Raw genomic sequence first — 135929 nt, forward strand, 5'->3', positions numbered from 1 at the left:
TGTTCCACGTGCAGAGGTCCGGGCATTGCTGTGTGGTTGGGTGTGTTTTCCTACGATGGCAAGGACTTTTTAAAAATCTGTTTTCTTTTCTAAAACCTATCATGTGTCTCCCTTGAAAGTAGAAAGGAAGGTAAGTATTGCACCTCGCGGCATTTCTGTCCCCGCTTCCCCAAGTAAAGTCCGGGTTAGCGGCCGAGGCGGTGTCTGCAGCGAAGCCCAGGGCTGCCGCCCTCAGCTCCAAACCCGGGAATCGCCGCTGTGTGTACTAGGTTGAGGATCCGGTTCTTGGTATGGGCTTTGACCTCCGCAGTTTTCTGGACTCTGAGCTGAAGACTCGGCACTGTACCCGCCATCCCCTCTTCCTTTCCAGGATTTGTCCAGTCCACAGGTACAGCTCAACCCAGAAGCATAAAAGAGGGTCCTTGCTGGAGCAAGCTACTGGGCTAGGCGTGTGACTAGATGGTAGTCCTCCGTCTTGGAAAAGGAGGTGTTTGTTGTTGCTGCTGTTGTTTTGAAAAACATCTGTTTCAAAAAGTTTTGGTTATCTATATACTCTCCTGTGTTTGGAAAATGCCATTTAATAACCTTAACCTCTATTCAATATCTACAGCAAATCAATAAACTATCACTTGGTATTTTGCTATCGTGTGACACAGTACCAAGGATTTGTGTGTTTTTTGTGGGGATTTTTTGTTTGTTTTTTGTGGCAGTTATTTATTTTTTTTTGTAATCATACATCACTTTGGAATACAAGACTTGAGAGGATATACAAGCACATATCATCCAATAAGCCCTCATCCAACCCCCATCCGATTCCCTCCCCGTCCCTCGATCCCATGCTTAATTGGTGATTATCTTTGATATAATTGTTTACGTACCTCATGAGTTTTAAAGAGATTCCATCCTCCCCCATCCCCTCCCCTCTGATTGGTCACCTTAATTGCTTCTCAATAGGGCCTTTTCTACTACTCGACCTCCTCCTGTTACCCCTTTCCTCCTAGTTCTTGCTAATTAGGGGAAGCATCTGGATTTTATTTTCTGTGCTATTTCTCTGTGCATGCCGCATTGGAAGTTCTGATCCCACTCTTGATGGCCCCAGTAGTCACCTGGCCACCCGGAGGACTCTAGTCCCGACCTCACTGGCTCCAGCACCGGCCTTGCCTCATGGGAGGCCCCGATCCTGGCCTTGCTGGCCCACACACAGAACTAACCCCTCGGCTGGCTCCTCTCCCGGCCTCAGAGGCCCCAGCACCGGCCTAGCCTCACGACAGGCTCCATCCCGGCCTCGCTGACCCTGGCACCGGCCTAACCCCTCGGCAGGCTCCTATCCTGAGTACCAAGGATTTGTCTTTACCTACCATCATTTGTAGTAAAACATTGATTCTTTATTAGAATGACTGTGTAAAAATTTGAGCATATTAGCACTGTTTTCTAAAAATGCATTCACTGCCTGATATATCTCTTTGGACAGATCTGGAGCAGAAATATATTTTTTTGGGGGGGTGGTAACTGGGGATGTAACTCAGAGGCATTCTACCTCCAAGCTACACTCCCAGCCCTATTTTTTATTCTTTATTTTGAAACAGGGTCTAAGTTGCAAAAGGCCTCACTTAGTAGCTGAGGCTGTCCATGAACCTGCGATCCTCCTGTCTCAGCCTCCCAAATGCTGGGATTACAAGCGTGCGCCACCACGCCTGGCTCAGAAATAATCTTATTCAGTTACAACAGAAATGCTCTATTCTGTTGGGACTAACTTCCATGTGTTCTTTGGGGAGTTGTAGAATGTTCCTGGGGCAAATTAATCTCCTGGTTTAATTTTTCTCACTTGTAAAATGAATGACTGAGCTAAATAACATTCTGTGAGTCTAAGCACCATTTTACTTGTTGTTGTTGTTGTTGTTTTTTTTTTCAGTGAACTGAGATATTAAGCTTCTTCATTTAAAGGAAAACTCGGATATACAGTCCTCTGAAGGGAAGGATAGATTTTTACATGAGCCTAGAAAATGCTGCCCACAGTCTCAATTCAGAAGCACTCTCTTCATGTCATGCAATCACGTACACAGCTCCATTGGGTTTTTATATTTCTAGAATGAACAAATGCTTAAGGACTAGTGTTATTTTCTAATTCTAATGCATTCCTAATGGTTTTTCAAACTGATTCAAAACTGAGAAAATTGTGACGCTAGACTTTTATCGTGGCTGGGGACTAGGTTAATTGGGAAAACAGCTTTTGGCTTGCTAAAGTCTGGAAGACTATAAAATGGTACATAAGTCAATAGTCATAGTAGAAGTGTAGAAATTAGGAAGATAAAATTTAAATTTCGTACCATAGTTTTCCTTCCAGGACTCCCCAAGAAATCCTAAGGAGACTTGTTTTTCTTCCTTTTCCCTTCTTTCCCTCCTCCTCCTCCTCCTCCTCCTCCTCCTCCTCCTCCTCCTCCTCCTTCTTTTTGGTACTGGGGGTTGAACCCAGAGACATTCTACCTGTGAGTGACACCCCCAGCCCTATTTTATTCTTTACTTTGAAACAGGATCTTACTAAGTTGCTGAAGCTGGCCTCAAACCTGTGGTCCTCCTGCCCCAGCCTGCTAAGTACTGGCATTGGAGGTCGTCCCCCACCACGGATTCTTATTCTGTTCCCTCCCTTTCTTCAGCACCCATTGCTGTCACATGCTTCACCAGAGGCTTGGACATCAGGAAAGAGAAGGCAGATGTCCTCTGCCCAGGGGACTGCCCTGTTGAGGAATTCTCTGTGTTTGGGAACGTAGTTTATGCTTCTGTGTCCAGCATCTGTGGAGCCGCCATCCACAGGTAAGCCGGGGAAACACACGGGAGGCGAGGGAAACGCAGGTGTAAGGATCTCCTCCAGCCACCGGTACCGCCTTCCTCCCGCTTCCTTTCTTTTGATGTTAATTTGGGCCATAGAAAGATGATAGCTATATTTTAAAGTTTCCTAGAAACACCAAATACACAAGAGAAACTTTCTCCCAAAGTGCGGATAGCATTACTTCTTGATGGCTAGATTCTGTGATAAACACTCCTAATCTTGTCATATGTTACGGAGTTTTTTACTACTTGTTACACACTGCTTTAACTCCCACTGCAGCTCTACAAGGTAGGTACAATCTTACACATGAGGAAATGGAACAGACTGAACTCAGAGCACTATCAAATACCTCGTCCAAGGCCGCTGCTATTAGCAAGTGCCATGCTATCCTTCAATAGAATGGCCAGTATGGTACTTTAAAAAATAATAATAAATAACAGGACATGGTGGTGCGTGCCTGTAATCCCAGTACTCGAGAGAGGCTAAGACAGGAAGATCACAGGTTCAAGACCAGCCTTGACAACAAGTTCCTTCACAATTTAGTGAGATCCTGTTAAAAAAAAAAATAGGGCTGAGGTTGTAGCTCAGAGGGTGTAGCTCAGAGGGAAATTCACCAAGAGTTATATGTATATGTTTTCTGCACTCTATACCCCATGTATGTATGTATGTATGTATGTATGTATGTATATATATATATATATATATATATATGTATGTATGTATGTGTGTGTGTATATATATATATATATATATATATATATATATATTGCAGTATTGGGGATGGAACCCAGGGACATTCTACCTCCAAGCTATACCCCAGCCCTATTTTTTATTCTTTATTTTGAAACAGGATCTCACTGAGTTGCAGAGGGCCTCACTAAGTAGCTGAGGCTGTCTGCAAACTGTGATCCTCCTGTCACAGCCTCCCCAATGCTGGGATTACAAGCATGCACCACCACCCCAGTATAATATATAATTACAATGCACCAAATAAAAGCATATAAAAAATAAAATATAAAAAAAGGGCTGAGGGTAAGTAGCTCCGAGGTAGAATGTTTCTGGATTTACTCTCCAGCACCACTCAATAAATAAGTGTAAAAATTTTTATAATGCAGGCTAAGGGCATGCAGTTAAAAGTATCTTGGGAAAATTGTTGGGATCTTTTATTAACTCTGAATCTCTGAGCTGTAGGAAGAGGATACTACAAGTATGTTTACATCAACACTGAAGAGGCTTGACCACACAAAGCTATTCCCCCAGGCAGATTTTGTTCCTGCATAAGCAAGTTTCTAGAAGCCGGGCAGCACTACTTGATGACTTCCCCGCCAGATTGTTTTCTTGATTAATCAGAGCGATAGATGCAGCCCAGAACTCTAAGTCAGCCAAAGGCCCTGGAAAAGTGTGGGCAGCGTCTCCCTGGTGTTGTGTTGCAGGGGAGTGATCGGCATCTCGGGGGGACCCGTCCGCGTCTACAGCCTCCCTGGCCGGGAAAACTATTCCTCCGTTGATGCCAATGGCGTCCAGTCCCAAAGGCTTCCCAGGTGGTCCGCTTCCTTCACAGTGACCAGTAGGTACAATTCTGTTGTCCTTGCTCTTGTCTAACTGTTGCTCTCACCCTGTCCAAGGAAGTTTCCTGTTTCTCTTAGTGGTAACTTTTTAATTCTGATGGGACAAGCTGTGCTCAAAAAGAGGGCCACTCAAAAAGATGGAACCAGGAGACCAGGAGGGACATATATCACTCAAGCCAAACTTGGGTGAAGGAGGAAGGAACAGTCCAGGTGGCAAGAGAAACTTGAATTGTCTGCTGTCAGGATGCCTGGGCACCTGCAAAGTAACAGGAAGCCTGGCTCAGTGGTGCACGCCTGTAATTAGAGTACTTGGGATGCTGAGACAGGAGGATAACAGATGTGAGGCCAGAAATTTAGTGAGACTCTATTTCAAAACTTAAATAAAGGGCTAAGGGTGTGGCTTGGAAATCGAATGTTCCTGGGTTTAGTCCCTGGTACACACACACACACACACACACACACACACACACACACACGTACACGTACACGCACACACATGCAGTAACATGAAACAGCAGGTCCGGTCATTTCACTTCTGGTGACTCTCTTAAATATAATCTCTGAGTACCCATTTTGGTTCTCTGAAGCCAGCAGCGAGCATGGTGTTTATAGCTGCAGTCGTCATTACCCTTCTGTATGTATCATCCAAAACTCTAAGTTAAATTCATAATGCTTTGATGATGAAGGATGAGGAGGGGAAGGAAACTGACTTCTCTTTATTTTAACAGAAGGCAAGAGTGCTGCCCAGGAAGCCACAGGACGGTCCGTGTCCACAGCACGTCCACCGACAGGTACGGAGCATGGAGCCATCTTTTTGCTGCCTGGAACAGCACCTGGAAATTATAGATAGGGTGGTTTCCTTTAAAAAAAATGGATATTCGGGCTGGGCATGGTGGTGCATGCTTGTAATCCTAGCATTTGGGAGGCTGAGACAGGAGGATTGTAGATTCATGGCTAGCCTCAGCAACTTAGTTAGGCCCTCTGCAACTCAGTGAGACCCTGTTTCAAAATAAAGAATAAAAAATTGGGCAGGGGGTGTAGCTCGGAGGTCAAATGCCTCTGGGTTCCATCCCCAGACCTGCAGAAAAAAAAGGGGGGGGGTGTAGCTCGAAGGTAGAATGCCCTGGGTTCCATCCCCAGTACCACACACTAAATAAATAAATAAATAAATAAATAAATAAATAAATAAATAAAAATGGATATTAAAGAGAAGCAAAGAAAATATCTTTACTGACATATTACGGACAGAGGCATTCAATTCTGTATTTCAGATCCCTTCTTACACTTCCAGTTACAAACTCTACTCCCTATAAATTCCCTTGAAGTCCTAGCCTTTCTCTCGGGTTTGACAGGCCACACCCAGTAGAAGTGCCCTGAGCAACTTTTCTAGTCCCATTGGCTTCATTCCCTTAATGAGCTCCCTTATTCATTGTCAGATGAATAAAAGGAATTAACGAATGTCTACTGTAAAAAATAGCCAAGGATCTTGTTTTCTAAGCCCATGGCCATTCTAAAGTCAAAGAAATCAAGACCAGGAAGTCCTGAGTTCCCAGTCCTGCCTCATCTTTGGGTTTGGAAAATCAAAGTCCTGGATTAGAGGTATATCAGATATGTAGGCCTACAACCACAGTTTGGACTTTTTTCTTGGGGGGGGGGCATTGTTTCCCCAGACCAGCAAATCACAATGAGATTAACTTAAAAAATGCTTACAAAAATTACACTCCAGCTTGGCATGGTGATGCAATCCTAGTACTTGAGAAGCTGAGACAGGAAGATTTCAGGTTTGAGGCCAGCCACGGCAACTTAGGGAAACCCTCAGCAACCTAGCAAGACCCTGTTTTAAAATAAAGAAAACAAGCTGGGCGTGGTGGCGCACGCTTGTAATCCCCGCGCTTGGGAGGCTGAGACAGGAGGATCGCGCAGGTTCGAAGCCAGCGACCCTGTTTCCAAATAAAAATGTAAAAATAGGTCTGGGAGTGTAGCCCGGAGGTAGAAGGGCTTCCAGGAACCCCAGTACCACCAAAAAAGAAAGAAAGAAAGAAAGAAAGAAAGAAAGAAAGAAAGAAAGAAAGAAAGAAAGAAAGGAGAAAGAAAGAAAGAAAGAAAGGAGAAAGAAAGAAAGAAAGAAAGAAAGGAGAAAGAGAGAAAGAAAGAAAGAAAGAAAGGAGAGAGAAAGAAAGAAAGAAAGAAAGAAGAAAGAAAGAAAGAAAACAGGGCTGCCTGAGAGGAAAGCTCAGAGGCAAAACTCCTGGGTTCAATCACTAGTACAAAAAAAACAAAAAAAAAGAAAGAAAGAAAGAAAGAAAGAAAGAAAGAAAGAAAGAAAACAAAAAACACTTTTTCATGAGCTTCTTGCTATGAAACTTTTCTTTTGCGGATGCCACATGCTTCTTCTGTTTTAGGTAAACGACTAAAGAAAACGCCAGAGAAGAAAACGGGCAATAAAGGTAGGAATGAGATTCTTGGGCGGGTCCATTTTTCGGGTCTCCCCTTGGGTGCTAACCAAAGGTCTTGTCTGGGTCTTCACAGACTGTAAAGCAGACATTGCATTTCTGATTGATGGAAGCTTTAACATCGGGCAGCGCCGGTTCAACTTACAGAAGAATTTTGTTGGGAAAGTGGCTCTAATGTTGGGAATTGGAACAGAAGGACCACATGTGGGCCTTGTTCAAGCCAGGTACCAACTTTGTTAAAGTGGGAGGTGACTGACGTCTTGAATGATGAGAAATGATCAACCTCATACATTTGTTTCATTTCCATGTTACATGTTGAGTGTGAGTGAGCTGGATTCTCAAGCTATAAATTAATGATTTAAGACTGCCTGAGAGGCTGAAGCAGGGGGATGATAGGACAACTTTGTTTGGGCAAACTAATAGGTCTTCGTGCTTCCATTTTTTAATAAAAAGAACTTGGAGAATTGTATGCTATCTAAACTGGAAGTTTCTATTGTGCATATAAGTCACCTGTCACGCCAGGCATGGTGACGCACGCTTGTAATCCCCGCGCTTGGGAGGCTGAGACAGGAGGATCGCACAGGTTTGAAGCCAGCCTCGGCTACTTAGTGAGGCTCTCAGCAACTTAGTGAGACCCTGTTTCCAAATAAAGTATAAAAAAAAAAGGTCTGGGAGTATAGCCCGGAGATAGAAAGCCTCTGGGTTCCACCCCCAGTACCACCAAAAACCATCCATCAGATAAGTCACCTGTCACATCTTTTTACTTTTTTCTGAAGGAAGAAATATATGTATTCTTCTTTCCTATTCTGCCATTATTCTGTTCAGCTCTTTCCTTATTCCATTGGCTTAGAGATCTAAAGCATGACCTTTTAATTCTTATTTTCTTTTTCTTTTTTGTTACTGATGATTGAACCGAGAGGCATTCTACTTCCAAGCTACACCCCCCAGTCCTATTTTATTTTTAATTTTTAAATAGGGTCTCACTAGAGCCGGGCATGGTAGCGCACGATTGTAACCCCAGCATTTGGGAGGCTGAGACCGGAGGATGGCAGTTCGAGGACAGCCTCAGCTACTTAGTGAGGCATTCCGCAACTCATTGAAACCCTGTTTCAAGATAAAGAATAAAAAGTAGGGAAGGGAGTATAGCTCAGAGGTCGAATGCCCCTTGGTTCCATTCCCCAGACCCGCAAAAAAAAAAAAAAAAAAAAAATAGGGTCTCACTACGCTCACTATGTTAATGAGAGTCACTACTTGCTGAGGTTGTCCTTGAACCTGTAATCTTCCTGTCTCAGAGTCCCAATTACTGGGATTATAGGTATGTGCCACCATGTTCAGCTTCTTTCAAATTTTTATTTAAAATGATATTTTAGAATTATAATATGCTCACTGTAGAAAGTCTGAAGCTGGGCCTGGTGGCAAATGCCTATAATCCTGGTACTTGGGAGGCTGAGACCGGTGGATCACAGGATCTCACTCAATTGTGGAGGGCTTAAGTTGCTGAGGCTGGCCACAAACCTGTAATCCTTCTGTATTCTGTGATAAGTTTACCAAGTCCTGGATCACAGGCTTGTACTAACATACACAGCAACTGAATGTTTTTCAAGATGAAAGCTCTACTATCATGTAGACTCATAAAAAGACTTGTGTCTTATAAACTTATCAATTTGTAGTTTTTCTACTTTAGGAAGAATATTGGGCAGATAAACTGTCAAAAGCTTACATTTAAGTTGAAGAGCAGAATATATCATTAAGGATGCAAAAATATGAACAACCTCTTGCATCATAAATTAGATAGTCAAAAAGTGACTACAAAAGTGAACGGTTATCTGGCCGTTAAATCAGATTTAGTGACCCAGTGTTCCATCAGGTATGCAAAAATCAAACCAATAGATGTTCAGAAATATATTCAGTGCTATACTTGTCCCTCAAAAGATCTTGACCTAATGATATAGCTACTAATAATGCTAAGATCTATAAATATTGCACTAATGAAATATTGACATAAATAAAGCCAGGCGTGGTGACGCATGCTTGTAATCCTAGTACTTAGGAGGCCGAGACAGGATCGAAGGTTCCCAGCCAGCCCGAGCAACTTGTGATGCCCTCCGCAACTTAGTGAGACTCTGCTTCCAAAAAAAAATTAAATGGGGCTGGAGGAGTTGGGCGTGGTGGCGCACGCTTGTAATCCCAGTACTTGGAGGCTGAGACAGGAGGATTGCAGGTTCAAAGCCAGCCTTAGCAACTTTTAGCCTGTCAGTAACTTTGTGGGTGTAGCTTGGAGGTAGAATGTCCCTAAGTACCACAAAAAAAAATAGGCTGGGGTATAGCCCCTGGGTTCAATCCCCATTACGAGAGAGAGGGAGAGGGAGAGGGAGAGGGGAAGGGAGAGGGAGAGAGGGGGGGGGAGGGAGGGAGGGAGGGAGAGAGAGGGAGAGAGGGAGAGAGAGATTGACATATAAAAAACTAAAAACAATTAGTTGTACTTTGTTTTTACCCAACACAGTCTCTTGTTTTTACTCAACATGGTCTCTAAGAAAGCTGAAGCCAGGCGTGTTGACACACACTTGTAATCCCAGCATTTGGGAGGCTGAGACAGGAGGAGCGCAGGTTCGCAGCCAGGCTCAGCTACTTAATGAGACCCTCTGCAACTTAGTGAGACCCTGCTTCAAAATAAAAAATGGGACTGGGGGTATATCTCCGAGGTAGAATGCCTGTGGTTTAATTCCTAGTACCACACAAAAAGAAAAGAAAAAAAATGAGCTGAGAAAAAAATCAATTATTATAAGAAAATTTTAATATATTTTATAATTCATTTCCTTATATATTTTCCCATTTTTAGTGTCATTGACATTGATTGTCCTTCTAACCAGAGCCTTCAGTTCATAGACACAGACTGTTCAGTGCCTGCTGGGCCCTCACTGGAGCAAACCCGCTCCCACACAGCCTGGATGCCTGGTGCCCAACAGCACAGACAGACTCCCATAAACCCGGCCCTAGGCCAAGCCCAGTTTCACACACTTTGAACATATTTTTTTTAAGTGTCGACTTTGGAGCCAGATAGCCCTGAATTTAAAATGCAGCTGTGCTTTGTTGGTTCTCTGAGCCCCCAAGTTCTTTACTTATGTAATGAGGATGATAATTCCTATCCTCAGATTATGAGATGATACATGTCATATATGTTTACATATACGTGTATACCCAGAATGTAATAAGCCCTCAATGTAGCAATTGTATTTGTTATATTTCTGTAATATCCCCAGTAATTCAAGTAAGGATGCAATGCCTTCATTGAGTACATACCATGAAATTAAAAAAGAAACGTGTGGGTGCTGTGGCCTGTGTCTGAAATCCTAGCTGCTTTGGGCAGCTAAGGTAGGAGGATCATAAGTTTTGAGGCCAGCCTGGGCAATTTAGTGAGATCTTGTCTCAAATTAAAAAAATAAAAAATAAACTAGAAAGGTCTGGGAATATATCTCAGTGATAAGACACTCCTGGATTTGTCCCCCAGGACAAGAAAGGAAGAAAGGAAGGGAAAGATGGAGGGAGGAAGAGAAACTTGGGTGTTGTCTGATGTTAAGACAGTTTTAAAGATATCTAATGTTGCTTATCTTGCCTTTTCAATACTGCCTGGATAACATTTTCATTTTAAATTATAGTGAACATCCCAAAATAGAGTTTTACTTGAAGAACTTCACATCAGCCAAAGATGTTTTGTTTGCCATAAAGGAAGTAGGATTCAGAGGGGGCAATTCCAATACAGGTGAGTCGGCTTTGACACCTGGGATGTAATATAGCAGGGGATAATGATCACACATGCATCATGCCGTTTCATAGGAGCTGATACGGTGCTCAAGTCGTGGCCGAATTTGCTCACCTGAAATAAACATTCAGTTTATGATGGGGAATAAGCTAAGGAGTTAACAGACAGGTCTTACCTTAAAAACTCTAAAGCATTGTGACTTATAAGCTTTGTAGTGGACAAGCCAGATGCCTTTAGAGGAGTATCTGTTTATAATGGTAAAAACAAGTGAAGATCAACAGACTTATCTAATGAAAGCAGAGGTGGCAGAAGAGACTTCTTGTCTCGGTCCTTAGCCCGGCGGTGAGGGAACGCATCTGGAAGGGGGTCGGTTCTGGATTTCTGGCTAGTGATTGACGCTAGGTAAGGAAACATTAGACTTCTGGGAAGAGATATGGAAAATGAAGACAAAACAAGCCTGAGCCGGGCGAGGTGGCGCACGCTTGTAATCCCAGCATTCGGGAGGCTGAGACCGGAGGATCGCGGCCAGCCTCAGCTACTTAGTGAGGCCCTCTGCAACATAGTGAGACCCTGTTTCAAATAAAGAATACAAAAATAGGGCAGGGGGTGTAGCTTGGAGGTCGAATGCCCCTGGGTTCCATCCCTAGACCCCCCCACACACACAAAAAAAAAAAACAAGCCTGAAGGACGATTAAACCTCCCCATCTTGCCGGGCGTGGTGGCGCACACTTTTAATCCCCGCGCTTGGGAGGCAAAGACAGGAGGATTGCGCAGGTTCGAAGCCAGCTGCGCGCGCTGGCTTAGGAGACCCTGTTTCCAAATAAAAATGTAAAAATAGGTCTGGGAGTGTAGCCCGGAGGTAGAAGGGCTTCCAGGAACCCCAGTACCAAAAAAACAAAAACAAAAACAAAAACAAACAAAACTCCCCATCTGGTGCGCATACTATAGAGCCCAGTTCAGTACAAGTTAAATTCTCAGACTCACTGGTGACAACTTGCTGCAGGGAAATAAAAATGTCATTTGAGCAAATGCTGCTCATTCGCTTCTTTTCACACCCAGGAAAAGCCTTGAAGCATACTGCTCAGAAGTTCTTCACGGCAGACACTGGAGTGAGGAAAGGGATTCCCAAGGTGGTGGTGGTATTTATTGACGGCTGGCCTTCGGACGACATCGAGGAAGCAGGCATCGTGGCCAGAGAGTTTGGTGTCAATGTTTTCATAGTTTCTGTGGCCAAGCCTATCCCCGAAGAGCTGGGGATGGTTCAGGATGTCGCGTTTGTTGACAAGGTAAGGGGTTCAGAGGTCCCCTCTGTTTTTGTGCTCGTGACTCTCTTTGGGACCTCTAAGCACAGCGCTAACTGGCCATTTATCTAGATTAACTTCGAACATTCAAGATTTAATGTTTCCATGATTTTTTTTAAAGAAGAAACAGTATCTTCTGAACATCTTTTATGTGTTTCCCCCATTAGGCTGTCTGTCGGAATAATGGCTTCTTCTCTTACCACATGCCCAACTGGTTTGGCACCACAAAATATGTCAAGCCTCTGGTACAGAAGCTCTGCACTCATGAGCAAATGATGTGCAGCAAGACCTGCTATAACTCAGTGAACATCGCCTTCCTCATCGACGGCTCCAGCAGCGTTGGAGACAGTAACTTCCGCCTCATGCTTGAATTTGTGTCCAACATAGCCAAGACTTTTGAAATCTCCGACATTGGTGCCAAGATAGCTGCTGTACAGTTCACCTATGATCAGCGCACCGAATTCAGTTTCACTGACTATAATACCAAAGAGAACATCCTAGCCGTCATCAGAAACATCCGCTACATGAGCGGGGGGACCGCCACTGGGGATGCCATCTCCTTCACCGTTAGGAACGTGTTTGGTCCTGTGCGGGACAGTCCCAACAAGAACTTCCTGGTGATTGTCACTGATGGGCAGTCCTATGATGATGTCAGAGGCCCTGCTGCTGCTGCACACGATGCAGGTAAGGTACTGGGACTCTGTACGGGAAGGGAACTGAAGAGGGGATCCATGACATTTAGGAGTAAATGAAAACTTAAGCATTTTTTTACCGAGCAAACACATGCAGTGTAGCAATCATGGTTTTTTTTTTATTTTTTATTTTTGGTACTGTGGGTGGAACCCAGGGGCATTTCTACCTCTGGGCTATACTCCCAGACCTGTTTTATACTTTATTTGGAAACAGGGTCTCACTAAGTTGCTGAGAGCCTCACTAAGTAGCTGAGGCTGGCTTCGAACCTGCACAATCTTCCTGTCTCAGCCTCCCAAGTGCTGGGATTACAAGCGTGTGCCACCACGCCCGGCTAGCAGTCATGTTTCTTTCTTTTTTTTTTTTTGGTGGTACTGGGGTTCCTGGAAGCCCTTCTACCTCCGGGCTACACTCCCAGACCTATTTTTACATTTTTATTTGGAAACAGGGTCTCCTAAGCCAGCGCGCGCGGCTGGCTTCAAACCTGCGCGATCCTCCTGTCTCTGCCTCCCAAGCGCAGGGATTACAAGCGTGCTCCACCACGCCCGGCCCAAGCAGTCATGTTTCTAAAAGCTCTACCCAGTGTTAACTGATTTGTCAAAGCAGCCCTACTAATTTCACTCCACAGGTAAAAAGTGACATAGCTATTACATGAGGCAAGGATTCCAACCTAAGCATTCAGAATTACAATTCTGACCACTTTCTTCTGGAGAGAATTGCCTTGAGAGCATTGTCATGTTTAGTTAAGGGTATGTTACGGGTAGCTCAGGTTTTGCTGAAATTTGGAATATATCCCCCATATAACCAGTTTATCCTGCTACCATTTGACTAGTTATCCTAACTTCTATTTTAGTAAAGTTTTCAGTCTGGCATAAGTTTTATAACATCTCCAATAAACAGTTTAACCCTATCCCATCAAAACTTCTTTCCTAAATCTTTTTTTTTTTTTTTTCCTCCAGCCAGGTGTGGTGGCGCACGCTTGTAATCCCAGTGCTTGGGAGGCTGAGACAGGAGGATTGCATGGGTTCAAAGCCAGACTCAGCTACTTAGTGAGGCTCTCAGCAACTTAGTGAGACCCTGTTCCCAAATAAAGTATAAAACAGGTCAGGGAGTATAGCCCGGAGGTAGAAAAGCCCCTGGATTCCACCCCCAGTACCACCAAAAAAAAAAAAATTTTCCCTACCCTAACCTTAGTATTACTTTTGGAAAAGGCCTAGTTCCTGAAGAATTAGCATTATGTGTTGCTAAGATCAAACAGGCTAATAAAAAAAAGAAAAACATGCTGAGGTTCCCTTTCTGAGAATGTGAGTTATATTCTTGCAACCTCCCAAACTCCCATCACTCGCGGGCCTTCCGTGCCTTCTCCACGCTTTAGTGCAGCAGCAGAACACAGTGCTGCTTATTCTGCTTATTCTGTGACCACAGGCAGTCCTGTCTCACACCGCCTCAGGGGAAGTTCCCATCATGTATGTTTTCCCTGATTTCATATGTGGTACTGGGGACTGGACCCAGGCGTGTGTGTGCTAGGCAAATACACCACTGAGCTCCACCTCCAGCCTTTGGAGTGTGTGTGTATGTATATACACACACATATATACAAATACATATACATATATACACACACATATATACATATACATATATATGTATACACACACACACACACACACACACACACACACTTTTTTTTTTGCGGGTCTGGGGGTGGAACCCAGGGCCATTCGACTTCTGAGCTACACCTCCTGCCCTATATTTTATTCTTTATTTTGAAACCGGGTCTCACTGAGTTGCAGAGGGCCTAAGTAGCTGAGGCTGTCCGCGAACCGCGATCCTCAGGTCTCAGTCTCCCGAATGCTGGGATTACAAGCGTGCCTTTGGGGTGTATTTTAAGGATACTGTGAATCAGGTTAAAAAGGGTTCCTTCTATCACTAGTTTACTAAGTGCATTGTGAGGATGCTGAACTTTGTCCTCCTGCATCAATGACTGTACGATCAGTCTGGCAGTGTTCTGAATTACATGCATGGTAGAGGCTTTTAGTTTTGACCCATCTCTGTTGCCACTCTCATCGCCATGACTATGGAAACCAAATGATTTGGTCCATGGGATTTTAGTTCTTCAGAAATTATTAGGCAGTTTTCCTTGCAACTCTGTACTAATGTGTGGACAATATAGATATGTAACTTTACATATATCTCAGACCTTTTAAAAATTCGCTTACAAGTGTTTCCATTGCAGGTATCACCATCTTCTCTGTCGGTGTAGCTTGGGCACCTCTGGATGACCTGAAAGATATGGCCTCTAAACCAAAGGAGTCACACGCTTTCTTCACAAGAGAGTTCACAGGATTAGAGCCAATTGTTTCCGATGTCATTCGGGGCATTTGTAGAGATTTCTTAGAATCCCAGCAATGATATTTTGACAACCAAAAGCAGAGTGCAAGAGGATCTAATGTGTAACTTGTATTCTCATAATAGTGAAATACTATAGCATACTAGGATCAGATATGTATGTCAACAGCTGTTCTAAGCAAATAAGCATTCATTTAAAGCTACTACCTTCTGATTACAGCTTAAACGTTAATTGTTCAAACACTTGGCTGAGGCTTCATTAATTATGGCCCTTAGGAACTCAGGAAAGTGGAGATATGGATTCAAAATTTTAAATACCTAATGTCTATTAACTGTAGATATGCAAATGCCATGGTTCAATAAAAAAAATCTGATACTTAGACTAAATGTAACATTCCTTCTCCAGTCATTCTGTATTTATAAGGAAAATAAGAAACTTAAGTAGAAAACAGCTTTTTAACATAGCTCAAGTATATTTTGACCCAAGTGGATGTTTTCTTAAAACCAGTCAATGACAGCTGTTATTTCACATACTAAGAAGATTTAATCTAAGAAGATTTAATTGTGGATTATATGGCCAGGAATTGTATATCAAGCACCTTTTATAGTGTATTTTCATAACTTATGACTAAAAATATCACACTGCACAAGATCATGGGATTACCTGGTATTTTTCTATTTATACCCTTAATTTTATATGTATGTAGATATACTGGCTTGTCCTCTGAAAGTATCTAAGGACTGAGATGCTATGTTGGTAAGGTTTCCAAAAAGAAACAAAAAACCAAAAGCCTAAAGTAACAAAACAGGAAAAATACTGTAGTTTGGATATTTGAACAATAAAACTGCTAGTGACATTATTCTAAGCTGTCTTTTATTATTTCAAGTGTCTCTCCCTAGGATATGGTAAAAATTCATTTACTAATTTGTGTGGAAAGACCAATCTGAATATTTAAAAATTATGCAATAAAGCCAGCATGATGGCACATACCTGTACTTAGAAGGCTGAGACAGGATTGCAGATTCAAGGCCAGTCTCAGTAATGTAAGGCTCTCAACAACCTAGTGAGACTGAAAACAAGAAATGAAAAGGGCTGGGCTGTAGCTCAAAGATAAAATGCCCCTGGTTCAATCTCTACCACCCCCATAGTTACGCAGTGATACCAAGTATATTTACTTTTGCTTTCATTCAATTATTCACTGAATGTCTGCTGTTATATTAAGGCATTACAATATAGGCACTACCAGGTTAAGCACTATGACAGGCTTTTGACTATGTGCCTCCACAGAAAGGTGACTAGTGTTAGTTGTGCTTACCTGTGTCTGTGAAGTTGATGCCTAAGGAGAACATCAGAACTCTGTGTGGATTTGCTCACCAGGGTTTCTACCCATGACAAGTAATTCTATTACCCCATCTTGACTAAAACCAGGTGTGTCCCTCCCCTCATCCACTTGTCCACCCTAAACCCCTACAAATAGACCCCCCCAGTCTAAATTAAACTGCTCACAACCAGCTGACCTGAACACAATATAAGCTAGTTGGAATAATATACTCCAATAAGTCTTTAAGTCTAATGATTTTATAGCCTGTGCACGGGGAATAAAGTGACTATGTGTAGGAAGAGACAGAACTTAAATTACCTTTGACATTACCAAAAATATGACAAAATGGTTGAAGACAGTCATTTCCCTCCTCACCCTTCATAAGAAGCTGAAAATATGACTGATTTATATAACAAGGAGAATTTTAACATCAAAATGAGTTTAATGTGATTCCCCACCACCACCACCACCACCCCCTCCAGTGTACAGAGACCACAAATTCTCAGTAGGAGTACCACTCCTTAATTAAACATTGAGCTTCAATAAAACCCCGGCTTGCAGCCATTACTTCTTTAAAAATTTAATTCTATAAAAGACAAAATTTTAAAGGATCTGAGGTAACCAGAGAAACTAATACTTCCACTGGGCTAAAGAGCATCAAGGGTATAAATCAGAACCTTAAGTTAATCATTTCTGTGAGTGAACATAATCAGGATAAAGGGTCAATAACTTTAAAAGGAGAATTAAAAAATTTAATGAGATATATTACAATTCGTCTTTGACAGGTATGTGTTATAACTTTCAATGCACTAAATGTTAGTTTTCAGTGGTTAACAGTTTGAAATAATAAGAAAAGTAATATGAATAAGAGGTAGAATATAATTAAATATTGAAAGCCGGGCATGGCGGCTAACACGTGTAATCCCAGCATTTTGGAGGCTGAGAAAGGAGGATCATGGTTTGCAGACAGCCTCAAGTACTTCATGAGGCTCTTTGCAACTCAGTGAGACCCTGTTTCATAATAAATAAATAAATAAATAAATAAATAAATAAATAAATAAATAAATAAAATATATATATATATATATATATATATATAGAGAGAGAGAGAGAGAGAAAGTCACTTATTAAGGTTTCTCTATAAAATGCCCTTACATCTAATGTCTTACTTGAAAATCAAATTAATCTGCTATAATTTTCCCCAAGTGACAAATAGAAGCACACAAATAAAATGAAAATAAGACATTCATTTTGCATCCCGTCTCTTCCAAATGTTTAATATTGTAAAGAAAAATACAACCAAAGTAAGAGAAAAATAAACATATATACTAATTTTTATCCATTAAAGTTTTAATACATTCCAAAAGAAGTGAATATTTATGCACTGCAATGAAAATAATAACATTACAGTTACACAGTAATGCAATGGGCTGGAATGCTACCAGAAATAGTATTAGCTCTGGAAAAACTTCTTATAAAGAGATTAAAAGCAAGGGGAGGGGAGATGCCCCCTTTTACTTGTTCATTAGTTGACTTTGTTCATTAGCTGAATGTTAAATTCAGAAAACAAAAATTATTTTCAAAAGTTCTGAAAATCTTAGTGTTTCACCAATAATAACAAGTTGCCATGTGGAATTTCTCAATGTACACATAATATAATTTAATTTTTGCAGCAGGCATTCAAATAGAACTTTGGGTGTAAGCTTTCTTGCCCTCTTGTAATTGTTTGCAATTCTCTTTCAAGTAAAAGGATGCTTACCCTTACTCAATAAGGACAACTTTTGACTAATGAATAATGCAGTTTATTCTTTGCTGAACATTTATGTGGAAATAGGCATAGCTAGATAGGATACCACCACCATCATTAACTGAAATTCAGATTTAATAAAGTAACAGGATATTTAAGCAAACTGCATCTCTGCATTTAAATTTTTTATTTTGAATGGCCTTATTCTAATAGTTTAAATCTCCAAATGGGGTGAAATACTTCAAAAGGCATTCATTATAGTGTTAATGTCTAGTCTTGAGTATCAATAAGTAGTATAAAGTATTAAAAAAAAAAGGACTAAGAAACCATCTCCATTTCCTAGTTTAATTATGGAGAGTATTGCACTTTATTATTCAACACAAAATAATGTAGCCAACAGTAACATACAGGTACACAATTTAATATTTATTATATGCATTTTATATACATTATTTTTCAACAGCTGTACGTTTGCTTTGTGGTACAATCTTAAAAATTTGCTGATTCATAGTTTGTAAAACAAAAACCTTACAAAACTCATCAAAACTCGCAAACTGATCAGAAAAGTTTTTTGGAAGACTAGAAAAAATACTTTATTGTCTTAATCATGCATTACACAAACAAAATCTTTAGTTACACCATAAAATTAAGCACATCTTAAAAAAACAAAACAAAACAAAAACAAAAAACAGGGAAAACTAGTCCAAACACAGCAGATTTTTGTATCCTGATTCAACTATATTTGTGTCCTATTTGTAATGCCAATAAAATTTTACTTCAAATATTTTTAAACAAGATAATTTTGTTTGGAATCATGGTAAACCAAGATATGCATCCTGTGGGGAAACAACTTGGTTTGTAACTTAAACTATAAAATACTCCATTTTTAGTCTATTTTAGACTATTCAAAAGAGTTCCAAAATAGATATACAGGTTTCTTTAGCACATTAATAAAAGGATATAAAGACCAACAAAAAGTGAAATAAATAATAGGCCATTAGCAAGATGGATAATCCTTGATAAATAAACTTGTAAATACAGTAAGATGTACAAAATATCACATAGTGATAGGATGCCAAGATTAGTATTTTTTAAGAATTCCTTTGGAGTATTAAACCCCACTGTTTCATTTTAATACACTTAATAGTCCTTGGTTCACGAAGACATTTATGTGAGGATGAAGGTGATTTAGCATCTTTACGGAAGGACTTAGCTGAGCTGTATTAGGCAAAGGAAGGAAAGAAAGTGGTTATGGGGGCAGCTGGTCAGTGAGATCTCTGTGTTTTAGGGTTGTATAATGCAGAAAAACTTCAATACAATCTTGAGCACTGTTGTGACAGGCTAAATATATAAAAAGACTTATAAAAACTAGAATTTTATCCAAACATTTTGTGCAACTAATGCTAAAATATTTTAAGTTAAATTTCTTTTTCTTTGTTTTTTAAAGCAAAATAAGTTTAAAAGGGAATCTGTGGCATTCAATTGATAAACGTAAGATCACTAAGAGATGAAAAAAAAAAGCTACTCTTGGAGCTCACTTCCCCCCACAAGAGCACCACATTCCTAACCCTAAGGCAGCACACACAGTCCAAAAAAGTCTTTGTCAAAGATCAGACTCCACATTGGCTTAGAGACACCTAAAAAAACAGACATACGCTCAGTTCATATCCAGTATGGGCCACAAATACTGGAGTCCTTTTTCTTTTTGTCCCACAAAGTACAGTAATTACAATTAAATTAATGAGCCTGACATTAAGATGTGATTCCGACCAATTTATGCCTGCCCCAACTAGCCTCCACCAGGCAGACTGCTTGTAGTGTCACGTCAAGAGCCTTTCCAATGGCAGTGATGCAGACCCTTCTGCTGTCCCAGCAAATCCTGTCATGATGTCAGTTCTGCTGATTCACACAAACACTTTGGCAAGGGCATCAGCTCCTGCACTTGCAATGTATGCTTTTGACGGATGGAAAGCAACATCATAAATGGATTCATCCAGTTTCTTCCTATGAGCTGTTATTTCTTGTACACATGTCTTACTGTCTAAATTCCATAATCTAATGGAACAGTCATGGCCTGTACAAGAACAAGTAAGACTTGTTACTGAGTAATAATTATTTTTAAAAGTTTGCGGGCAGTATAAAAATTCAGACTTACTTCCAGACATCAAATAGATTCCATTAGGATCTACTGCTAGACTTGTAACAGCATCCAAATGAGCTACCATAGAATGGATCATTTTACCTGAATTAAACACAACAGAGAAGATCATGGTGTGAGAGGCTGAAACTGTAACACAGCATCAGCATAAAGTAGTAACCACTAGCAGTATTTATTTATTGTTGTAAAATATACATAGGAGGCTGAGATAGGAGGACTGCGGGTTTGCAGCCAGCCTCAGCTACCTAGTGAGGCCTTTTGCAACTCAGTGAGACTCTGTTTCAAACTAAGTAAAAAATAGGGCTGGAGGTGTAGCTCAGAGAAAGAATGCGCCTAGGTTCCATCCCTAGTACCCACCCCCCCAAAAATAAGAGGTACCATAGTAACCATTTGAGAGTGGCATGACTTTGGTGGCTTTCAGAACATTGTGCAACCATTGTAAATGTTGATCTCCTTTCTCCCTCCCCTTACACAAACAAATGCCCCCCCACACCATTCTAGGGATTGAATTCAGGATCCTTCTACCTCTAAGTTAGTTGGCCTTGTTTTTCATTTTAATCAGGGTCTGGCTAAATTGCGGAGGCTGGCTGCAAAATCTGCAATCCTCCTATCTCAGCCTCCCAACTACTGGGATAACAGGTGTGCAACACTATGCCCAGCTCAGAATATTTTCACTGCTGAAAAGAAAAGCCTGTACCCAGTAAGCAATCATTCCTATTTGAGTCCTCCCTCCAAACCCTGGAAACACCAATCTTTTCTTGAGACTTCTCTGTTCTAAATGTTTCCTACAAACAAACATACATAATAGGGGTTTTGTGTCTTTTTTTAACTTAGTATGTTTTCAAGGTGCATCTACTGCAGTAATGTTTTGAAGAGGATTTTGATTCTAATGTAGAACTTTCCATATAATTACCTTTAAAAAGCCGGGCATGGTGGTGCACACCTGTAATCCCAGTACTTGGGAGGCTGAGAGAGAAGGATCACAGATTTGAGGACAGCTCAGCAAAAGTGAGACTCTCATCAACCTAGCAAGATCCTGTTTCAAAATAAAAATAAGACTGGGCTGGAGGTATAATGACCCTGAGTTTACACACACACACACACACACACACACACACACACACACACACACACACACACTTTAAAAAAGATATCTGTGATGTCTTTTTTAAAAAAGGGTGATGACGCTCGCTTGTAATCCCAGTATTTGGGAGGCTGAGACAGGAGAATTACTGTTCATGGACACCCTCAGCTACTTAGTGAGGCCCTTTGCTACTCAGTGAGACCCTGTTTCAAAATAAAGAATATAAAATAGGGATAAAGGGGTGTAGCTCAGAGGTAGAATGCCCCTGGGTTCCACCCCCAGTACCCCCCCCAAAAAAAAGAAAGAAAAAAGGAAAAAAGAAAAAACAAGACATCTGTATGACATGAATTTGAGAGTATCTGAGAATAATGGAAAATATGCCAAAAGAGGAACAAAGGCTTTTATAATCACATAAACTAGGATGGGTGTGATGGCACACACCTGCAATCCCAATCCTTGGGAAGCTGAGAAAGGATTGTAGTTTCGGCCAATGTCAACAACCTAGCAAGACCCTTAGAAGTTTAGTGATCCCATTTCAAAATAAAAAGTAAAAAAAGGCTGGGATATAGCTTGGAGGTAGAATGCCTGAGTTCAATCCTCAGTACCTAATAATAATAATAATAATGATAATGATAATAAGTTAAAATAATAAAGAGGGCCAGGGGTATAGTTCAGTAGTACAATACCCCTAGGTTCAATCCACCAAACAACACATGCACACCTATGTGCACTCGTGCAAAAAGGGGTAGAGAGGGGGACCAAGTACTGGATCATGTAAACTAAACTTAAAGTTAAGGTCTCAGTAAGATTACTTTCTATATGTGGACTAATTATAAGTCATCAGAAAATATGTTCCTACCTAAAGATTCTAGTGTCAAGTTCATTTATCCTTTGAAATGTCTATTATTTTATGCATTCAAAATGAAAATGGGAGAAAGAGCTGGAGTACATTACAAAAATTACTCTGAATTTCCCCAGACATTAATAAAGTCACTGCTCTGAAAAATGTAATATAATAAATATTGTCACTGCAGATTTGCCAGCGAATGAGATTTCAACAGCAAACTGAAATTAAAAACAAGTTGTGGATGCAGAATTGCGCTATACAAAGACTTTGGGGAAGGGCACCCTGCACTGGCATATATGCTTTTGATGGATGGAAAGCAACAACATAGACTGGTTCATCCAAGAAGGGAATAAACTAGTAAATATGGATACCTCAAAACGGACTCCCCTTTCATTCAGTAATGAGTCCATTACTCAAATGCCAGGATGCTCCCAATGAAGGGCAAGAGGGCCTTTGCCTAAATTCTAATGACAACATCTGCCATGTTGTTGGACCTGTATCAAATTTTACACTGGAAAAGAAGGCTACGTCTGTTACTTGAGATGGGACTTTAACTGTTGACCTGAATACAAAACCACAACATTATCAATTGTGAAAAAACTTACTCTAGAAAACCTATAAAAAGTCCTATCACGGCCAGGCAGTGGTGGCGCACGCTTGTAATCCCAGCATTTGGGAGGCTGAGACAGGAGGATCAAGGTTTGCAGACAGTCTCAACTACTTAGTGAGGCCTTTTGCAACTCAGTGAGACCCTGTTTCAAAATCTTACACACATCTTACAAGTATCTCTTACTCCCTACCAAGATAACCATAAGCCCCCAGAAAGCAGTAATCACATCTTACACAAGATAGCATATCCAGCAGTGTATAAAATGATAATTGTTATTAAGTTATTTATTCATCCAAATATTTAATGAGCTCATTCATTAAAATGAATTCATTCAGTAAAAATTCTGTCATGTTTCAGGTAAAAAAACTTCAATAAATTTACTTTTAATTATTATAAAGTAATACTCTATGAACAACTTAGCTAACCAGCAACACCAGTTATAAGGCTAGGCTAGTTTATCATATCTAAATGAAATAACTATTTCCAAAGAAGGGTATCTTTGGAAACATTTATAAGAAAATTTATAGTTAATATAAATTGGGGGAGGGGGGCTGTCAATTTAGAAATACATTTCCCCCGGACTTTTGCTAGTAAAAAAAACTTAAAGGATTTACCTTTTGCTTTTTGTACAACTACTAAAATTCCTCAAACTTCTCTGACAAATATAAATTTCATTAATAAAAACAAATGTTTTTAGAAATACAAAGGAAATGTGTGACCCTAACCCTCTCTGTTCTTGCAGAAAAGGAAGACATTTAAGCTTCATAAAAAGCAAGTAAAAAACTTGATATAATAAAAAGAATATCTGCCAGGCGTGGTGGCGCACTCTTGTAATCCCAGCATTCAGGAGGCTGAGACAGGAGGATCATGGTTCGCGGACAGCCTCAGCTACTTAGTGAGGCCCTCTGCAACTTAGTGAGACCCTGTTTCAAAATAAAGAATAAAAAATAGGGTAGGGGATGTAGCTTGGAGGTCAAATGCGCCTGGGTTCCATCCCCAGACCCGCAAAAAAAAAAAAAAAAAAAGAAAAGGAATCTGCCAATAAAAGTATTACTTGAATAAAAGTATGTTATGTTAATGTTAAGATTCTAAAAGACTAGAACTTATTGCCAAATCCCATACAACCTTCAAAAAAAAAAAATAATAATACTAGTTGTTTGCTGCCTGGCTTGACATTTTGTTGCCCTATAATAATGTTGCGATTCATATTTAGTTTCTTATTTGAAGTCCTTTCATACCATGTTTTATTATCTTCTCAAAGTAGCCTTTCTAACTGTCAGACCTTTCCTAAAAGACAGCAAATAAGTTTATGTAGTATTCTAGTAATAATAGATGAAAAAGAGATTCACATCAATACAATTGATGTTTACTTAAAACAAAAAAGAGGAGCCGGGCGTGGTGACGCACACTTGTAATCCCATGCTTGTAATCCCCGGCTGAGACAGGAGGATCACACAGGTTCAAAGCCAGCCTCAGCTACTTAGTGAGACCCTGTTTCCGAATAAAATAGAAAATAGGTCTGGGAGAATAGCCTGGAGGTAGAAAGTCCTGGGTTCCACCCCAGTACCATAAATAAATAAATGAATAAATGAATGAATGAATGAATCAATCAATCAATCAATCAAAAAAAGAGAAAAACCAGGTATGGTGGCATACACTTGTAATCCAAGTACTCAGGAAGCTGAGACAGGAGGTGCCTCAGCTACTTAGTGAGCCCCTCTGCAACTTAGTGAGAATCTGTTTCAAAATAAAGAATAAAAAATAGGGAGCTGGGCTTGGTGGTACATGCTTAAAATCCCAATACCTGGAAGGCTAAGATAAGAGGATCACAGGTTTATGACCAGCCTCATCTACTTAGTGAGACGCTGTTTCAAAATAAAGACTAAAAAATAGGGCTGAGGGTGCAGCTTGGAGGTAGAATGCTCCTGAGTCAATCTCCAGTACTGGGGGGGAGGTGGGGGAGATAATAATAAAATTTCTACTATGTCACCATCTAATCCACTGAGAAAGCTTTTAAGAGCATATTTGAAGTGATAAACACAAAAAAGAAATGTCTTCTGGTATGTTAATTCATAATAGTATAGAGAAGACACCTCAAAAAGAAGGATCTATACTTAGCTAAAAGGACATGAAAAAACTGTAATAGTAGACAATATGTATACTTAAGGATAAAACTTAACATTTAAGTGTGCTACACTAAATAAAGCAAAGATTTGAGTTAAAATAGTTCAAGTAAGTTTAACTTAGTAATTTCACAGGCCCAAATTCAACATATCTTACAGAAAAGAACATTTTCTATCACCTTCAATTTACAGTACAATTATAAAAAGAAAACTTGCTTACCTGTCTTATTGTCAAAAAATTTGATGTGTCTATCTTCATGAGCAGTTATTGTAACAGGAAGTGTGGGATGACTTACTACTCTGTTAATGTGATTACTGGATTGTAAACCTGAAAAATAAAGGAAGACAATATTTTAAAATTCCATCCTTCAAGTAGAAGTTGGATGATAGACTTTTTAGATAGATATACTACTGAAAGGAACATTATCAGACTTTAAATTCATCATTCTGTGTGTACACGCATGCACGTGTATGTATATGATATGAACTATCAGATATTAAACTTAACCATACATATATATTACCTACATAAGTGGGGAAAGAGAATATGATTGATGAGACAATGGGAAAACATTCTGAATACAGTTTCGTTTTAAGATTTGATCATGGAACCATGTAAATATTTTAAATAATTATAAGGCAATTGTTTTTTAAAAGCACTTATTCAAAATCAAAACCAAAATAAAACAAATGAATTTAACTATGATTAGAAAGAAATAAACTATTCTAAACAATATTAAAGTATAATAATTAAGACTATATATGATGGTGTTATAACTGAGACAACTGTGTGTGTGCTGTAGGATAAATCAAAGGCGAGATAGCGGTGCTCATTTTGTTGAGAACCAAGATAAAATTGAATTTAAATTGGAAGTATTTTACTTTTTTTTTTTTGAAGATTTAAAGAAGTTTATTAGAAAGACAGAAATACAGAAAATAGAAATACAGCCCCATGCCAAAATGGCATGGGGGGGGGGGTGTGTGTGACTCGAAATGAATACACCCGGAAGTTTTTACTTTTTAAAAAATGCATATTTCCTAGCTCTGTCCACTTAAAGATAGTAACACAACATACAACCGAAAAATCATGAGGACCATAAGGATATGTCCAATAATCTAGCATCCAGAATGCTAATCATTTAAATGTCATTTCTCATTAAAAGAGAATAACTCCTTAGAGAAATGGTTAATCTCAGACCTGAGGCACAAAACCAAGAAGATGGACCTGGCATATTTTGTTATATCAGAAAGTACAAAAGTTGTCAATAACTCCAAGGTCATGTCAAGAGGACTTGAGAGCCAACCCACTGGCAAAAACATGACCATTTGAACAGCATTAAAGAGAATCACTGAAATGAATTAAAATATTACCTGCAAGTTTTTCTTCCCTTTTTTTTTTTTGGGGGGGGGTGTGATACTGGGGATGGAACCCAGGGTATTTTATCTCCAACTATACCCTCAGCCCTTTTTATTTCTTGTTTTCAAACAGGAGTCTTGCTAGGTTGCTGATATCCTCACTAAGTTACTGAGGCTGGTCTCAAAACCTGCAATCCTCCTGTCTCGACCTCTCACATACTGAGATTACAGGCATGTGCCACCACATCCCACTATCTATGAGATATTATGATACCAACATAATACCACTTCATTATTTTGAAGACAGGTAAACACGAGAGGGAAAAATCAATTATCCAGCCTTTCCATAACAACTGCTAACTTCAAGGGAATCAAATTACTGATAAGGAAATGTTCCTTCGTGTGTGTGTGTGTGTGTGTGTGTGTGTGTGTGTGTGTGTGTGTGTGTTTGGGGGGTTTATTTGCGGATCTGGGGATGGAACCCAGGGGCATTCAACCTCTGAGCTACAACCCCTGCCCTATTTTTTTTTTATTCTTTATTTTGAAACAGGGTCTCACTGAGTTACAGAGGGCCTCACTAAGTAGCTGAGGCTGTCCACGAACCGCGATCCTCCCAAATGCTGGGATTACAAGCCTGTGCCACCATGCCTGGCTTCCTTTGTCGTTTGTTTTAATTTTTTGGTACTAGGGATTAAACTCAGAGGAATTCTACCTCCAGGCTACACCCCCAGCCCAATTTTATTTCTTATTTGGAAACAGGGTCTCACTAGTGTTTCTGCCTCCCAAGTACTGAGATTCCAAGTATATGCCACCATGTCTGGCAAAATGTTTCTTTTTATATAAGTATTCTAGCTAATAAATGGAGAATGAATGATAGAATTATAAAACATCTTTCAAGAGTTAATGAATGAACATTAAGACCAAAAAATCACAAAAATATAAAACCAGATATTTATATATGACCAAATTTCACAAATAATTTATTAAACAGTCTTGCCAAGTTGTGTCGAACCCACATTTAGATAATCCTCTGAATCTACAACCAATTTACAAGAAATAAAATGGACAGAGAAATGTGCTATAGGATACCACAGAGATGGAACCAACAAAGTCTAGCCTGAGAGAAACCCAATAGACTAGCCAATTTCTTCTACTTAAAAAAAAATGATAAAGTGAAAAAAGACATGTAGGCGTAACCAGTAGGCGAAAATATATGGGAGAGATATTATGCCTGGATCTTGAATTTAAAGAAACTGTAAAACAAATACTACATACCACACTTATAATGCCGGCCCCATTTACAGATAAAGCTACAGCTAGATGATGAATACATCAAGTTCATAGTAGTTTCTCTACTTTCATATATAGTTCCAGAAAACGTTCAAAATTATTTCCTGTGCTTTCACCTTTATATTACTCTATTCATTCCTTTGTCCCTATATGTTTATATCTGATATACTCTGTCCCTATACAATTATACTTTTAAACATAATTTGAGAAAATAGCAGAAATATAACAGTAACTTAAGCTATTTTTTACCTTAAACTTAAAATATAAAACTAGTTAAAATATAAAAACTAATTGAAAAGATCACCCTCTTTTGTGTAATAATTCAAGGTTTCAAAGAGACTCATGACTTACCAGAATCTACCTGTGATGAGAGCATCACCAATGACTGTGATGTTTCTAAATCATAAATTACTGCACTTCCAGTATTGAAAGAAGTTATCATATGAGCTGGATCACAGCCTACAAAGTCAACTGATGTAGGTATTCCATGCTCTAAAAACAACCCAAAGAGGTACAATATAAAAACAATAATTTTTAAATTTCTACTTTTCTAATAAGAAAAAGAAAATCAAGTTTTTGAATCCACAGACATTGTACCTCTGAACTAGACTTCCAGCTCTTGGTTTGCCCCACCCCTCCCCCTTGGTACTGAAGATTGATTTTTTTTTTTTTTTTTTTGCGGTACTGGGGATGGAACCCACGGGCATACCCCTCCAAGCTACACTCCCAGCCCTATTTTTATTCTTTATTTTGAAACAGGGTCTCGCTGAGTTGCAAAGGGCCTCACTAAAGATGAGGCTGCCTGCAAATCGTGATCCTCCTGTCTCAGCCTCCCAAATGCTGGGATTACAAGTGTGCGCCACCATGCCCAGCTGATACCTCTTTTTATATTGTTTTTGAAATAGGGTCTCATTAGGTTGCTGGGAGTCCTGCTAAATTGGTGAAGCTGTCCTTGAACCAGTTATCCTCCTGTCTCAGCCTCCCAAATTCTGGGATTACAGGCATGCACCACCATGCTCTGCTAAGAAATTCTTGAAATAAAGTTAACAGTGAAAAACAAAGTAAAGCCGTTGGGGTGACACATGCTTGTATCTCAGGATCTGGGAGGCTGACAGAAAGATCTAGGTTTGAGGACAGCTTCAGCTGCTACTTAATGAGGCCCTTTGCAACTCAGTGAGACTTTGTTTCAAAAAATAAAAAATAGGCTGGGAGTGTAGCTTGAAAGTAGAATGCCCCTGGGTTCCATCCCCAATACTAAAAAAAAAAAATTAAATTAAATTTTAAAAAAGGAAGCAAATGTTCTAAAATGTTAAGATAAACATCTTTCCTTCAATTACTTAGAACATTTTTATTTTATAACATTATATTCACCATTAGAAGAAAAATATTTGATTTCTTTTTTAAATACTTATTTTTTATTAATTATTTATTTATTTATTTATTTATTTATTTATTTATTTATTTTGGTGGTACTGGGGTTTCTGGAAGCTCTCCTACCTCCAGGCTACACTCCCAGACCTATTTTTACATTTTTATTTGGAAATAGGGCCTCTTAAGCCAGCGCGGCTGGCTTCAAACCTGCACAATTCTCCTGTCTCTGCCTCCCAAGCACGGGGATTACAAGTGTGTGCCACCACACCTGGCTTGATTTCTTATGTATATCCTTCTAAGATAAAAAAAAAAAAATCTGGATAAGTCTTTTGGACCACTTGCAAATTTTCTTAGTACCATAAAATGAAAATTAATATTCCCACACCATTTTGAGACTGTCACTGTTAAATCTGAAAGTCTTACCAAGTAGCTAATTTTTCAATCTATCAAAATGAACCTTTACCAGACACAGTGGCACATGCCTGTAATCCCAGGACATAAGAATTGATCCTAGATTTGAGGCTAACACACAGTAACTTAGCAAGACCCTGTTTCAAAATAAAAACTAGGACTTATGGTATAGCTCAGCAGTAGGATGTCCCTGGGTTTGATCCCTAGTGTCTGTCTGTGTCTGTGTCTGTGTGTGTCTGTCTGTCTCTGTCTCTCTGTCTCTGCCTCTCTCTCTCTCTCTCTCTCTCTCTCTCTCTCTCTCTCTCTCTCTCTCACACACACACACACACACACACACACACACACACACACACACACTTGGACTCTGGAATCCACTGATGCACTAATATCCTAAAGTAGCCCAAATAGCAATTTCCCTTTTTAACATATTAAATTCAACTAGCTACATCAACATATATTTAAGTGAAAGCTGTAGTCCACCTAGTAATTCTGGTTAAAGCAAGAAACAAAAATCTAAGTGAACTTTTGCCTCTAAAGCCAGGGTAATTGAGAAATTAGGATAACTAACATATCAAAAAGACACAAAATTAAGCAATCTACTTATCTAAATGTTTCAAAACTTTGTATTTAAAAAATAACAAAATAATGTCGGGCGTGGTGGCGAACGCTTGTAATCCCCGGGCTTGGGAGGCGGAGACAGGAGGATCGCGCAGGTTTGAAGCCGGCCGAATGCGCTGGCTTAGGAGACCCTGTTTCCAAATAAAAATGTAAAAATAGGTCTGGGAGTGTAGCCCAGAGGTAGAAGGGCTTCCAGGAACCCCAGTACCACCATAAATAAATAAATAAATAAATAAATAAATAAATAAATAAATAAATAAATAAATAAATATTGCTTAAGAAAATAAGACCAATAAAATCTTATAGACTCATAAATCATGTTTTTAAAGATAAACTGGTTGAAGCTTCTTTTAAAAAGAGCTGAAATCATGAAAATAACATAATTTGTTCTTCTGGTTAGAAATGCTTTTTTTTTTTTTTTGCGGGTCTGGGGATGGAACCCAGAGGCATTTGACCTCCGAGCTACACCCCCTGCCCAATTTTTTATTCTTTATTTTGAAACAGAGTCTGAGTTGCAGAGAGCCTCGCTAAGTAGCCGGGGCTGTCTGCGAACTGGGATCCTCTGGTCTTAGCCTCCCAAATGCTGGGATTACAAGTGTGCGCCACCACGCCCAGCTTACTATTTGATGATTATGGCTGGACCCCCACCCTGAGTGCACACAAGTCATGGTACACATGCCTTACTGGTATGCTTGGGAAGGGTATGCTTGGGAAGGTTATCCCTTCCCAATCTTTGTGGATAGTGGCCCGGCACAGGTGGAGTGCCTCCTGTAGTTCCTGTAGCATCATTGTCTATCCCACTGCTATATACAGGTATATATATATATATATATATGTGTGTGTGTGTGTGTGTGTGTGTGTGTGTGTGTGTGTGTGTGTGTGTGTTTTCTGGGAATCAAACCCAGGACAGGCCTTGCACATGCTAAGCAAGCACTCTACTGCTGAGCTACATCCCGTCTTTTTACTTTTTACTTCTAAAACAGAAACAGTCTGAAAAAAGGTCAAAAAGCACTATGCTAGCAGTATATATCTGCAAAGCACTTTACATAAAACATGACAAAGTAAAAAGGATATCATAAGTTTAATAAAATTCTTTCATTATATTTTTTGGAGCAATAGAGAACCAATCAATTGCTTTGTCCTTTTTTACCTTACTATTTTCTCATTCATTCAATTTTTTTTTTTTTTTTTTTTTTTTTGGCGGTACCAGTGATAGAACCCAGGGGTATTGTACCTCCAAAGCTACACCCCCAGGCCTAGATATTAGTGTTTTTATTTTTTGAAAAAGGGTCTCACCTTTTTTTTCTTTTAAATTACCTTTTCACAAAGGAGTACAAGAGGCACATATTACTCCTTTAGCCCTTCCCTAATTCCCACACACACGTACATCCTTTATGTATGTATATCCTCTAAGATGTATGTTTACAATGCACCAATAAAAAGTAAGTAAATAGCTGGGCATGGTGGCATTTGCTTGTAATCCCAGTACTTAGGAGGCTGAGAAAGGGGTATCACAGTTCACAGACAGCCTCAGCTACTTAGTAAAGCCCTTTGAACCCAGTGAGACTTTGTTTCAAAATAAAAAATAAAAAATAGGGCTGGGGGTATAGTTTAGAGATAGAATGCTCCTGGGTTCAACCCCCAGTATCACAATAAATAAAAAAATAATTAGCTTTTCTCATAGAGGCAAAATTTACTTACCTTTATCTCCATTGTAAGTGCAAATACATGGTAATTTTTCCTGTGGATTCCATAACCTAACAGTGCCATCTGCTGAACAAGACAGTAACTGATTTTTTATGCCACTATAAGCAAGACCCCAGACTGCATCTGTATGAGCAACTAAAGTGCCAGCTAGAACATTTGGCTCTGAGAAGAAACACAAAAAGAAAACCAAAAAATTAGCTAAAATATGGGTGGTCATTAAAGATCACTTACCATATAATTATAAGGAATACAATAAAGGAAACAAGATAGCAAGATAAACCAAGGTACACACAGTGACTATCTCTAAACAGTGGGGCTACAGTCTGTTTTTATCACTTTCCCCCCTCCTTCAACAATACTAGTTTGTACTTTCACATATACTTTCAATATTTATATATATATATACTTAAAAACATATATACACATACTTTAAATAACAGATTTACTGAGGTATATTTATATCCCAAACTCATCACTCATTTTATTCATTCATTTTAAGTGTACACCAGCCAGGTGTGGTGACACATCCTTGTAATCCCAGTACTTGGGAAGCTGAAACAGAAGGATCACAAGTTCAAGGTCAGTCTCAGCAAGTAGTGAGAAGCTCATCAGCCTAGTAAGCCCTTATTTTAAAATAAAAATAAAATAGGGTTGGGGGTATAGCTCGGAGGTAGAATGCCTTGGGTTCAATCCTCAGTATCACACACACAAAATAAGATAAATAAATAACTTATATCAATTAGTTTACCAATTAATTTAATTTATTAATTTTCAGTGTCATTCTACCTCTGAGTTACATCTCCAGCCCTATTTTCTTTCTTTTTTTTGGTGGTACTGGGGTTCCTGGAAGCCCTTCTACCTCTGGGCTACACTCTCAGACCTATTTTATTTTTGGAAACAGGGTCTCTTAAGCCAGGCCGGCTGGCTTCAAACCTATGCAATCCTCTCTGCCTCCCAAGTGCGGGGATTACAAGTGTGCGCCACCATGCCCGGCATCCCCAGCCCTATTTTTTAACTATTAAAATAAAATAAAATAGGGCTAGGGGTGTAGCTCAGAGGTAGAAAGCCCCTGGGTTCCATCCACAATAAACAAACAAATGGACAAACTGTACACCAATCCAAAGATGCTTAGTATGTTCACAGAGCTATACAATTATAACCACAATCAATTTTAGGTCATTCATATTCTTTCTCTTTCTTTCTCTCTCTCTCTCTCTCTCTCTCTCTCTCTCTCTCTCTCTCTCTCTCTCTCTCTCATTCTCATTCATTCTCTCCCTCTCTTCCTCTCTTTTTTTGGTGGTGCTAGGGATGGAACCCAAAGGCATTCTACCTCTGAACCATACCCCCCAGCCTGATTTTTATTCTTTATTTTGAAACAGGGTCTCACTGAGTTGCAAAGGGCCTCACTAAGTAGTAGCTGAGGCTGTCCTCAAACCATGATCCTCCTGTCTCAGCCTCGTGAATGCTGGGATTACCACCACGCCCAACTAGAACACTTTCACTACTCATTAGCCACTTCCCCCAGTTCCTGCTCTCTACCTCTCCATGGCTCCAAGGCAATCACTAATCTATTTAGTCTCTATAGTGCCTTCATTCACTGAGCATGTTTTCAAGATTCATTCACAGTACAGCTTGTATCAGTACTTTTTTCTTTTTATTGACAGATAACACTCCCCCGTATGGATATTAACAATTTTATTTCTCCATTTACCAAACTGCTAATATCTGGGGAATATTACTGTCAAGCACTATATCTGACAATCCTGTTTTGCTAGTAAACCCTCCCACTTTCCATTAATATTTATCACAATTCCCCCAATCCTCAGTTTTCAACTTTTCTTCATGATTATGCTTTATATTACACCAAGAAAATGTAGCTTTCAAATAGAAACACCCCCATCTTCCTGGCACCCATTCTATAATCTACTCATATAGCCAACTACTTGCTTCCTGATACAAGTAAGGAATTGTCCTATCAAGTGCTAAATCTGCCAGGTGTATTCTGGATCACAATGAACTCACAAACTTGCTTTCATATTTTCTGTCTCTATACTTTATAAATTTTCCTCCTAGAACCTCCTAGAATTTTCCTCCTACCATAATAGCAGCAACAAATTATAAATATATGTATGTATATGCAAATGTATATGTTTATGTGCATACGTACATATATGTTCCACAATGTGTTAGTTGTCATTAACTTTACACAACCACCTTTCTGCCAAACAGTACAAAGCATATAATATGCTATTCACTCCCAGTTTACTCTTCTATTCACTCCACTATGGTGTCTCATCCATTATCACATACAAATAACCCTTCTTAAAATCATCAGTGATGAGCCAGGCACAGTGGTGCATGCTTGTGATCCCAGAGATTTGGGAGGCCAAGGCAGGAGGATGGAAAGATGGAAGCCAACCTGTACAACTTAGCAAGATCCCATTATCTCAAAATAAAATAAAACAAAAAGGTGAGAATGTGGCTTGGTGGCAGCCAATGCCCAGTACTGCGATCAGTCACGGGCAGCGGCGACGACCTCTCCTCTATGACAGCTAACACTTTTCCTTCTTTGATGATGCAAAGCATTTCTTCTTTGCCTTTCCCATCTTATTACTTTCATGTGTATAGGCAGACTTAAAATGTTATCAGAGGTCTCTTAATCCTCTGCTCTTGGCCACAGCGATTGGATCCACATCTAAGTACCTGGCCAAGATCTAAGTGATCTACATGTTATTTATAAAAGGAATCTCTTAATCCTATTATTAGATCTCTCAGCAACATCTGAATGTGTAGATCACTTCCTTCTTCTGAAAATGGTTTCTCCTTTGGTTATGCTTCCATGATTTCACATTTCTCCTCTCAGATCACATCTTCTGTTAGTTTGCTCTGTTGACTTCCTTGCCCTTGCCACCCCCCCCCATGCCAGGACTATTGAATATTTTAATCTCATGTTGTCTTTTTATTCTATACAACACAGTCTCCATGTTTTAGCGTTCATTCTCACAGTTTTAGGTATCATTTGTATAGAGGATTCCCCATATCCTTATAACTGACACAGACCTCTTTAAGCTCCATATATGCTTCTCACCAACTTAATATTGCAATCCTGTAGCATGCCTAAAATCTAACTCACCTCCTCCTCACATGTGTTCTATCCCCATTTCAACAAATGCTACTACCACATAGACACTACTGTCAAAACCCAGTATCAGTGATAAAAATGTTCTGAAATTAGATAGTGACGTTTACACAACTTTATATATAGTAAAAAAAAAAAAAAAAAAAACCTGAACAACATATTGTAAAAGGATGAATTTTATGGTATGTGAATTTTAGCTCCATAAAGCTGTTAAGAAAACACAAGATTCGGATGTGGTGGTACATGCCTATAATCCCAGTACTTTGAAGGAGGAGACAGGATTGCAGATTTGAGGACAGCCTCAGCAAGTAAAGATTCTAATCAACCTAGTAAGACTTTGCTTCAAAATAAAAAATAGAGCCGGGCGTGGTGGCGCACGCTTGTAATCCCAGCATTCGGGAGGCTGAAACTGGAGGATCGCAGTTCGCGGACAGCCTCAGCTACTAAGTGAGGCCCTCTGCAACTCAGTGAGACCCTGTTTCCAAATAAAGAATAAAAATGGGGCAGGGGGTGTGGCTCGGAGGTCAAATGTCCCTGGGTTCCATCCCCAGACCCGCAAAAAAAAAAAAAAATAATAATAATAAAAAAATAAAAATAAAAATAAAAAATAGAGCTGGGGGGTATAGCTCAGAGATAGAATGACCCTGGGTTCAATTCCCAGTACGAAAAAAAAAAAAAAGCCTCAGCAAGAAAACATACTCAAATCAATAAAGTCATTCACATAGTACTTTTATCTACTCAATTCAAATTATCACTAAATCCTGTCTATTCTTCTACAGCTGGATGTGGAGGTGCATGCTTTTAATTCCAGTATTTGAGAGGCCAAGACAGGTGTATCACAGGTTCATGGCTAGCCTCAGCAACTTAGTGAGACTCTTTCAAAATAAATAGGGTTGGGGGTATAGCTCAGAGGAGGCCTCTGCAGTGACACCCTGTTTCAAAAATAAAAGGCCCGACAGTTTTCAACTCTGTCTTGAGGAATATTTACAGTCTTTAAAACAAACAAACAGGCCAGGCGTGGTGATGCACACTTGTAATCCTAGCACTTGGGAAGCTGAGACAGGATAACTGCACAGGTTCAAAGCCAGCCTCAGCTACTTAGTGAGGCTCTCAGCAACTTAGTGAGACCCTGTTTCCAAATAAAATATAAAAATAGGTCTGGAAGTGTAATCCGAGGGTAGAAAGTCCCTGGATTCAATCCCAGTACCGAAAAAAACAAACAGACAAACAAATAAATAGGACTGGGGGTGCAGCTCAGAAGGAGATGTTCCTGAATTCAATCCCTAGTACCACAATAGACAAAAAAATTCATTAAAAAAAATCAGAGCTGAGTGTGATGGCACACGCTTGTAATTCCAGCATTTGGGAGGCTGAGACTAGAAGACTGTGGTTCACGGACGGCCTCAGCTACTTAGTGAGGCCTTCCACAACTGAGTGAGTCCCTGTCTCAAAATAAAAAATAAAAAATAAAAAATAGGGCAGGTGGTATAGTTTGGAGATCAAATGTCCCTGGGTTCCATCCCCAGACCCACCAAAAAAAAAAAAAAAAAAAATCATATTTCTTATCAAAGTGCTTACCACTACGGCTGGCAAAGGTAGGCACTGAGCATTATTAAATAAAAAAAGCTCATAAACATTTTCTTAAATTTTTTATAATTATGAACAATATCCTTATCAATACATTTGAAAATTTATAAAGGTTTTTCAGTAGAACAGATTCTTGAAAGTGTCACTTGTATAAAAGTTATTTTCTCCTTTTTATTTCCAAATTAAAGGATTTTTGGCTTTTCCCAAATGTGTATATCCGGGTGTGGTGGCAGATGCTGGCAATTCCAGTCCTTGGGAGGCCGAGACAGGAGGACAGCTTCAGAAATGCAGTGAGACTCTAAGCAATGCAATGAGACCCTGTTTCAAAATGAAACATAAAAGAACAGGGGGTGTAGCTTGAAGGTAGAATACCCCTGGGTTCTACTTCTAATACCACTTAAAAAAGAAAATATTCTGTGTAGATTTATACTCTGAGTGTGTATTTGTTGCCACTGTCTTTCACTTAGTAGTTGTCTTTTTGGTGGTACTGGGGATTAAACTTGAGGGCACTCTACATCCGAACTATAACCCCAGCCAGATGTTTTATTTTGAAACAGGATCTCCCTCGGTTGCTGAGAGTCTCACTAAGATGGGGAAGCTGTCCTCAAAGCTGCTATCCTCCAGTCTCAGTCTCCCAAGTACTGGGATTACTGGTGTACACTACCATGCCTGTTTTCACTTGGTAATTAAAATTATATACAGTATTTCTTAAGTTTAATTTTTTTTTTCTTTTCTTTTTTTCCCCTTGATAGTCCTGAAGATTGAACCCAGGAGCATTCTAAACAAGCAGGAAACCCTTCTTTTTTTTTTATTTTGGGGTTTTTTTTTTGTTTTTGTTTTTTAGTGGTACTGGGGTTCCTGGAAACCCTTCTACCTCCGGGCTACACTCCCAGACCTATTTTTATATCTTTATTTGGAAACAGGGTCTCTTAAGCCAGCGCGGCTGGCTTCGAACCAGCGCGATCCTCCTGTCTTTGCCTCCCAAGCGCGGGGATTACAAGCGTGCGCCACCACGCTCAGCTTCTTAATTTTGAAATAGGGTCTGCTAAGCTGCTGAGCTTCTCAGTGTGTTGCTTAGGCTGGCCTTGAACCTGTGATACTTCTGTCTCAGCCACCTAAGTACTGGGATTACATGTGCATGCTACCATGCCCATTTAAATTGAAGGAGTTGTTAGATTATATTTTTGTTTCCCTATCCTTTCTGTTAACTAATACTGAAATTAACATTTCAGTCAAAAGAGTCTTTTAAGATACCACAGAGACAGCACCAACTCATACTCATGGCATTTCTTGATTTTTCTCTCTAATTAATGAAACACTTACTAGCAAATGAAAGAAGTAAATAAGGACTCTGTGTTTAAACAACTTTCCTGACAGTAATAAAGGCACTCACTTTTGAAAGCTTCGTTCATTTAAAGAAGTACACTCTAGTCCCCTTACTTACCGTAAGTGTCGTATGGATCCACATTAGGGCTAGGCATATTCCACCACTGGATTGTTGCATCGAGGCCACCACTAAAACACTGTTCTCCATTAGAACTAATAGCTAAGGACAGAACAGGGCCACTATTACAGAAAGAGAAAAGAAAAATTACCTACTAATTACTTACTAAGAAGAAACTCAAACCCCCATTCCCTAAATCTCTGTATTTCTGTGTTATGTAAAAACTATTTTAAGTAAATATATATTTGAATAGTACTATTATAATTCATATTCTCATTAATATGTTAATGAGATATTATTCAACAAATCTGTCTTTTCTAACATCAAACATTAAGAAAACAACATTTGAGGATTGACAATAGTTATTAACAGTAACTATGGTTGTTAAGTACTAATTCAATAGTACTTACATGTGGGCCCTAAATGTGTAGATAGGCTCTACATCTAAAGAGGCACTCCTGGAAGAGGGAGAAAAAGGATAGGGGAAGAGAAGGTAATTAGATAACCACAAATCTCTGGTTGATATTTGAGAGTCATTAAGTAGACCAAATGTGCACATACAAAAACACAGGACAATAAAGAGGAATAATCATTCATATAAGCAAGATTGGAGGGAAAAAATAGCTAACATTAGAATACTTGCTTTTTGGCAGGAACTGTTTTTTGCAAGTTCCAAAGTTTCAGGGTATGGTCCTCAGAAGCAGTAACCAGCACAGGTTCTATAGGATGAAAAGCTAAAGCCCGTACTCCATCAAAATGGCTACGTAGTGTATATTTGGGGTTCCATGTCTTTCGAAAAGCATCTTTATTGGCAGGCAACTAAAAAGAAAAAGCACACTATTTACTAGTAAAAGTAGTAAATTGGTAGGCATGTGGAATTTTCTTTTTTATGTAATTTAAAAACATATATTTTTAAGTGCTTGGCTAAAATGTCCACAGGAAACTTAATGTACCTTAAAAACTTTATAACAAGTCTTTATCATTTAATAAAAATTCTGAATAATTTCATTGCCTCTCAAATACTTAAATCAAAGGAAGAATTCCTTAACCTGTTTTCACCTACTCATTAAGCTAAACCCACATTCCCATTAAATGTCAGACGAGAACAAAACAATTGCCATTGCTGCGGCACTTTACATGAAAACAAAACACAACAATACCCAAGCATACAACAGTAAACAGTACAGTTGCCATGTAGGAAATCTACTCGCATATGAAAATTTAAAGGCAGCAAGTTAAGGTGTTTTCTAGAAGTCTAAACTAAAACCCCTTTAAGAATATTTTCCTAATCCTTGATTTTGACAGATGTTAATCTTTTTACTTTCACTTCTCCATCTACACAGATAAGCTTTCAAAAGTTTACTATAAAGTAGTTGCATATATACTTCAAAAATATTAATGAGAATTAATACAGCCCACCAAGGCTGTGGTCTCTAAAAAGCCTATTAAGTGTAAAATGTAGGATTAAAAAATGCTATAAAAAACCCGAAAAACTAGTGCTCGCTTCGGCAGCACATATACTAAAATTGGAACGATACAGAGAAGATTAGCATGGCCCCTGCGCAAGGATGACACGCAAATTCGTGAAGCGTTCCATATTTTTACGATTGAAAAGATGCAAGAATAAAGTAATCTCGTTCACAGCTTTTCATTAAAGACCAAAAAAAAAAAAAAACCCGAAAAACTGTAATTCATGTAAAAATCTAAACAAGTATAGTTAACTCTCAACTGAATGCTCAATGTCTAGAAAAATTTTAATCCAAGACTAGTTTCACCTCTAATACTTTTCTCTCCACCTTCTTTATCCTCTCCCTGTCCCTCAAATGAAGTATGCAGAAACTATGTAAGCTTCTTCCTTAAGAAGATAAAAGCTCAAAAATAAAACACGCTTTTTAAGAAGACGCTTGAAGGCAAATAATGGATTTAGATTATTTTTCTTGTTAACACCAAAACATGGCTTAATTTGAGTAGATAATTGAGAGTTGACTATTCAAGATATATGAACTAACCAATATTTTAATCATCCCAAACTCCTAGCTAACTCACAAAACCACCTAAGAAAAATTTAAACACCACAAAAAAGTTATGAAAAACTACATGTCACTTCAAATCAACATATTGACACACTTAAATTTCTTTTCCATGCACCTTGACATTAGTTCGGTTTTAAAGTGATTCCAAAAAATAAGGAGCCTTCTATTAAATCATTAAAAAATTAAAAATAAAACTGCACTTACATCATAACTATAGTCTGCATCATTTGTTACCGTCAAGTCTGCAAGGTCTCCAAGGCCCAGTACACTTAACAAAACATCATCAGAACCCATAATAAATGACTTGCCTCCTCCAGATGGAAACGTTATTGGTTCAGCTATAAAGAACAAAACCGCTTCTTAAATGCTGAAAAATCATACAGTACAAGACAATATTGGGGGGAAATTTAAGCACTTAACAGTTACAAAATTTAATAAGATAATGAATTTCTATGTTCCCACTTTACTCAAAAAATCCTATCATGGAATAGTAATAAACATGTTTTGTAACTGCAATGTAGTTATCTTCCACAAATCAAATACGCACTAGACATATCATTCTAGGGTGGGAAATAGTGCACAAAAGCTTTGTCTATTTAAATCCCTTATCACTTTCATAGATTTTAACTATAGTTTACATGTTTAATAAGGAATGGGACAAATTTTGGTTAAGTAACATATTTCAGCAGTCCACGGGACAAACAGATCTTTATCATCAATTTCAAAGTAGCTCAAACAGAATTTTTAAAAAGTAAATAGGCTGCTGTGAGTCCTTTCGCTTTCTATTATAATAAGTGCTAGGTATTCTGGTTCCTAGTCAAAATATAAGTGTTTAATATAAATGGTTTTCTAGTCTACTTTACAGGGTAGGTTATAGGTAATTACTACTGTCAATTTCTTAAAAGATTAACCCATGTGATCTTCAGAATGCTTTATGATTTTTAATGTGTAGTATATTAAAGAGGTCTGATATAGTATGACACTTATAAAATAACTAATTACATGACTATTGAACATTAAGTTTCTGATCAAAATTGCTATTCCAATTTCAAACAAAACTTTGGTGAAAAACTTCATTTTACTTAGTTTTCTTATCTATTTTGTACATTATTACAGCTTTCCATGTTGATATTAGCAGTTCCAATTATTTTTAAAAATATTTTCTCTATCCATACTATTGACTAAACTCTGCCATAATTTGAATTATCTAAATATTTTCTTTAACAGCTATAGTAAGCAATAATCAATTCAACCATGCTTTGAAAGCAAAAATGTTACCATTAAGATGGCAAGAGAGGAAATACAAAACAACTCAACATATTAAAACACATTTAAAATTCATGGACAAATTTAAAAGGGAAACATTATTCAAAAACACAAGCTAACAATTTTGAAAAATTCCTGTGAAAAACGAGAGCAACTTAATGCTACAGGAAATACAGGTATAATGAAACAGACAGTCATCATTAATAACACTGAGTATATTGAGAAGATTTATATATATTATGGCTTAAGTAAAATTAATCTATATTTAGATTATTACTTTATTATTTATCCTATCAAATTATGCTATATAAGACTTGATAAAGTCCTAAAATAAAGTTGTGATTCAGCAACAGATCTAAAAAATTTTGAAAGCATTTAACATATATATACATAGGGATATTACAGAGCACTTAATCTTTCTTTATTATATGTTTTTATTGGTACATTATAGTCTCCCAAAATAATGTAAATCATGTTTAATCTTTCAATGATTATACTTATTGAAACAACAATCTGTAGCACTGGTATTTTCTATCACTATCTAGTATGCAGTTATTGGTAATATCAGAAGCAGCTAAAAACTACAAAATTAGTAGTTTAAAATTATGTTTAATTCATTAAGTAAAGTTTACTCAAAAGCATTTTTTTCCAGCATGAAGAATTATTTTTTTAAGCTCACAATTTGCTTCTAAGAAAGGTTAAAATACCACTTTCCTCTTACTCTCAACTATACAAGCATTCACTAACACAAAACTTCGAAGCCCAACAAAACCAGGCATGGTGGTGCACGCTTATAATCTCTGCACTTGGGATGCTGAGACAGGAAGACGGCACAGGTTCAAAGCCAGCCTCAGCTACTTAGGCTCTCAGCAACTTAGTGAGACCCTGTTTCCAAATAAAGTATAAAAGAGGTCTGGGAGTATAGCCTGGAGGTAGAAAAGCCCCTGCACCCCCAGCACCACACAAAAAAGAGAGAGAGAGAGAGAGAGAGAGAGAGAGAGAGAGAGAGAGAGAAGCCCAATTAAAAAATCTAAGTGTAAAAAATTATTTTGCTTTATTATTCTTTATGCATGATTATTTCTGATCAACCACTGACCAATTTAGGGCATGTAAAGGGAAGTGCCTTGCAATACTAGCTAGTTTTTACTAGAGTTTTAGATGAACTGCATTTAACAACAACAAAGTATTATATTCATTTCTAATCATGTAACTGTACTTCTGTCCCTTCTGCTATACACATACTTTGACACATAGTAAGCCACTCTGCTTACTTGGCATTTATTTACATACACATATGTGCAAAAGGTCTTTTGAGCAATTATTTGTATTTTCCATATCACCCACCACTGTGGCATATGGTGATAACAATAAATACTCAATTTGTTTGCCCTTATTTCCCTGTCAAAGGAATTAATTGTATTCTACAAATTCATTTTATTAATGTTAACTACACATGGTCACATAAGCAAAACATCATTAGCAATTAAAACAAAAATATTAAAAAGTTTTTAATTTAATGAGAGAAATTATGCTTTTTTATTAGGTGGCCTAAGAGTTTTCATTAAGCAATTTTAGCTTACTAATGTTATTATATTTAGCATTTTTGGGTAAATCTTAGGATCTACAAATTGTTTGTTGTTTTTTTTTCCTTCGAAATTGGTGACTGAAGCCAGGGGCATTTTACCACTGAACTACACCCCCAGCCCTATTCTTTATTCTTTATTTTGAAAAAGGGTCTCACACTAAGTTGTGGAAGGCCTAAGTAACTGAGGCTGGCCATGAACCTGCAATCCTCCTGTCACAGGCTCCCAAAGTACTGGGATTACAAGCGTGAGCCACCACACCCAGCTTACAAATTAGCAAATTGGGATTTTATAAAATCCCTCTCATAGTTCAACTAATCAACTAATCTTTCTTTCCTTTTTTTTTTTTTTTTTTTTGAAAAACAGGGGATGAAACCCAGTGGCCTCACTAAGTAGTATCTGATGCTATCCACCAACCACAATCCTGTCTCAGCTTCCAAAATGCTGGGATTTCAAGTGTGCGCCACCATGCTCAGCTCCTACTTTTTTTTTTTTCTTGATACTTTTTTTTTGGTTGTTGTTTTATCTCTGAGCTACACCCCCAGCCCTTTCAATTTTTTATTTTGAAATAGGTCTCACTAAGTTGCTGAGGCTGGCCTCGAACCTGCAATTCTCTTGATTCAGCCTCCCAAATACTGGGATTACAGGTATGCAACACCATGCCCAGCTCTAATCCTTCTTTTGATGAACATTATGACCAAGCAATCCCAGAGCTCACATATCACTCTTCTTTTCTCCTCTAATTTTATCAAACACAGTCCAGTAAGAGATTCCACTTATATCAGTGGCAACATGGTATACCTTAAGTCTTAAGTAAAAACAGTCTGAAAGGTTTTAATGTAGAAGTATCTCTTCTACAAAATATATCTGTTCTTTATAAATTGAGGTAGTACAAGGAATTCAAAAGGAAAGTGTGAGGCTGGGATTGCCCCTGAAATAGATTATGAACTCAATTTGAGTTCAAACTTGAATTCAAATCTCAAAAAACCCACAAATTTTAGTATGATTTACCCTTTAAAAAGTATAAAACTCATGCTTATCAAATCTCTCCTTGGCCCTGCTCCCACCACTACAAAAGTCTACTGAATTATATTTCTCTTTAAAACACTTTAAAACACACACATAAACATAAGGAGAGAGAGAGAGAGAGAGAGAGAGAGAGAGAGAGAGAGAGAGAGAGAGAGAGAGAGAGAGCGCGCGCAGTTGGGAGAGAGGGAGGGCGGGTGCACGCTCCATTAAGTCACTGATCTAAAGGTTTATAAAGATCTATACTCTTGCTAATATGGTGTTGTCTTAAATTGCAAAGTCTACAGTTTAAAATGTACATTAAATACAAAAATTTTAACAAACTGTACTATGCACTATTTGGTAAAATAGACAAAAAGCAAACAGAACTACACTGGTAAATGTACAAAGAAAATAGAGTTGGTAGGTGCACTTTGGAAAATAGTTCTTAAAGTAAAATAGAAAAATAGGTCAGTAGTGGAAATAAGATCCAGAAAAAACATCTTACTTTACTTTTCATTCCTTTATTTTTATCATTTTAATGATATTTGTCTTTCTTGAAATTTTCCTGCAGATTAAGGTAAGCAGTAAAAGTAAAGATAAATTATCTAACTTTCGCTGTAGGAGACTATGTCACTATAGAAACTATAAAAGAAAACAAGATGGGGCTAGGGATATAGTGGAGCAACTGCCTAGCATGAGAGAAAGAGAGAAGGGGGGAGGGAGGGGAAGGGGACACATAACATACAAGATATAGCTGAAATCCTTTTTATTGGGTAAAGCAGATCTCCATATATAGCAAAAGTATAAACATCAATGAAATTCAATCTACATGCCAAATTATTATTTTATATGTGTCATATATTAAAATAATCTGTGAATAAAAATTCAATTTACTACTTAGAATCATAAATTAGCCAAGTATATCTTTGTATCATAGCTAAAATAAATTTTGCAAATGTTTAGGTAATATTTTAATTTCCTACACACTTCTGGGTTTAGGCAAATTTTAGAAAATTCATTACTAGGTAATATATATTTGCTACCAAGTTAAAGAATAATAATGTTGCCTTTTTCTAAATTATTAATGTAGGCAATAGCCACATATATTTAACTTCCAAGCAATGCCTGGCAGTTAATTGTCTTCTAAGAAGTGGGAGCTACTAATGGTTGCTAAATTTAATTATATGACAATGATTAAATAGTTTTTTGTATGTATTATTAAAAGTTTATAGCTTTTGTGATTTTGCTAAATTATATATATATATTTTTTTTCCTGCTACTAAATCTATAAGCCTAAGCTAGATTTAAGAAAGGTATTCTAAATTCACCTACAATGGAAATAATTCCACCTAACATTACAAACCAAAACTAAATATAATGGAACTAGAAATGATAATATCTAAGACAATTACACCCAGAGAGCTTGCCCCAAACCTCTGAAGATCATGTAAACTGATCTCCAGCATTTTAAACAGCAACAAATGTGTATTATTAAGATGTGATTCGGAGTTAAGTCTGCTGCTACAATTGTAAATAAACATGGTAGCTGAATGTTGTACCTTCCTCTGCTCTTGCACCTTCATGGTCAGTCATTCTAGTAGAGGCTGACCTAGACTGATTAATGATTCCTGAAGGGATGTGAGGCAGCTCATCATCTCCCAGATCAGCTATCATGTCGCAGAGTTTTGTCCTGTTGACCCCTGTAAATTAATGTCAGCAGTAGAGGTTCATTTAACGGCTACCGCTTGACACGCTAGCAGCCTTTAGTAAATCAATTTACTAACAAAATAGGCAATGAGAAGTCTCAGTTATTTAAATACCATATAATTAAGGATGCCTTCACATTTTCTATATCCCCCAAACATTTAATGGTTTAAAATTTAAGACATTCACTTTTCTGTGGATATCTGTGTATATATATATCCACTATGTACTTTAAATATATGGGACTAGGTGCCAGAGGAGTACGAGGAGGTAATAACCTGTTACTGAACCCAAGTTCTGAAAACTTAACGACACACAAGATATCATTAAAGCAGAAAACTCTTGGTGTTTAATGTAAATGTTTACTAGTATAAAGAATAAAACATGAGCTTTATAACCTAATTCATTATTTTAAAATTTTAAAGAAATAAATAAAAATGGTTTCATGAGGGTGCAACAAACAATTAACTTTCCCTGGTGTTTCCATGGATATTTTATGGCTACATTAGCACAATTTGTCATTAACAAATCAACCCCCGTTTCTCTAAAAAAATTATTTTAATTTTTTCAAATTTGAAGACACCCATGAGCTGAGTTTCTTACAATGATAGCAAAAGCCAGCAGTTATAGGCCATACATTTAAGAGAATAATTTACGCTCTTGCCTGGAAAATTTTAGCCCAAATACATAAAATTGAAAAGCCTGTGCTGCACTGTGGAATATTCCTTAACTTCAGAAATGACAGAATCATTTATTTTGAAGTGTGTACACTGAAAGAAATTTCAGTTTTAAGAATGTCAGAAAAAGCCAGGCGTGGTGGCTCACGCTTGTAATCCCAGGTGTGGGAGGCTGAGACAGGAGGATCCCACAGGTTAGAAGTCAGCCTCAGCTACTAAGTCAGGCTCTCAGCAACTTAGTGAGACCCTATAGCCAAATAAAGTATAAAATAGATCTAGGAGTATAGCCCGGAGGTAGAAAAGCCCCTGGGTCCCACCCCCAATACCACCAAAAAAAAAAAAGTCAGAAAATTATTTGAAAAGTCAAAATATTTTGCAATCAATGTAGAGGAAAAACAACTAAAATACGTGAATATAAGGTCAAACATTAGGACCTTATATTCACTAATGCCAAACTAATGGATTAATATGATTAAATTCACTGTTACTACTTGAATATTTATAACTTTACAGAAAATACCAATCATCTATGCATCTATGACAAGCAATAAAATGGTAAGTCTTAATATAAATAGGTGAAACCTTACACATTTATTAGCTCTCTTTTACAGTAACTACTACCTTAGAAATGCTAACACAACTCAACTTCTAGATGTAACATGTAATCTGAATTTTCTAAAATAACTATACTGTGGAAACTTGGTGTTACTGGAGGATATTCCATCTGCCAGTGAAGTGATCATAAACAAAATACCTAATAAATAAAAAATATCAACTGATATCCAATCACCAGTTAATTTATTACCTCCATTGATTTAATTTCTGTTCTTAAAATTCCATCTTGGCCAGATGTGATGGCACATGCCTGTAATCCCATTACTTGGAAGAATGAGACAGAAAGATTGCAGCCTCGAAGCCAGTCTCAGCAACTTAGTGAAGCTCTCAGCAAATTAGCAAATGTTTACAAACAAAAACTAAAAACCAGAGTTGGTGGTGTAACCCAGAGGCAGAAGGCCCCTAAGTTCCACCTCCAGTACCACCAGAAGAAAAAAAAAATTCTATTGTAATTTTTCTACAGGGGAGAAAAGGCTGTTTAAGAATTCCCCTTTAGTTTTTAAATTAATCTTTCTATTGATATTATTCAAATGAGGACTTTCATTTTTATGAATCACTGCAAAATGTGTGTGTGTGTGTGTGTGTGTGTGTGTGTGTGTGTGTGTGTGTGTGTGTTGCTGGCACATGAACCCAGGGTCATTCTGTATCCCTACCACTGTTTTTTTTTTTTTAAATAGGGTCTTGCTGAAGTTGCTGACGCTGGTCTTGAACCTGTTCTTGTCTCAGTCTTTCATGCCCAGCAAAACAGATTCTTATTATTTTATTTTCTCTCCCAAGTTCCCACTTGCCTTCAATCAAATGTGAGTACAACAACTAATTTTTTTCCAAATTTCCAATTTATTATATTGTCCCTTGTTCTGAAACCACAGGTGACACTTGAAAACTCTTTGGATTGCCAGGCGTGGTGCCACACTCTTGTAATGCCAGTACTTGGGAAGCTGAGACAGGAGGATCACAGGTTTGCAGTCAGCCTCAGCTTACTTAGTGAGGCCCTTGGCAACTTAGTGAGACTCCGTTTCAAAATAAATAGAACTCGACAGGCATGGTGTCGCACGCTTGTAATCCCAGTGCTTGGGAGACTGAGACAGGAGGATCTCACAGGTTTGAAGACAGCCTCAGGTACTTAGTGAGGCTCTCAGCAACTTAGTGAGACCCTGTTTCTAAATAAAGTATTAAATAAGTCTGGGAGTATAGCCCAGAGGTAGAAAAGCCCCTGAGTTCCAACCTAGTACCAAATAAATAAATAATAAATAAATAAATAAACAGACAGACAGAAAGATACAGCTGCTCCTCGGTTCAATCCCCAGTACTGGGGGGGGGGGCTCTTTGGATCAAGATTAACTAAACTTTTGTACATAACTTTGCAAAGTTCATAATCTCATCTTCTCTATCCTATCTTATCTTTCAACGATCCACAATATAAATCTTAATTTTCCAGTTAAAGCAATTTCAATATAGTACCAGTGTTCACTGAGGTTATTTCTGCCATACTTTGTCCTATCTATCCTCAGCTATTATTCAAAAAGGCAAGAATAATGCCTACATACCACACACATATATTCCTATCTTCTAACATGTACTTCAGCCTATTATTCATTCTTCAAAACCAGTAATATCTCAGCCAGGCGTGGTGGCGCACGCTTGTAATCCCCACGCTTGGGAGGCAGAGACAGGAGGATGCACAGGTTCGAAGCCAGCCTCGTTGGCTTAAGAGACCCTGTCTCCAAATTTAAAATTACATATATATATATATATATATATATATATATATGTATGTATATATGTATATATATGTATATATATGTATATATGTATGTGTGTATAGCCCGGAGGTAGAAGGGCCTCCAGGAACCCCAGTACCACCAAAACCAGTACCATCTCTGTAAACCTTTTATTGATATTTCCCTGCTCACTCTAATCATACTTGTGTGTACCTTAAAACTTGGCTTTATTACGTATTATCCTGTAAATAATTTCATTAAGATAGCTGATATCAAATGCAATAAATACTTAAAAAGTAATAACCTTCTACACTCATGGACTTGGAGGTACAGAACGATAGAAGAATAGGAGTCAATAAAGAAGTGTCTTTCTTTTCTTTCTCCAGAAATGGAGATTGAATCCAGGGCCTTGCATGTGCTAGGCAAGCACTGAGCCCTTTCTATTACTAAATTCACCCCAGACTGACCTTGAACTTGTAATCCTTCTGCCTCAGCCTCAGAGGCTGCTATAACTGGTGAAAGTAACTTTCAAGTTTAGGATTCCAAATTATATAATTCTCTTCAGTATGGCCAAACATTTGTGTCTGTGTGGCCAAGTACAGGAAAAGATGGAACTTCTCTACTCTAATTCCAGTTTCTCAAAAGCTGTCAGAAGATGAAATTAAATTTTGTTTATTTTGGTGCTGGGATTTGAACCTAAAGGCATCCTACCTCCAAAGTTATATCCCAGCCCCTATTATTATTTTTTTATTTTGAAAACAAGCTCTCACTAGGTTTCTGAAGGTATTGCTAAATTTCTGAGGTTAGCCTTGAATTTGTGATTCTTCAGTCTCAGCCTCCTGAGTACTGGGATTACTGGTGTGTGCTACAGTCCCCAGATGAAATCAAATTTCATAACCAGAAACCAAAGCCTTTGCTCTACTATGCAGAGCATACTTCAGCTACAAATTCAAAAAATGTCTTCATTTTCTTTCTAAACCCATCCAATATTTAAAATGTAATAAATATAACAAAAAGTTTCATGCACAAATTTGAAATATAATTAGTAATGAGAAAACTATAATGGCATTAGTGTAACAATATTACACAAAAAATAAATATCACTATTTAAAGACATATTTCAGGACTCATTAAAGATTAATAAAGCCGGGCGTGGTGGCGCACGCTCGTAATCCTGCGCTTGGGAGGCGGAGACAGGAGAATCGCGCAGGTTCGAAGCCAGCCGCGCTGGCTTAAGAGACCCTGTTTCCAAATAAAAATATAAAAAGTAGGTCTGGGAGTGTAGCCCAGAAGTAGAAGGGCTTCCAGGAACCTCAGTACCACCAAAAATAAAAAATAAAAAATAAAAAAATAATAAAAAACAGTTCTTAATTAGCACTGGGATTTATAGGAGAAATGCTGCTCATTCCTATAACAAGTTCTTTCAAAAACTACTGTGAGTTACAATGATAAAAAAATGACTCTAGCCCAACATGGTGGCACACTCCTGTAATCCCAACACTTGAGTGGCTGAGACAGATGGATTTCAGGGTTTGAAGCCAGCCTCATCAACTTAGTGAGAGGCCCTGTTTCAAAATAAAAAAATAAAATAAAATAGGGCTGGGTTGTAGCTTGGAATTAGAAAGCCTCTGGGTTCAATCCCCAGTTCCAAAGGGGTAAATACGCCAACTCACCGCCGTTTTATATGTGTGTGTGTGGGGGGGGTATTGCAGGTTGAACCCAGAGGTATTATACTTTTGGCTAAACCTTCAGCCCTATTTCATTTATTCTTTGTGTTCTTTGTGTGTGTGTGTGTGTGTGGGGGGGGCTACTGGGGATGGAACTCAGGGGCATTCTACCTGAGATATACCACCAGCCCTATTTTTTTTTTGGGGGGGGGCGGGTCTGGGGATGGAACACAGAGGCATCCAAGCTACATCCCCTGCCCTACTTTTTTATTCATTTATTTTGAAAAAGGGTTTCACTTAGTTGCGGAGGGCCTCACTAAGTAGCTGAGGCTGTCCACAAACTGCGATCCTCTGGTCTCAGCCTCCCAAATACTGGGATTACAAGCGTGTGCCACCATGCCCGGCTGAGAATACTTATGATTAGGTAGCACATATTAAAGTATTTAAAAAGCAACATACCTATAATTTAGTTTTCTATACCATTCAAAAAATAAATGTTCATATTTATACAAAGAAAAGTACAAAGCAATTATGGTAAAGTGTTTAAACTTGGGAAATAGCGGGAAAGGATATGAAATTTTATGTAGTATTCTTACAACTTTTCTTAAGTCAGAAATTATGTTCAAATGAAAAATTAAAAGAAAAAGGAAGTTTAACCCTTCAAAACCTGACACCAAAATAATTGTACCACAGACTCTTTAGTTCTATGATCTTGACTTTTAGACATGAATAGATAGGCAAGTACACCTCACTTAGAAAGAAAAAGTATTAATGAAGCGTGTCTACACAGCAAGGCAAAATCACCACTTTCAGGTCATTTTCTCTTTCTTCTCAAATGGGGCCAAATGGGGAGTCGAGTAAACAAGTGAGAAGGTAGAGAAATTTTAGTTTAGCACTTGATTTTGGAAGCCTAGGGTGAATCTTTACAAAAAGTAAACATTATTGCCACTTTTCTCTTTCCCCTCAAAAAATAAAAGCTACTTAATGAGAACCTAAAGAATAAAACGGGGCTGAAGGTATAGCTCAGATAGAATGCCCCTAGGTTCCATCTTCAGAACAACAACAACAAAATAAAATGCTAAGAAGTTCATTAACTACCTTTTCACATAAGTTATTTCTTAATATTAATATGATGGTCTACTTGAATTAAGACCATTAGAAGTTTATACTCTAATAGTTTTCACAGTACTGTCCCTTATCTTATAAAAGAAACCCTTATCTGGTTTTCTTTTCTGTGGTTTCAGCTACCCATAGTCAACCATGGCCTGAAATTTTTAAATGAAAAATCTCAGATTCAGAAGGTCCCTGGGTTCAATCTCCAGTACCCCCCATACACACAAAGATATTCTTGTTGAAATATTTTAAAGAAGACAATCCATGTATAAAGTTTTCCCAAGACTTTAGGAAAAGACAGATAGATAGATGCCAAATATTTGATGCAATTAATCTCTGAATGGCAGGATTCCAGGTGACTTTTACTTTCTTCCTTTATATTTCCATATATTTCTTGTATGAACAGTAAATATGCTGATTTTTGGTAATTATATAAACATATCTCATTAGAAAAATAGATAAAAAAACAAAATTAAAAGAGTGGGCCAAATAATACGATGCACATCTATATAAGATACCACTGAAACATGAAAGCCAGAGAGTCCCCAGACCCTAAGGCTCAATCACAGCTCCTTTCTACTCTTTTAACATCCTGGGTTTGCCAGTATTGTTTACAGTAGGGTAGCTTGGTAAGTAAGCAAGTTAGTAAGTGAGGAAGAGAGAGAAAGGGGGTGGCTGAGAACATACACTGTTAGCCAAATATGCAAAATATAAAACTAGGAATTGTGGTCCTACTTTATTTTTATTTTATTTTAATTTTTAATTTTTTTTTTTGGTGGTACTGGGGTTCCTGGAAACCATTCTACTTCCAGGCTACACTCCCAGACCTATTTTTTTTATATATATTTTTATTTGGAAACAGGGTCTCTGAAGCCAGCATGGCTGGCTTCGAAACTGCAGATCCTCCTGTCTCCGCCTCCCAAGCGCAGGGATTACAAGCGTGCGCCATCACGCCCTGCCATCCTACTTTATTTAATTTTGCAGTTTGGGGATTGAACCCCGGGGGCATTCTACCTAAAAGCTACACCCCCAACCCTATTTTTTATTCTTAATTTTGAAACAGGATCTCACTGAGTTGCAAATGGCCTTTACTAAGTAGCTGAGGCTGGCTTCAAACCAAGATCCTACTGTCTCAGCCTCCCGAATGCTGAGATTACAAGTGTGCCATCATGCTAGACTCTATGGTACTATTAAAAGAAGAAAAACAGCCAGGTGTGGTGGCACATGCTTGTAATCCCAGGACTTAGGAGGATGAGACAGGAAGATAGCACAGGTTCAAAGCCAGCCTCGGCAGCTTGGTGAGGCTCTCAGCAACTTAGTGAGACCGTGTTTCCAATTAAAATATAAAAATAGGTCTGGGGATATAGTCTGGTGGTAGAATGGCCCTGGGTTCCATCCCCAGTACCACCAAAACAAAAAAAGGGCTAAGGGTGTAATTCAGAGGTAGAATGCCACTGGATTCAATCCTCAGTACAAAGAAGAGAGAGAGAGAGAGAGAGAAGAGAAGAGAAGAGAAGAGAAGAGAAGAGAGAGAGAAAGAAAGGAAAGAAATAATTTTTTAATATTTATGAAGATTTAATAATTTAATTGCAGTAAGATCATTTTAATATTTCTTAAAATAAGTACTTTAAAAGAAAAAGTTTTTTTAGAAAAAATTTAAAACCTACAACTAAAAAAGACCTTGAGTTGATTTTTATTTCGTGTGTGTGTGTGTGTGTGTGTGTGTGTGTGTGTGTGTGTGTGTGTGTGTGTTAATTGGGTTGGAACCCAGGGGCATTTGACCTCCCAGCTATACCCCCAGCCCTATTTTTTAATTCTTTACTTTGAAACAGGATCTCACCAAGTTCAAAGGGCCTCACTAAGTAGCTGAGGTTGTCCACAAACGGTGATTCTCCTGTCTCAGCCACCCAAATGCTGAGATTACAAGTGTGCACCACCACACCCGGCTTTATATTTATTTCACTTCTGAACCTCAAAAAGATACAGGTCTAGTCACAGTCTATCAGGAAAAATAATGACTGGGATATTTTTATTTTTATTTTAAAATAGAAGCCAACAATATCTAAACATTTCTACAGAAATCTTTAGCAATTAAGTAAAAATTGTAACATATAAAACAAGCAATCCAATAATAAAGTACTTAATTTCTTGTAAGTAAAAATAAAATACCTAAACTCCCAGACCTATTTTATATTTATTTGGAAACAGGGTCTCACTAAGTTGCTGAGAGCCTCACTAAGTAGTAGCTGAGGCTGGCTTTGAACCTGTGTGATCCTCTTGTCTCAGCCTCCCAAGCACGAAGATTATGCGCCATCACGCCTGGCAAAACCCTTAAGTTCTAATGCCATCTTTTCTATACTAAAACAGTCAATCATGCACTAGCACTTTATAATCACCATGCACACATTATATATAGTTTAAGTGGTATTAAAACTCAACACAGCCCCAGACTAGCACTAAATGTTTCTCAATACAAGCAGTTTATAATACAGTCTGAAAGCTCTTAAAGATTAGTCCTTTTATTCACCTGCAGTAATGTAAACGAGAATAAAGACATTTTTCACATAGGTTTTTGGAACTGGGGGTTCCAGAAACATTCTACTTCCCAGCTACACCCCCAGCCCTTTTTATTTTGAAACAGGGTTTTATTTAAGTTGCTGAGGCTAGCCTTAAGCTTGTGATCCTCCCATCTCTCAAATACCAAGATTATAGGCATGTGGTGTTGCATCTAGCTATGTGTCTTTTTGATTCACAAAATGAAAATGAATTCTTTGAGAGGTGCTACAACTGCACTTATACTTTTACAGTATATTAGCCAAAATACAACATAGTGAAAAATATGTCTTGGTACCAAAAGATACCTAACTACTGACCAAATAAACCCTGTTACCACTATACTCCCCAGTGACCTTCACCTACAACAGGAGTCAAGAAAATACTATACATGAGAAATTTTACTGAAAGCAGAAACTGTGGAAAGGGCTTTGCTGCTCATTGTAGTGAAGGATTCCCAAACTAAGAAATATTACCTGGATATGAGATGGATATAGCTTCAATACTGTATATCAAAAAGAGAAATTTATACTTTTCTTCCTTTTGAATAAATTTCTTATTACTTTTAATTCCAACACCAATATTCCTTAGAATTTGGAAAACTTTTTTTTTTTTTTTTTTTGCGGGCCTGGGTATGGAACCCAGGGACATTTGCCTTCCAAGCTATACCCCCTGCCCTATTTTGTATTCTTTATTTTGAAACCAGGTCTCCTTGAGTTGCAGAGGGCCTCACTAAGTAGCTGAGGCTGGCTGTCCGAGAACTACGATCCTCCGGTCTTCGCCTCCCAAATGCTGGGATTACAAGCCTGCGCCACCACGCCCAGCTTTGGAAAACTTTTTGAAAGTTTAGAAAAACTCAAAATCTTCCCTTCACTCTTAACCATATATTTAAAATGATTTCCTCCTTGATCAATAACACATCCTAAACTATATCCAAATATGTTCCAATAATACAACAGACAAAGTTTAAAGTTAGTTGCTCCCTTTATGAAACAAAAAATAAAATTACACAAAAAAACAGAATTGAAGACTTTTTTCTCAATATTGGCATATAAAAATTATAAGAGTCAGAATCTGCACTTACTCTTCACCCCTTTCTTCCCCTTTCGCTCCATCTTGTACTGTTCCTTCAGCTTACTTATTAGTCCCTGGTCTACATCCCAAACCTCAGCAGTTGGGGAGAGGTCATCTTTATCTACATGCAGCATATTATTAAAAGAAAAAACATCAGCAGTTGGCAATGCAAGGTGTTGGCAGTAAACTGTTATAGCTTTACATAAACATACTAAAATATTTTAATAGCATATACTCAAAATACTTTAAAGGTGCAGTCTCAATTTTGGTATTCACAATTCCAACTAAATGCCTATGTCTTAAGTTTCTAAACATTTAATACCAGGACAGTTTTTATGTATCACAAATTTGAAGTGACATTAGAAATCTACTGTTATAAAAAATAGATCACTGCATCTTTATAAAATTGTTAATAAAAATTATTCAGCCAGCATCATAAAAGCAAATGAATGAATCGCATGCAAACTACTCATAAAAGTGCAAGCCAGAAAGGTCAGTGCCATTTCATTGATGAAAATACTCATGCACCTTCTGTCACATTGATTCTGCATGCACAGGATAGCTACACTAATGGAGAGGGATTCTAGTTCAATACTATGCATACATACAGTTCTAAAATACAATATTTCAAAGAATTCATAAAAAGCAGTCAAAAATCCCACTTCTGGGATGGCCCACCCAAAGAGTTCAACATCTCATTATATTCTTCTATTTGTCTATAACTAAGATTAACAAGAACTAAACCCAAACCAAAAACACTCAAATTCCACTGAAGAATTTTTTTATAGTTGATGTTTTCATGGTGAGATAAAGCAATGACAAGCATGAAAAAGTAAAAACATATGCTTTAGCGCTATTATCTGCTAAAGATGGTAAATTCTGCTATTTTAGCTGAATAATAATTCAATTTAAGTAAATCCCTGTCTGAAAAAAATATATTTCTAGCAAACTAGAGGAAAAACAGCATTAAAGAGGTAGTATAAAGATATCTAAATCTTTTAGCATTATTTTAAGTATTGAGAGTTTTCCTTTAGTTTTAAAGCAGCCGTGTTATGTGAAAATTTAACATGATGAAAATTAACAAATATAACCTTGATACTGAATAAAAATTATACCATCTTAAGTTAATCAACTAGTCTGAATAGTGAGATTTTAGTGGAAACAAGCTTGTTATTTTTTTATAGCTCCATATATTATGGTTCATAAATCTTACAAGCTCAGGAGGCCTCCCTTGACTTAACTTACAGAGTAAAAAAGCCTTTTTCTCCTTACAGACTGCTGTATGTGGCAAGCATAAGATTCTCATATTTGAAAAGCAAACAAATTTAAATCTTTACTGTACCTTGAATCTTCCCTACAATTATTTCAATGAATTTTCCCCTGATGACTATACCTACTATTAACCATTCGTGGTCGGTATGTGAAATTTAACCAGCTAACTTGAATTACCTGAAACTAGATATAACTAAATTTTACATGTAATATCACTGTCAAATCTGTAAACTGCTTGCAATACAGCTGAAATACTGACTTAAAGAGAAAATTAAATTTCATGTATTTTAATCATGAAGTTTCCTAAAAACTATGCTATGTTAGGAATTCTATTAATTTATTGAAAGGCAAAAAAAATGTGATCTAAATAATTACTTGTACTCTTCTTAATGAAGCTAACAATCCTTATTGTCAATTACTTAAAGCAAGACAAAGTGATATATTTCGAGGAAAATGTTTTGGAATCCCAAAAAGAAAAGAAAAGAAAACAAAGTACATGAAGCAGGCCTTGGTGGCGCGTGCTCATAATCCCAGTACTTGGGAGGCTGAGACAGGAGGATTGCAGGTTTGTGGCCAACCTCAGCTACTTAAGTGAGGCACTCCGCAACTTAGTGAGACCCTGTTTCAAAACAAAGGATAAAAACTCGACTGGGGGTATAGCTTGGAGGTAGAATGCCCCTGAGTTCAATCCCCAGCATCACACACAAAAAATAAAGAATTAAAGAATAAGAAATAGGGCTGGGAGCCAGGCGGGGTGGCACACGCTTTTAATCCCTGTGCTTGGGAGGCGGAGACAGGAGGATCGCGCAGGTTCGAAGCCAGGCATGCTGGCTTAAGAGACCCTGTTTCCAAATTTAAAAAGTATAAAAAATAGGCCTGGGAGTGTAGCCCGGAGGTGGAACCCCAGTACCACCAAAAATATAAATAAATAAATAAAATAAATAAAATAAATAGGGCTGGGGTGTAACTCAGAGGTAGAATGCCACTGAGGTTCAATTTCCACACAAAAAAGTAAAATATATATATATATAAAATTAGGAGAGGAAAATTTGATTACTACAGCCAGTTTTCTAAAAGACCTTTTAGAGACAACAAAGTTGTGAACAGCTCTAACTACAACAGCAAGAAAGTGGAGTGAAAAAGCAAAGAGAATGAAAAACAGGACAAGCTTAAGGAAAAAACAAATACTACTTGCAAGATAATCTCAAATCTGGAAAACAAAGATAAAATTTGACAGTGCAAAGAACAGGTGGGTGAATGCAATGTGCATAAGCAATATCCTGAAACTTGCCTGGTATTAACAGCTGATCTGATATTGCTTACAAGAAATAAGAGCAAAAGGGAAGAGGCAGCACAATCTTCTACTTATTAATCCTGTTTTTAAAAAAAATCCAGGGAAAGGAAAATACCAGGAAAAGAGGTTGAATCAATTATGAAAACTTATTTTTGTCTAAAAAAAAACCACATACACAAAAAAGTTCACTCCTAACAACTCAAAACCATAAAACCATCATTTTCTACTGGTAACTGATTATCAAAGCAGAGGAACTATACAAATTTACTAACTGTAGCATAAATTTGTACCTAAATCCACTTCATGTTTCATATTTATTCAACACTATATCTACTGTATTTTAAAATGAACATTCAGGTACTAATTGAATTTTCTAGTCATAAATTTCCACAGATGACAGTTTAAAAAGGTAGAAGAAAGTTAAGTGGACAACCTTAAAATGCTCAATGTCTAAGAGGGGGAAATAGTAAAGATACCAACTAATATTTTTTACTATGAGAAGAATTTAAGATTACTAACATTAAATGCAATCAATAGAGACAAAAGAGAATTAATAAGCTTTCTAAAAAAAGAAAAAAAAACCAGTAATTAAATAAAGTTTAAAAAAATTCAAGCCAGGAATGGCGGCTCACACTTGTAATCCCAGCATTCGGGAGGCTGAGACCAAAAGACAGCAGTTCGCGGACAGCCTCAGCTACTTAGTGAGGCCCTCCCTAACTGAGCGATAACCTGTTTCAAATTAAAGAATAAAATACAGGGCTGGTGGTGTAGCTCAGAGGTCGAATGCCCCTGAGTTCCATCCCCAGACCTGCCCCCCCCCAAAAAAAAAAAAATCAAAATTAAGAGAAAATTGAGCAAACTGCCAGTATACAAAATAACATTGATTTGGGAAAGGATGAGCTTATGTTTCATTAACCAAGCCTTCTTTTTAATCTGTGCTTTACCGACTAATCTGATTTTGACTGCCTTCCCATTTTATTATAAATATATTTTTAGGAAATAAAATAAATACGAAGGAATGCTTGTACATCTATCCTCTTTATTTCAGGAAAATGAACACATAGAACACTTGTTAAATAGAAATGATGAATTTTAGGAGCACTGCAGAATCCTCTGACTTTTTTATGGGGGGAAAACTACTTGAACTATTTTATACTTTTCTTCATTAAAAATTTAAAAAGCCTGTGTGTGTAAGTGTGCGTGCATGCATGATAATAGGGATTGAACCTGGGGCATTCTATATCTGAAGTATACTCCAGCCCTTTTAACTTTGTGTTTTGAAACAGGGTCTCTCCAAGTTGTTGAGAGTCTTTCTAAATTGCTGAGACTAGTCTTAAAACTGAAATCCTCCTATTTCAGCCTCCCACATACTGGGATTACTGGTTTACAACACCTGGCTCTTCAATGCTTTAATGTTTCAGTTTCATCTGGAAGTAAGGAGTTCTGTTGTTTACTTCAATGTACACAATGATACACAAGTCAAATACCAATAGTAAGAAGTATTGGCAGTTTTCATTCACTAATTAGTCCTCTCTTAAATCTGCTTTATTGTCAGAAGTCTTTGGACAAAAGGACTAACAAATTATACATAACAAATTATTTTATCATTAAGGAAATACAGCCATTTCATAGATATTAAATACCTTAAATTTTTGTTTATACTTTTAACTAAGAGTTAAAAATTCTACTAGCTTTAGGTTAACAAAGTAGGAGTAGATGTGTGCTAAGATTTAAACAGATGCTTGATAAATTCTTTGTTAATTACATAAATAAAATGGTTCTCCCTACAAAGTAGCATTACAGGTGATTTTAAATTTTCTTCCTATCTTTTATTTGAGTTCTAAATCTTCTAAAATATACTTGTATTATAGAACAATATAAAACTTATATATTTTATACAATTATAAAATATTCAGAAAAAATAAACAGTACTTTTGAAATTATTGGAAAAAGATATTTCCAACACTGACCAGGAAACACATAGAAACTAAAAACCCCAAAACTTCCTACACTGTTTCTCCTGAGCAAGGGTAAACTCCTAAAATCTAGCTATTTTCAAAAAGTAAGTACAATGATGTATTAAGTCTAGAAAGTAACTGTGGGGTTAATGTGCCTCTTCTATTTTTATTTAGGAGAAATGAAGATCTGAAAACAAGGCTTTGAAATTATGAGAAAAAGATAAAATTCAAACGTTTGAAGTAGCTGGTTCATCTGGATTCAAGACACCTAGTAAATGCTATCTAAACTAAGCGCGCCTCTCCTGCTAGTAGCACCAAATCTAAATACGCTGGTACCAAACAGGCTAAGATTGTTCACTCCTCCTCCTCCTCGCTCTCAGGTTTCTTCCCTTCCACTATACGTCTATTCACAGTCTACCCTCAAAGGCTAGATCCCCTCCCACTCCCACCTTTGCCGTCTTACCCCACTCCGTGCCGTCCCCCGAGCTCCGCGCTTCTCCAGCTCCTTCGCCATCCTCAGCAGTCACTAAAAAGTCAAATTCCTTCAGCGCTTCCTCAGTGTCAGGGTCATCAGTTAGGTCAGCAGCTAAACCTTCATTGCCTATCTGTCAACAGAACAGTTAAGCCAAGAATAATTTCTACCCTATTCTTTTTGTCGTTTCTTTTTTTTTGCAGGTCTGGGATGGCACCCTGGGGCATTGAAGCTCTGAGCTACACCCCACCCTGTTTTTTTTATTTTTATATTGAAACAGGGTCTCACTAGGTTGCGAGGGCCTCACTAAATAGCTGAGGCTGTCCGCGAACCGTGATCCTCTGGTCTCAGCCTCCTGAATGATGGGATTTAAGCATGTACCACCATGCCCGGCTTCTTTTTGTCATTTCTTCTTCGCCTGTTTTAAATATATATATATATATATATAATAGAGTAAATCTAGCAACATTCAACCTCTCAGCTACACCCCAAGCCTTATTTTCTTTTTTATTTTGAAACAGGGTTTCACAAAGTTGTGGAGGGCCTTGCTAAACTGCTGAGGGTGGCCTCGAACCTGCAACCCTCCTTTCTCACTCTCTCAAGCATGTCTATCCTGATTTTTTTTAAGTCCCTTATTATTTTCACATAAACATACTCCACACCTACTTCTATGTTATTTTGGTTCCAAAATTTTAGACTTCCCATTTAATTCACAAATCTCAAGCTAAGTCCTAGATAAACAGTGCTGCCAAAGGTGTGTGTGTGTGTGTGTGTGTGTGTGTGTGTGTGTGTGAGAGAGAGAGAGAGAGAGAGAGAGAGAGAGAGAGAGAGAGAGAGAGAGAAAGAGAGAGAGAGAGAGAGAGAAACAGACAGACAGACAGACAGACAGACAGACACACACACACGGGATTAAACCTAGAGCATTCTACCTCTGAGCTCTACCCAGGGTCTCACCAGGTTGCTGAAAGCCTCTTAAATTGCTGGGGCTTGCCTCAAACCTTCAATCCTCCTGTCTCAGCCACCCAAGTACCAGGATTAATGCTATATACCACCACACCTAGATTTTGTTGTTGTATTGACGATTGAATACGGGGGGGGGGGGGTTCCTACTTCTTAACCACAACCTCCTAGCCCAATTTTACTTTTTGTTTTTGAAAGAGGGTCTTATAAATTTGCTGAGAGTATCACTACTTGCTAAGGCTATCATTGAACCTGTGATCCTTCTGTCTCAGTCTCACAAGTACTAGAAGTACAGGCATGCATAGCAATACCTGGCTCCACAATAATTTATAGGATGTGATCCAAGTAATATGGTATTAAAAATGGTTCAAGTGGGCCAGGCGTCTTGGTGCCAGCATTCAGGAGGCTGAGACTGGAGGATCACATTTCGCAGACAGCCTCCGCTACTTGAAGCCCTTTGCAACTCAGTGAGACCCTGTTCCAAAACCTAAAAAGACTAAAAAATAAGGCTGGGGGTGTAGCGCAGAGGTACAATGCCCCTGGGTTGTATCCCCAGTACGGGGGGTGGGGGGGGGGAGTGTTACTTATTAAGAACTAACGTAGCCGCATTTGGGAGGCTGAGACAGGAGGATTGTGGTTTGTGGACAGCATCAGCTACTTAGAGAAGCCCTCTGCAACTCAGTGAGATCCAGCTTCAAAATAGAGAATAAAAAAACAGGGCTGGGGGTATAGCTAGGAGGTTGAATGCCCCTAGATACCATCCCCAGAACTGCCAAAAAAAAGAACGTCTTTTTTTATAGTGGAGTCACAATTGCTCCCCATTAAGGGGCAATTCACTCACATTACAAAGGGTTGTCTTAAATTGACTTCATGCAGAGAACTGCATACTTGATACATCACTCAGAGATAAAGCACAGTAACTAAGTTCAGAGGTGTGACATAACAGTGCCCTACCTTCCGAAACAAAAACAGGAGAAAAAGAACCAAAATCTATATTCACCCAACAAAGTACATTACACATACAGAATGTGGGAGAAAGGCTGAAAATAGCTTTTGTTGACTGGAAGCTTTTGAGGAGCACTGCCATTTTCCGCACATTATTATAAAATTCCAAAACTGAGCATGGTGGCACATACTTGTAACCCCAGCATTGGGGAGGCTGAAACAGGAGGATCGCAGTTTGCAGCCAGCCTCAGCTACTTAGTGAGACCTTTTGCAACTCAGTGAGATCTTTTTTCAAAATAAAGAAAAAAAAGTAGGTCTGGGGATGTCACTTGGAGATAGAATGCTCCTGGGCAAGCAGGTGTAGTGGCGCACGCTTGTCATCACAGTACTTGGAAGGCTGAGATAGGAGGATCACACAGGTTTGAAGCTAGCCTCAGCAACTTAGTGAGACCCTGTTTCCAAATAAAATATAAAATAGGTCTAGTATTGTAGCCCAGAGTTAGAAGGCCCCTGGGGTCCATCCCCAATACCACACACACACACACACACAAAAAAAAAAATGCTCCTGGGTTCCATCCCTAGTACGGGGGGGGGGGGGGGGGGGGCGGCAACGTATTATAACTAAATTTACTCACCCTTTAACACATTTGAAATATTGAAGACTATACTCTGGTAATTCATAGATAGATGATCTACTCTACTTTTGCTCCTGTAGCCAATCCCATCACCAATAAAATAGATAAATCCATTTCTTAGGTTAAGAGCAAAAGTAAATTTTTATCAATCCTTATCAAAGAATGAGAATGCTAATATCTGTAAACAATCTATAGATTAGTTCCTCACCCAGGTGCGATTATTCCCATTACGGTTTTGGTTAATTATCACCTATGAATTGAGACAGACTTCAATGATTCTCAACTGTGGCAAGAATGGAAAGAGTCTTTTTTTCTTTTCTTTCTTTTTTTTTGGCAGTACTGGGGATGAAATCCCGGGGCATTCATTCTACCTCCGAGCTACAACCCCAGCCCAATTTTATATTCTTTATTTGGAAACAGGGTCTCAATGATTTCAAAGGGCCTATGTAGTAGATGAGGCTGTCTGAGAACCACAATCCTCCTGTCTCAGCCACCCAAATACTGATATTACAAGTGTGCGCCACCATGCCCTGCTCAGGGAATCACTTTTTTGTGTGTGTGTATTACTGGGGATGGAACTCAGGGGCATTCTACCTCCGAGCTACACCCCCAGTCCTATATTTTATTCTTTATTTTGAAACAGGGTCTCACTGAACTGCAAAGGACCTCACTGAGTAGCTGAGGCTAGCCACAAACCACGATCCTCCTGTCTCAGCCTCCCGAATGCTGGAATTACAAGCGTGTGCCACCATGCCCAGCTTAGGCAATCACTTTTAAAAAGCTTCAAAACTATTAGACCAGTCTATAAAAACAAACTTTCTTGCTCATTTAGTGAGTAATATGGCAAATAAGAACTCTCCTACTCTAAGTGTGTATTTCAGGAAGAACTGATTTTGGGGGTGAAGCTGGGCACAGTGTAATCCCAGTCCTTGTGAGATAGAGAGGAGGATTTGAAATTCAAGGCCACCTTTGGCAACTTAGTGAGGCCTAGTCTCAAAAATTAAAACCAAAGCCGGGCATGGTGGTGCACACTTGTAATTATAGTACTTGGGAGGCTGAGAGAGGAGGATCATAGGTTTGTGGCTAGCCTCAGCCACTTAGTGAGACCCTATTTCAAAATGAAAAATAAAAAAATAAGACCGAGGCTATAGTTAGAGGTAGAATGCCCCTGGGTTCAATCCTCAGTATTGAGGAAAGAAGAGGGGGGAGAGACAGAGAGACAGAGAGAGACAGAGAGAGACAGAGAGAGACAGAGAGAGAGAGAGAGAGAGAGAGAGAGAGAGAGAGAGAGAGAGAGGCGAGCGAGCGCGAGCGAGCGAGCGTGTGTGCGCACGCTAGCTAGCTAGGTGTCTAGGAGTATAGCTTAGTGGTAGAACATTCCTGAGGTCAATCCTCAGTACCCCCCATACACACACACAATTTTGAGGTGTCATGATAAAATAAAAATTATGAATCACTTCCAATGGAACTTAGGACATCTTAAAAATTATTATTCAAATACATAAGCATACAGCTAGAAAGAATATAAAATCTGAGCTGGGCATGGTGGAGCACGCTTGTAATCCCAGCATTCAGGAGGCTGACAGGAGGATCGCAGTTTGTGAACAGCCTTAGCTACTTAGTGAGGCCCTTTGCAACTCAGTGAGACCCTGTTTCAAAATAAAGAATGAAAAATATGGCTGGGGGTGTAGCTTGGAGATAGAATGCCCTGGGTTCCATTCCCAGTACCACAAAAAAAAAAAGAAAAAGAAAAAAAGAAAAGAAATATATATATAAAATCAATCTCCTACTTTGTGTTTATTCATCCGATGTTTGTCTTTTCCTTCTGGGATGCCTTCAATCATGTCATTTTCCTCTTCCTCATCACTGTCATCAGCATTTTCTAAGAAATTGAATGTCTCAAGAACGTCACCAGAGGGCCTAGAGGGTGGAAAAAAAGATGAAGTCAACTATATGATGAATTCTAATATTTCTTTCTAGCTTTTTTTTTTTTTTTTTTTTTTTTGCGATACTACGATGAACCCAGGAGCATTCTACCTCCGATCCACACCCCCTAGCCCTATTATTTATTTATTTTATTTTAGGGGGCAGTACTGGGGACGGAACCCAGGGGCATTCTACCTCTGAGCTACACCCCAGACATATTTTTTAGTCTTTTTTATTTTTTTACTTTTAGATATTTTGGGTACCAGAAATGGAACCCAGGGGCTTTCTACTTCTGGGCTACACTCCCTTTTATATTTTACTTGGAAACTGGGTCTCACTGAGTTACTGAGAGCCTCACTAAGTAGCTGAGGCTGGCTTCGAACCTTTGCGACCCTCCTGTCTCAGCCTGCCAAGTGCTGAGATTACAAGTGTGCGCCACCACGCCCAGCTAGTCTTTTTAATTTTTGAAACAGGGTCTCACTGAATTGCAAAGAGCCTTGCTAAGTAGCTGAGGGTGTCTGTGAACTCTGATCCTCCTGCCTCAGCTTCCTGAATCATGGAACTACACGCGTGTGCCACCACATTCAGCTTCTAGTTCCTATTTTAATGCCTCCAAGCCCAGGTCCTTGGGCATGCTAGGCAAGCACTCTACCACTGAGTTAACTAACTACTTTAAGGCGGCTACAGAGATTCAAAAGACAATCTACTCATAAAATACTACCTGGAGATTTTTAATTTTTTATACATTTATTGGTGCATTATAGCCTCATATCATAATGTAGTTCATAGTGATAAGTGACCCACATGCACACAGCACTTGGTGAGCTGTCTATAGATTTTACTCAAGAAAAGAATATTTAAAATTGTTTGCCAGGAATGGTGGCATACACTTGTAATCCCAGCACTCTTTAAGAGTTCATGATGATGGCCTCTGTATATATCCTTTTCATTAATTTTATAGAGGGCTTAGGGTTAAATAATCCAATCTGGATAAAAGCATACTTATAAATACAGTCTGGAGCCAGGCGTGGCGGCACACACTTGTAAACCCAGCATTCAGGAGGCTAAGACAGGAGGATAGAGGTTTGCAGACAGCCTCAGCTACTTAGTGAGGCCCTTTGCAACTCAGCGAGAGCCTGTATCAAAATAAAGACTAAAAAATAGGGCAGGGGGTGTAGCTCAGAGGTAGAATGTCCCTAGGTTCTATCCCCAGAGGAGGAGGAGGAGGAGGAGGAGGAGGAGGAGGAGGAACAATAATAATACAATCTGCAAACATACTCTATAGAAATTTTTCTTGTACTTCTTTAACAATCTTTCAACACAGTTTTATCTATTTTCTCGCTCTGAAATTCCTAAATACTGACTCCCTGAACTCTTCTTTGATTTTTTTTGGGGGGATGGTACTGGGGGTGGAATCCAGAGAGGGTTTCTATCTCTGGGCTATACTCCCAGACCTATTTTATATTTTATTTGGAAACAGGATCTCACTAAGTTGCTGAGAGCCTCACTAAGTAGCTGAGGCTGGCTTTGAACCTGTGCAATACTCCTGTCTCAGCCTCCTAAGCGCAGGGATTACATGTGTGCGCCACCAAGCCTAGCAGCTTCTTTGAATTTTTATGTCATTTCAGTCCTTTTTTCTCTTTTTCCAGGAACGTTGTTCACCCTTATCTTTCAAGTTATTCAAGGTCACACCTTATATTTCTATGAGCTTTCCTTGAACATCTGGATAGCCGATTTTATCTATTTTTATTTAGTTAGTTATTTTGCGGGTCTGAGGATGGAATCTGGATTTTTATACATTTATTGTATAAAATGTATTGTATTGTATAATAAATATGTATAATGTAAAATGTATTGTATAAATTGTATAATATTTATTGTATAAAATGTATTGTACTGCCGGGATTGGAGCCTGCCGAGGGTAGGTACGCCGGTGATGGGGCCAGTGGCCGGCATCGGAGCCTGTCTTGAGGCAAGGCCGCTACTGGGGCCTCCGAGGCCGGGATCAGAGCCTGCCGAGGGGTTAGGCCAGTACTGGGGCCAGCGAGGCTGGGATCGGAACCTGCCACAAGGCAAGGCTGGTGCTAGGGCCTCTTAGGCAAGGATAGGTGTCTGTCGAGGGGTTAGGATGGTACCAAGGTCAGCGAGGCCAGAATCGGGGCCTCTCATGAGGCAAGGCCACTGCCTGAGCCAGCGAGGCCAGCATCAGTCCACCGGGTAGCCAGGCCGCTATTGGGGCCATCAAGAGTGGGATCGGTACTTGCAACGCGGCATGCACAGAGAAATATCACAGAAAATAAAAACCCTAATCAGCAATAACTAGGAGGAAAGGGGCAACAGGAAGAGGTTGAGTTATAGAAAGGGCTCTATAGCAAAGCAATTAAGGTGACCAATCAGAGGATATGGAATAGGGGAGGATGGAGCCTCCTTAAAACTCAGGAGGTACATAAACAAATGTATCAAAATTAATAACCAAACAAGCATAGGATCAAGGGAGGGGGAGGGGATGGGATGGGGAGTGGATGAGGGCTAATTGGATGATGTGTGCTTGTACATCCTTCTCAAGTCTTGTATTCCAATGTGATGTATGATTACAATGCACCAATAAAAATAAATTGGTCTGGGAGTATAGCCTGGAGGTAGAAAAGCCCCTGGATTCCACCCCTAGTACTACCACCAAAAAAAAAAGAAAAAGAAAAAGAAAAGAGAATAAAAGAAATAAAATCAGAATGGTGGTGGAACTCAGGTAGAATACCTGAGTTCAATCCCCAGTGCCTCTCCACAGAAACTTTAATAGGAACTTAAAAACCAGAATGTTAACTGAATATGAAATTAATCTCTAATCTGCATTTCAATTATATATCTATTTCAGAAATATAGCCATCCTGTCGGGTGTGATGGCGCACGCTTGTAATCCCCGCGCTTGGGAGGTGGAGACAGGAGGATTGTGCAGGTTCGAAGCCAGCCTCTCTGGCTTAAGAGACCCTGTTTCCAAATAAAAATATAAAAAAAGGTCTGGGAGTGTAGTCCGGTCCAGGACCCTAGTACCACCAAGAAAAAAAAATTATTTATTTTTATACACACACACACACACACACACACACACACACACACACACACACACATCCTCTTGCATAAAAGTTAACAGAGATAAATTTAATAAGTCCCTAAGTAAAAAATTCATTTACTTTGGTACCATTTGGAGAGTAGAGGGGTGTCTTTAAATCTGAACTCTACCTGCTTTAAAAATTGCTAAAAGTAGCCGGGCGTGGTGGCACACGCTTGTAATCCTCACTCTTGGGAGGCTGAGACAGGAGGATTGCACAGGTTCGAAGCCATCCTCAGCTACTTAGTGAGGCTCTCACCAACTTAGTGAGACCCTGTTTCCAATAAAATATAAAATAGGTCTGGGAGCATAGCCTAGAGGTAGAAATCCTCTGGGTTCTACCCCTAGTACCACACACACACACACACACACACACACACAAGCTAATAGTAACAAAGAGCTAAGCAAATGTATAGAATCCATTATTTAATCAATGTTAACCTAGAAATATAAATCATACCTTTTGATTTCTTGTCCTTTTTGCTTGGGAGATTCACCACCATTCAAAATTTGTTCTAAATTCTTTGTTTCTACTGATCCATTTGGTTCTGAATTGGACAGTCCAAGTAATGACCTTACCCGCTGAGACCGTACATCTAATATTGTATCTGTGTAACCTACTTCCTGAAGATACCTATAAGAGGAAAATTGAAGATATTAAATTTCACATACTATACCACTTGCCACTTAAAATCATATCGAAGAGCCAAGCATGGTGGCACATGCTTGTAATCCCAGCATTCAGGAGGCTAAGATGAGAGGATTGCGGTTTGCCGACAGTCCTACCTACATAGTGAGGCCCTTCACAACTCAGTGAGACCCTGTTTCAAGAAAATAAAAAGACTAAAAAATAGGGCTGGGGGTGTAGCTCAGAGGTAGAATGCCTCTGGGTACCACAAAAAAAATATCGAAGATGTTTTAGGAAAATCCATAATCTGCAATTATACACTGTCTTTATCTCAAATTTCTTCTCTATAAACTAGTTCTAGTTCTAAAAGAAAAAAGCCAATAAAAACCAAGAACACATATAGTATAGCTAACATTGATTATAGGCCAAATTATACTAAACCTAAAAAGTCCTAATGCCTTAAAAAGCTTTTAGAAGTTGATGAAGTAAATTGGGGGTTGGGGGAGCAAATGATTTAATGTCCAGAAGTGGTAAAAAAAAAAAAAAAAGAAGTAGAACTGAACCTTAGAATAGTGATTTGCTATGTTTAAACCTGAGATTCTTAACCAGAGACTGATGAACAGACTAATTTCCCCAAGATACCACAGCATTCCTTTAGTCTGCAGTTTTCAAACTTCTCTTTATCAAGTGCTTAAGTGCATGGATTGCCAAGCATGGTGACACCGGCTTATAATCACAGCACTTAGGAGGCTGAGACAGGAGGATTGCAGATTTACTGTCAACTTCAGCTACATAGTGAGTTCCTGTTTGTTTCAAAATAAATAAAAAAATAGGGTCGAGGAGAGTGGTGTAGATTGGAGGTAGAATGCTCCTCGGTTCAATCCCCAGTATTGCAAAAAGAGAGGGGGGGGGGAGGGAGGGAGGGAGGGAGGGAGAGAGAGAGAGAGAGAGAAAGAAATACATGTATATGGCAGGCCAAAACTTCGGACAAATACATAAAGCCCTAGGTTCATTTAACAATAACAATTAAAGCTCAGAAGATACTAGACTGGGTCATTAGTCTTTGGTGGTATTTTAACTCAAGGGTCTAAAGAGAGTAAGGGAAGACTGGCATGGTGGCACATGCTTGTAATTCTAGTCTTTGGGAAGTTGAAATGGGAGGATCGCAGTTGCAGTTCAGCAGTTGCAGTTCACGGCCAGCCTCAGCTACTTAGTGAGGCCCTTTGCAACTCAATGAGACCCTGTTTAAAAAAATAAAGAAAGCCAGGCATGGTGGTGCAGCTTGTAATCCCCACACTTGGGAAGCGGAGACAGGAGGATAGTGCAGGTCGAAGCCAGCCATGCTGGCTTAAGAGACCCTGTTTCCAAATAAATAAAAATAAATAAATATCCTGTTTCCAAATAAATATATATATATAATATATATTTTATATAACCAGAAATAGAAGGGTTTCCAGGAACCCCAGTACCACCAAAAAATAAAAATACAAAAATAAATAAAGAATACTAAATAGGGCTGGGGGTGTAGCTCAGAGGTAAAATGCACCTAGGTTCCATCCCCAGTATCACAAAAAAGTAAAAAAAAAAAAAAAGAGAGAGAGAGAGAGAGAGAGAGAGAGAGAGAGAGAGAGAGAGAGAGAGAGAAAGAGAAAGGGAGAATGGACTGAGGCGAGGTAAGTTTAGAATATCTACTGAGGACAGGGGTAACAACAGGTGACTGGGATTACAGGAAAAGGCTCTCTGCAATGTTTGGAGAAGAAACCATGAACACATAAAAGCATTCACAAAATCTGGAATTTTCCTCTAAAGGTTAATTAGAAACAGAAGCAGACAGACTGAACTAGAGTGGGATTTTACAGATAGTAAAATGGCTAGTGAGAAAGGGGTCACCAGTGGATGGCAACAAAACTAATGGTACTAGAAAAGGGTGATGGATCATGGCATCTAAGATCGAGCTAAAGAAAGAGGAATGAATAAAAGCAACCACAGGCAGAAGAGAGTAAGAAGATGAAATAGTCAAAGAACTGGAGATGGAATTACGGTCAAGAAAGATGTAATCAGCACTTGGGAGGCTGAGACAGGAGGATCGCACAGGTTCTCAAAGCCAGCCTTGGCTACTTAGTGAGGCTCTCAGCAACTCAGTGACACCCTATTTTCAAATAAAGTATAAAATAGGTCTGGGAGTGTAGCCTGGAGGTAGAAAAGCCTCTGGGTTCCACCCTCAGTGCCACCCCCCCCAAAAAAAAGATGTAATCAGACTGAGAGAGGTAGACCATATGATGACTATTTAGGTCATGCAATATTCCAGAATTCCAGAGGTAGATTAGTTCTAGGTAGTAATAAGATAAGGGATCTGACTACACTTCATGGGGTTAATGAAGTAAAAGTGAAGATGTCCAAAATTGAGAAGGATGATTATCCAAGACATCATCTGGATGCCAGTACTATTTTCAAGGTATACAGAAGTGAGGCATGGTGGTACACATCTGTAATCCCAGTAATTGGAAGGCTGAGACAGGAGGACTGCAGGTTTGAGGCTAGTTTAAGCAACTTAGTGAGGCTCTGTTTTAAATTAAAAAAAAAAAAAAAAAAAAAAAAGCCAGGCGTAGTGGCACATGTTTGTAATCCCAGCATTCAGTTGGCTGAGACCAGAGGATCACAGTTCACAGACAGCCTCAGCTACTTAGTGAGGCTCTCCTCAACTTAGTGAGACCCTGTTCCAAAATAAAGAAAAAATAGGGCAAGGGGTATAGCTCAGAGATCGTATCTTCCTGGATTCCATCCTCAGTACCACAAAAAATATAATTAATTAATTTAATTTAAAAAAAGGTTTACGGCTATAGTTTAGAGGTAAGAGTGACCCTGCATTTAATCCCCAGTATCAAAAATCAAAAACCAAAAACCCCCACAAAACCTCCAAAGCAAGCCAGGCAAGGCGGTGCACACCTCATAATCCCAGTACTTGGAAGGCTGAGACAGGAAGATCACAGGTTTGAGGACAGCCATAGCAAGTAGTGAGACTCTAAGCAACCTAGCAAGACCCTGCTTTAAATTCAAAATAAAATAAGACTGGAGGTACTTCTCAGAGGTAGACTACCTTTTGGTTCAATCCCCAGTGTCACCAAAAAAAAAAAAAAAAAAAAAAAAAAGTATGAAAAGCACCAAAGGAAAAAAAAATAAACAAGATTAGCCACAGAAGTACTTCCAAAATAACACAACTTTCAAACATAAAAAAGGTTCCTAAAAATGTTTCAACCTGCCGGGCGTGGAAACTCACACTTGTAATTCCCTCGCTTGGGATGCAGAGACAGGAGGATCGCACTGGCTGGATGCCAGCCTCGCTGGCTTAAGAGACCCTGTTTCTAAATAAAAAAAATATAAAATAGGTCTGGGAGTGTAGCCCGGAGGTAGAAGGGTTTCCAGGAATCCCAGTACCACCAAAAAAAAAAAAAAAAAAAAAAAACTTTTAACATAAAGGAGAATTGAGTAAGCCACTTATAAAAATGTTTCAAGTAACAGCTAAATTATTCCTCAAAACTAGATGCACTAAAATTAAAAAAATAGTGTAAATGTTGTGGTGAGAAGGCTGGAGGGATCTAGAAGGATGAATTTTTTTTGTTATAAACTTTAAGCCACCCAGTCTTTTAGAATTCTAACTCATGGTCCTTCTATAATTAAATATTTTTTAACTTGTAAATGGACTCATTTACCAAGTTTCTTTATAAAAAATTCTGAAAACAGTCCCATACTCACTGTCTTAACAGTTGTCTGCCTTGCTTCCACGTTAACTGGCTATTCTGAGGTGCTGTGGGAGCCTCTGTGTCTTTGGTTTCTTCTAAAAATTGAGGGAAAAAAGGTTTTATGTGCATTATTTCAAATCTTAAAAATACTGTCAAAGTTTTCTTAGGAATAAATTTCCACAAAAACATACCTAAGTATATTGAGAACACAAATTAACTTAAGAGTATTTACTTTACTATGGGTTGCTCTAACACTTAAGCTACTACAGTATAATTTGCTTTCGCCACTGTTATCTTGGAACAGTCTCACTATGGCAATATAGATTAAGATCATTTTATTTTATTTGTGTGTGTGTGTTTGTGGTACTGGGGATTGAACCCAGGGACCTTTTACCTTCTAGCTACAAAAGAGTTGCTAAGGATATTGTGAAAATACCCCATAAACCTGGCATGGTGGCTTGTAATCTCAGCATTTGAGAGTCTGAAACAGAAGGATTTCAGTTCATGGACACCCTCATCTATTTAGTAAATCGCTTTGCAGACTGGTGAGACCCTATTTCAAATTAAATAATAAAAAAATAAGGCTGGTGGTGTAGCTCGGAGGTAGAATGCCCCAGGTTTAATCGCCAGTACCAAAGGGGGGGGGGGGAGAGGAAGAAGGGACTAAATACCCGAAATACCTCATAAGCATACAGCGTAATGAAGTTTCTAACATTCTTAAGCAACCAGTAACTAGATAAAGAAAACATTACACCCCTAAAAGTTTTCCTCACCCTATTTTCCAATCATAAGCCATTCCAAAAAGGGTTTCAACACTATTTGAGTTCTAAAAATTTTTAGTTTTGATATAAATAGCCTGGAGTAGTGGTTCATTGATAATCCCGGTACTTGGGAGGGTGAGATAGGAGGATTGTAGGCTGAAGGCCAGCCTCAGCAATTTAGTGAGGCCCTCAGCAACCTAGTGAGACCCTATTTCAAAATGAAAAATAAAATAGGCCTGACAGTATAATTCAAAGGTTGAATGCCCCTTGGTTTAATCCCCAGTACCATACAAACACACACACAAAAGATTTTTTTTATATAAATGATTTCTATTAACTTTTAATTTTATCTAGTCATGTTCTCAAGTTTGGTTGTATTTTGTTCACTTTTGTTACTCAAAATTTCACTGTGCTAACATATCACACTATATTTTTCCAATTTAATGCTGAAAGGTGATCCATTTGTTTCTAGATTTTCACTATTTAATAAGAATGCTATTCTCAGCAACTTAGTGAGACCCTGTTTCCAAATAAAATATAAACTGGGCATGGGAGTATAGCCCGGAAGTAGAAAGCCTCTGGGTTCCATCCCCAGTACCACCAAAAAAAAAAAAAGAATGCTATGAATATTCTTATGATGAACAAATGTATACATCATACATTTCAAGCAGTTGAATTACTAGGTCAGAGGGTAATGAATGTTTCCCCCCCCTACTTTTTTTTTTTTTTTTTTTTGCAGTACTGGGGATTGAACCTGGGGCATTCTACCTCCAAGCAACACCCCAGCCCTATTTTTTATTCTTTATTTTGAAACAAGGTCTCATTAAATTGCAGAGGTCCTCCTCACTAAGCAGCCAAAGCTGTCTGCAAACCATGATCCTCCTGTCTGTCTCCCAAATGCTTTTTATTACCTTTAATGATATTGCCAAGGCACTTTTTCTGGGGGGGGGGGGGGCGTACTGGGGATTGAACCCAGAGACATTCTAACTCTGCACTACACTCCAGCCCTTTTTATTTTTTGTTTTTGAAGAGGAGCTCAATAGGTTGCTGAAGTTGGTCTCGAACCTGTGATCCTCCATGTGCCATCACACCCAGCCTTCCAAAGCACTTTCAAAGCACTGTATCAATTCATAATCCCAAAATCAGTGTTTACAAACTCTGATCATCCCACATCTTCATCAACACTGGATACTGTCTTTTTTGCATGCTAGCCATTCTGCTAAGTGTCTAATTGTGTTCCACTGTAGGTTTAGGCTGTATTTCATTAATAACCAATGGAAGTGAATATCTTTTCATGTTTTATTTGCCCAGAACATAGCCTCTTTTATGAGGCAGCTTTGAAGTCTTTTTGTCTATTTTTTCTACTGAATTGTCTGTTTTCTTTCTTCCTTTTTTTTTTGGGCATTTGGGATTGAACAAAAGACATTCTACCTCTGAGTTACACCCCGAGCCCTTTTTATCATTTTATTTTGAAGTTGGGTCCTAGTAAGTTGTTGAGGTTGGTCTTTTTAAACCTGCAATCCTAGCCGGGTGTGGTGGCGCACGCTTGTAATCCCCGCGCTTGGGAGGCTGAGACAGGAGGATGGCATGGGTTCGAAGCCAGCCTCAGCTACTTAGTGAGACCCTGTTTCCAAATAAAATATAAACAAGGTCTAGGGGCATAGCATGGAAGTAGAAAGCCTCTGGGTTCTACCCCCAGTACCACCAAAAAAAAAAAAAAAAAGAAAGAAAGAAAGAAAGAAACACACACACACACAAAATAAATAAATAAACCTGCAATCCTAAACTGGGCATTGTGGCAAACGCTTGTAATCCCCGTACTTGAGAGGCTGAGAAAGGAGGATCGCACAGGTTCGAAGCCAGCCTCAACTACTTGGTGAGGCTCTCAGCAATTTAGTGAGACCCTGTTTCCAAATAAAATATATATAAAGAGGTCTAAGAGTATAGCCTGGACGTAGAAAAGTTCCTGAGTTCCATCCCCAGTACCACCAAAAAAAAAAAAAAGTTAAACCTGCAATCCTATTTTTTTTTTTTTTTTTGGTGGTACTGGGGTTCCTGGAAACCCTTCTACCTCTGGGCTACACTCCCAGACCTATTTTTTATATTTTTTATTTGGAAACAGGGTCTCTTAAGCCAGAGAGGCTGGCTTCAAACCTGCACGATCCTCCTGTCTCCGCCTCCCAAGCCCGGGGATTACAAATGTGCACCACCACGCCCAGCTATCTCTGTCTTTCAAATACTAGGAGGGAGGGTCGGCTTTAGCTCAGTGGTTACTTCCTCAGGTGGTTTCCAAATACTAGGAGGGATTTGCCATCATGCCCAGGAGGATTATTTTCTAAATGTAGAAGGGAGATTTTTTTTTTAACATATCTGAATACAACACAAACATTTATAAGGTAAGATTTAGAGTATATGTATTTGTATAACTGAGAAGGGTATAAATTCTTATATATCTTATACTTCTGTCAAATAAATATTTTGCACATTTTCAGTTTTACATATGGATTATGTACCCCTTTACAATAATAAAATGTTATTTCATTGATATTTTGATTTAAATAATTTTATTTCACTTTGTTTGCAAGAACAGCATAAGCTTCAATTTGACTGGACTACCAAAAATGTGTATATAACTAAGTTCTAGATATAAGTAATTGCAAGAAATAAGAATAATTGTGGGTGTATTCATTTTGAGTCACCCCCCATGGCAAATGTATTTCTATTTTCTGTATTTCTTTCTAATAAACTTCTTTAAATCTTCAAAAAAAATAATTGCTAGAAATTGTTAGAAATAAGTAATTTCTAGTAATATTTCCAAATCTTATATAAATCACAGTACTTCTTATTTTTTAGGCTCCCCAAAGTGTAATCACATGGAATCCTAAATTCGCATTAAACTATGCAGCTCGTTCCTGTATCCAATCCTCTCTTTTTGATGCACTGTTACTCCTAAGATACACTCTCACACTCACTAGCTGTTTGGTGAAAGCAAAGTCAATTGGAGATCATTTTCTCCCTTCTCTTTTGATTGCCTACACAGTTTCCAAATCTAGTCAAATTTCCAATATTTAGGACTAAAATTAACTGATTAAATCTTCTCTAGAGTTTTTTAAAAAGAAATTTTGTTTTCTATTTGGCAGTACTGGGGACTGAACACAGGAACAATCTACCAACTGAGGTATAGCCCTATAGCCCTATAGCCCTAGCTCACTTTCCTTTTTTTCCCAATTCACTGGGATTGCAGTCACGTGCCACTGTACTTGGCAAAAATACTTTTTTGCTTTGGTATTACTGGGGATTGAACCCAGGGGTGTTCTACCTCTGAGCTACACCCCTAGCCTTATTTTGTTTGGAAACAGGATCTAAGTTGCTGAGGGCCTCACTAAGTTGTGAGGCTGTCCTCAAACCTGTGATCCTCCTACCTCAGCCTCCCAAGGACTAGGATTACAGGTGTGTGATACCACACCAACTAAAACTTTTTTTTTTTTTTTTGGCGGTACTAGGGGTAGAACCCAGGGGCATTCTACCTCTGAACTACATCCGCAGCCCTTTTTTCCCTTTATTTTTATACAGGGTCTTACTGAATTGCAAAAGGCCTCACTAAGTTGCTGAGGCTGTCTGCGAATTGCGAGCCTCCTGTCTCAGCCTCCCAAATGCTAGGATTATAAGTGTGAGCCACCATGCCCAGCCTAAGACTTTTTAAATAATAAAAATTTAAAATCATTTAAATTGGGGGAAAAATGCCTATAGGTGAAAAATAGTCACTTCGGTACATTTCAGTTACAATTACTACCAAAAATGTATCCACAGTTGACGTAATTTCAATGCGGGACAAATAACCTCTGGACTGAAATGTGAATGAAACTACTGATTTTTATCATGTAATATTTTCCCTGAATTTTAGACAGTTTATAATAGGCAATCATCTGTGTAATGGTATCAAAGCAAAATGAGGGTAATGAGAACATGTCTGTTGCCTAAAAGTAAGCTTTAAAAAATAAAAGAAAGTAACAGAAGAATCAAGTTTACCTGATTCAAAGGTTGGCATTTTCAAATCACCTTGGTTCAGTTCTGTTCCATATTTTAATTTGTGATATTTTGCCCTGAAAATGTAATAATAAATTTATTAAAAAATTGTTTTCTTTTCTACAGTTAGGTGACTACTGTTCTACATTACTCCAATAACAAAACATAATGTGAATGCCTTCTTTAAAGTTATTTGTAAAGAACATTAAAGAATACACCATTATTTAAAAAAAAAATAGCTGGGCGTGGTGGCACACGCTTGTAATCCCAGGGCTTGGGAGTCTGAGACAGGAGAATTGCACAAGTTCGAAGCCAGCCTCAGCTACTTAGTGAGGATCTCAGCAACTCAGTGAGACCCTGTTTCCAAATAAATTATGGCTGGGGGTGTAGCCCGGAGGTAGAAAGCCCCTGGGTCCCACCCCCAGTACGGAGGGAGGGAAGGGAAAGGAAAAGATAGGATAGGAAAGGAAAGGAAAGGAAAGGAAAGGAAAGGAAAGGAAAGGAAAGAAATTACCCAAGGAACAAATATAGCCATATGAAGAAAACATTTTTTACTTAAAGGTCTTTTATTCAAAAAACTAGATTTGAGCCGGGCGTGATGGCGCACGTTTGTAATCCCCGCGCTTGGGAGGCTGAGACAGGAGGATCGCACGGGTTCGAAGCCAGCCTCAGCTGCTTAGTGAGGCTCTCAGCAACTTAGTGAGACCCTGTTTCCAAATATGATCTGGGTTCCACCCCCAGTACCACAAAAAAAAAAAAAAAAAAAAATTAGATTTGGTAATAATTGTTTCAATTTAATTATTTTTTTTCTTTTTTCACATATGAATCGAATCAAATCAAATTACAACCTTGTATTTAGGCAAGGCTTTATATGCATTTCAAAAAGTTATCAAATACATCATACAATGACATAAATGAGAAAACTTTATTCTATTTTATTCATACAAGAAAATGAGGTACACATACCTTTCTTGTTTTAATGCATACTCTAACATCTTTATTCTTCTTACTAAATCCTTCTTCAAATTCTCTTGGCCTTTTCTTTCTCCTTGTAAAAATGCTATTCGTGCCTAAAAATATAAAATAGAAATTCGTTTCATTTTTCTTTAGCCACATATATGAAACTAAAAAAGATAACTTTTTTCATTTTTACTCATGACAGCAAGATGTAAAATTTATCCAAACTTTCTGTTAAATAATACAATCACTTTAAAAATAAAGGTAACTAAACCAGGGATGGTGGCACATGCCTATAATCCCAATACGTGAAAGGCTGAAACAGGAGAGTGCTTGGGAGACCAAGACAGGAGAATCACAGGTTTGAAACCAGCTATAACAATTCTGTGAAACCCTCAGTAATTTGTAAGACCCTGTTTCCAAAAAATAAGTAAATAAATAAAGAGCAGGGGTATAGCTTAAAGGCAGAATGACCCTGGATTAAATTCCCAATACCACAATAAATAAATAGATATATGATAGATTAGATAGATAGATAAGATAGATAGATGTATAAAATGAGCTAGTTCCTTTAGGGTCCCCTAGTAATATTAATTTTTACATAAGCTTTCATGGAAAATTGAATATATAAAAACTGCTCCTAGCCGGGTGTGGTGGCACACGCTTGTAATCCCCGCGCTTGGGAGGCTGAGACAGGAGGATCACACAGGTTTGAAGCCAGCCTCAGCTACTTAGTGAGGCTTTCAGCAATTTAGTGAGACCCTGTTTCCAAATAAAATATAAAAAAAGGTCTGGGCGTATAGCCCTGAGGTAGAAACCCTCTGGGTTCCACCCCCAGTACCACCAAAAAAATAAAATAAAAATAAAACTGTACCTATGCCTAGCATGCATGGGACCCTGGGTGTGATTCCTAGTACCACAAAAACAACCAACCAACAATAAAAAAAGAGTATCTAATTCCTAACATAGACATAATAAAAAAAAAGATTATATTCACAAACAGATATGATTCAGAAAATGAGATTGTTTTTATTTATTTATTTAGCGGGTCTGGGGATGGAACCCAGGGGCATTCAACCTCCGAGCTATGGCCCCTGCCCTGTGTTTTATTCTTTATTTTGAAACCCGGTCTCACTGAGTTGCAGAGGGCCTCACTAAGTAGCTGAGGCTGTCCGCGAACCGCGATCCTCCAGATCTCAGCCTCCCAAATGCTGGGATTACAAGCGTGCGCCACCACGCCCGGCGAGATAATACTTTTTAAAAACAATCTCATATTATAAAGGCAAAACCTAACTTTAATATACTTGTTTCCATGTATCCAATTTCAGCTGATAATTCATGGTATAATCCTTTTTGCTGATTTTTAAGATAACTTCTTCCTTTGAATTCAGGTATAGGTACTCATCTGGGAACATCTTATATAGTGCCTGAATTTATTCAACAATCAGTACATGATTATTACATGTGAACTGATATTCGACATCAGATAATTTTTAACTGCAACACTAGAGGTCATCAGTGCAAAACTTTCAACACTAATTCAACTGGTGTAAGCCTAAACTTGGTTCACAATTACTGCAGTTTGTTTCTAAAATAACAGTATCTTACCTAAAACAAATTACTAAATTTGTTCTACTCCAAGAACTTTCTTAAAGCAATTAACTGAAAAAGTTAATATCGGGTATAAAGGATTTGTTTTTAATTAAATGATGTGTGTTTGTGTGTGCTCATGCATGTATATGTTTCTGTCTGTCTGAGGTGGTTCTTGATTCTGTGATTCTCCTGCCTCTCGAGTACTGGGATTACAGGTGTGCACCACCATGCTTAGCTTAATGATTTTTAAAACACTGTTTATGCCGGGCATGGTGCCGCAAGCTTGCAATCCCAGTACTTCGGAGGCTGAGACAGGAGGATCGCACAGGTTCGAAACCAGCCTCAGCTACTGAGTGAGGCTCTCAGCAACTTAGTGAGAACCTGTTTCCACATAAAATACAAAATAGGTCTGGGAGTATAGCCCTGAGGTAGAAAGCCTCTGGGTTCCATCCTCAGTACTGCAACAACAATAACAACAACAAAAAGAATTAAAAAGTTAGCTAATAATCAGAATTACCACGAAGCTTAGAATTCACACACACACACACACACACACACACACACACACACACACACCCTTAACCCATAGTTCAGTATGTTGAAGTAGAACATGTAACCTTTGTATTTGTCTTTTCAAAAATAAACAAAAGGTTTGCTTTGCAAAGGTTATAAAATTTTTTGTTAAAATATTTTCCAACTTGAGCCGGGTGTGGTGGTGCACTCTTCTAATCCCAGCATTTGGACAAATAAGACAGGAGGATCTAGTTCGCGGACAGCCTCAGCTACTTACTTTGCAACTCAGTGAGACCCTGTTTCCAATAAAGAATAAAAAATAGGGTTAGGGGTATAGCTCAGAGGTAGACTGCCCCTGTGTTCCACCCCCAGGACCACAAAAAATATATATATTTTCAACTTTATTGATGGAAAAGGATTCCACAGAAAAGAGAAAACTAACAAAATACGAAGACATCCAGGAACAAATAAAGCATGTTATTTTTACCTCTTCTATTCACAATACAACCTTAAAACAAGGTTTTATAAATTATCCAAACACCACCATCACTCTGAAATCCTAAAATTTTACATTGCAATAGTTAAAGTGCAATATGTTTTTGGTTTTTAACTGGAAACTCTATAACCCAATAAGTTCTCATTCATCTGGAACTTGAAGACATTAAGTCACAGGTAAACCTATTTTCCATGAATAATAGAAATATACCCCTTTAAAGTATGAAGTCATTTTAAGTCATTTTAATGGTAATCTCTAAAAAACATTGCCTGACATCTTCGACTATCTTTTAAATATTATAATAACAATCTGCTTCCCTCTTCCCATAACCATTCTATTTTGTGGCAAGCTGGGAATCCATATTATGTCTAAACTAAGAAGCCGGCCATGGTGGCACACACTTGTAATCCCAACATTCGAGAAGCTGAGACCAGAGAATTCTGGTTCACAGCCAGCCTCCACTACTTAGTGAGGCCCTCTGCAAGTTAGTGAGACCCTGTTTGAAAATAAAAGAATAAAAGATAGGGCAGGGGGTATAGCTCAGAGGTCGAATGTCCTTAGGTTCCATCCCCAGACCCAAGAAAGAAAAGAAAAAAGAAAAGGAAGGAAGGAAGGAAGGAAGGAAAGAAGGAGGGAAGGAAGGGAGGGAAGGGGAAGGAAAGGAAGAAAGGAGGGCTGAGGGTGTCACTGGGAGGTAAATACCTATTAAATACCTATGGGTTTCATCTCCAGTACCACAAACAAACAAACAAACAAACAAAACTAAGAATAAATGAACCCCACTACATTTAACTTATTTTAGACATATTTTTCGTGTGTGTGTGTATTGGGGGGTAGGTGTTGGGGATGGAACCCAGACCCTGGGAGGGGCATTCTACCTCTGAGCCACATACCTCCAGCTCTTTCTATTTTTTGTTTTGATACAATGTCTGGCTAGATAGCTAGATTGCTGAGAGTCTAGTTAAATTGCTAGGCTGGAGCCAGATGTGGTGGCAAACTCTTATAATCCCAGCATTTGGGAGGCTGAGATAGGAGGATTGCAGTTTGAGGACAACCTCAGCTACTTAGTGAGGCCCTCTGACACTCTGTGAGACCCTGTTTCAAGATAAAGAATAAAAAAGAGGGCTGAGGGATGTCGCTAGAAGGCAAAATACCAATGAGTTCCACCCCCAGTACCAGGAAGGAAAAAAAATTTGCTAGGCTATTGTTGAACCTACAATCTTCCTATTTCAGCTTTCCAAATACTTAGGTTTACAGGTGTGTCCCACCACACCCAGCATTTATGTAGCTTTGAAAAGAGAATTAAATTCATTTTACAATAATGATGGGGTAAAACATTTAAGTACCTTTTTTTGGTACTGGAGATTGAACCCAGAGGCATTCTATCTCAGAATTACATACCCATCCATTTTATTTTTAAACAGGGTCTCACTAAATTGCTGAAGCTGGCCTTGATACTTAGCCTCCCAAGAACTGGGATTACAGGTGTGTGCCACTATGCCCTAGTTTACTTCCACCTTTTACCATTTATTTTGTTTTTAGTGCAAAGATTGATGGGAGGAAGGGTAATGACAAGAGAATGGTGACTAAATGAAAGATTACTGTACTTTGCCAGGCGTGGTGGCGCACGCTTGTAATCCCCGTGCTTGGGAGGCAGAGACAGGAGGATCGCGCAGGTTCGAAGCCAGCCGTGCACACTAGCTTAGGAGACCCTGTTTCCAAATAAAAATATAAAATAGGTCTGGGAGTGTAGCCTGGAGGTAGAAGGGCTTCCAGGAACCCCAGTACCACAAAAAAAAAAAAAAAAAAAAGATTACTGTACTTTGATTATGATCAGAGGGGATAAAACATCCTCACTAAAGGGCAGGCTTTCATTAAGACTTCTTTGCTTCCTAAAACATTTTTTTAACCTCAAGAGACAGTTCAAATTTTAAATAAAAATAAGAGTAGATGAGCGTCATGGCACACACTTTATAATCCTAGTAGTTGGGAGGCCAAGACAAAAGGATTACAGATTCTAGGCCAGACTCAGCAACTTACTGAGACCTCATTTAAAACTAAAATAAGCCGGGCGTGGGAGCACACCCTTATAATTCCCGCACTTGGGAGGCGGAGGCAGGAGGATCGCGCAGGTTCGAAGCCAGCCTCGCTGGCTTAGGAGACCCTGTTTCCAAATAAAATATAAAAATAGGTCTGGGAGTGTAGCCCGGAGGTAGAAGGGTTTCCAGGAACCCCAGTACCACCAAATAAATAAATAAATGCTGGGCGCGATGGCACATGCTTGTAATCCCAGCATTTGGGAGGCTGAGAGAAGAGGATCACAGTTTGCAGACAGCCTCAGTTACTTAGTGAGGCCCTTTGCAACTCAGTGAGATCCTGTCTCAAAATAAAATATAAAAATTAGGGCTGGGGCAGGGCACGGTGGTACACACTTGTAATCCCAGCATTTCAGAGGCTGAGACAGGAGTATCACAGGTTCAAGGGCAGCCTCAGCTACTTAGTGAGGTCCTCTGCAACTTAGTGAGACCCTGTTTCAAAATATAAAAAAAAAAAAAAATTAGGGCTGAGGGTATAGCTTGGAGGTAGAATGTCCCTAGGTTCCATCCTGGACCATTAATTAATTAATTAATTAAAATGGGCTAGTGATATAGGTTGGAAAGGCCCTGGGTTAAATTCCTAGTATCAAAATAATAATATTACAAACAATAATTATTTTACATCAAATTTTCAAATATAGCTTAAGTTCATTTACTATTCTTTCTCTTAAAGTACAGATGTGTGTGTGTGGTAGTGCATGCTATAATCCTAACTACTGGGGAGGCTAAGACATGAGAAGGGTCTCAAAGTCAAGCTAGACTGGGAAACTTTAGTGTGACACTTTCTCAAAATAAAAAAATAAAAAGGGCTGGAGGAGCCAGGTATGCCTGTAATCTTAGTACTTGGGAGCTGAGACAGGAGGATCACAGGTTTGAGGCCAGCCTTGGCAACTTAGCAAGACCCTCAGCAACTTAGTGAGCTTCTGTTTCAAAACAAAAAATAAAATAGGGCTTGAGATAGAAGGCCCCTGAGTTCAATCTCCAGTACCAAAAAAATTAAAATAAACAAGCAGCAGTAAAGCACCCCCAAGTTTAATCCCCAGTACCATAAAACAAAAACTGAAAGTACATTTAGTAATCAATAATTAAGACAATTATATTGACTAGGTAAGCTACTGAAATTTATTATAAATCTTGTTACTAGCAGTATGAGAAGAATATTTTACCTGAGTATTATAACTATGTATTATAATGTTACCTGTACTAATTTCTACTAGTACAGGTCACATTCCTTTACCAAAGCCCTTGAGGCCAGATATGTTCTAGAAATTACAGCTACAGTTTATATAGACACACTGTATTACATAAAGCCTCACATAACACAAATTGGGGCAGTAACACAATCAAACACATTCATATTTCTCCAAAACTGTATGAGTTTTCACTAAGTGTGATAAAGAATATAATTAGCTTTGTTTCATTTTAGGTAAGGTTTCTGCGACCAAATTAATTTTCAGAAAGAGAAAGAAGAAAGCCAGGCATGGTAGCATAAGCCTCTAATACCAGTACTTGGGAGACAGAAGGATCACAGATTCTAGGATGGCCTTAGCAACCTATGAGACTCTGTTTCAAAACAAAAAAATAAAATTAAAAGGGCTAGAGTTATAGCTCAGAGATAGAATGCTGAAGTTCAATAGGAAAGAAGGAAGAAAGGACTAAAGGAAGGGAGGGGAGGGGGCTATCATAAATGTCAAATATGCTATGTCAAACACTAAGTATTAAAGTATGTTTACTCACACTTCACAATGATCCTATTAGTATTATTTTCTCCAGTTTACAGAGAATCAAATGAGTACAAAGAGGTGAAAACAAAGAATGAAAACTTATGTGTTAATTAAGTCATTTCTCTTTCTTAGGAGACAGTATTTAAATATCTCAGAAAATGTATTCACATTACTTGTCACTATTCTCATTAAAATGACCAAAAGTATAACTTTGTGGCAGGAGGGAGTTAGTGGGAACTGGGTTACTGGGGATTGAATCTAGGGGCATTCTACCTCTGAGCTACACCCCAACCCTTTTTAGGGTCTTGCTGAATTGCTGAGGCTGGCCTCGAAACTGCGATCCTGTCTCAGCCTCCCAAGTACTCCCACGTATTTCATGTTGGTGGCCAGCCTCACTTACTTAGTGAGGTCCTCTGCAAGTCAGTAAGACCCTGTTTCAAAATGAAGAATAAATGCTGGGCGTGATGGCCAACGCTTGTAAACCCAGCATTCGGGAGGCTGAGACCAGAGGATCGCGGTTTGTGGACAGCCTCAGCTACTTAGTGAGGCCCTCCGTAACTTTATGAGACCCTGTTTCAAAATAAAGTGTAAAAATAGGGCAAGGGGGTGTAGCTCAGCGGTCAAATGTCTCTGGGTTCCATCCCCAGACCTGCACCAAAAAAAAAAAAAAAAAAGAAGAAGAAGACTATGAAGAAGAAAATGGAGCTGTGGGTGCAACTCAGAGGTAGAATGCCCCTGGGTTCCATCCCCAGTACACCCCCCATACACACACAAAGATAATTATGACTTAACTTACTACTTAGTGATACAAGAAAGAGAAGACACTTAATCATTAAGCTATTTCAGAGCTAGGTAGCAGTATTTCTGGCATTTATGTTCACGTGGTTTTAAACCAGATATGATTCGGCCTGAAGATTCATCAGTAAGAAGTGACACAGAAAAGGACAAGATTAAGAGGAAACCAAACCGACTCTTCCATTAGATTTTAAACTACCTCAATAAAAAAAAAATGTATGTTCAACTCTGTATTGCCTAGAATTCCTTGCATAATGCTAGAAATGCAAATTTGTTGAAAATAATATTAGTGCTGGTATTCATTCAACAATTCTATACTGGGGGTCTCCAATAGCGAAGGCTCTGGGAACAGAGTGATACACAAGGCTGTGTGTGTGTGTGTGTGTGTGTGTGTGTCTGAGTGAGTGATACTGGGGATGGAATCCAGGGGCATTCTACCTCTGAGCTACCCCCAGCCCTGTTTTTTATTCTTTATTTTGAAACAAGGTCTCACTGAGTTACAGAGGGCCTAAGTAGTAGCTGAGGCTGTCCCTGAATCGCAGTCCTCCTGGGATTACAAGCGTGCGCCACCATGACCAGCTTTAAATATTATATTTCTAAAAATATAGCTGCACATAGTGGCATAAACCTGGAATCCCAATACTTGAGAGGTTAAGACAGAAGGATCACAGGTTCAAGACCAGCCTCACAAGACTCTTAGCACCCTGGTCTGTTTCCAAACAAAAAATAAAAAAGGCTATAGATATAGTTCAGAGGTAGAATGCCTATGGATTCTCTCTCCAGTACCACAAAAAATGAATAAAAATAAAATGTGACATTTTATCACTTCACTTGAAACTATACCTTATTCTTAACAAAACAGCTAGTACACATCTGCATGCCACAAGTCAAATCAGTCAGTCATTCCACTGGTCAAACTCCTGCAATGAATACACATCTCACTCACAATAAAAAGACCAAGTCCTTACAATGGCCTACGATTGGGGGGGGGGGGCCCCGCTAATCATCTGGCTTACAACTCAGATCTCTGTTTCCACTATTCTATTTCACATCAGCTACGCTGGTCACTGGTCATCTTGCTTATTTTCTTTCTTTCTTTCTTTCTTTTCTTTTCTTTTTTTTTTTTTTTTTTTTTGTGTGTGTGTGTGTGTGGTACTAAGGATTGAATCCGGGGACATTCTACCTCTGCGATACTCCCCCAGACCTTTTATTTTTGTTTGTTTGAGACAGGGTCTATAGGTTGCTGAGAGTCTCACTACTTGCTGAGGCTGTCCTCTGGACCGCTGATCCTTCTATCTCAGCTTCACAAGTACTGGGATTGCACCACCAAGCCCAGTTTGACCTTGCTAGCTTCTGAATACCAAGCACCTGCTTGCCTTGAGGTCTTGACACTAGTTACCTGCTATGCCAGTGAACTCTTTCCTCATATGTCCCCCTAATACCCTTGCCAAATCTTTGTTCAAGCATCATGTGCTCAATTATGCCTATCCTAAAAATCCTTTCAAAAGTTAACAAACTGAGCTGGGCACGGTGTTGCACAGCTGTAATCTCACTTAGGAGACTGAGCCAGGAGATTGTAAGAAGGTTGAGGCCAGCCTCAATTTAGCAAGACCCTGTTTCAAAAATAAAAAAGGCTAGGGAAAAATTAAAAAAGCTAGGGGTGTAGCTCAAAGTCAGAATGCCCCTGGATTCAGTCTCCAGTATAAATAAGTAAAAGTAAACTGCTGGACATGCTTGCAGTAGTCTGAGGCAAGAGAACATCTAAGCCCAGGAGTCTGACCAGCTTGGGCAACATAGTGAGTCCCATCTCAAAACATAAAACAAATAATGGAAAAAGTGAGTAAACTACAGGTTATTCATCATCCAAAACAAGCATTTAATAATTACTAAATTTATCAAGATCTTACCAGATGGATCATGACTGTTCCACTATAAATACCTACTATCCACTGAATAGCAATCTGCAAAAGTTCTAGCTAATAAAACTATAAGATTTATTTCAAATTATAAGATTCATTAGCCAAACATGGTAGCATACACCTGTGATCCCAGCTACTCCTGAGACTAAGGCAGGAGGATCACAGATCTGTGCAATGCCAGCCTCAGCAAATGAGCAAGACCCTGTCTCAAAAACTTTAAAAAGGCTGGAGATGTAGCCCAGTGGCAGAATGCCACTGAGTTCAATCCCAGTACTGAAAAGGGGGGAAAAAAACTCACTATAAAATTTTTTAGCAAATCTGGGCTTGGTGGCACATGCTTGTAATCCCAATACTTGGAAGGCTGACTGGAGGACTGCTGTTAACGGACAGCCTTCTGCAACTTAGTGAGACCCTGTTTCAAAATAAAGAACAAAGAATAGGGCTGGGGGGTGTAGTTTGGAGGTAGAATGCCCCTGGGTTCCATCCTCAGTACAGGGGAAAAAAAATTTTTTTTAGCCAAGTTAAGCACATTCCAAAGGAAAAAAATATATAAGGCTAGGAGTATAGCTCAGTAGTAAGGTCTGTGCTTCGCAATCTACAGCATCAGAAAGAAAAAGAATGTAACAGTAGAGTGAATTTTTGAAGACTAATTTGGGGGGAGGGTACTGAGGTAGAACCTAGGGGCTTTTCTACCTCCGAGCTATACTCCCAGACCTTTTTTATACTTTATTTGGAAACAGGGTCTCACAAAATTGCTGAGAGCCTCACTAAGTAGCTGAGGCTGGCTTTGAACCTGTGTGATCCTCCTGTCTCAGCCTCCCAAGCGCTTGGGATTACAAACGTATGCCACCACGCCCGGCTAAAATTTTTAAAATACTTATTCCCAATAGCATCAGATGTATTTTTCAGAAGAAACTTTCTATTATTATAATTTAAAATTATATGAGTATCTTTCTTTTCCTTTGTTGCCTAAACACACACACACTGTTACTTTGCATATACTTTAAGTGGGAATCTTCAGGTGACCTAACATCAACTTCTTTTAAAATGATTAGATCTCCAGAGACAAAGATTCTTAAACTTGAGAAATATAGACTCCTCAATAAAGGAGAAATAATATTTCAGTTCTACATGATATTTGTGTGTGTGTGTGTGTGTGTGTGTTTGTGTGTGTGTTTACTAAGGACTAAACCTTGGGGTGTTCTACCACTGAGCTAAACCCCAGCCCTTTTTATTTTGAAACTGGGTTTTGCTAAGTTGCCCAGGTTGGCCTTTAATTTGTGATCCTTCTGTCTCAGTCTTAAGGTATTGGGATTATAGGCATTTGCCACTATATATTGCTTACATGATTTATTTTTAGTCTTAGTTTATTTAAACTTATTAACTAATGTATTTATTGTGGTACTAGGGGTTGAACCCAGGGGCATTCTACCTCTGAGCTCTACCTGCAGCCCATTTTTTTTATTCTTTATTTTGAAACAGGGTCTCACTAAGTTGCAGAAGGCTTCACAAGGAGCTGAGGCTTGCTGTAAACTCAGACTCCCAAGGCCGGTGATTACAAGCGTGGTGGCGCACGCTTGTAATCCCTGCACTTGGGAGGCGGAGACTGGAGGATCGCGCAGGTTCAAAGCCAGCTGCGCTGGCTTAAGAGACCCTGTTTCCAAATAAAAAGTATAAAATAGGTCTGGGAGTGTAGCCCAGAGGTAGAAGGGCTTCCAGGAACCCCAGTACCACAAATAAATAAATAAATAAATAAATAAATAAATAAATAAATAAATAAGCAAGCAAGCAAACAAACGCAGACTCCCAAATACTGAGATTAAAAGTGTGTATCACCACACCTGGTTTATTTAAGTTTATATATACATAAACTTAAGAAGTAAACTCTGCATGAATATAGATCTTATATAAACATAAAACCAAGTGAAGTAAAAACTAAGCACAAACCTTCCAAATAATCAGTTTATTATACTTTATAAAATGATGTGCTTTAGCCAGGCGTGGTGGCATATACTTGCAATCCCAGTACTTGGGAGCCTGAAACAGAAGGCCCACAGGTTCAAGGCCAGCCTCAACTACTTACTGAGACCATTTCAAAATAAAGGATAAAGAATAAAAAATGAGCTGGGGGTATAGCTTGGAGGTAGAATGTCCCTGGGGTTCCATCCCTGGTAACACACACACACACACACACACACGCGCGCGCGCGCGCGCTTTTCCTGAATTTAAATGTCCTATCTGCACGAAAATGTTAACTACTGCCTCACCATTCCTTTAACCTTGAATACTAAGTGCCCCATGATAAAACATGTAATTTTTCTGTTTCACATCACTGCAAAACATTAATTCTACAAACTAGAAAATAATCTGAGCTTTCTTTAACTCAAAAGTATCGTCCTCATTAAAAACTGCCTCTACACTTTTCCTTAAATAATAATCCCCAGCAATCAAAACAGTATTACCTGGCACATTCTACAAACCTAAATACAAATGCAAATTGTGACAAGAATCAAGTGACAATTAAAATAAAAATGAATGCACTTAAGATAATTCATAACTAAAATGTTTTAAGATAATGCACCACTAAAATGAGAATATTAATTTTTTTTTAACTCTGGAGCACTTTCAGACCTTATTTGAAAATCTTATTCATTGCATGACCCTCCCAATAAAAGAGTGAAGAGTTTCCATTACCTGATAACTCAGTCATTAGGAAAAAGCTTCCAAAGTTAACTGAGGAATCATCTTCCAGGAAGATTAAAAATAAATCAGATTCCTCTGTTGTGAAATGTTGTACCTCCAGGAGCTATTACGGTTCTTGTTATGGAAGCATCTGCATATTGTTTAACACTTCCCAGGAGCAACTGCATGATTCTAAATCCCTTAAGCAAGCAAGCAAACAAACAAACACACTCACTCTTGCTCAGTTTCATAACTTTAACACTGTCTTAGAAATTATAGGAAATTAAGTGAAGGAATAAAGTATTCATAAAAGGATGCTAGCCTGGATGTTTGAAGATATATATATATATATTTTTTTTTGGGGGGGGCAGGTCTGGGAATGGAACCCAGAGGCATTTGACCTCTGAGCTACACCCCCTGCCCTATTTTTTTGTTCTTTATTTTGAAACAGGGTCTCTCATTAACTTGCAGAGGGCCTCACTATGTAGTAGCTGAGGATGTCGAACCTCGATCCTCCTATCTCAGCCTCTTGAATGCTGGGATTACAAGCGTGCACCACCACGCCCTGCTTGGAGATCTATATTCTAATCCTTATCACTAATTAGCTTTATAACCCTTTATCACTCTTGTTCTCAGCTTCCTCACTTATCAAATGAGATGGCTGAATTTGATTTTTTGGTAGTACTGGAAATAGAACCTGGGAGCATTTTACCTCTGAGCTATACCCCCTAGCCCTGTCTTAGTCTTTATTATTATTATTATTTTTTTTCTTTTTGGTGGTACTGGGGTTCCTGGAAACCCTTCTACCTCCGGGTTACACTCCCAGACCTATTTTTTTTATTTTTATTTGGAAACTCTCTTAAGCCAGCGCGGCTGGCTTCAAACCTGCACAATCCTCCTGTCTCTGCCTCCCAAACTCAGGGATTACAAGCGTGCGCCACCACGCCTGGCTCTTTATTTTTGAAACAGAGTCTCACTGAATTGCCTTGCAAGTAGCTGAGGCTGTCCACAAACCGCAATCCCAGATCCTTCAGTATCCAACTCCTGAATGCTGAGATTACCAGCGTGAGCCACCACACCCAGCCTTGAATTAGATATTTTAAGATATGCTACTTATAAATTTTAATCTCTGTAACTAGAATTTAGGATACAATGATGAAATTTCCGGTTCTAAAACAGTTAACTCATTTTTTACACACAACAAAACCAAAACAGCTCAGTTTTTTTTTAATGTCTATGGAAGAACTGTCCATCTTATAATCAGTAGAACTTGAAAGAATTATATTTTTCAGTTTTCTCATGAAAAAGTTCATTAAAAAAGAATATTACAATTTTTAAAAGTAAAAAAGAAACCACAATTACAAAAATCCACAAGAAAATACACACTGCAGCAGACACTGGCATGTACTGCCCATATCCTCCTTTGGAATGAAAGATTTATTGTTCAACTGCTGGGAGTTCTACTGGAAAACAGCCCTCAGCTGTCAGTTCTCTTCAGGAATTGGCTCAGCTAAATTCGGCTGCCTTACTAACTGGCCTTCATCTGATGACTGACCAAAATAGGAGCAGAACTTAAGACAACTCTGGCAACTGGCCTAGTTTCAGAGTTCCCAATTGGGGTCAGCTGAGATTTTCATGGACACTGCATTGCAGCCCAATTTATACCTTCTGCCTCCTTTTCATTCTTTGCACACATGTTGATTCTAAGAGCATTCCCTAATAAACTTCCTACATGTTGTTGGGCGTGGTGGTGGACGCTTGTAATTCCAGCATTTGGGAAGCTGAGTCAAGAGGATCAGGTTCAAGGACAACCTCAGCTACTTAGTGAGGCCCCTTGCAACTCAGTGAGACCCTGTTTCAAAATAAAGAAAAAAAAAATTGGGCTGGGGGTGTAGCTCAGAGGTAGAATGCCCCTCGGGTCCATCTCCAGTATTGCAAATAAATAAATAAACTTCCAAGCCGAGCGTGTGGTGGCACACACTTGTAATCCCAGTATTTCGGAGGCTGAGACAGGAGGATCGCACAGGTTCGAAGCCAGCCTCAGCCTCGCACAGGCTCTCAGCAACTTAGTGAGACCGTTTCCAAACAAAAGAAAAATAGGTCTGGGAGTATAGCCCTGAGGTAGAAAAGCCCCTGGTTTCCACTCCTAGTACCATAAACAAACAAACAAACAAACAAACTAACTTCCTACATGTTAATTGCTGCATTAGTTAGCTACCCCACGGTACCTGTTATGGTTTGGATCTGATCCCTTCCACCCCCCCCCACAAAAAGGCAATGTGTTAAAGAATTGGCAGCCTATGGAACTATGGAAAAGTGGTATAAACTGGTTGGAAGAAGAAAGGATATCCTGAAGGGTATCAGTTCTTTCCAGCCTCTCTCCCCCTTCCCTCCCTCTCTCCCTCCATTTTCTCCTCCCCCTCCTCCTCTGTTTCCCTGCCACCATCAGGTAAGCAGCTTTGCTGCACAATGTACTCCCCACCAAGATGACCTCACAAGCTGCCAATCAATGGAGCCAAGTGACCATGAACTGGAGCCCGTAAAACAAGCCAGAACAAATCTTTCCTCCTCTAAGTTGATCTATCTCAGGTATTTTGTTACTGTAAGAGAAATCTGACCAACACTGCACCAAACTTGTAACCACTGGAACCAGGATGGTATAAGAATATAGTCTTTGCCAAGCATGGCAGTGAGTGCACCAGTACTGGTATGCCCAGTACTTGAGAGGCTGAGACAGAAGGACTGCAGGTTCTTGGCCTGCCTCAGGAACTCAATGAGACCTCAGCAACTTAGTGAGACTCTGTTTTAAGCTAAAAAATAAAATAGGGCTGGAGGTATAGCTCCGAGGTGGAACATCCTTGGAGTTTCATTCCCAGTAAAATGAAAAGACAACAGGGAAGACGACAGCCTTTAAAATAAAGTGGAGTTAGCCGGGCGTGGTGGCGCACGCTTGTAATCCCCGCGCTTAGGAGGCAGAGACAGGAGGATCATGCAGGTTCAGAGCCAGCCGCGCACATGCTGGCTTAGGAGACCCTGTTTCCAAATAAAAATGTAAAAATAGGTCTGGGAGTGTAGCCTGGAAGTAGAAGGGCTTCCAGGAACCCCAGTACCACCAAAAAAATAAATAAATAAAATAAAGTGGAGTTATATCACCACCCACCTAGACACCCAGCTGACAATGAAAACCTAGCACTTGTGCTTAGTAGAACCTAGAAGCCCTAGCACAAAGTGGCAGTACAAATGACAATTCTTTCACTTGAAGTAAACCAGTAGTTCAATGAAGAAGTTGGCAGATCTTTTCTTATCCAAAGCCATATAGCAAATATCTTATTTGGGCTTTGGTACCATCTCATAGATTTTTGTATTGTCCTGTTTTATAACTCTTAAAAAAAAAAATGGGCCACCTCAAAAAAAGAAGGCTGTGAGCTGGATTTGCCTTGTAAGCTAAAGTTTGCCACTCTCTTCACTAGGAGGTGCAATGTATCAAGCATTTTTGGAATATGAGGAAAACAGCAATTCTAAGGACCATAGAATTAGGTCGTTGTTGCTAAAGGCAATTGACTCTTTGGGGGAAAAATACAAGAGAGTAAAGGCAATGAAGAATGAAATGAGAAAGCCAATAGATTCTTTGGTAGCATTAAAAAAAAAAAAAAACTCACCTCTAGCAGCAAAAAGCCACAAAAGGCTAAGAATCACAAGAACAGAAGCATTCCAAAGAAGGTTAATTCTCAAGGCAGAAAGGTCAATTACGCCAACATGAAAAAAAGGGAAAAAACAGGACCTTCAAAAATGGGATGGGAACATGAGTTGATTAACGGAAAATCTATAATCTGATTCTGATATTCTGATATTCTGACATCTTAAACTTTCTGGCTAGGGAGACTATCCCTCCCGGTGTTAACCCATTCTGAGAGGTGTCAAAGCTCTGCAGGGAGTCTGCCTTTGATACACAAAATTAGCATCCACAGCCACACCTCCTCTACTAAGCCTGTACAACTCAGGGGGCAAAAGTTCTCTACCTTAATATTACTTCCAAGCCGGGCGTGGTGGCTCACGCTTGTAATCCCTGCGCTTGGGAGGCTGAGACAGGAGGATCACACAGGTTCAAAGCCAGCCTCAGCTACTGAGTGAGGCTCTCTGCAACTTAGTGAGACCCTGTTTCCAAATAAAGTATAAAATGGGTCTGGGAGTATAGCCCGGAGGTAGAAAGCCTCTGGGTTCCACCCCCAGTACCACCAAAATATATATATATATATATATATATATATATATATATATATATATATATATATATATATATTGCTTCCAGCACCAGGTATAAGACAATTAGAAAACTCCTACGTTTAGAGCCCTCCAAAATTATCCAAACTAGCCAATATTTAACTTTACCCTATTCCTACCTTGCCTTTCTTGTGAAAGCCTCAATAAAGGATCTGGCCCAACCCCTCCCCTCCTATCCTTTGCCACCTGATCATCTTGAATGGCCCTGTCTATAGAACCTGATGGAAAATTAAAAAGTTCTCCTGCCTCCCCTTGTGTCTCCTCTGTTGCCTTACCTGACTGAACATTCCATAAAAAACACAAAATATCCAGGCTCCAGTGAGCCCTCTGAGCTTGGAGAAGGAAATCTCACATCCTTTAAGAGCCAGTGTTACTACCATTCTTGCTTTACAACAGATACCACAAAAAAAGGTAATTTCAGCAAAACTAGCACAGTAAAACCTGAGCATGGTGGCACAAACCTTTAATTCCAGGTACTTGGGAGGCTGAAACAGAAGGATTACAGGTTCAATGTCAGCCTCAGCAACTTACATAATCTTATTTCAAAATAAAAATAAGTAGGGCTGAGAGCACAGCTTAGAGGTAGACTGACCAGAGTTTCAATCCCAAGTACTAACAAACAAAAAAGGCACAGTAAAGACCTCTGAAACTCACTCCTTCATAAAAGTAACAAAAACACTGGCAAAAATTGTAGGAATCAACTATTCCAGAACCATGGAAATTACTGAAAGGACTAGGCAATCCGAGTGTCTAGCCAACAAATATGGCTGGATCTTGGTTAAGTACAAGGTTGGTTGTGGCATTTTACCTTCCTCTTGCAATTTTATCCCTTCCGAGCTTCTAGGTAGCCATGAAAACCAATAACCCACAATTCACAGGAAAAAGCAGAGGCCAGTGAAGGAGGCAGAGCAGAGTTGACATTCCTTCAAAGTTCCATTTCCAAAGACATGCCATTATTTGACAGGTCTGGGGGTTCCCTGGAGGACTAGCAACACTGTCTTTATCTGTCTTGATGCCAGAATCATCCAGTGCAAACAGGCTCTTCTGTGGGCAGATGTGGTCAAAACTAGAGGCAATTTTCCAATGTCTTGGCTGCCTATGATGGTTAGTAATATTTGATACAAACAAAATAATAAGAAGCTCACATAAAAGGAAAAGGTAAGCCGGGTGTGGAGGCACACACTAGTAATCCCAGCATTCGGGAGGCGGAGACTGGAGGACTGCAGTTCGAGGACAGCCTCAGCTGCTTAGTGAGGCCCTTCACAACTCAGTGAGACCCTGTTTCAAAGAATAAAAAAGACTAAAATTAGGACTGGGGATGTAGCTCGGAGTAGAATGCCCCAGGGTTCCATCCCCAGTGCCAGAAAGAAAAGAAAAAGAAGGAAAAAGGCAGAAAATGAGATATTTATATGGGGTTTTGAAAAGCTCCAACACGCTCTGGAATTCTACAGTTATGTTTACATGCAGCATTGTGCACTTGATCAGGAAAAGACCAGAACTTTTCACCTCTGGTTAAACTTGCGGCTCTTGTACAGACAGAGGTGAAAACTAAGGCAAAGTGTAAACGGCCATGCTGAATGTTGAAAGCATGCCCCAACACACGTATGACCCTGGACAAAGACTGGAAGACATGTTCTAGCCATACTCATTAACTTCTCTGCCACTCATTAGCTTAATCACTAAGTTAACTGTGCAGAAACTTTAGCAACCACACACAACAAAAAATACAGATTTTACAAAATTAGTTCAGAAAATAATAAAAAATCAAGCCAGGCATGGTGGCACATGCTTATAATCCCAGCATTTGGGAGGCTTGAACAGGAAGTTCGAGGACACCCTCAGCTACTACTTAATGAGGCCCTTTGCAACTCAGGGAAACCCTGTTTCAAAATAAAGAATAAAAAAATAAAGCTATAGCTTAAAAGGAATAAAGTTTATAAAGTATAGTAATTAAAGTATAGATAAATTAAATAAAGTATAGAAACTATAGTATAGGAATTAAGTATAGAATAAAAAAATAGGGGTATCACTTGGAGGTGGAATGCCCTGGGTTCTATCCCTGGTACTGGGGAAAAAAAAAAAAAAAATCCTGAGAGGAGAGAGATTTGATGTCCAGAGCTGTCACACTGATTGATTGATTGATTGATTGATTTCAGTACTGGGGATGGGACCAAAGGCATTCTACCTTCAAGCTACACCCTCAGCCCTAGTTTTTAATCTTTATTTTGAAACAGGGTCTCACTCAGTTACAGAAGGCCTCATTAAATAGCTGAGGCTGGTCGTGAACCCAGATCCTCCTGTCTCAGACTCCCAAATGCTGGGATTGTAATTCCCCACACTTGGGAGGCTGAGACAGGAGGATCGCGCAGGTTCGAAGCCAGCCTCAGCTGGCTTAAGAGACCCTGTTTCCAAATAAAATATAAAATAGGTCTGGGTGTAGCCTGGAGGTTGAAGGCCTCTGGGTTCCATCCCCAGTACCACCACACACACACAAAAAGACAAGTATTAAGCAATAATGAGAAATCTATATTGGCTGGGTATATAGATAGATTTAATTTGTAGGATAATAGCACAAAGAACTAGAAAGGGAACTGAAGTTTCAAAGAAACAAATTTTATAGGCAACTGTAATTAAACTGGTGTTAATACAAACTAGATTCTTATCTAAGGTATTAATTTTAATTCTCAAGGTGGCCACTAAGAAAAACCCAAATATATACTACATATTTACTATATACATAGTAAATATTATATATTGCTAAATATTTACTAAACATATAGTAAGATGAACTCAGTGGTACAAATCTGTAAGCCCAGCTACTTGAAAGGTTGACATAGGACAATCACAAACTCAAGGCCAGCCTCAGCAACTGAAGGAGACCCTGTCTCAAAAGAAAAAAATAAAAAAGGTGGGTATGTAGAGAACTTGTCTACCATGTGAGAACCCTTAGGATCAATCCCTAATACTACCCACACACACACAAAAGTAAAAGTTAAAGTGGCACACACTTGTAATCCCAGTACTTGGGAGGCTGAGACAAGAGGATTGCAGGTTCCTGACCAGCCTCAGCTACTTAGTGAGGCCCTCCACAACTTAATGAGACCCTGTTCCAAAATAAAGAATAAAAAATAAGTTTGGCATTGTCTAGGTTCAATCCACAGTACTGCCCCCCCAAAAAAAAGGAAAAGAAAGTAATAATGGAGAATGACAGAAACAAAAGGTATGGCCTTAAGCGGTGAGAGAGAGCCTGTTTAACTAGCAATTTATTACAAACTGAACCACTCCTTATCAACCTTCTTGGCTTTATTTCCCTCTATAGCATTTACCCCCAATGTGACACACTTTATTTTCTTTCTCTACTGACTAAAATTTACACTCCAATAAGGCAAGGGCTTTATTTTGTTCACAGTGCCTGTTACACAGCAGATGTTGAATGAAAAGCCAACAAATGAATAAACCAATGAACTGGTGGCAATAGCTTTATATGAACAGAAATGTCATTCACATTTTAAAAGCAGTACTATGAGAAAGGTAAACATGCTCCCACATACAATTTGTAGATTTGGTAGCTGGAGCATAAAGAACTCCCCATTAGGCATGGTAGCACATGTCTGTAAATCCCAGTACTTAGGAGGCTGAGACAAGAGAATTGAAGGTTCAAGGCCAGCCTCAGCAGTTTAGTGAGGTCCTGTTTCAACATTTAAGAATTTTAAAAGGACTAGAGGTTTAGCTAGAAGGTAATGCCCGGTTTAAACCCAAGATCTCACTAGATTGCTGATAGTCTTGCTATGCTGCTGAGGCTATCCTCGACTCTGTGATCCTCCAGTCTCAGCCTCCGAAGTGGTGTGCACCACATTTGGATAGTCTAAACAACTTTTTAAAGATTCTGGAAAATGAGCTGAACACAGGGTTGGGGCTGTGGCTCAGTGTTAGTGCTTGCCTAATATGCACAAAGCCCTGCGTCCAGGCCACAATGAAATAATTTGGTTATCTGAAGATAACTGTTAATACTCAAGCACTCTCATTTTTTTATCCCTCATCCCATCCACCTCATTTCTTTTAGCCTTTGAGGAGTTTTTTCCTTCGTGTTTTATTTTGAAACAGGGTCTCACTGAGTTGCAAAGGGCCTCACTAAATAGTAGCTGAGGCTGTCCTTGAACCATGATCCTCCAGTCTCAACTTCGCAAATGCTGGGATTACAAGTGTGTGCCACCATGCCGCCACCACATCCAGCTTGTTAGTAACAATAACATTTAATGTTATTTTCTCTGTTTGAATTATTCTAATTTTCACCTTAACCTTATGCCATAGGTAATTGTTATTTCCATTTGAGAAAGAAACATGGACAGTTCAAGTAACTTGCTCAGCATTTTAAATATTAAGTAGGTAACAAAGCAAGATTCTATAAAATTATTTTTGACCAATACGTAATGCTATCTCAGGGTAACACCAGTGCCTTGTATTCATTCAACCAGCTAAGTGGTAAAGAACTGTAAAGACATGATTAATGATTGGGCTCATTGTGGTAAGATTTAAAAGACCAGAATTGCAGCAACTATAAATATGTAGTGAAATTTAGGGCCATAGGGCCATTTCTAGACTTTATAATAAGATTTTTCAAAAAAAAATTTTTTTTTTGGTGGTACTGGGGTTCCTGGAAACCCTTCTACCTCCGGGCTACACTCCCAGGCCTATTTTATATATTTTTTGGAAACAGGGTCTCTTAAGCCAGCGCGGCTGGCTTCGAATCTGCGTGATCTTCCTGTCTCCGCCTCCCAAGCATGGGGATTACAAGCCTCAGGGCACTCAAAATTTTGACTAAGGACTTGTAAACTCTTTTGAATGGGTAATACACCACCACGCCCAGCTCTTAAAAGCATATGACCATGCAGTTTACAAGTTTACATACCTGCTTGATCATCACAATCACCAAGTAAGCATTTTATTTTATTGTGGTACTGGGGACTGAACCCAGGAAAATTCTACCTCTGAGCTACAACCACAGTCCTTTTTTTTTTTGGGGGGGGGGGGGGGACAGGGTCTCACAAACTTGCAAAGGACCTCACTAGTAACTGAGGTTGGCCACGAACCTGTAATCCTCCTCTCAGCCTCCCCAAGTGCTGGGATTATAAGCATGCACCACCATGCCCAGAGCTCAAGTAAACATTTTAAAAACACAAATTGTACCTCAGATTGATGAATCACAATGACCAAGGAAGAAACATAGAAATTTGTATTTTTATAAAGCATTTTAAGTGATTATGATGATTGCTTACCTTTGGGAGACAGTATGGGTCTCATCCTTAAGACTTTACAATACCTCTAAATCAATTTAATCATTGCTTTTTATAGCTTCACTACAGGGACAGTCAAAGGCAAGGTGATATTACAATCAGTCATTCCTTTAGATTAAGCCATTAAAAAAACTATTTTCTGTGTGGCACTGGGGCTAGTCTAGCTCTGAGGTATACCTTCAGCCATTTTTTTTGTTTGTTTAAGACAGGGTCTCACTAATTGCTGAGAGCTGGCTACATTGATGAGGCTGCCCTCAAACCTACAATTCTTCTGTTTCAGCGCCCCAAGTACTGAGATTACAGGTGTTCACCACCGCGCCCAGCTCATTAAAAACCATTTTGAAGGTAGACATATAAAAAATGTTAGATGTAATAAAAAGTAAATGTTGGCTGTATTTTACTATTTCCTCATATGTGACTGGAAACAAAACTCAGCATTTTCCCAACCAAAACCAATGTCAAAGGGGAAGAGAGTACAATTTTTTACTTGTTTCTGTTTTCTTTTCTTTTTTGGTAGTAAGGACAAAACCCAGGGCCTCATACATTCAAGGAAAGTGGTTTACTACTGAGATGCATCCCAGTCTGAGAATACAATTTTTTTTTAATTTTTTAATTTTTTAAAATTTTTTTATTTTTTATTTTATTTTATTTTTTTTTTGGTGGTACTGGGGTTCCTGGAAGCCCTTCTACCACCAGCTAACACTACCACGGGCTACACGCCCAGGCCTATTTTATACTTTTTTTTTTTTTAATGTGGAAACAGGGTCTCTTAAAACAGCGCGGCTGGCTTCGAACCTGCCCGATCCACCTGTCTCCGCCTCCCAAGCTCAGGGATTACAAGCGTGCGCCACCACGCCCAGCCTGAGAATACAATTTTAAAATGTATAGAAGTTCTAAACACCCAGGCACGGTGGCATACATCTGTAATTCCAGGTACTTGGGAGTCTGAGGTGGAAGGATTGTAAATTTAAGGCCAGCCTGAACCACTTAGGTGAGATCCCATCTCAAAATAAAATAAAAGAGAGTCATGAATGTACATCAGTGACAGACTGCTTGTTTAGCATGGTTCAGTTCCTAGTAATTGCCCCCCAATAAGGTCTAGACAGATTTCACTGACGCAAATACTCACATAAGCATAAATAGGATGTTAAACACTGTATTTCATTGGGAAAAAAGGATACCACTACACACCTATCAGAATGAGTAAAATCTAAAAGCACTTAACTTCAAATGCTAGGTGTGAACCAAAAGGAACTCTCAACTCTCATTCTTTGCTTGAAAGAATACAAAATGTACAGCCTATTTTGGAAGACTTTTGCCAGTTGTATTCAAAATATATGATCCAGCAATCACGACCATTGATACTTACTCATATTACTTGAAAACTTACACAAAACCCCACATGCAGAAACGTATAGCCATTTTATATACTTATTGCCAAAACTTGAGATCAAAATGCCCTTCAAATAAACATATAAACTAGTCCATCAGTACAACAGAGTATTACTCAGCTCTAAAAAGAAATAATCAAGTCACAAAAACCTTGCGTATTACTAAGAGGCTACGTACATACTGTATGATTTCAACTATATGAAATTCTATGGCAGCTAAAAGAATAGCAGTGCCGGGGTCTTCGGGGGAGGGAGGGAAAGAGGAAAAGCAGAGGGGATTTTAGGGCAGTGACAGTACTCTGTATACTATGAAAGTGGATAAACATCAGTTTTTGAGTGATGATAAAGTGTCAGTGTTGGCTTACCAACTGCAACAAGCACCACACTGGGGGGTATGCTGATGATGGAGAAGGCTCAGGGAAAAAGGGTTATGTGGAAACTATTCAATTTTGCTGTAAACCTAAACCTGCTCTAAAAAATAATTTATGAGGGGGGAAGGGAGGGAATGTGCTTGTTTGCAAAAAGGCACACAATTTGAAAGTAAAAATTAATTTACAGCTGGGCATAGTGGTGCAAATACCTGTAATCCCAATACCTGAGAGCTGAGACTGGAGGATCAGAGGTTCAAAGCCTACCTCAGAAACTTAGCAAGACCTTGTTTCAAAATTTAAAATGGGAGCCGGGCGTGGTGGCGCAAGCTTGTAATCCCCACGCTTGGGAGGCGGAGAAGGGAGGATCGCGCAGGTTCGAAGCCAGCCGCGCGCTGGCTTAGGAGACCCTGTTTCCAAAATGAAAATGTAAAAATAGGTCTGGGAGTGTAGCCCCGAGGTAAAAGGGCTTCCAGGAACCCCAGTACCACCAAAAAAAAAAAAAAAAAAAAAATTAAAATGGGAGGGAGTGCTGAGAAAGGAAGATCAAAGGTTCAAGAACAGCCTCAGCAATGTAGAGATACTTTCAGGAACTTAGCAAGACCCTGTTTCAAGCCAGGCATGGTGGCTCAAGCTTGTAATCCCAGCATTTGGGAGGCTGAGACAGGAGGATGAGGTTCAAGGACAGCCTCGGCTACATAGTGAGACCCTTTGCAACTCAGTGAGATCCTGTTTCAAAATATAGAATTAAAAAAAAAAAAAATAGGGCTGGGGGTGTAGCTCAGAGGTAGAATTCCTGTGGGTTCAATCCCCAGTACAAAAAAAAAAAAAAAAAGACCCTGTTTAAAAACAAAAACAGCCGGGCGTGGTGGCGCACGCTTGTAATCCCAGCATTCAGGAGGCTGAGACCGGAGGATCGTGGTTCGCGGACAGCCTCAGCTACTTAGTGAGGACCTCTGCAACTCAGTGAGACCCGGTTTCAAAATAAAGAATAAAAATTAGGGCAGGGGGTATAGCTCGGAGATCAAATGCCCCTGGGTTCCATCCCCAGACCCGCAAAAAATTAAATAAATAAATAAATAAATAAATAAATAAAAACAAAAAGAGCTAGGGGTGTAGCTTGGAGGTAGAATATCCTTGGGTTCAAATGCCAGTACTCCTGTTCAAATGCCAGTACCCAGCAAAAGCCCCTTATTCTATTACCCCAGGGGAAATTTAACTTTGGGATATATCCCCAACCCTTTTATTTATTATTTATTTATTTATTTATTTATTTATTTATTTATTTTGGTGGTACTGGGGTTCCTGGAACCCCTTCCACCTCTGGGCTACACTCGCAGACCTATTTTTATACTTTTTTAAATTTGGAAAGAGGGTCTCTTAAGCCAGCATGGCTGGCTTCAAACCTGCGCGATCCTCCTATCTCCACCTCCCAATATTTTATTTATTTTTACGTGGAAATAGGGTATCACTAAATTGATGACAGACTAAGTTGCTGAGGCTGGTAGTGAACCCATGATCCTTCTGTCTCAGCCTCACCAAGTACTGGGAATAAAGGTGTGCAATATCACACCCAGCTCATTATCTCATTTTTAAGAAATATTCAACTGGGTGTGGTGGGGCACACTTATAATTCAGGTTTTGGGAGGCTGAAACAGGAGAATCAAAGTTTGAGGACAGCCTCAGCTAGTTAGACCCTTTGCAACTCAGTGTGACCCTGTTTCAAAATAAAAAATAGGGCTAGTGGTGTAGTTCGGAGGTAGAATGTCCCTGGGTTCAATCCCCAGCACCACACACAATAAAAAGGTAACTGAGAAAACTGAAAACATGAACACTGGGTATTGGATATTAAGGAATTGCTAATTCATCTACAACTACAATGATGCTGCATTGTTTTTTTAAAACTCTTACCTTTTGATCAATACTGAAATATGCATCAATAAAATTATATGAACCATAGCCAGGCGTGGTGGCACACGCTTGTAATCCCAGTACTGAGAAGCCAAGACAGGAGGACCACAGGTTCATGGCCAGCCTGAGATACTTGGTGAGGTCCTCCTCTGTACTTACTGAGACCCTGTTTCAAAATCAAGAATAAAAAACGGGTCAGGGGTGGTGGCGCACGCTTGTAATCCCAGCATTCGAGAGGCTGAGACTGGAGGATCGCAGTTTGCGGACAGCCTCAGCTACTTAGTGAGGCGCTCTGCAACTTAGTGAGACCCTGTTTCAAAATAAAGTGTAAAAAAAAAATAGGGCAGAGGGTGTAAATTGGAGGTCAAATGCCCCTGGGTTCTACCCCATAACCTGCAAAAAAAAAAAAAAAAAAAAAAAAAAAAAAAGAATAAAAAATAGGGCTGGGAGTGTACCTCGGAGGAAGAATGCCCCTGGGTTCAATTCTCAGTACCGAAAAAAAAAAAAAAGGTATGAATTTAAGATTTGCTTCAAAATAATCTGGAATGGGGAGAAATAGAAGTAAAGTTAAAGCAAGACTAGTCATGAGTTGTTACTGTTTTAAGTGACTGACAGGTTTATGGGAGGTAACAATACTATCTTAAGTACTTGTTTGAAAATCTCCATAATGAAACACTAAAGCAAGGTTATACATAATACAATACTTACAAGAGAATAAACTCAAATGAGGAACAGTGTATGCAAAGAAACCAACCTGAAGTAAGACAGTGGTAGCATTGAAATAAAAAGCACAGATTAAATCAGGGTTATTTCCTTAGGTCAATGGTGAGGCTACGTAGGCCATTCTAAGCAAAAATTTCTAACCCTTTTTTCTTATTCTAACTAAAAGAGGCTCCATACCTTTCACTGTATATGCAAAGGGGACAGTAATCTCCCAAAATTAAGAATTGCTGAATTAGAATCTATTTTAGGGTAGTAAAGCTGTATTACATGGCCCTTTGAGTCACTACAGGCCAGCTCACACACGTTCAATAAGGCTTTTTCTTGCTTTAGAACTTCTGCTAATGCTGTTACTTCCAAATAGAATATTCTTTAGATGGTTAAGTATTTCTTATACTTCAGATCTAAAAAAATACTTTTAGGGGCTTTATAAAAATTAAAAGAGCTAAGACATGACTGAAGAACTTAATGTCCACCATATAAAAAAGTGTTCAAAAAATATAACAAGCCGGGCGTGGTGGCACACACTTGTAATCCCAGCATTTGGGAGGCTGAGACCGGAGGATCGCGGTTCGTGGACAGCCTCAGCTACTTAAGTGAGGCCCTCTGCAACTCAGCGAGACCCTGTTTCAAAATAAAGAATAAAAAATAGGGCAGGGGGTGTAGCTTGAATGTCAAATGCCTCTGGGTTCCATTCCCAGTACCACAAAAAAAGAAAAAAAGATAAAGAAAGTAAAGGTAACATACTACAAAAACTTGTAAGTGGGCCAAAAGGAAAACAAAGAATAGAGTGGAAGTCAAAGGAAAGGATTTTGAGGAAGAAATAGTCAATAGCAAAAAGTGTAGGTTAAGTACATATGGTGTGTGAGACCACAGGAACTGGCAATCTGAAGGTCAACTCAGAAAAAAAAAAATAATTTTCTACAAAGTGTTCAGAAGGAATTAAGGGAAAGTAGAGCAAAATGGCAGGCTATAGAACGAGGTTAATGAGTAAAAAGTATCAAGAAAATTTTAGATCAATGGTCCTTAAACTTTTTTCTAGGGCTTCAAAACGAAATAGGGCTGATGTAAAGGGGTAAACTCTTAATTATATTATTTTTTTTAAAAAGTTTAACTCTAGAGCCAGATATGGTGGTATACCCTTGTAATCTCAGAGTTTGGGAGGCTTAGACAGCAATATTGCAGGTTCAGGGCCAGCCTTAGCTACTTAGTGAGGCCTCTGCAATTTAGTGAGATGTGTTTCTAAATAAAGAAGCTGGGCGTGATGGCACATGCTTGTAACCCCAGCATCCTAAAGGCTGAGACAGGAGGATTGCAGTTAGCGGACAGCCTAAACTACTTAATGAGGTTCTTTGCAACTCAGTGAGACCCTGTTTCAAAATAAAGTATTAAAAATAGACTGGGGCCCTATGTTTCATCCCCAGTACTGCAAAACGAGGAGGAAGAGGAGGAGGAAGAGGAGGAGGAGGAGGAGGAGGAGGAGGAGGAGGAGGAGGAGGAGGAGGAGGAGGAGGAATAGGAATAGGAGGAGAGGTAGAATGACCCTGAGTTTAATCCCAGCCCCAGCACCACAGAGAAAATAAATAAATAACTCTAGCCAGGTGTGGTGGTGCACTATATAATCCCAGTATTGGGGAGGCTGATACAAGAGGATCACAGGTTTGCAGCCAACCCCAGCTATTTAGTGACACCCTCCACAACTTAGGGAGGCCCTGTTTCAAAATAAAGAATAAAAAATAGGGCTGGGGGTGTAGCTCAGAGGTAGAATGACTCGGGTTCGATCCCCAGTTCCGAAAAAAAAAAATAGTTTAACTTTACTATCATCATCATTTGAAATAAAAACTGAATAACAGCAAATATGTATGATGGCACCCAAGTATGGAGCTGCACACCTGTAATCTCCACTATTCAGGAGGCTTAGCAGGATCACCAAGTTGGAGGCCAATGTGGGCAACTATCTCAAAATTTTAAAAAAAACTTGAAGTGTAGCTGGGCATGGTGTGCACACTTGTAATCCCAGCATTTTGGGAAGCTGAGACAGGAGGATCCAGGTTCATGGCCAGCCTCAGCTACTTAGGCTCTTTGCAACCTAGTGAAAGACCCTGTTTCCAAAGAAAGAATAAAAAATAGGGACTGGGGTTTTAACTCAGAGGCAGAATGCCCCTGGGTTCCATTCCCAGTACTACAGGGGGAAAAAAAAACAAAAAGAAGTGGAACTTAGTAAGAAAGCACGTGCCTAGTATGTGTAAAGCCCTGAGTTTAATCCCTAGTACTGCCCCCCAAAATGTATAAAGGTTTAAGATTTCAGAAATTTTTTATTCATTCTTCTTAGCTATGTCATTTTTTATTCCTATTTTTGTTAGCTATGTCATATGTCTGCTAGTTGGCAAGCAAGCATTCTGTATACAGCAGAGGTACTTTGTGGGGATGGGGTACTAGAGGTTGAACCCAGAGGTACTCTACCTCTGAGCCCCTACCCAGGCTCCTTTTAAATCTTTGATTTACCCCAGCCACTTTGAAAGTTTTATTTTAAAAGAGGATCTCACCAGGTTGCTTAGAGTCTTGTTATCAGTCTCAGCCTCTTGTTGAGGCTGGTCCTGAACCTGAGATCCCCCTGTCTCAGCCCCCAAGTACTGGAATTACAGGCATGTGCCATCATATTTGGCTCAGAAGTGTATTTATTACATACCAACTACAGAGAAAAATATAAGGACTTATTTGTGATATGCATAAACTAGGCCTGGAACATCAATTGGAGGCTCAAAAAAACTTTGTTGAAGTGTATTCAGGTAGTGTGTGCCACATACTACTAGACACAGAATTATAAGCCAAATTCTATTTCTATTTTTAAAAAAATGCTAGCTGGGAGTGGTTGCGCATGCTTGTAATCTCAGTATTTGAGAGGCTGAGACAGGAGGATTATACCAGGTTCGAAGCCAGCCTCAACTACTTTGTGAGGCCCTTTGCAACTCAGTGAGACCTTGTTTTGAAATAAAGAAAAAAAAATTGGGCTGGTGGTATAACTTGAAGGTATTAGAATGCCCCTGGGTTTCATTCCCAATACTGAAAAAATAAATAAATAAATGAAATAAAATGTTAGTGGGCTAGGGTTACATTTTAGTGGTAGAACACTTGCCCAGCATGCACAAGGCCCTAGGTTCCGTTCCCAGTTTCACAAAGGAAAAAAAGCAAAGACGACAAATAGTGGCTGCAAAAGTAGTAATAATACTTCAATCTTTGGAATCAAACAAACCTGATTTCAAACCTCAGATGCAATACTTAGAGCTGGAAGACCTTGAGAAGTTATTTAACACATCTAAATTTGTCTGATCTGTAAATAGGAATAATACCTACCTCATAAGTGTATAGTGCAGATTAAATGGCAGTTATAATTTTTATATCACATGAATTGCCAAAACTCATGAATAATCAATCCATTTGTCTCAAGCCTTAGACCAAATCAAATCTTTGGAGGATAACACAAAGGCCTACATATTTTATAAAGTTCCACAAGTGATTCTGACTGGCACCCTTGTTAAGGAACCACTTTACTATAGCTGAGACCCAGGTAAAGAAGCATCAGAAATAAGAGAGCTTTAAGCTGGTTGTGGTGGCGCATGCTTATAATCCCAGCATTTAGAGGCTGAGACAGGAAGATCACAGTTCGTGGACAAGCTACTTGCTGAGGTCCTTTGCAATTCACTGAGACCCTATTTCAAAATAAAGAATAAAAAATAGGGCTGGGGGTGTCGCTCGGAGGTAGAATGTCCCTGGGTTCCATCCCCAGAACCACAAAAGAAAGAAAGAAAGAGAAAGAGAAAGAAAGAAAGAAAGAAAGAAAGAAAGAAAGAAAGAAAGAAAGAAAGAGAAAGGAAGAGGGAGGGAGGGAGGGAGGGAGGGAGGGAGGGAGGGCGGGCAGGCGGGCGGGCGGGCTTTAACCTGGCATGGTGGTACACACATATAATCCCAGTACTTGGGAGGCTGAAAACAAGGATCTCAGGTTCAAGGACAGACTCAGCAATTTAGTGAAGCCCTCCATAACTTATCAAAACCCTGTTTCAAAATAAATATAAAATAGCCGGGCATGGTGGCGCACGCTTGTAATCTCCGCACTTGGGAGGCAGAAACAGGAGGATCACGCAGGTTCGAAGCCAGCCGCGCTGGCGTAAGAGACCCTGTTTCAAAAATATAAAATAGGTCTGGGAGTGTAGCCCGGAGGTAGAAGGGCTTCCAGGAACCCCAGTACCACCAAAAAAAAAAAAAAAAAAAAAAAAAGAATAAGGCAGGAGGATCACTTGAGCCCAGAATCTGGTGCAGCCTGGGCAACATGACCAGATCTTGTCTCAATAATAATAAGAGTAATATAGATGATCAGTGCACCCAAGAGTGTACATAACAACATGGTGTCTTATTTCAGTGTTATCTTTATTAACATTTAAGTTTATATTTAAATCCATGGATGTTTCACTAAAACCACAACATATACACTTTTACAAGTACATTTTACATACATATAAACATATACATTGAACACAGATTTTATTTTCTTGAGGTAATGAAGACAACCCAGTGGCATTCTACTTCTGAGCTACATCCCCAGTCTTATTTTTTATTCTTTCTGTTTTGTTTTTGCAGTACTGGGGAAGGAACCCAGGGACATTCTATCTCCAAGCTGCAACCCCAGCCCTAATTTTTAATTCCTTATTTTGAAACAGGGTCTCACTGAGTTGCAAAGGGCCTAAGCAGATGAGGCTGTCCGCGAACCGCAATCCTCCTGTCTCAGCCTTCCAAAAGCTAGGATAACAAGCATGCACCACCACGCTCGGCTTTCTATTCTTTATTTTTGAAACACGGTCTCACTAAGTTATGGAGGGCTTCACTAAGTAGCTGAGGCTGGCATCAAACCTGTGATCCTCCTGTCTCAGCCTCCCAAGTACTGGGATTACAAGAGTGCACCATCACACCCAGCAACTTCAACACATACTTTGTTTATTTAGCAGAACTGAGGAATGAACCCATGGGCACTCTAAGTTACACCCCCACCCAGGGACCACCATACCTGGCTATTTTGTTTTTAAAACAAGGTCTTGTGAGCCGGGCTGGTGGCACACGCTTGTAATCCCCGCACGTGGGAGGCAGAGACAGGAGGATCACGCAGGTTCCAAGCCAGCCTCAGCTACTACTTAGTGAGGGCATTTTAGTTCCCCTCACTTCCGATCCTGTCTATTTGTTCCGATAAAGCACGCTATCGCTGAACTTTCGTTCCGAGCATTTAGTTCCGCTCACTTCCGGTCCTATTTGTTCCAATAAAACACTCATAGCTTGGTATAGCTTGGAGGTAAAATGTGCCTAGGTTCCACTCCCAGTACCACAGCTGCTGAGGCTGGTCTGGGTCTGTGTGTTTTATGTTTCTCTTTCTCGCCCTCTGTCTCTCTGGGGATCCAACTCAGGTCTTACAGGGTTGATGAGAGTCTCACTCCTTGCTAAGGCTGTCCTTGAACCTGAGATTCTCCTGTCTCAGCCTCCAAAAGTACTGGGATAACAAGTGTGTGTCAGTAAATCTGACCTGAAACTGGTCTTTTTTTTTTTTTTTCTTTTGCGGTACCAGGGATTGAACCCCAGGGTCATTCTACCTCCAAGCTATATCGCCAGCCTTATTTTTTATTTTTTTGAAACAGGGTCTCGCTGAGTTGCAAAGGGCCTTACTAAGTAGTAGCTGGGGCTGTCCACAAACCGCGATCCTCCCTGGATCAGCCTCCCAAATGCTGGAATTACAAGAGTGAGCCACCATGCCCGGCTTGAGACTGGTCTTGAACCTGTTTCTCCTGTCTCAGCCATCCAAGTAGAGGATTACAGCTGTGTGACATAATCCCTGGCTTGTGCTGTGTATTTCTTAAAAAAAAAAAAAAAAAAAAAATGGGGTGGTTGCTTAGTTAGGGTCTCAGGTTTGTGTCAAATACAGAATTTGTTTTAGGTACTTTCAGTTTTTCTGAGATACTTTTTTTTGGCAGTAATGGGGATGGAATCCAGAGGCATTCTACCTCTGAGCTACAACCCCAGCCCTATTTTTTATTCCTTATTTTGAAACAGGGTCTCACTGAGTTGCAAAGGGCATAAGTAGCTGAGGCTGTCTGTGAATCATGAAATGAGCCTTCTGTCTCAGCCTCCCAAATGCTGGGATTATAAGCATGCACCACCATGCCTGGCCTGAGATGCACCTTTTTAAATGTCTATGTTGGATGAGGCATGTATATTGGGTCAGGCATGGTGGTGCATGCTTGTAATCTCAATACTTGGGAGACTGAGACAGGAGGATTGCAGGTTCTTGGGCAGCCTCAGTAACTTAGTGAGACCTTCTTTCAAAATGAAATAATAAAACTGGGTTGGGAGGTATAGTTCAGAGGTGGACTGTCCCTGGGTTGTATCCCCAGTATGAATCAATCAATCAATCAATCAATCAATAAGTAAGTAAATAACACATACTCAACCACATAAACACAATCATAAACATTTATTCCAAAAGAATCAGTATGAAAGGATAAAAATCCCTGGGAAAAAATTAAGAAACACTTTATCAATACCTCTTCAATACAATCAGAAAATACTAACTGGCTATATTGGAACTACCAAACCAACAGTAGATGAACTGAAAGCAAACAAAGGAATTTTCCTTACAGTACTTATCTGTTACTGCTAAAGAGAAAAGTGGAAGGAAAAAGAGAGAGAGCAAACAACATAGGTTTCGTTAACATAAAGATTTGCCAGTTGTGGTGCCGCACACTTGTAATCCCAACATTCAGGAGGTCCCAGCATTCAGAAGGCTGAGACAGAAGAATCAGACAGGAGAATCGTGGTTCGCTGACAGCCTCAGCTACTTAGTAAGGCCTTTACAACTCAGTGAGACCCAGTTTCAAAATAAAGAATAAAAAATAGGGCTTGGGGTGTAGCTCGGAAGTAGAATGCCCCTGGGTTCCATCCCCAGTACCAAGGGGGAAAAAACCAAAAGAAAAAAAAAAAAAAAAAAACCGATGCACAGTACAAAGGTCAAAAATATCAGGAACTGGTGAAGTATTATTTAATAGGCCCAAGCCTGAATGCCATTTTTAAATGCTTTGGTATCTTCACTATATTCTAACAGAAAATTTAGTTTGTAGCATAGTGTACACAAAAAGTTGTATACCAATGGAACTCTACAAATCCCAAAAGCAGACTGTACACAAACTAAAAGAAGCCACAGGCAATTTTGCCCTAAGCCTTTTGAAAATTATGCTTTTTAAAGCCCAACAGTATGATACAATACAATTCAAAAACTCTTAATTGACTAAAAGTGTCAAAATATATGTGTATTCTTACTTCTTAAGTTTTTCTTCAAGCTAGGTGTTGTGGCACATGCCTGTTATTCCAGTACATGCTAGGAAGAGACAGGAGGTTTATAGGTTCAAGATCAGCCTCAGCAACTCAGTGAATTTCTCCACAACCTAGCAAGACCCTGTTTCAAAATAAAAACACACCTGGGTGTGGTAGCTCAGAGGTAGAATGCCCTGAGTTCAATCTCCAAGACCATTCACACACACAAAGTTTAACTTCACCCACTTTCTAGAATCAAAAGTTTACTAATTCAAAATCAAACTGAAGCCCAGTTTGGTGGGACATGTTTGTAATTCCACTACTTGGGAGGCTGAGACAGGAGGATCGCAGGTTCAAGGACAGCCTCAGCAACTTAGTAAGCTCCCTGTTTCAAAATAAATTTCGGAGGTAAAATGCCCCTGGGCCCAATAGGTGGCACGCTTGTGATCCCAGCATTTGGGAGGCTGAGAAAGGAGGATAGAGGTTCCCTGACAGCCTCAGCTACTACTTAAGTGAGGCCCTTTGCAACTCAGTGAGACCCTATTTCAAAATAAAGAATAAAAAAATAGGGCTGGGGGTGTAGCTCAAAGGTAGAATGCCTGAGTTTCATCCCCACTACCACACACACACAAACACACAAAAATTCTCCTGGGCTTAATCCCCAGTAGCACAAAAACAAACAAACAGAAGTGTCACATTTATCTGAAGTGAGGACACCCCTTCTATATTAATACAATCTTCCTTCAACACATTTTCTTAACTGTTTCCCAGAGGCATAATGACAACGAACAATACTGCTTACATCCTAAATGTATAACAGTATGAAGAACAGGTGCAACACAATTTAGATGCATGCTAAATCTGCCCTGAGAAGACATTTAAAAATAAAAACAAACATCCAAAGAAGTTAAATAACCCTTTCAAAAGGATGCAGCAATTTTTAAATCCAAGGCATGAGCCCTAGACTAGTAATATTCTCAAAAAGTCGGGTATTGTGGCCTATCAAAGGTTTCCATCAAGAGGAACTAGTCAGGCTTAAACATGAAGGGTCCTGAGGCCATTTAAGTTTGCTTCAAGAATTAGTATCGTTAGACAAGTACGTTTTACTTCGAACTAACATTCTCTCAGACGTTTCACAAACAAAACACAATCTGGTTTGGTTTTGTATAAAAATTAATCAAAGTGAGAGAGTAAGTCTAGTGAAGAGTAGTCAAGCAAACCAAAAAAAAAAAAAAAAAAAAATTCAGTGTTAAAAACCTTGATGAGTCACCAAGTAAGGAAGAACTAAAGAGAATCCAGTGAGTTAAGCAGCATCCCAGGTAAGTCGGTACTTAAGAGTTGACAGTGGGCAGTGAAAACTTCCCAGGTCAGTCGCAAGCTATTGTGCCCGGTAGTAGCCAAGAAAGACGCGTGGCTGTCAAAGGGCAGCCGCGCACCAAGTTGCGGGGGAGGGGGCCAGACAGGCCAAACTGGAAAAGGGGGTTGGTCCGGGAAATGAGGTGAGATGCCCATCGCAGACCGTTTCCTCCGCTTCTCGATCTCTAAGGGAGTACACGAGAGCCAACTCTGTGCCCGGCTGCCCCACGCCGGACTCTGGCAGAGTGGAGCTCGGCCCCAACACCCGGAGGCCAGGCAAGGCCGCCTCCGGAGGAGCCCCCGCAGACGCCATACTAAAAGCCAAAATGGCTGCCCCGAGGAGGCCCGCACCGCGTAGCCAGTGAGGGCTGGGGCCAGCTTTCTGCGGGAAAGGGGGAGGGGGCCCGCGCGAGCGCCGCCAGGAGCGTCACCCCGCGCCTCCAGGTAGGTGCCAGGGCGCGGGCTCCGGCCGAGGCCGCCCGGCCCCACCCCCGCCCGCAGCCCCGCCGCGGCGGCCCGTCCCGCACCCCGACCCGGCCAGGTACCTGCAGCTCGGCCCGCTCCACCTCCCAGTGCGCCCGCTCCATCTCGAACCGAGCCCACTCGTGCTGGATGTAGTGCAGGATCCCCGGGATGGTGTACTGCTGCGGCCGGGACAGCTCGGGGCCTGCCGGGGGGCCCGCTCCCTCGGAGGCCGGGGGACCCCCGCCGCCCGCCGCCCCGTTCCCTCCGGGCGAAAGGCTCAGGTTCCCCCCAGGCCCCTGCTGCTGCCGGGGAGGGGCCGCCATCCCCGGGCCGCCGCCGGCGAGCTCGTCCATTGTGTGTGGGGGCCCCGGCCGGGGCGCAGGGCGAGACGCCGGCAGCCGGGGGAAGGGCGGGGGGCGGTGGCCCCGCGCCGACGGCGGGGCGCAGGCCGGGCGGGAGAGGGGCGGGCAGGGGGTCGTCGCCGTGTGCTGCCGCGGGTCAGAGCAGGGAGCTGCCGGCCGCCGCCATTACAGTCCCTCCTCCATCTGCCCGTCTCACTCACTCACTTTAGGGAAAGGGGGGGCCGCGGCGGGCGGGGAGAGGGGCAGGGTTGGGAAGGGGATCGACGTAGGGCCGCCGCGCCCGCACAGCATGCCGGGTATAGAACGTCGCCGGCGCCGCACGCCTAATAGCCAAATAGAGCGCGGCCTCACCCCGCGCAGGCGCACTGGGGCCGTCGCTGCGAGGGGCGGGGAAAGAGCTCGGTCCCGCCCCCTGGCCGGCTCCGGGTGTGTGGCGGTGGCGACCGACTCTCGGGTTCCGCTCGGACTCTGGGGATCTGGTCCGCCTCTGGCTTCCGGGTTCTGTTTCCTCGGCGCAGGAGCCCTCGGGCTCCGTTTCCCCTCGCTGGGCTCCCCGGGAGCCAGCCCGGCTCGCCTCTCCGGCCGCAGCGGGTCCTGGATGCCCGACGCACCTCCGGCATTCTCGGCGTGTTTGAGGCAGCCCCTACGGGTCGGGCCTCTTGCTCTGCTCGCCGCTCGCTCCATCACCCGTTTCTTAGCACCACGCAGTTCCCGGGGTTTGGGGGACGTTCTCCCTCGGCGCACAGCCCAGACTTTTCCAAACGTGGTCGCTGATTCCTGGTCTCCGCCTGGAGCTCCGGCTTTAGTCCCATTTCTGGCACCCGGCTGCCTCGGAACTTGTTCTGCTTTCCCGTTCTGCGGTGGGCTGTGCTTGGGAAGTTTGAGAGGAGCAGGAGGGACTGACTGCTTTCATTCCCCACGTCCCCCTGGGGAAAGAGGCCGTGAAATCCTTTAGTTCTTAAGGATAGTGAATGAAAGGATAAAGGTAACGTAGGAGGAGACTAACTAGAAGAGAATGAACTCACAAATACTGTCACTAATGGCAAAATACTTAGATCGAAGTAGAAAATAAGCGCATTGTGAATACAACTTAAAATCAAATATGTTTTCCTGAGTCCTAAATTTTTTTGAGTGAAATACTATACACATAGAAGACAAGGTTAATCTAATAAGTATTGTAGTGTGTATTTTTGTGTTTAGTTTCATAGGAAGTTTAATCACACTACAGCTAATAACCATAAAATAATGACCATGAAAAGTAGAACAGAAATGTTTAACAAGCCAGGTGTGATGGCACATGCCTGTAATCCCAGTGATTAGGAGGCCTACAGGAAGATCACAGGTGGGTAACTTAGCAAGCCCCTGTTTCAAAATTAAAAATAAAAAGGGCTGCTCAGTGGTGGAAGACTTCTGGGTTAAAAAAAAAAAAGTTTAACAACACAACAAGGAAAAGAGACTCAGTATTCACAGCTGTACAGGACAATTGCATACTAATTGGTCACATTTTCTAAAATTTTTTTCTTCACTGCAAAAGCCAATAAAATTTTCACTTAAGAATTATATACATGAGCACTCAGATGTAATTTCAAAGAGCCAAGTAGTACATGTTTTATTATGTTTGCTTTACTGTTAATATAGTTTAATGAAGAGCAGATTGCCATGTTTATATATGAAATGAGGTCTTAGATCACAGTACTATTAACTATTTCTCAACCGGGCATGGTGGAATCGCTTGTAATCTCAGCATTTGGGAGGCTGAGACAGGAGGATTGCAGTTCATGGCCTCAGCTACTTAGTGGGGCCATTTGCAAGTCAGTGAGACCCTGTTTCAAAGTTAAAAAGACTGAAAAAAAAAATTAGGGCTAGGGGTGTAGCTCTGAGGTACAGTGCCCCTGGGTTCCATTACTGGTGACACACACACACACACACACACACACACACACACACACACAATAGGGCTGGGAATATAGCTCAAGGGTAGAATGTTCCTGGGTTCAATCCCCAGTACCCCCTCCAAATAAATAAAAAATAAAATAGAGCTAGGGTTGTAGCTTAGAGATAGAATGCTCCTGGGTTCAGTCTCTAGTATATACAGACACATACTCTGTCCATTTTGTAGTAACCAGCATACAGCCTGCTTATTCATTTGTCTTCCTGGAACAGGGAGGAGACTATAGCACATTAAAAACTCAGAAAGAAGCCAGGCATGGTGGTACACGCTTGTAATCCCATCATTTGGGAGGCTGAGACCTGAGGATCGCGGTTCGCGGACAGCCTCAGCTACTTAGTGAGGCCCTCTGCAACTCAGTGAGATCCGGTTTCAAAATAAAGAATTAAAAAATAGGGCAGGGGGTGTACCTCGGAGGTCGAATGGCCCTGGGTTCCATCCCCAAACCCGCAAAAAAAAAAAAAAAAAAAAAAACCTCAGGAATACACACTGCCTCCTGACCCATATACTCATGCACTGAGAAATATTTTGCAAGAGGTATGCTGACCTGCATGATGATAGCATCAAAAGAAAAAAAGGAGGCATACTTTTATTTCCCATTGGTGCCTCCAGTTCAACAAAAGACTGGCTTCCTAATCCTTTTTTCTTTTCCTCCCACCCTAGGAAAGGAAATGAAACTCTGCTCCTCTTCTGTAATCTATTTTATTAAGTAGCCCTACATCCAAAGCCCAACAGCCATTCTAGTACCTTTCTCTCGACCTCACAAAGATCATTCATGATGATCATCCTTCACTTAAAATATTTTAGTGAACACCAAATTCAGATTGAGGCCCACATTTTAGATAGTGTATAACCATCCTTCAAAGATATATATCATCCCTATCACCTTGTCTACCATCACACCATCATGGCACCCCATTTTTCTCCAGCCAAACTACTGGTTCTGGTTCCTCAGATGCATAATGCTGCTTTATTCCAAAGTTATTTAACACATGATCTGTTCCCTTGTTTTTCTTTCCTTCCTTCCTTCCTTTAAAACTTTGTTCAAACATTACTTCCTCCAAAAAGCCTTCCAGGTCCCTAATTTAGAAGTTATACTTTATCCTGTTAGTGTCTCATGCCTATCGCTGTAAAAAGATGCTCCTCCCCTTTTAATAAACCCGATCTAGGACTGCATTTGATATACAACCTACTCAACATCACAGCAACACGGTACATGGTAGAGACCAGCTGTTTACCCTGGTGATTGTCCACAGCAGCTATAGCTTGATGTACTGGCTGGCATCGAGGAGAAAGTATACCGCATATACCTAGACCAGGAAAAGATAAAAATCCTAAGTATAGCTTCTACTGAATACGTATCGCTTTTGCACCTTTATAAAGTCAAAAAATCTTAAATCTCACCATCAAAAGTCAGGGACTGTCTACTATACTTAAATTATGTATATGCTGGGCAATAACATTCATACTAAACACTATGAAAGCAAAAACTACACTTAACAAGTTCAATAAATTCTTGCTTTCGAGTTATTTATGTTTTTAAATTGTAATGATTGGCTACTATTATTTTAGATACTTTGTTAGTCTCTGATGACCCACTGAACCGAAAAGACATGAAGTCATAATCCATCCTCACAAAGATGCCAGTCTAATTTTAAGCAAAAAACTTAGCACCAGTCACTCTGGTTTCCTTGGTATATTGTCCAGATCTGTCTTCAAACTGATATATTTGACTGATACCTTTTTTCTTCATTTTAGTCATTTTGATTAGCTTTTGCTATGATTATACCCTACCCACTGTTTCTTAACGCTCTTAAATGTATGTCATTATCAACATGATTTATATTATAATGTGAGACTATACTACACCAATAAAAGTATATAAAAATCTTCAAAGGTATCTGGGCTGGGCATGGTGGCACACGCTTGTAATCCGAGCATTCAGGAGGCTGAGACTAGAGGATCGTGGTTGGCGGACAGCCTCAGCTACTTAGTGAGGCCCTCCACAAATTAGTGAGACCCTGTTTCAAAATAAAGAACAAAAAATAGGGCAGGGGGGGTAGCTTGGAGATCAAATGCCCCTGGATTCCATCCCCAGACCCGCAAAAAAAAAAAAAAAAAAAAAAAAAGGTATCTGGGTATGGTAGCACATGCCTGTAATCCCAGTACTTGAGTAGCTAAGACAGGAGGATTGCAGGTTTTAGGATAGCCTCAGCAAGTAGCGAAACTCTCAGCAACCTATTGAGACCCTAGGATGTAGCTCAGAGGTAGAATGTCCTTGGGCTCAATGCCAAGTACTGCAAAATAAGTAAAAGTTCAAGTGTGTTTATTATTCAGGAATTCCAATTCAATATGTCTACAATCACTTCAGCCATGGTTTTATAACCATGTGTCAGTTCTTGACCATATTCTTCCTAGTCCATGATCATTTATCCACATAATTGCAAATTTCTACAGGAACAGAGGCTATTCCCCTATTGTTTGCAACTGTACCCACACCCTCAAGTTTGGGATAAGGTTGATCTTCAACAAATCTTTAATGGATAAATTCAGGTCAGACTGATATATTTTTCCTTTGCTTCAGTCATTTTTATCAGCTTTTGATGTGATTATACCCACTGTCTCTTTAAGGTTCAGTGACTAGAACTGTCCTGAGTATTGAAAATACAGAAGAGCAAGATTTTTCTCCTCTGTTGTACTAATATTTTGTAGACAACACATGTTGTGCTTTGTATCCATTACCCCTAAGGACACTGCAGTGATTTTCTAAAAGTTTGCCATCTTTAGGTGGAGTTCTCCCAAGCCACAGTGTCACCTACAACTCACCTAACTGGAATTTTCTGTGGCTGAGTCATTTCCTCTCCTGGGTCTCACCTTTGACACTTACTGTTTGTTCTGTCTTTTCTGAGGTCCTGTTCATCCCTCCTCCCTGCCCACAGAGTCTCCCAGTCATGATAATCTCCGAGAATGCCTATTTATAAGTTTAGAATTTTAGAGTCTTTCTTTCCTTTCCCATGGCACCTGTGTGCCTTTTCTATTTTTTGACCAGAGGTCCTCATCCTATTTTATTTACATATATTACATCAGCAAAAGTATGTTAAGGAATTCTAAGCTTTTAAGTAAGTCAGAAATAGATAACACTCAGATGCCTTCTTGCCAAGTATTCCAATACCTCATGGGCAGAGAATTTTGACTGTGCCTTAGATAGCTAAATAGATCCTGTAATTACTCACCTAAACATACAGTTTTATACCTTGCCTGCCATATTATCTGACAACCTTCTGCCAAAGAACTCACAATGGTTCATAAACACTGACACCAGGCATACCTTTAATCCCAGTAATTGGGCAGTTGAGACAGGAGGATCACAGGTTAGCGAGATCCTGTTTCAAAATAAAAAATAAAATGAGGCCGGTAGGATGCCCCAGGGTTCAATCCCCAGTACCATAAGTAAGTAAGTAACCAATCCACTCATTCAGTCGTTTTTATATCATCTGCAGATTGTGACCAATATTATCTCCATGTTGGGGAAGGAAAGCTAAAGTGAAGAGTCTTTGGTCCCTTTGCAAGTCTTGGGACAGGAAGCTTCCCACTCAGAGATCACATCTGTGAGAGTGTATGTACTTTTGGATACAAAGTCTCCCTTCACCACTTTGTTTCCTGCTCTCCTTCACTGGGCCCAATGATAGGTCTCTTATTCCTGAATCATTTGCATGTTTGAAATTATCTTTAGGTAGTTCAGTGTGATTGGGTCACTTAGAGAAATGACAGGGTGTTTGCATTTATAAGCAGAGAGAGCAAACAAATATTAGAGCCCAGAGGAAGATTTTTTTTTTTTTTTTTTGAGAGCTGACGTGTTCAGAACCAGAGGTGCAAACTGTATCAGGCAAATGGAACAGAAAAGGAGGAAGCAGCTGTGACCTGCACCAAGCTGTACCATGCCAAATGAGATCAGATTGCTGCTTCTCATTCCAGTAATGGCTGTGGCTAAGAAATTTACAGCAATATATGCAGGGCACTTGAATCATTCAAATAATATATTATATGCAAAAGAAAAGGACCTTCAAGGACTGTCGGAAAATAGACACCAAAACCTTTAAGCAACTCAGGATGCTATATAAATTTCTAGTCCAAGTTCATTCCAGAACTGTCTCCTGGGTAATATGAGTCAGAAAAAAAAAAAAAAAGTAGGCTGTGATAATATTGTATAATAGCTAACTCACAGAGATGTCAAAATTGAAAAAAAAAATTGCTTGAAGCCAAGTTTGTCTTGGACATTGGCTAAGTGAGAACAACCAGGTCTGTAAACATGAGAGCAAAATGACTGGAAAATGTGACTGAATGGGAAACAGCCAAAACTTTCCAAGGTAATAATTTAACAAGCATGGAAATATGGTTTGACTCCCGCTGGAACATCAGGGGCAACTATCATTCAAATGACACCAGACATGAACACCTAGCTGGGGATTCTGAGCTAAAGACCATCTTAGAATGATGTTTTTATGGTGGTAGTGGTAGTTGTGGTTTTCTGATGCTGGGGTTGGAGCCCATGGCCTGCATGTTAGATATGTACTCTGCCAGTGAGCCCTATACCCAGGCCCTAGCAAGGTTTTGGCAAAATTTCACAAAACACATATTTATAATAACATTTATAAATGATGGTAACCTTTAGTTTTACCTTTTTATTACTAGGCCAATCTAAAGTACATGACGATTATCCCACAAAAAAGGATTAACTTTATTTATTTATTTTCGGGGCTGTAGGTAGAACCCAGGGGCATTCTACCCCGAGTCTCACTCCCAGCCCTATTTTTTATTCTTTATTTTGAAACAGAGTCTCACTGAGTTGCAAGGGCCTCATTAAGTAGCTAAGGCTGTCCGTGAACCTGCAGTCCTCCTGTCTCAGCCTCCTGAATGCTGGGATTTACAAGCGTGCGCCACCATGCCCGGCTGATTAAAAATTTTTAAAGACATTTTAAGATAATTCCTATTTCACATTGCTTTTTTTTAAAATAGCTTTTAGTATAGCAGTAAGATACTTTAAATTGTGTTGCGCATAGACATTTGTGGCTTTGTTTTTGGTGCTAGGGATTGAATCCAGGACCTTGTGAATGCTAAGCACAAGTTCTACCACTAAGCTGCTCCCCCAGCCTGTGAGACTTTTTTCATTTTCAGTACTGGGGATGGAACCCAGGGGCATCTACCTCCGAGCGTCACCTCCAGCCCTATTTTTTATTCTTTATTTTAAAACAGTGTCTCAATGAGTTGCATAGGGCCTCACTAAGTACTAGCTGAGGCTGTCCTTGAACCACTATCCTATCTCATACCTATGAGGCATTTTATATTTAACTTTTTATTTTAATAGATTTCCATCATATAAGAATTGTTTTTAAAGTCTAGTGAACTCTCGTCAATAATTACTGAGATTTAGCCATTTTTATTACATCTACTATGCTTTTTTTCCCTGTGTGAGGAATATTTTTAAGGTAAGTCTCATAGCCGGGCATGGTGGCGCATGCTTGTAATCCCAGCATTCGGGAGGCTGAGACCAGAGGATCACAGTTTGCGGACAGCCTCAGCTACTTAGTGAGGCCCTCTGCAACTCAGTGAGACCCGGCTTCAAAATAAAGAATAAAAAATAGGGCAGGGTAGGTGTAGCTCGGAGGTCGAATGCCCCTGGGTTCCATCTCCAGACCCGCAAAAAATAAAAATAAAAAAATAAAAAATAAAAAAATAAAGTAAGTCTTATGTTTTGCACTATTTCAGTGGTACATATTTTTATTTTTTCCCTTGGTGCTAAGGATTGAATCCAGGGGTGTTCTACCTCTGAGCTACACTCCCAACTCTATTGTATTTTTTATTTTGAAACAGAATACTTAATTGCAGAGAGCCTTGCCAAATGGCTGAGGCTAGCCTCGAACCTGTGATCCTCCAGTCTTAGCCTCCCAAGTACTTGGATTACAAACAGGTACTACCACACCTCACAAGAACATACATCCTTAATAATCTTTTTAACAACTAGTGATTTATAATCAGGATCCAAACATGATCTACTTATTTCATTAGGTCTTTTACACATTATTTGCGTCCCCCTCACCCCATCATGTCATTTATTTTTTTAAAGAGACCAGGTCATTAATCCTATAGAATTGATCACATTTGGTGAGTTACATCTAATAGTATCATTTAGCGTATTTCTTTATTTTCCATATTTTCTTTTTTTTTTTTTTTGCGGGTCTGGGGATGGAACCCATGGGCATTCTACCTTCAAGCTATACCCCCTGCCCTATTTTTTAGTCTTTAATTTTTTTGAAACAGGGTCTCACTAAGTAGCTGAGGCTGTCCGTGAACCGCGGCCCTCCAATCTCAGCCTCCCAAATGCTGGGATTACAAGCGTGCGCCACCACGCCCAGCATAGACTTAACTTATAAATTTATAGGAAATATGGAGAAAAAAAGCCGGGCGTGGTGGCGCACACTTGTAATCCCCACGCTTGGGAGGCAGAGACAGGAGGATCGCGCAGGTTCGAAGCCAGCTTCGCGCGCTGGCTTAGGAGACCCTGTTTCTAAATAAAAATGTAAAAATAGGTCTGGGAGTGTATCCCGGAGGTAGAAGGGCTTCCAGGAACCCCAGTACCACCAAAAAAAAAAAAAAAAAAAAAAAAAAGAAGACGAAGTTAAGTCTAGAGGCTAGATTCGAGTCAAGATTTTTTTTTACAAAGCTTCTTCCCCATAGGGAATCCCGTGCTCTTAGTGTACTTCCTGTTGCATCACACCAGGTGGCACATCATGTCTAGTCATCTCAGCTTTAATAATGATGCTGAGCCTGATTGGCCTGATCTAGCTATTGTCTGCTTAATCTAGCCCATCAGCTGTTAATATACGTGCTGTGTTCTCCTCCCTCCGCGCAGGGTCTGTCCCGCCAAGCAGCATCCACTGTGTGCTTCTGAGAGCTGTAAGGTTCAATGGGACCTTCTCTTGCACTCTGCAGCAGGGCCTGCCAGCCCTCCTCCCACTTCCCACTGTTGTACTTAGAGTCACACTTGATTCCTGGGGAGTGCCTTCCTTTGGGTGGTAACTTGGTGATTTCTGGTTCCCTGGTGCTTTTGATCCTCACAAGTCCTTGTTTTATTTGTACTGGGGATCCAACCTACCGTCCTCCTGTCTCAGCCTCCCAATCACTGGGATTACAGGCATGGGCCACCACGCCCAGGTCAAATCCTTGTTTTCTAACTTTGACTTCTCCCAGCACCTGCTGTACACATGCACGCGCCCATGCTCTCTGGCTCGCTCTCCCCCCACCCCGCCCCGTTGCCCCTTCCTTCACTTTTTATTGGTACCTTCCTTTTCCCCCCATCCACTGGTGTTCTAGAGATCTTTACCAGGATGTTTTTTCACCTGGTCTCTGTTGCCAGTGCACTTTTTTCTTTACTGTCTTATTTGCTCTCACTGTTTGTGAGAAAGGACCCTCTCCAGTGACCACAGTCTTACCTCTTCTCCTTCCCATGGTTTCAAATTTTAAACTGTCTGCTCCCTAACCGAAAGTTATATATTATAGCTGTGCTATTGGAATCTTTTATTTGACTATTATTAAAATAATGCTATTGGCCGGGCATGGTGGCGCATGCTTTTAATCCCAGTACTTGGGACGCTGAGACAGGAAGATCATGGTTCACAGACAGCCTCAGCTACTTAGCGAGGCCCTTTGCAACTCAGTGAGACTCTGTTTCAAAATAAAGAATTAAAAAAAAATTAGGGCTGGGGGTATAGCTCAGGGGTAGAATGCCCCTTGGATTCCATCCCCAGTACAGAAAGAAAGAAAGAAAGAAAGAGAGGGAAAAAGAAAGAGAAAGAGAAAAAAGAAGTAGAAAAAGAAAAAAGAAGTAAAATCAGACTGGGGATCTAGCTTGGAGATAGAATGCCTCTGGGTTCAATTCCCAGTGCCTCAAAAAATAATAAAAATAAAACACTTTTAATGCTCAAAGAATGTGAGATATAGATGAGCGTAAATTTAAGTATGAATATCACCTGGGTGACAGTGAGGCAGGCTCATCCTATGTACTTTTACAGCACTTGTTGCTCCACTGTACAGTGAAATTCATAACAGTTAAAAGGAAGCTGGTGTGGTGGTCCATGCCTGTAATCGTACTTGGGAGGGACAGGAGAATAGCAGATTCAAAGCCAGCCTCACCAACTGAGCAAGGTCCTCTGCAACTTAGCAAAACCCTGTTTCAATCAAAAAAAAAGTTTAAAAAGAACTGGAGTTATAGGTCAGAAGTGGAATTTCCCTGGGTTCAATCCCTAGCACCACAGGGGGAAGAAAAAAGAAAAAAAGAACTTCTGGACAAAGAGCAGCCAAACAAGCCACTTATAACAAGAATGGGTCCTTGAGTAAGAATGGTACTCAATTCAGATAGGAGTCTGAAAGGTTTCTTTGGTCAGCATTTGCCTGGTGTGTTTTCTTTTGGGCAAGTAGAAAGCAAGATCAGCTCAAGTATCTGAAGGAGCAAATCAGACGTAAAAATTTTGAAAATATTAGATTTAGTCACAAACATTAAACACACTACAGAGAATGTAGCATTTTGACCTCTACTGTGCTGAATTTCCACATTTATTTGATTGAGCTACTTCTTAGGCATTTTAGGCTTCGTGTTTTTATCAACAAAAAGGGAATGATCAACTAGAATTCTAGAATTGTGCTTTTTGTGATAAGCTCCAGGGTCAAGACTGCATCTGCCAAAAAACACCTGTTAGCCAGTAAAAGCTTGTGTATAAAGAGTACAACTGAGCCGGGCGTGGTGGCTCACGCTTGTAATCCCAGCATTCAGGAGGCTGAGACAGGAGGATCGCAGTTTGAGGACAACTCAGCTACTTAGTGAGGCCCTCTGCAACTCAGTGAGACCCTGCTTCAAAAGAAATAATAAAAAATAGAGCTGGGGGTATAGCTTAAAGGTAGAATGCCCCTGGGTTCCATCCCAGTACTGGAAGAGAGAGAGAGAGAGAGAACGACTTGTTGGAGTGGATTTATACCAGTCAATGGAGGGTGAAATTGTGCGTCCACAGTCTTCTTATAGCCATCACTGAATTACCAGACTTGAGACAAACCCAGAGATAACGAGCACTGGGTGAGAGCACAGACACTGAGGCTAGACTAGCTACAATTGGTCCCCCTCCACCATCCTGCTGAGTGACCTTTGCACACGCGCTTCCACATCTGTGGAGTGGAGAGGAAACAGTCTACCTCACAGAGCTATTAGGAGGATTAAACCAATGCGGGTTAAGTGTTCAAAACATCACCTGGCACCTAGCACCATGTCAGCATTGTCTACTGTTATCCTCTCTTCCTGAGTTGGTGAGTGGAGTCCTAATACCGCAAACTACAGTATTTGGAACTCTTCTGTTCATTTAATCATGTACCTTTATCAGTATGTGGGCACATAGAATTTATTTATGTATGTATTTATTTATTTTGCGGGTCTAGGGATGGTACCCAGGGACATTCGAACTCTGAGCTACACCCCCCTGCCCTATTTTTTATTCTTTATTTTGAAACAGGGTCTCACTAAGTTACTGTGGGAAGCCTCATTAAGTAACTGAGGCTGTCTGCAAACCGTGATCCTTCTGTCTGAGCCTCCCTAATGCTGGGATTATAAGCGTGCGCCACCATGCCCAACTTCTAGCCCTGTGTTTGTTTGTTTGTTTGTTTGTTTGTTGTGGGTCTGGGGATGGAACCCAGGGGCATTTGACCTCTGAGCTACACCCCTGCCCTATTTTTATTCTTTAATTTGAAACAGGGTCTCACTAAGTTATCGAGTGCCTCATAAGTAGCTGAGCCTGTCCGGGAATCATGATCCTCCATCTCAGTCTCCCAAATGCTGGGATTACAAGCATGCGCCACCACACCCAGCTTCTAGCCCTGTTCTTTGTTTTTTTGTTTGTTTGTTTGTTTGTTTGTTTTTTGCGGGTCTGGGGATGGAACCCAGGGGCATTTAACCTCTGGACTACACCCCCTGCCCTATTTTTTATTCTTTTATTTTAAAACCTGGTCTCACTGAGTTGCAGAGGGCCTCACTAAGTAGCTGAGGCTGTCCACGAACCGCGATCCTCCGGTCTCAGCCTCCCGAATGCTGGGATTACAAGCGTGCGCCACCACGACCGACTCCTGTTTTTTATTCATTATCTAGAAACAGAGTCTCAATAAATTGCAGAGAGTCTCACTGAGTAGCTGAGGCTGGTTTTCAACCTGTGAACCTCCTGTCTCAGCCTCCTAAGTACTGGGATTACAAGTGTGCACCAGCATACCCAGCCTAGATTTATTTTATACTTTGAGTTACAATCCAATGCTATGCTATTCAAATTGTTCTAGCTTTAACCATTGAGAGCTCTTCCACATTGTCTGATCTGCCTGTCTGTACCTTTTTTTAAAAGCTTTGTTGAGCTGAGCATGGTGATGCACACTTGTAATCCCAACATTTGGGAGGCTGAGACTGAAGGATCATGATTTTTCGTGGACAGCCTCAGCTACTTAGTGAGGCCCTCTGTGATTTAGTGAGACCCTGTTTCAAAATAAAGAATAAGAAATAGAACAGGGGGTGTAGCTCAAGGGTCAAATGCCCCTGGGTTCCATCTACAGAGCCACACACACAAAAAAAAAGCTTTGTTGAGCCAGGCATGTTGGCTCACACTCGTAATCCCCACGCTTGGGAGGTTGAGACATGAGGATCACACAGGTTCGAAGCCAGCCTCAGCTACTTAGTGAGGCTCTCAGCAACTTAGTGAGACCCTGTTCCCAAATAAATTATAAAATACGGCTGAGGGTATAGCCCGAAGGTAGAAAGCCTCTGGGTTCCACCCCCAGTACCACCAAAAAAAAAAAAAAAAAAAAAACAACTTTGTTGAAAACTGGGCATGGTGGTGTAATCCCAGCATCTGGGAGGCTGAGACAGGAGGATGGGGTTCACAGCCAGCCTTAACTACTTAGTGAGGCCCTTTGCAACTCAGACCCTGTTTCAAAATGAATAAAAAATAGGGCTAGGGGTGTATCTCGGAGGTAGAATGCCCCTGGGTTCCATCCTCAGTACCACACACACACAAAAAAAATAGTGTCTTGTGAACTTCTATTTTATATACATACTTGAATACTAGAATACAATGTAAAATCTCTGACAGTCATAATAAAAAATATATATCACAGTTCTGAGAGAGGACCTCAACATGTAATCAAATAATGATTACAGAAGTTATCAATGGGCGTATCAGCTCTTTATAGTTGGAAGGAGGGGAACGAGGCAGGCAGGAAAGGCTTCACCAAGGAAAAGGTGATGTTGCCCATCATGATGACCGTGGCTAACACGCCAGCACTTGCTGCCTGCCTCTGCCAAGCCCTGTTCTAGGAATGTCACCTATCCAAACCCCTTTCATCTTCACAACAATTGAGGAGGAAGTACTATTATTCCCATTGTACAGGAGACTGAGCTCAAAAAGATAAAGTATCTTGCCCAAGGTCACAAAGCTGGTAAGCAGCAGAGCCAAGCATTCAAGCTCTAAGTCGTACTCTTGACTATTACACTAAACTAGCGCTATTTACTAAACCAGTTTTCTGGATGGATTTTCTTTTTAACATAACCCCCCCCCCTCCGTGGTTCTGGGAATAGAACCCAGGGGCTTTCTACCTCTGGGCTACACTCCCAGACCTATTTTATATTTTATTTGGAAATAGAGTTTCCCCAAGCTGCTGAGAGCCTCAGTAGCTGAGGCTGGCTTCAAACCTGCGCGATCCTCCTGTCTCAGCCTCCCAAGTACAGGGATTACAAGCGTGCGCCACCACGTCAACTTAGAAAGTCTTACTTAAATCATTTTTCAGAAGGCAAAAAAAGAGAACTTTTTTTGTATGCTTTTACCTTAATTGTGGGTTTCTGTCCCATGTGTGTTGGGCACATCGAAAGCATTTAGAGCAAGAAAAGATGATGACCATCATCAAATAGCACTTTCTAGAAGCTACATGCGCTACTATTTCATGCAGTGATTTGTTTGGTATTTTGCAGATTAGTTGTACAGAGGCATTAGAAAGGAGAATATTGACCCGATCGTCATCAAAGCTAAGCCTAAATGACCATTTAATGACACTAACACACTGAGTGAGGCCGAGAAGCCGTGTGAATTAAGCACAGCAACGATATGAATCAGGAGATCAGAATTCAGGATTCCACCGCACATCTCTCCTGATTGGTCTTCCCTTCTGCAAAATGAAGAGAGTGCGCAGGAGGGATGACAAGCACCGGGGTCACACGTTGCCACTCCCTGCTTCCTAATCTGTAACTGACTATCACCATCCGTAGCATCCTTTGTTTGGAGGCAGGACACAAGTCTAGAATCTTCCCAAAGCAGTTCATGTAGTTACTTAAGTTACCACCCAAGTTGAAAGCCATCTTCCTTCTTTAAGACATGACAGTCTCGAGCCGGGCGTGGTGGCACACGCTTGTAATCCCAGCTCTTGGGAGGCTGAGACAGGAGAATTGCACAGGTTCGAAGCCACCCTCAGCTACTTAGTGAGGCTCTCAGCAACTTAGTGAGACCCTGTTTCCAAATAAAATAAAAAATAGGTCTGGGAGTGTAGCGTGGAGGTAAAAAGCCTCTGGGTTCCACCCCCAGTACCACCAAAAAAAAAAAAAAAAAAAAAAAAAAAAGACATGACAGTCTCTACAGACCCTTCCGGTTCTAACTCCCAGAAAGACACCTTCAGAAATACGAACCCTGGCTGGGCATGGTGGCGCACACTTGTAATCCCAGCATTTGGGAGCCTGAAACAGGAGGATCCAGGTTTGCAGCCAGCCTCGGCTACTTAGTGAGGCCCTTCGCAACTCAATGAGACCCTGTTTCAAAATAAAGACTAAAAAATAGGGCTGGGGGTGTAGCTCGGAGGTAGAATGCCCCTGGGTTCCATCCCCAGTACTGGGGGGGGGGGGGTGGAGAGAGAAATACGAACCCTGCTCAATTTAATATAAACTTCAGTGTTTTCAGTCTCTCCTTTCTCTGGGTGTTTAGTTTACATCATGTAAGATCTCAAAAGATGAATGTGTTGATATTTTATTCTGCATCTACCAACCTCACCAGGCTTGGCCTTCAAAACATGTCCTTACACACTACAGAAAAAAAATCCTAGTTCAATTTGCCTTCCTTTCATTTGGGGATTTTCCAGGTTTCCGTCTAGGGAACCCTAGTACCCTCTGTGTGATACTTTCTTTCCCTAATAAAGTTTCCTTGTTGTCTTCCTTATTTTTCACATATTCACAGCAGCTTTTGTGTGTGCAATCTGCTGGCCACCAGAACATTTTCTGCAGCCTTCTGCCTTATTAAATACAAAGAATTTATAAGCAGAGGAAGTTCATCCCTCTTCCCCACCCTTTCCCAGCATTTGATTAAGCATATTCTTTCCTTTTGTCTTAGCTCAGTCTTGTATTTGATCCCTCTCCTCCCAGATGTGCAGTAACCAGCACAGGTGCCCACAGCAATCATCTCCAGTTCTCAAACATGCATTTGCTTCTTTAGTGTCTACTTGGTTTATTTGGCTTTGTATATTTTTAATAGGAATATTCAAAATTCTCCACCTTCTTACTACCCTTTAATCCTATAATCATAAGTTGTGTAATTGTTTATGAGGCATGCAAAAAAAAAAAAAAAGAATGATGTGTTCACGTCTCTAGATGCCTCCAGCGATTCCTTTGAAGACCTGCATCCTGATGAGCATCAGCTCAACAAGCCCTTGCTTGTCATCCTTCCTCTTGAAGTCAGCGAGAAGTGTTGTGCTTGCAAGGTGGAAACCTTGGTGTGACGTCTCAGTGGGATCTTTTTACATCTCATTTTGCCACTTACTGCAACCAGGGCAGTTAAAGGCAAAGGTCTGGCCATGGGTATCTTTAAGACAATATTTGCTTTTCTTTTTCAACCTGGCAGTTAAAATCAAAGTATATGATTATAGTTCCTTGTGTGTGTGTGTGTGTGGGGGGGTACTGGGGATTGAGCCCTGGGCATTGTACCTCTGAGCTACACCCTTAGCCCTAATTTTTTTTTCTATTATTTTGAAACAGGGTTTCACTGAGTTGCTGAGGGCCTTCTTAAATTGTTGAAGCTGGCCTTGGACTTGTGATCTTCCTGTCTCAGCCTCCCAAGTACTGGGATTACAAATGTGTACCACCACGCCTGGCTATGATTATGATTTACAACGATCATAAAGTTGGTTTTAAAGTAACTTTGCCAAAAGGGAATGAAGGAAAAGATGGTAACCTTAACTTCCTAATCACCTGCCATAATTTACTGGCAATCATTTGTAAGAATAAAAGTAACACTTAAGCCAGGAGTGGTGGTGCAGGCTTGTAATCATAGCATTAGGGAGGCTGAGACTGGAGGATCATGGTTCATAGACTACCTCAGCTACTTAATGAGGCCATCAGTAACTTAGTGAAACCCTGTTTCAAAATAAATGATAAAAAATAGGGCAGGGGGTGTAGCTCAGACATCAAATGCCCCTGGGTTCCATCCCCAGGCCCGCAAAAAAAAAAAAAAAGCAACACTTAATGCCAAATGATTAAGCACCCAGAATATGTTGCAATCCCACCCACAGCATGAGCTTACTTTCCTGGAAAAGGGAGTGAATGACCACAGCCCTCCCCCATGGTCCAGCTGTCATAGCCCTGACTGAGCTGGCCTACATAACATCCTGTTCTACACAGTGAGTGAACACTGCAGCCCCTGGCTTTGCCACGCCAGGCCTGGCTCTTTAGAGCATAGTGTTTGGAATTGTCGGAAGGTAAACACCTGTCTGATGGGGCTTAGGAAATAAGAGATGGGCTGAAAGGGCAAAAAAATAATAATAGAAAACTTAGTCCAAGTATAATCCCATAATGTTCTTCCTCAGCAAAGAAATACTAAATGTATTTAAATGTATTTAAATGTAAAGTGAACGCATCCAGGCGGCCAGTCCGGGTACTGAATGCGGTTTGCATGTGACCTCCTCTAACTCATACCATCCCCCCAGGGGGCTGTCCAGGCGGGGTGCGGAGGGCCAGGCACTTGGGCTCACATGGCAGGTAGGTGGCAAAGCTCTACTCAAGTTTTAACTTTTTTTTCCCTTTCTTTAGCAGTACTGGGGATGGAACCCAGGGGCATTTTACCTCTGAGCTTCACCCTCAGCCTTACTTTTGAGTCTATTTATTTATTTGTTAGTGGTACTGGGGGTGGAACCAGGGGCTTTCTACCTCCGGGCTATACTCCTAGACCTATTTTTTATATTTTATTTGGAAACAGGGTCTCCAAATAAGTTGCTGAGAGCCTCACTAAGTAGCTGAGGCTGGCTTTGAACCTGTGCGATCCTCCTGTCTCAGCCTCCCAAGCACAGGGATTACAAGCGTGCGCCACCACGCCCAGCTATAGTCTATTTATTTATTTATTTTAATTAATTAATTTATTTTTATTTATTTATTTATTTTTTGCGGGTCTGGGGATGGAACCCAGGAGCATTCAACCTCTGAGCTACACACCCTGCCCTATTTTTTATTCTTTATTTTGAAACCAGGTCTCACTGAGTTGCAGAGGGCCTCACTAAGTAGCTGAGGCTGTCCGCGAACTGTGATCCTCTGGTCTCAGCCTCCCAAATGCTGGGATTACAAGCGTGTGCCACCACGCCCGGCTTTTTAATTTATTTGTGTGTGTGTGTGTGTGTGTGTGTGTGGTACTGGGGATGGAACCCAGGGGCATTCTACCTTCAAGCTACATCCTTAGCCCTATTTTTTATTCTTTATTTTGAAACAGAATCTCACTGAGTTGCAACAGGCCTTACTAAGTAGTAGCTGAGGCTGTCCTCAAACTGTGATCCTCCTGTCTCAGCCTCCAGAATGCTGGGATTACGAGCGTGCACCACCACGCCCGGCTACATTTTCGTTTTTGAAACGGTCTCATTGAGTTGTGAAGGGCCTTGCTAAGTAGCTGAGGCTGACCGCAAACCACAATCATCCGGACTCAACCTCCCGGATGCTGGGATTACAAGCATGCGCCACCACTCCCAGCTAACTTTTTTTTTTCTTTGTGGTCCTGGGGATCAAACCCAAGGGCATTCTACATTTGAGCCACACCCCCAGCCCTATTATTTTATTTTATTTATTTATTTTATTTATTTTGCAGGTCTGGGGATAGAACCCAGAGGCATTTGACCTCCAAGCTACACCCCTTGCCCTATTTTTTATTCTTTATTTTGAAATACGGTCTCACTAAGTCGTGGAAGGCTTCACTAAGTAGCCGAGGCTGTCCTCGAACTACAATCCTCCGGTCTCAGCTCCCTAATGCTGGGATTACAAGCATGCGCCACCAAGATGGGCTCCTATCTTTTTATTTTGAAACATAGTCTCACTAAGTTACCAAGGCTGGTCTTGAGCCTGTGGTGGTCCTATCTCAGCCTCCCACTACTGGGATTAGAGGGGTGTACCACCTCACCCAGCAAGTCTAAACATTTAGGTAACACATTCTTCTTATCTCCTAAGGAAGCAAAATTCCCAAAGATAAACACTTGGCATCCAGCCTGACTTAGATATTTTGTCCAGTATACAACCAACTAGTTCCTCTGTCTATAATGATGTGCTCCAGCCTCCCTGCGTTGCTAGAATTCTGACTAGTGCCAGAATCACTCATGCACTGGAGCTACAGTCTTCACATGCTGTCTGCTCTTTTCAGTAGAGCCTAGTTTATCACAGAGTCTCAGCGTCACTCTCAGACAGACAGGATGCCTCATCAAAGCAGATAATTAATGTTTTGTGCTTAAAGTAGATCAAACCCCATCAAGTCATTTTCTGTCTGGTGTTCTGAGAGCTGAATCTTTTCACACTGACTCTTAACAGACCCAACTTTTGCTAAGATAGTTGTAGATGCTCACCTGAGTTGACCAAGCCCCATAGGGAAACCCTGTTTACAAATAAAAAAAAAAAAAATAGGGCTGGGGCTATAAGTTGGAAGTAGAATGTTCCTGGGTTTGATTCCCAGCTGCACAACAACACAACAACAACAAAACAGATTTAGCTGGGGTGGTGGTAGCACACATCTATAATCCTAGAACTTGGGAGGCTGAGACAGGAGGCTTGGGACCACCCTCAGCAATTTAGCGAGATACTGTTTTGAAATAAAAAAGAAAATAGGACTCAGGGTATAGCTCAGAGGTAGAATGCCCCTGGTTTCAACTCCCAGTATGAAAAAAAAAAAAAAAACAGATTTCCACGATTTAAAAAAATCTTCCCAGTCACTTTATCACTACTTAGAACATAGAAGAAGTGATATTTATATCTAGAATGAATGAATAAAATGGTATAGAATGATCATGAAAATTAACTTGAATTCCTTTTCTTTTTTTTTTTTTGTGGTACTGAGAATTAAACCCAGGGATGTTCTACCCCTGAGCTACACCCCCAGCCCTATTTTATTTTCATTTTGAAACAGGGTCTTGCTAGGTTGGTGAGAGTCTCACTACTTGCTGAGACTGTTCTCGAACCTGTGATCCTCCTGTGTCAGCCTCCCAAGTACTGAATTACAAGCATGCACCACTATGCTCAGCTGAAATCTTTCTTTTTCTTTTTCTTTCTTTTCTTTTTTTTTTCTTTATTTCTTTTCTTTTTCTTTTTTTTTCTTTTCTTTTTTGTTTTTTTGGCACTGGGGATGGAACCCAGGGGCCTTCTACCTCTGAGCTATAATCCCAGACCTACTTTTATATTTTTGTTTGGAAACAGGGTCTCACTCACTGCGTTGCTGAGAGCCTCACTAAGTAGCTGAGGCTAGCTTCGAACCTGCACAATCCTCCTGTCCCAGCCTCCCAAGTACTGGGATTACAAGAGTGCATCACTATGCCTGGCCGCTGAATTCTTTTTTAAAGTCTAATTTTGATATATACCCACTACTTGTTCATAAATATTAGCTGTCAGGGTGTTTTTGTTTTGTTTTGTGGTACTGGGGTTCCTGGAAATCCTTCTACCTCCGGGCTATACTCCCAGAACTATTTTTATATTTTTTATTTGGAAACAGGGTCTCTTAAGCCAGAGAAGCTGGCTTCGAACCTGTGCAATCCTCCTGTCTTCGCCTTCCAAGCGTGGGGATTACAAGGGTGCGCCACCATGCCCGGCTAGCTGTCAGTTTTTGAAGAAAATTTTCATTAGCTTTCTTTGTATTCTCAGTCTCTTAAGTACTGGGATTACAAGCATGTACCACCACACCTGGTGGCACTTAATTTTATAGAATTTTTTTTCAAAAGTTTGAAAAATATCAGACAAATTTAAAATGGGGGGGGGGTCTCGTACAGGACATCTGGCCAGTGTCCTCGAGACTGTCAAGTTCATGAAAATCAAGGAGAGCAGGAGAAACTGTCATAGACCAGAGGAGACAGAGAGACAGACAACCAAGGGAAATGTGATACCCCAGATAGAATGCTGGAACAAAAGAAAGACAATGAAGAAATTGGTGAACTCCAAATAGGTTCAGGAGTTGACATTAGTAATGTGTTAGCGTCAGAAGTGGTAGCACATACTTGTAATCCCCGTACTTGGGAGACTGAGCCAGGAAGATCCCAAGATCAGGGGCAGCCTCAGCAATTTAGTGAGGCCCCGTGCAATGGAGTGAGACCCTGAGGATGTAGCTCGGAGGTAGAACGTCCCTGAGTTCAATGCCCAGTACCACACACACATAATAATGTTTCAGTATCGGTTTCTGAGCTTCATGCTCAAGTGAGGTGCTGACAGTGACTAGGAACAGCGTTTTCTGAGCCAGACTCCGTGGCAGCTGAGTGGAGTGGCACATGCCTGCAATCCCAGTATTTGAGAGGCTGAGACAGGAGGATCATAGGTCTCAGGCCAGCCTCAGCAACTCTTCCTCGTTGAGTGTCTTAGCAAAACCCTCTTTTGAAATTAAAAATAAAAAGAGCTAGGGATGGAGCTCTGAGGTAGAATGTACAGAGCTCAATTTCCAATACCAAAAAAAAAAAAAAAGAGGAGCATTTTTTTTCTATAAATCTAAAATTATAGGCTCAGTCTGGAGGCACACGCCTGTAATCCCAGTGCTTGGGAGGCTGAGGCAGGAGGATCAGGGCCAGGGAAGACCTGCAGAAAATTAACGAGACCCTTTAAAAAAATGTAAAATTATTTCAAATTTTAAAATTTCATTTAAGAAGTTGGCCATGGTGGCGCACACTTGTAATCCCAGCATTTGGGAGTCTGAGACAGGAGGATCACAGTTCGTGGACAGCCTCAGCTACGTAATGAGGTCCTTTGCAACTCAGTGAGACCCTGTTTAAAAATCAAAAATACAAAAATAGGACTGGGATGTAGCTCAGAGGTAGAATGTCCCTGGGTTCCATCCCCAGTACCACACACACAAAAAAAAAACTTAAAAATAAAATTTTATTTAAGAACTACTGTAAACCTTGGTCTTTTGCACAGATTTTCAGTTAGAACAAAATGTGAATATGATGTTGTCTGGTAAGCCACTAAGCTAGTTCTCAAGCTTTTGGTGAAAGGTCTAGCTGCCAGTCAATATTATAGTCACTTGCACTTATTAGTTCAAAATCTGTAAGAATAAGAGGAACAAACATGAGATTCAGTGCAACTGAGCAGACAAGCATGAACCGAGGATGACCTGGGGGTGTTGCTTGGCCTCTGAGGGGCAGCCCGCTTCTGACACAAAGCACTGCAGTGACTTTGGGTGCCTTACCATCCCTAACCTCCACTTGGCTTAACCTTAAAATAAGGACAACGGAACCAGGTGTCCTTATATTGTCTTGTAAATCCCCGCGCTTGGGAGGCTGAGACAGGAGGATCGCGCAGGTTCAAAGCCGGACTCAGCTACTTAGTGAGGCTCTCAGCAACTTAGTGAGACCCTGTTTCCAAATCAAATATAAAATAGGTCTGGGACTATAGCCCGGAGGTAGAAAGCCTCTGGCTTCCACCCCCAGTACCACAATAAATAAATAAATAAACAAATAAGGACAACAGAAGTGTCTGCTTCAAGCCTGGCATGGTGGCACACACTTGTAATCCCAGCATTCGGGAGGCTGAGACCGGAGGATAGCGATTCAGGAAAAGTCACAGCTATTTAGGAAGTCCCTTCACAACTCAGTGAGACTCTTTTTCAAAAATAAAGAATAGCTGGGCGTGGTGGCACACCCTTGTAATCCCACCATTTGGGAAGCTGAGACAGGAGGATTGTGGTTCAAAGACAGCCTCAGCTACTTAGTGAGGCTCTTTACAGCTCACTGAGACCCTGTTTCAAAAAGTAAAGAATAAGCCGGGCATGGTGGCACACGCTTGTAATCCCCGCACTTGGGAGGCAGGGACAGGAGGATTGTGCAGGTTCGAAGCCAGCCTCGCTGGCTAAAGAGACCCTGTTTCCAAATAAAAAGTATAAATTAGGTCTGGGAGTGTAGCCCGGAGGTAGAAGGGTTTCCAGGAACACCAGTACCACCATAAATAAATAAATAAATAAATAAATAAATAAATAAATAATAAAAAATAGGACTGGGGTGTAGCTCGGAGGTACAGTGCCCCTGTGTTCCATCCCCAGTACCACACACAAAAAAATAGGCCTGGGGTGTCTCTCAGAGGTAGAATGCCCCCGGGTTCCATTTCCAGTACCAAAAAAAGTATCTGCTTCAAAGAAGTGTGAGATTCAAAGCCAAGCGCGGTGGTACACGACTGTAATCCTGAGACTTGGAAGACTCAGACAGGAGGATTGCAGGTTCAAGGCCAGAGCATGGTAACTTAGTGAGACCCTGCTTCAAAATAAAAATATATTGAGAGGCTGAGACTGGAGGATTGTGGTTCGCAGACAGCCTCAGCTACTTAGTGAGGCCCTTTGCAATTTAGTGAGACCCTGTTTTAAAATAAAGAACAAAAAATAAGGCAGGGGTTGTAACTTGGAGGTCAAATGCCCCTGGGTTCCATCCCCAGACCCGCAATTAGGAAGAAAGAAAGAAGCCGGGCGTGGTGGCGCACACTTGTAATCCCAGCATTCGGGAGGCTGAGACCGGAGGATCATGGTTCGCAGACAGCCTCAGCTACCTAGTGAGGTCCTCTGTCTGCAACTCAGTGAGACCCGGTTTCAAAATGAAGAATAAAAAAATTTAAAAAATAGGGCAGGGGGTATAGCTCGGTGGTTGAATGCCCCTGTGTTCCATACCCAGACCTACACAGA

The 135929-nt window shown here is 40.0% G+C and overlaps 2 protein-coding genes across 4 annotated transcripts; one reads left to right on the forward strand and one right to left on the reverse strand.

Annotated features, from left to right (window-relative positions):
* Window positions 1-290: 290 nt before the first annotated feature.
* Window positions 291-15011, forward strand: COCH (cochlin; the record flags this gene model as incomplete). Its single annotated transcript, XM_080707127.1, has 10 exons — window positions 291-342; window positions 2655-2811; window positions 4261-4394; window positions 5124-5186; window positions 6798-6842; window positions 6925-7072; window positions 10505-10608; window positions 11668-11894; window positions 12077-12593; window positions 14836-15011. The coding sequence occupies 10 exons, from the start codon at window positions 291-293 to the stop codon at window positions 15009-15011; spliced, it is 1623 nt and encodes a 540-aa protein (XP_080563253.1).
* A 4910-nt stretch (window positions 15012-19921) lies between these two features.
* On the reverse strand, window positions 19922-112760 carry STRN3 (striatin 3; the record flags this gene model as incomplete). Of its 3 annotated transcripts, XM_080707730.1 has the most annotated exons (18): window positions 19922-20091; window positions 20173-20259; window positions 25060-25167; window positions 27837-27977; window positions 31587-31754; window positions 37763-37884; window positions 38173-38216; window positions 38402-38581; window positions 40000-40133; window positions 45212-45352; window positions 54787-54897; window positions 59764-59905; window positions 64103-64232; window positions 67805-67978; window positions 71726-71807; window positions 76503-76576; window positions 77466-77569; window positions 112488-112760. In XM_080707730.1, the coding sequence occupies 18 exons, from the start codon at window positions 112758-112760 to the stop codon at window positions 19922-19924; spliced, it is 2385 nt and encodes a 794-aa protein (XP_080563856.1). The 3 variants fall into 3 exon arrangements, with proteins under 3 accessions (XP_080563856.1, XP_080563857.1, XP_080563858.1); XM_080707731.1 differs by lacking the exon at window positions 54787-54897; XM_080707732.1 differs by lacking the exons at window positions 45212-45352; window positions 54787-54897.
* Between the last annotated feature and the right edge of the window lie 23169 nt (window positions 112761-135929).

Source organism: Muscardinus avellanarius (genome assembly GCF_963383645.1).
Source record: "Muscardinus avellanarius genome assembly, chromosome: 12".
NCBI lineage: Eukaryota > Metazoa > Chordata > Mammalia > Rodentia > Gliridae > Muscardinus > Muscardinus avellanarius.